This window comes from Lotus japonicus, chromosome 1 (genome assembly GCF_012489685.1).
Source record: "Lotus japonicus ecotype B-129 chromosome 1, LjGifu_v1.2".
NCBI lineage: Eukaryota > Viridiplantae > Streptophyta > Magnoliopsida > Fabales > Fabaceae > Lotus > Lotus japonicus.
In genome coordinates, this window is record NC_080041.1 from 116,622,375 (window position 1) to 116,765,228 (window position 142,854).

General features: G+C 36.5%; 14 protein-coding genes, 1 long non-coding RNA gene and 1 pseudogene across 20 annotated transcripts in view; 8 read left to right on the forward strand and 8 right to left on the reverse strand.

Moving 5' to 3' along the window:
• The first annotated feature begins 6,328 nt into the window (after window positions 1–6,328).
• Window positions 6,329–11,417, forward strand: LOC130729654 (lysine histidine transporter 1-like). The gene is made up of 8 exons (XM_057581471.1): window positions 6,329–6,549; window positions 8,612–8,769; window positions 9,143–9,526; window positions 9,935–10,328; window positions 10,433–10,538; window positions 10,655–10,746; window positions 10,850–10,918; window positions 11,018–11,417. The coding sequence occupies exons 1-8, from the start codon at window positions 6,526–6,528 to the stop codon at window positions 11,114–11,116; spliced, it is 1,326 nt and encodes a 441-aa protein (XP_057437454.1). The 5' UTR covers window positions 6,329–6,525; the 3' UTR covers window positions 11,117–11,417.
• A 2,723-nt stretch (window positions 11,418–14,140) lies between these two features.
• LOC130729655 (lysine histidine transporter 1-like) lies at window positions 14,141–19,398 on the forward strand. 2 transcript variants are annotated; one of them, XM_057581472.1, is made up of 8 exons: window positions 14,141–14,364; window positions 14,525–14,685; window positions 17,068–17,454; window positions 17,962–18,355; window positions 18,459–18,564; window positions 18,727–18,818; window positions 18,917–18,985; window positions 19,088–19,398. In XM_057581472.1, the coding sequence occupies exons 1-8, from the start codon at window positions 14,269–14,271 to the stop codon at window positions 19,184–19,186; spliced, it is 1,404 nt and encodes a 467-aa protein (XP_057437455.1). In that variant the 5' UTR covers window positions 14,141–14,268; the 3' UTR covers window positions 19,187–19,398. The 2 variants fall into 2 exon arrangements, with proteins under 2 accessions (XP_057437455.1, XP_057437456.1); XM_057581473.1 differs by having other exon boundaries at window positions 14,143–14,364; window positions 14,528–14,685.
• Window positions 19,399–21,872: 2,474 nt separating this feature from the next.
• LOC130729657 (TLC domain-containing protein At5g14285-like) lies at window positions 21,873–23,203 on the reverse strand. The gene has a single exon (XM_057581474.1). The coding sequence runs from the start codon at window positions 22,733–22,735 to the stop codon at window positions 21,992–21,994; it is 744 nt and encodes a 247-aa protein (XP_057437457.1). The 5' UTR covers window positions 22,736–23,203; the 3' UTR covers window positions 21,873–21,991.
• Window positions 23,204–30,727: 7,524 nt separating this feature from the next.
• LOC130729659 (transcription factor GTE8-like) lies at window positions 30,728–36,852 on the reverse strand. Of its 2 annotated transcripts, none has more exons than XM_057581477.1 (9): window positions 36,232–36,852; window positions 34,723–36,016; window positions 34,529–34,577; window positions 34,322–34,447; window positions 32,019–32,099; window positions 31,827–31,939; window positions 31,653–31,719; window positions 31,426–31,556; window positions 30,728–31,336 (listed from the first exon to the last, which is right to left on the reverse strand). In XM_057581477.1, the coding sequence occupies exons 2-9, from the start codon at window positions 35,959–35,961 to the stop codon at window positions 31,064–31,066; spliced, it is 2,079 nt and encodes a 692-aa protein (XP_057437460.1). In that variant the 5' UTR covers window positions 35,962–36,016; window positions 36,232–36,852; the 3' UTR covers window positions 30,728–31,063. The 2 variants fall into 2 exon arrangements, with proteins under 2 accessions (XP_057437460.1, XP_057437459.1); XM_057581476.1 differs by having other exon boundaries at window positions 36,221–36,851.
• A 2,211-nt stretch (window positions 36,853–39,063) lies between these two features.
• LOC130729658 (transcription factor GTE8-like) lies at window positions 39,064–47,431 on the reverse strand. Its single transcript, XM_057581475.1, has 10 exons — window positions 45,599–47,431; window positions 45,445–45,493; window positions 44,133–44,264; window positions 43,322–43,392; window positions 43,092–43,164; window positions 41,767–41,847; window positions 41,572–41,687; window positions 41,388–41,454; window positions 41,177–41,307; window positions 39,064–41,087 (listed from the first exon to the last, which is right to left on the reverse strand). Exons 1-10 carry the CDS (start codon window positions 46,823–46,825, stop codon window positions 39,651–39,653), a joined length of 3,384 nt encoding a protein of 1,127 aa, XP_057437458.1. The 5' UTR covers window positions 46,826–47,431; the 3' UTR covers window positions 39,064–39,650.
• Window positions 47,432–66,486: 19,055 nt separating this feature from the next.
• On the forward strand, window positions 66,487–69,984 carry LOC130729660 (kelch repeat-containing protein At3g27220-like). Its single transcript, XM_057581479.1, has 6 exons — window positions 66,487–66,962; window positions 67,635–67,864; window positions 68,181–68,351; window positions 68,546–68,651; window positions 69,207–69,413; window positions 69,614–69,984. The coding sequence occupies exons 1-6, from the start codon at window positions 66,603–66,605 to the stop codon at window positions 69,776–69,778; spliced, it is 1,239 nt and encodes a 412-aa protein (XP_057437462.1). The 5' UTR covers window positions 66,487–66,602; the 3' UTR covers window positions 69,779–69,984.
• Window positions 69,985–70,793: 809 nt separating this feature from the next.
• Window positions 70,794–75,044, forward strand: LOC130729661 (4-coumarate--CoA ligase-like 9). Its single transcript, XM_057581480.1, has 6 exons — window positions 70,794–72,128; window positions 73,003–73,192; window positions 73,343–73,485; window positions 73,901–73,968; window positions 74,519–74,621; window positions 74,774–75,044. Exons 1-6 carry the CDS (start codon window positions 71,115–71,117, stop codon window positions 74,897–74,899), a joined length of 1,644 nt encoding a protein of 547 aa, XP_057437463.1. The 5' UTR covers window positions 70,794–71,114; the 3' UTR covers window positions 74,900–75,044.
• Window positions 75,045–89,688: 14,644 nt separating this feature from the next.
• LOC130732502 (uncharacterized) lies at window positions 89,689–91,901 on the forward strand. Of its 4 annotated transcripts, none has more exons than XR_009017050.1 (6): window positions 89,689–89,943; window positions 90,443–90,667; window positions 90,746–90,825; window positions 90,901–90,956; window positions 91,260–91,466; window positions 91,574–91,901. It is a non-coding gene; the product is annotated as an uncharacterized LOC130732502 (long non-coding RNA). The 4 variants fall into 4 exon arrangements; XR_009017051.1 differs by having other exon boundaries at window positions 90,443–90,552; XR_009017049.1 differs by having other exon boundaries at window positions 90,443–90,825.
• A 6,045-nt stretch (window positions 91,902–97,946) lies between these two features.
• On the reverse strand, window positions 97,947–99,364 carry LOC130732503 (germin-like protein subfamily 1 member 13). The gene is made up of 2 exons (XM_057584537.1): window positions 99,213–99,364; window positions 97,947–98,603 (listed from the first exon to the last, which is right to left on the reverse strand). The coding sequence occupies exons 1-2, from the start codon at window positions 99,328–99,330 to the stop codon at window positions 98,050–98,052; spliced, it is 672 nt and encodes a 223-aa protein (XP_057440520.1). The 5' UTR covers window positions 99,331–99,364; the 3' UTR covers window positions 97,947–98,049.
• Window positions 99,365–100,737: 1,373 nt separating this feature from the next.
• On the forward strand, window positions 100,738–101,271 carry LOC130721007 (uncharacterized). The gene has a single exon (XM_057571734.1). It carries the CDS (start codon window positions 100,738–100,740, stop codon window positions 101,269–101,271), a length of 534 nt encoding a protein of 177 aa, XP_057427717.1.
• Window positions 101,272–105,315: 4,044 nt separating this feature from the next.
• Window positions 105,316–107,219, reverse strand: LOC130729662 (germin-like protein subfamily 1 member 17). The gene is made up of 2 exons (XM_057581481.1): window positions 107,027–107,219; window positions 105,316–105,991 (listed from the first exon to the last, which is right to left on the reverse strand). The coding sequence occupies exons 1-2, from the start codon at window positions 107,217–107,219 to the stop codon at window positions 105,438–105,440; spliced, it is 747 nt and encodes a 248-aa protein (XP_057437464.1). The 3' UTR covers window positions 105,316–105,437.
• A 4,670-nt stretch (window positions 107,220–111,889) lies between these two features.
• Window positions 111,890–113,989, forward strand: LOC130721016 (uncharacterized). The gene is made up of 7 exons (XM_057571743.1): window positions 111,890–112,106; window positions 112,221–112,350; window positions 112,539–112,778; window positions 112,922–112,937; window positions 113,148–113,340; window positions 113,388–113,803; window positions 113,909–113,989. The coding sequence occupies exons 1-7, from the start codon at window positions 111,890–111,892 to the stop codon at window positions 113,987–113,989; spliced, it is 1,293 nt and encodes a 430-aa protein (XP_057427726.1).
• Window positions 113,990–121,113: 7,124 nt separating this feature from the next.
• On the reverse strand, window positions 121,114–122,447 carry LOC130732504 (germin-like protein subfamily 1 member 17; annotated as a pseudogene).
• A 4,051-nt stretch (window positions 122,448–126,498) lies between these two features.
• LOC130721059 (putative F-box protein At5g66830) lies at window positions 126,499–127,662 on the reverse strand. The gene has a single exon (XM_057571794.1). It carries the CDS (start codon window positions 127,660–127,662, stop codon window positions 126,499–126,501), a length of 1,164 nt encoding a protein of 387 aa, XP_057427777.1.
• Window positions 127,663–131,727: 4,065 nt separating this feature from the next.
• Window positions 131,728–133,624, reverse strand: LOC130729663 (germin-like protein subfamily 1 member 13). The gene is made up of 2 exons (XM_057581482.1): window positions 133,442–133,624; window positions 131,728–132,403 (listed from the first exon to the last, which is right to left on the reverse strand). The coding sequence occupies exons 1-2, from the start codon at window positions 133,557–133,559 to the stop codon at window positions 131,850–131,852; spliced, it is 672 nt and encodes a 223-aa protein (XP_057437465.1). The 5' UTR covers window positions 133,560–133,624; the 3' UTR covers window positions 131,728–131,849.
• A 2,350-nt stretch (window positions 133,625–135,974) lies between these two features.
• LOC130729664 (protein TPLATE) overlaps window positions 135,975–142,854 on the forward strand; it is a 7,404-nt gene continuing 524 nt past the window's right edge. Inside the window, exons 1-7 of the mRNA XM_057581483.1 lie at window positions 135,975–137,359; window positions 138,120–138,716; window positions 139,477–139,838; window positions 140,163–140,466; window positions 141,169–141,291; window positions 141,754–142,209; window positions 142,608–142,854. The exon at window positions 142,608–142,854 is cut by the window's right edge and continues 524 nt beyond it. Coding sequence (XP_057437466.1) covers window positions 136,232–137,359; window positions 138,120–138,716; window positions 139,477–139,838; window positions 140,163–140,466; window positions 141,169–141,291; window positions 141,754–142,209; window positions 142,608–142,854 — 3,217 coding nt within the window. The 5' untranslated portion in view covers window positions 135,975–136,231. The remainder of the gene's footprint in view (window positions 137,360–138,119; window positions 138,717–139,476; window positions 139,839–140,162; window positions 140,467–141,168; window positions 141,292–141,753; window positions 142,210–142,607) is intronic.

Below are 142,854 nucleotides of genomic sequence, written 5' to 3' on the forward strand. Positions count from 1 at the left end.
CCTCGCATTTCTTTGTTTATTTTTCTTATTTCTTTACTTGTTACAACCATGTTATGAAAATAGATATTTTTGAATCGACATTTAGCCAACATACTTAATTTTAGGGCGACTTTTAACTGTCGCAAAAATAATTGCGTCAGTTGAATATCAACCACCCCAAAATGTATGTTTGTCACACTCAATTTCATATTATCATCAATCTCAAAATATCCTAATTAATATATATATATATATATATAGGGAGCATATCAGGTGAGAGGAGTGTGCTATTGTGAGAGGTGAGAGGATTCAATAATAACCATCTGATTAAAATCAACGTTTAGGATTCAATCTAACTTTACAGATGTCATGTTCTTCTCTCTCATGGTAACATTTTAATCCCACGCGCGTGTTCTTCTTCCTTATCGAGTATCGACTCCCCTTCTTCCACGATTCCATTGCCAATTTTCCACCTTTGCCTTTCTCATCGACCTTGTTCTTGCTGTCACCGTGACACCGTCGCAACTCTCTGTCACCGACGCAACTCGCGACCACCGCGAGGTGGCTGCGCCGCGCTCCGCCGTGTCCGGAGTTCCATCACGCACCGGCTTTGTCGCCACTGCCCTTCGCCGCTGCTCCTCCCTCGATCTCGTTCTCTGCTACTGCCAAGCCAGCCAAGGTTCCCCTCTGCCTATCTCAGGTCCTCTCTTCCATGTAGGCTAGGGTTCAATTCGTGCTCAGGTTTGAATCTGGGCTTTCATGCTGGGTAATTGTTGAATGCGCAAGTCAAAACAGAGGAGAAGAAGAAATTTGAACGTCGTTTGAGAACCTCATAATTTCTCAAATCCCTTAGTTACAGTTCTTCATCTATCTTAATTGAAATTGCATCTTGATACACAAAATTGAAAGTGGGGCTTCATGGATTCGTTGCTGATTGGGGATCTTTGATTTCTAAGCATAATATCATCATGATTTTGAGTATACTGTTTGATGAATTGCAACCCACATGGTGGGAACTGGGAAGGGGAAGCTGCAGTGTAAAAAAGAAAGGGAACGGGAGAAAAAGGAGATGCGCGTGGGTTAGCAAAATTAGAATCAGTAATGTGACGTGGAGTACATTAAATTTGATTAAATCTGAACCATTAATTATAATCTAACGGTTGTTATTGATTACTCTCATCTCTCACCATAAACAACTCTTCTCACCTGATATGCTCCATATATATATATATGTATGTATGAATGGAAAGAGTACACATGCTTAACAGTTAATGCTTTTTTTTTATAAGCCCTTTCCACAATCCATCAAGTTCGAGGAAACTAACTTAACTGACAAATAATATGTGGTTATAGTGATGGATAGGGACTCTGACACCCGTGGATGCTTACAGGTTTATATGCTTGCGCGGTTGCGCCGGCAATGCGTGAAGCTTGGTGCAGATATAATACAGCAGGAACCTTCAAGGAAATTTGGCTTTATCAGTCAATGGTTTTTTTTTTACGGGCCAGTCAATGGTTAATTTAATTGAGATATATACAAAAAGAAACACAAAATTATTTAATTCTTAATAATTTCATGTAATGAACTAATTAATTAATAATTCTCTACGTACGTAACTGCGTAATGTGTTGTTTTACGCAACACCATGATAATTGATAAACTCAACTTCTATTATTGACCAATTCTTTAATTTGAACATTTATTAGATTCATAAAATAACAACATTGACATATTAGTCAATCAAATTAAGCTGCCAGAATTCAGTTGACTCTTCACTGTGATAACCTGTAATGAGAATATATATCAAACAAGAATCTAGTATAAACACTTCAGTTCCATTAATGTAGACTAGGTAGCATGACCATTTGATCAATTTACACATGCTTATCGGATTCTTTTTTGTTATCATATGTTTGCAGTGGTGGAGCTTCATTTGGCTCCCCCATTTTTCTAATAAATTAATTGTTTATTTATCTTACAAATTTTAATTACTGAATTACAACTACATTATTTCATCACTTATTTTTTGTGTTTTCTTAAAGGCTGCATTATTGTCATATAGTTTTTTTTCTTTCATAAATACAAGTTTGAGTGAGTTCGGCTCCGATCACTACCATAGGTCATAACGGCATTTCTCCAAGATTACAAATTGTACTTTTAAAGGTACTTATAATCAAACGGCTTTTTATAAGGGAAATACTTCATCTTCACCAACAGGCTCAATGTGTTGGTCATTTAGTTAGTCACTAGCTGTAATTACATTACTAATTGAGATTATGGAAAATATATATACGTACTAATCACAATCTATATAAGAACTCAATAATGTTTCTTACACACCTCTTCTACCATTCCACCTTTATAATATATGAAGAAGAAGAGAGAAATGAGATGAAAGAGAAAGATAAGTATAAATAAATCATTACTCTATGAACTTACAATTTAAGAAAGGTTAGAGACAATCCATTCAATCAATCGATAGTAATTTTTTTAGTCACGAGATTTTATTTTGGCTCAGTCAAATTTGTTTTCATCCTCCACCACTGTTTGTTATAGAAAACAACATATCATCATAAAAATTGTTTAAATTAAGTCTAAATCTTTTTATGGGGGAGACAGGGAAGCCCATGGGCCGAGGAGTAAGACGTTACATCTTAACCCAAAGCCTTAAGGCATTAGGTTTATGAGTCACATCTCTTATAAACTATTCTCCTCACCCATACTTAACCAATGTGAGACTCCAACTCCGCACTTGAATTCTCAACACTTTTCTTTCAATAAACTTTCATTATTTGTAGTTATATAGAATGGTGAGACATATTTCTAATATCTAATTAGTGTGTTAACATTGAATAGACTGTTCTTTAAAAAGATGAAATTCACCTTCTAATTATTAATTTATTCTTTATCTGTTGAAGTTCAGTTGATATGAACAATGATCAACAGATGAGTTGGGATAAAGATTAAGATTATCATCCTTCATCTGAGGTCAACTTCACAAACAATCTACAATTGCCAGTATTATCCCTAATGCATATATGCTTTTTTCTATGACTCTATTTGCTCACTCTATGTTGTGTTAGAAACTTATTTGAAGAAACGCAATCGTTTTAATTTTTTATAAGCAAATTAAATTAATGAAGAGTACAAAAAATACCACATAGAAATTAGGTTATAGGCTCATGTAAGTGGTTTTAAAAGGAATCCAATATAGATTATAGGCTCATGTAAGTGGTCTTACCATTTCAATCCTATCATTTATACGACATAAATAGCTATTAATAGCAATCAAACATCAACTTATCATCGATGAAGATAACCACAACTTATTTGAGTAAAAAATTAAATAGCTACGGCTTTTGAAAAAAAAATGGGTAAATAAATTGATTATCTTTTAAAGTGTACATTAAATTGATGAATGCCAAAGGAGGTTACACCAATACATTAAAAAAAATAGGGTTGATCAAGAATACCGAAATAATCCCTCCAATATATGATTGTATATTTTTAACTTATGTATCCCAACGCTTCTTTTTCTTCTATTTGCAACTCTTATTTCTTTCTTTTATGTAAAGAGACATCAGACATGGGATTTTTTCATTGCATGATGTCACGCTCATACTTCTTTAATGTTGCATGATCCCCCATTTTGTCAAAATCTTAAACCATGAACATGAATAGAGGGGTTCGTGACATACCATATGTGACATGGCATATATGGTATTTTTGTCCATCAGAATGAATGTGAATGCGAAAGCCTCTGGCTAATGAAATTAATTAGTAAATGATTTAATTTGGAAACTGCCACTGAGTTCCCACGATGATACTTCCGTAATTGAAGACTCCAGCTCACTGAAACAACACAACCAAAGACCCATCTTAGGTTGAAAGTTGGGGAATATTGAAAGCTACTAATTAATAATTTTCCTTTTAAAACGCAACGTGCTTTGTCGACTAGCTAGCGATTTCTGAAGACTTTTCTAATGCCAGATTGTTACTCCAAAACCACTTGCTGAAAAGTCAATACAAACAGGTCAAACAAATTTGATGACGAACTAGCAAAGTGTCATTAATAAATAGTCATTATGGGCTTAATTGCACTTTTGGTCCTTAACTATTGTCTTCCTGCGAAAATCGTCCCCAAACTTCAAAATTAGCAAAAAAAGCCCTCCAACTATACATGCTGTTACATCCCTCCTTCATCGTCTTCTTCACCATGAAACCCTTTTAGAGTCACGTGAGAAGCATGTGACTTGTCCAGTCATCAAGCTCTCTGAAGAAAGTCACGTGAGACACGCGTGAGGGAGCCACATCAGCTTCTCATGTTAGTTTTCTCACGGAAGGCAAACGGTAGACCAAAAGTGCAACGACATGTATAGTTGGATGACGTTTTTTTGCTAATTTTAAAGTTTGGAGACGATTTTTACAATAAGACAATAGTTGGGGGACCAAAAATGCAATTAAGTCTAAATTATTCCAAAAGTTTGACTTATAAGACATGGATGGATGGATAGCAATAGGGTCATTGGGCAGCTTCAAAAATATCCATTTGAATACGATACTATTTAGCATGAGTAAATACCCGTAAAAATTAATGCGGTTGGTGTAAATATCGGTATTAATATTAAATATGGGTATTAATATTATCCAACCGACCCTTTATCCGCAAACCCACTAACTATTTAGATTTTACTCTAAAAACATTTTTGTACATTTTTGTGTCCTCAAAAGCATAAAAGACTACAAACTCATACTTACTTAGTATTCCTACACTTTTGTGGCTAAATCTAATAAAAATAGAAGAAAAGAAATTAAGATCAGTAACTCTAAAGTCAAATGTTTAGAAGAAATAAAATGTGCATTAATTAGTAATTTCGGATCCTAGAAATCAAATGAATTTGTGATCAATGTGTTGAATTTGTACTTAGTTCAATGATACTAGCTACATATTATGTATTTGGAATTGGATAATCTTTTCTGTTTTTAAGCTATACACTCTATTTTATAAAAGTCGCAATGCTTTGGTTGTTGGTTGAAAAATTGCAGCATAGAAGTTTTTTAATTAGCTAAATTGCGAATAATAAATACGAGATATTTTTTGTTTTAGATGTATAAAATTAGTCTTGGCCCGACTTTACCGCTAATTTTCACACCTTAGACCTCTCCACCATCGCCCCCACCTCTCCTCTCCGCCCCATATACCTACCCCATCAAATTAATAATAAATGTTTGGTGAAGCTATCTGTAAAAGTTTCAAAAATTGTAAAATCAAATAAAATACATAGTTGTATGATTGTTTTATATTAAGTATTATTTTGTGGATTTAATTTATATATGCACTAACACATGCATCTAATCATATCTTTATATTTTTTTCTTTTAAATATTTTTAAATTCAAATTTAATTATAGCATGGCAAATTGATGAATTTTAATTGGATGAATGTGTAAAACTTTTTTCACTTCCACTGCGTATATAGTAATTAAACTTACTTTATTTATGCATCAATATTCATATGAATAATTATTTAATATCATCACTTTAAATTATTTATTATCTAACATAATATTTTAAATTTTTTAGAAAGAAAAATGAATTTATTGAATAATAGCAGCGGCGAGATACAAGTCCTCTTAACAAAGGGTAAAAACCGCAAAACCAACCAAAGGAGACAAGATCCAACCCGTCTCCACCAACATACATAAAGCCTAAACCTACCATTGAAACCTAAGACCAGACCTAAGAACATAAGAAACAAACAAGGTTAGGGGAAAACCCCAAACCCATCCTACAATTCCAACACAAAAAGCCCAACAGGACAACAAGAACAACAAAGGTCAGAGAAAAACCGTAGCCTCATTGACACACTTTTTGACGCCCAGAAAAAAAAAAAAACCGCAAATGCCTATCTATTAAGTGTGAAGTGTTGCTTGTTAATGATACTCCTTATTTTTAAAATTATTTGAACCACAATTTGTGGCAACATAATTCCTCACCTTGCCTCTTAACAATAAGTTCATGGTATATTCATCGACTATGAGAATGAAGTACGTACATTTTGTAATTAGTCGTTTATCTTTTATTACAAACATTTACAACGAGAAAATCAATCACAACTATCATACATTCAAGTTTAAAGAAAATATTAGAGGTGTTATATTCTAAATATATTCAAACAAATCATATTTTGTCCACATAAAAGTGGGGAGTTGTGAGAGTGATTAAAACATTAAAGACTAAATTCAATGTGAAAATAGAAAAGTTATTAAAAAATTGATAGTATCCGTGTAGCTTTGGAGGGTTGTTTTAGTCAGGAAAAAGTGTGGAAACTTGTATATATATAGGAGTATTCTCTTCTCCGGCTCTTCAACGCCTCTAGCATCTTCCCCCTTTCTCTCTCTTCATGTGATACACCACTTGTTGAGTATTGGTGATACTTATTATACTAGCTGCTAGCAAGGTAAACTTTTCCCCTTCAAACAGAGAAACAGAGGAAGAGAAGCCTATTTTTCATACCAATCCTGCAACATCTTTCTTAACTCATCATGGGAACTCAGGCAGATACAGATGTAAGTTTCCCCTCTCTCTTTCTCTCTGCATAACAAATTGTTTGTTTATTTGCATTTACCATGTTTATACACAGCGTTTATGTATTTGAATGGAAGAAATACGTATTCCTCTGCGTATTTCATGAGAAATCTTCATCATGGTTTTGTTGCAAACCTTTGTGATTAATTGCTGCTGCAATGTTAACTTGCGATTGCAATTGCTAGTTGACGCATTTCTCAGCATTTTCTTTAAAACTAAGTATATACTAATTAACCATTGTAATTTAAAGCCTTGATTTTATAATTAGCCATAAGTCCATAACCCTTTTTTTTTGCGTTGCTCCGGTACCATTAGAATCCTTCAGTTGATTATTTAGACTAGTTGAAATGATTAAATTGCAAATTATACGAGTTTGTTATACAAGAAATCATGATAAATTAAGTTCCTCTACTTTTAGATAGAGAAATTGTTTTTTTTTAATTAGCTCAGTTAGTTAATGGTTGCTTGGTTAACCTCTGTAAGTTATACTGTAACCAAACACACCACAAGAGAGTCTTTGAGACACCCGTGATAGGCGATAAATAGAAAGTTACTTTAATTAGTTCACCTTTGTTTTTTTTCTAGCTCTAAGTAAACAATACTCTTTAACCAATGGTATGTGCTGGCTCTTAGTATTAACTGTTTGATCAAATACTGTATCTATATTCAGATTCCAATGGGTTCCTAACACGTAACGAAATAATAATAATATCGTTGACATTTAATTGGACTACTTAGTTTGGTTCCACATGGGTTCATGTATGTACATAAGCATATACTAGTAAACGCTAGCTGTTGATGAATGACAAAGAAATTAAAGACTTTTTTATTTGTGTTGAGAATGAGAAGGCGGAAATTTCCACACGGAGACGTCAACGTAACGTGTTTATGTATTCTAACTTAGTTTATGGTTTTTATTTCATTTGAACATATTTTTCTAATAAAATCTTTGGTATTGAGTGAATTGTCCCTGGGTTTTCAACATTAAAAACTAGTGAATTTTTTCACATAACATTTGTTCAATTATAATAAAAATATGTGAACGATATTCGTCAAAATTTTCAAATTATTTTAACATTTCTTAAATAATAATCAGACTAAAATATAATATATTGTCATTGTAATGTAAAGTGTCGTGTTTTTAACTTTTTTTTGGTAGTTGTTTTTTTAATATTTATTAGTCAAATTTAATTTCACATGTCTCCTGTGATACGTAATAGAATTGATGGGAACTAGCCAACTAGAAGTATAGACACAGATAATTCTCTCATGCTTTATTTATTTTGATGTGGATATAAGCGCGTTCTCACTTCTCATGACCGTAGATGCATTGGCCCTACATATTATTTTTTGGATGGCATTATTTTAGTACATATAGTTAAAATTTAAACTCTAAAAAGAAAAATAGCATAAGTCAAAGTCATGCGATGCAGAAAAGTTGGCATAAGATAAAGACAAGCACTTTTAGAATGCTATAATAGTCAAGTTGATTCTACACTTTCCAAGAAGCTTGGGATTTGTGAGTGTTCCACAATTCACTGGCCACACCTTTTGCTCACACAACTTTTCAATTTCAACCCCTTTAGGATGCCTAAAGTAAAGTAAAGTAAAGTAAACTGTTCAATCTGTATCTTGGTCTTGGATGGCCCATTAAAAGTAATCCCTTACTAATTAGATTCCAAACTAAGCCTTTTCGTTTGTGTATAATCACATGTTTGGGAGCTATAGATTTAATTTTCATTGCCTGAAATCACTTTTATCTAGTCATATAGATATTTGTCAATCAATTTAGAGAATTGATTTTAGTCTCAATTTTGGAAAATAATATACATGTTTGATGTTTAATATTCATTCGAGAGAATTAACTTTAGTCTCAAAATTAATTATCGTCGAAGCTATAATGAGTAACTTTTACGTTAAGCATAATCAATTATGAGATTTTACAACTATGAAATTACCTTACAAGAACAATTTTTACCATAATCAAACTCTATCAAAGTCAATTCTCACATTGCTAATCCAAACACTTTTTTGGTCGAACAGATGGATGAAAAACTAGCGCAACAGAAAGCAATTGATGACTGGCTTCCAATTACTTCTTCAAGGAATGCCAAATGGTGGTACTCAGCATTCCACAATGTCACTGCCATGGTTGGAGCTGGTGTTCTTAGTCTCCCTTATGCTATGTCTGAACTTGGATGGTACATCTTTCAAACCCAACTTCCATTTTTTCACCTTGCTCATTTAAACATTTTTCAAACACATTTCAATCACATAATCACACATATAATTGAAAAAAAAAATTAACTGCATATGAATGAATTAGTAAATTACTTTTTCCAATTGTACCATTATAGGTTCATATTTAGTGATTTGGGTACAGTAGTATATTTTTTTTTCTGAGTAGCATTGAGCTCGTGTGGATACGAATCAAATAGCACTTATTAGAGTTTCTCTGCTAAAAATAAGTGCCCTTTGCTTAGCATTCAAACCGGCTCAATGTCTCATAGGGTAAAAATATTGAGAAAATTTTCATATATTTGTTGATTTTGTGGATTACAATGATTTCTTCAGGGGACCTGGTGTGACTGTACTGATCCTCTCATGGATCATCACCTTGTACACGCTGTGGCAAATGGTTGAGATGCATGAAATGGTTCCTGGAAAACGATTTGACAGATACCATGAACTGGGTCAGCATGCCTTTGGTGAAAAGCTTGGTCTTTACATTGTGGTGCCTCAACAACTTATAGTTGAAATTGGGGTGAACATTGTGTACATGGTCACTGGGGGGAGATCATTGCAGAAGTTCCATGATACAGTGTGTCCTGACTGCAAAAAGATCAAATTGACCTTTTTCATCATGATTTTTGCCTCTGTTCACTTTGTATTGTCTCACCTCCCCAACTTCAACTCCATTTCTGGTGTATCTTTGGCTGCAGCAGTCATGTCCTTAAGGTACAAGAGTAATGATATATACACACCTCCTTATTTATACACTTCATTTCCACCTATTTTTATTTCTATCTCTCTCCTCTTATCATCTATCACATCTTATACTTTCTCTCTCTTACTTTTTTTTTCTTCCTATCTCTCTCCTCCTCCACCTCTTTCCACCTCAATTTAGAGGTGTGCACAAATAATTATTGGTCAATTGTCAGTCAAGTTAGGCTCTTCGTCTCTTCAAAAGTCCCTTAACGTTGGTTGAGGGTGTCGAAGGAGGGACCAAAAGTGATAGAGGGACCAACTTGATTGACAATTTTACTGGCGCTCTGTCTATCAGGGTCGAATTTGCGGATTCAATCATGAGAAAATAAGGAGATATAACCTCACCAAAATAACTTTGATATTTACTTTGTGTTATAGCTATTCTACAATTGCTTGGGGAGCTTCTGCTCATAAGGGTGTTGTAGAAGATGTGCAATATGGTTACAAAGCTAAGAGTACAGCAGGTACAGTTTTCAACTTCTTTAGTGCCCTTGGGGATGTGGCTTTTGCCTATGCTGGACACAATGTGGTGCTGGAAATCCAAGCAACAATTCCATCTACACCAGAGAAGCCATCCAAGGGTCCTATGTGGAGAGGAGTGGTGGTCGCCTACATAGTCGTGGCTCTGTGCTACTTCCCGGTTGCTCTAGTCGGTTACTGGATGTTCGGGAACACGGTTGACGACAACATCCTCGTCACCCTAGAGAAGCCAAGATGGCTAATTGCCATGGCTAACATGTTTGTTGTTGTCCATGTTATTGGAAGTTATCAGGTGAAACTTATTTCTGTGATTCACAACCTTTTTCATTTCAAAATGACCCTTCTTTTCAGTTCAAAACTAATGTCACAAAGATTAACTCGACTTTGTTGATGCAGATCTATGCAATGCCAGTGTTTGACATGATTGAAACTGTGATGGTGAAGAAGTTGCACTTCAAACCTACCAGAATACTTCGTTTCATTGTGCGCAATTTGTATGTTGGTAAGTAAACTCTTCCTAATTGAAATGAAGTGACAAGTTGTTATATTACTTCCTATGGATTTTTTTTGGTCTGTTTCTGTTGCTTTGTAAATTGATAAACCATTCTTTGTTTTTAGCATTCACAATGTTCCTTGCTATAACCTTCCCCTTTTTCGGCGGTCTCCTTGGATTTTTCGGAGGATTTGCTTTTGCTCCAACAACATATTTTGTAAGTCAAGATAAGAGTGAATTTTAGTCCATTGGATTGAGAGTGTACTTAGTAGGATAAAGCTTTTTATCTTGGATGCTGATTCTCTTGCTTAAATTTTCAGCTTCCCTGTGTCATGTGGCTTGCTATCAAAAAACCAAGGAAATACAGCTTGTCATGGTGCACTAACTGGGTATGTTTGATCTTTGGTTATTTTGTTTCAATTATTATCCTTGAAATGGTTTCTTTCATTTTGAGCTATTTTTATTTAATCTTGCTCCATTGATTACAGATCTGCATTGTGCTTGGCCTGTGTTTGATGATTCTATCACCTATTGGAGGATTGAGGACAATCATAATTAAAGCCAAGAAGTACGAGTTCTACTCTTAAACTCATTCCCCACTGAACCAATGATGCGAAGGTGTAGCAAGCAAGTTACTCAATGATATTTACTTAATAGATTAGATGAGGAGCTTCCACACACCCTGCATTTAGGTGGAAAAGAAAATTATGGCTACAAAACAAGTTAAAGAGAATTTTATAGATGTCATCTTTGTCATTTTTATATTACTCTGAATGTATATTGGTTTTCTCTTTGTTTGGCTTTGCTATATTATTTTTTTTTCCAACACTCGAGTTCATACTTGAACACCTTTAGTAATGGTTTACCGTCTAATGGTTTTTCAGTCAATATTTTTGGTACTAAATAAAATCAATCACAATTCCGTCGACCTAATACTCCTATGAATGAAGGAAGAATCAATGAACAAAAAGGATCATGTTCCCCTGAATATCCCTAGTAATCTTGTGCACATTATAATCCAAGAAACAATTTCCTATCAATCAGGGGACAAGAGAAGAAGGTTTTATGTTTTGCAAATGAAATCTCTTACAGTGAGGAACAATAGGCCAATCTCTGAAGTTGTAGTTGAAGTACTGTTAGAAAGCCTTAGAGGGTGACCCAACTTTCTTAATTATGGGAAAGTTGCTGATGTCTTCAGACTCAGATGATTGAATGATCATCCTATCTTATGCTATTATCTCGTATGAGCTTCTTTGCATGACATCATTTTGATTTTGGTTAAGGGTCTCACTACTATAGTGGGTCTTTGACAAAGGACTATTATTCTATCTTCTAATCCTTCACAAAATAAGAACCCCTTTGTCTTTCTGCATTTTGGTACACTTCCCTTTTCTTTGTGTATTCCTCTTCCACTTTTCCTTTTTTCAGGAGGACACAGACACTAGTCATATAGGGCTTCCTTCTTTTTCCATTTGTTTTCTTCCCTTGTTTCATCCTCTAGCCTAATTTCAGTGATGAATTTCTGTTTTAAGAATTCCTTAAATACAGATTTTCTTGGAGTTTCCAAGTATCTTGTGGGAATTTTCTAGTCACTGGACAAGTACATGACCTACAATAATGGTAGGGTAATTAAGCCATCTCAAGCTAATCCTAGGTGCCAATCTGGTAGCTTCATTGTAGTGGGAAATTAGGATCATTAAACTGAGGAGGTGGAGATGGAGGAGGTGCAAACTGTTGTGATTGCACAAATATGGGTGAATGAGAACATGATAGCTGAGATTGTTGAGGAGATAGAGGTTGATAAGATTGCAACAATTAAGGATGTTGATGTGATGAGGAGGCACGAAAATTGCATCATGAAAAATGTACTAACTGTTAATTTTCATTCTGATATGTGGTGGGATTTTTTTTTTTTTGAAAGTGATACGTGGTGGGAATGTGGGATGATCCCCTGTCACGATGTAGTGAATACAATTTTTGCAGACTCTGTATTTTCATCTTATTGAATTCAGTATTTCCCTCATTTCAAACAAAAAAAAATCAGCAGGTGTTTGAGGAGAGGGCTTTCTCTTGCGACATGGTTCTCAGGCGGGCGTTTCAGCTTTCTCCGGTGCAATCCCCAGCGGTGGCAATGACAGGTCCGCCTTCTAATCAGCATGCGAGATGGACTCGGCCTGGTCATGGTCTTACAAGGATCAATTTTGATGGTGCTTTCAAAGAGGTATGGTGGCGAGGAACAGCGATGGGCTGGTTATGGCGTCAGCGACTACTTTTTCTTTGGCTACCTCTTCGGCGGTAGCTCTTTGTTAGGCTATGGTTCTAGCTTCACAACTTGGGTTTCATCGGGTTTGTTTTAAGACGAATTGTCTCCGGTTATTTCAGGTGGAAGAAGTCACCAGATGGTTCTTATTTAGTTTCGGTTTTTAGAGCGTGTCTTTCTTTATGTAATACTTTTGATGTTATTTTTTTTGTTTTTATTCGTCGTGATGACAATGTGGTTGCTGATTTTATAGCTAAGAACGCCTCTTTCGCCAAATTGGTTTGGATCGAGGTGTCTTCTCAAGTCGAAACTCTTGTAGTTGCAAACATTTTGACTTTCATGCATATGCAGGAAACTTTTTAAAAAAAATCAGTATTTCCTAAAAAAAACAATGACAAAAGATAAGACTATCTTTTTTTTTATTACAACGGAAAAATAAAGATAAGACTATCTAAAAGATAACTATAAGCTAGTTAAAGATAAAACTAACTCGTTCAAAAAGACAAAGATAAAACTAACTCTTTCCACATGTAAGTTAAAAAGATAAAACTAACTAAAAAGATACAAATCAAATAAATAACAAATCAAATAATTATTATTTTTTCAAGAAAATAGTTTTTAAAAATGTTTTCTGTTTTTTTAAAACTAAAGAATTTGTTTGTTTTTTAAAACAATTCCCAATTTAAATTTTTAAAATTAAAATACCAAATATTTTTTATTTTATTTTTTAGCTTTTAAATTACATTTTTCAATATTGAAAAGCATCACATTCATACAGTTTTTCTTGAAAACTTTTTCAAAAACTGTTTAAACTTTAAAGTTTTCAACAACTACAAATGTGCAGAATCTTAAACAATTTATGTTTTGAAATGGAGGACTTGAAAACTCTGAAGAATATACATACCAACTCATGTAGACACGTGGCAAAGCATACATAGCAGGGTATCATGATTATTAATATTCAGATTCTTTTTCCCTTGTACTCCATCCAGCTTGAATTTTCTCACGAATGTTTTAATTTAATTTAATAGTTTCCATAGTCCTGTAGGTGAATAAATACAAAGATATGCAGACAATCAACAAATTTGCGATTTTGATTTTTCTAGTGATCAAATTTAAGAATACTTTTAAGTAGTACATTTGAAATTAAATCAAATGCCATTTAAATAATTACCTAAATGATATGACAGTGACTATATAGTTTCAGCCCATTAATGTTTTAAAATTATCATCTTAACAATTGATTCTGTTACTATGTAACCGCCTGAATCTTCTCACAAAGTGATTAATTCCGTTTAAGAATTTCCGTAACAACTTGTACTATTTATATCCAAACAAATAGCCGGCCTTAGATTGTGCTGTTTGGGTCAATGCTTGGACGGACTTCTCTTGACACTCTTTTTCTTCACACTCTTCCATATTATTATTTCAATCCCATCATCTCATTCCTCCTCCATTTCACCATCAAGGGAGGCAACCATGGGGACTAAGGATGAGTTTCCCACAAATCAAGAGCCAATTGCTTCGCGAGACGGCGGTGAAAAGTCCGCTTTTTCAACAACCGCCGACGCAAAGGTAGGCTAATTGTAACATGTTTTGTTTCTTTTCTTTAAAATTAATTCTGTTATTCAGACGCTAGACGCTACTTTCGTAAGAACTAATTTTATCTTTAGGATCAATGATACCAGAATTTGGTTAAGAGATGTTTTGTTTTCTTTTTTCCAATGAATTATAGCAGGTAGATGAAAGGACAGCTGAGCAGAAAGCAATTGATGATTGGCTTCCAATCACTTCATCAAGGAATGCAAAATGGTGGTACTCTGCTTTTCACAATGTAACTGCCATGGTTGGAGCTGGTGTGTTGAGCCTTCCATCTGCCATGGCAAATCTTGGATGGTATGAAACTTACCATACACTAATTGCATACAACAGTTTTTTTTCCCAGAAGATTTAGAGTTGTGAAATTGTTTGACGTTACAAACAACTTACTATGATATTAATGGTGGATCTTAATTATAGCATGGATCCGTTTCTTCACCAAATTGTGTTATATATAGTTTAAAAAGTTTTTTATCCACACAAATCATAAAACTATTGGTTTTCATCTCTGTAAAAAAAATTCTCTGATATACATCCTTAACTTTCGTTGATATACATGTTTGCGTTAGCAATAACTAAAGAAAAATAAGATTTGAAAGACTATTTTTAAAGTGATTGTCTGTCTTCAAAATTGTATTTTGAGTCTTTGAATTTTGATTTTATATAGGCTATGGTATGTTTAGCTGATAAGCTAGCTGAAAGCTTATAAGCTAGCTGATAGCTTAAAGCTGATAAGCTAGCTGAAAGCTGATAGCTGAAAGCTGAAAGCTGAAAAGCTACGTGATTGAAACAAAGTGTTTGGTAAAACTAGCGGTTAAACAAGCTGAAATTGTAAAATGACATAAAAGGATATACTTGTATAATTATTTTTATTTTTAACATTACTTTATTTTCACATTAATACCAATATGATATGAATATTAAAATTATTATCACTTTAAATATTTTTATTAGCTCCAGTTATTTATCATCTTAAAAATATAATATTTATTTTCATTTATTTTATTAATATAATATTTATAATACTTGTGGTGCGCAGCGGTGTGGCGGGAACGGTGGCGGAAACTGCATACGTAAGTGTGAGGGGAAAATAGGTTTAGTGTTTTTATAAATAGAGATTAATGGATATGCACTGTCAGTGTAAAGAAGTTTTACACTGACGTCCAATTACATTATGCCACATAAGACTAAGTAGTTACAAATCTTTTTAATTTTAATTAGTAAATTAATAAATTGCTGATGTGGCGGAAATCAATTGGGTGCATGTGTAAAACAAGTTTACACTGTCAGTGCATCTCCTATTTTCTCTTATAAATATATAAGGGTAATGGTAGAATTTTAATAAAATAATAAGGATAAAAATGAGAATAAATTTAATAAGCTATAAGCTTTAAGCTATAAGCTACCTGAGATAGCTTATAGCTTAAAGCTTTAAGCTACTAAAATAAGCTCCTTCACCAAACACTTTTTTCGCTTTTAAGCTAGTCAAATAAGCTTTAAGCTAGTCAAATAAGCTATAAGCTAGCTGAAATGGCATGCCAAACATAGCCATAGTCTCTTCCAGCTAGCTACAAAGACTCAAACTTTTGTATTTCCATAAACTGTAGACAAATAAAAAAGGCTTTGTTAGGGTACCCAATGGGAGGAGTTGGAACACTTCAGCTTATTATTTTAGTATAAATAACTAAATTGTAAATTATAAAAAAAAATAATGAAAAAAATATCATAAATTAAGCCTAATAAAGAGTATAAAACCTCTTAACTTTTAGATGGGTACTAAGAAATTGTTGTGAACATATGTTTATTGAGTTCGCATTTAACAATGGAATGATCTTCAATTAACTAGCCACTGACCTACAAATATTTAAATGTTTAATTTTTTTTTTGTTAACTTATTTCTTTCACACATTTTTAGATTATGAAAAGGATAAATATACAATATAATGTGTGTGAATTTATAACTTAGAAGAAGGCTTAGAGCATCCACAATCATGGTTGTTTATATGAATTTGACTTCATCCTTGTTGCCCCATTATTCTAATAAAAAAGTGGAATTTCAGCATATGGTATGTGATTCTATGTATTGTCCATGCTTCATGCCCAAGTGGGCTATTGCGTGAAGGAGTATGTTAGAAATATAATATACTTTAGGATAACTGGTTATTCCACTTACTGACATTGTAATTTCTTATTTTTTTCTATAACTCATTTTTTTTCACTTAATAGAGAAAGAATTGTTAATGCAAAATAAAGAAAGAATACTATTTTAATCATAAGATATAATATAGTTGCTTGTAGAAGCATCAAATCTTATTTTTAAGCTCTTTGGGGTGTCGCAAAACTTTGCTCTAATAGTAAAAAAGTAGGTATAGTTACTTTGTAATAAGATACTCCCATGCTATCATGTCCCTCAATTCTTCTAATTTTTCACTAGATACTGAAACAATTCGTAGTAATTTTTTAAGAACAAAAGATTATTTTGACTCCAACAAACTTTTTCTTGAAGCTATGCATCATACAACCAATTCACAAATTTCAGAAATTACTAGTACTTATTAAAATGAACTCCATCTTGTCTTTCCCCTCTGCTAAATGTTTGGTCTATTTCTCCCCAAACCTGTTTTTTCCTACAAAACTTCTTAAAACTTTGTTCATGTTTCTTACAATCTCCAATTGCAGGGGTCCTGGTGTGACTATACTGGTCCTCTCATGGATCATCACATTGTACACGCTGTGGCAAATGGTTGAGATGCATGAAATGGTTCCTGGAAAACGTTTCGACAGGTACCATGAACTGGGTCAGCATGCATTTGGTGAAAAACTTGGTCTTTACATTGTGGTGCCTCAACAACTTATATGTGAAGTTGGTGTGGACATTGTTTACATGGTCACTGGAGGAAAATCACTGCAGAAAATCCATGACCTTGTGTGCAAAGATAATTGTAAATCAATGAAGACCACTTACTTCATCATGATCTTTGCCTCTGTTCACTTCGTCCTGGCCCATCTTCCCAACTTCAACGCCATCTCCGGCATCTCATTGGCTGCAGCAGTCATGTCTTTGAGGTATGCTTCTTCGTAATTTTGATTTGCGTGCGACAAGTATCTTCTACCAGAGATAATCATGTTTGAACAGTGAACCTTCGCAACTTTTTTTTTATCTAGATCACTTTTAATTCAAAAGTTTGTGATTTCTCAGTTAAGTTTTGTAACTTTTGCTTGAAAACTTTTATAAACTTGTTGAGAAAGCTTACAAATTGAAAGATAGAACTATAAATGAAAAAAAAAAGTTACAAAGGTAGGCAATGGTAGAATACAAAGTGAATGTTGTAAATTTTTTTTCACTTTATCCTTAAAGTATGAGCAGTTTTTGGATCTTGACTTCAATTTAAACAGCAATGCTATATGTTAGGAAGGAAAATTGCAAGAAATACCAATATGACAAAGCTAATTTTGTTATTTGATAGAAATCATAGGGGAAATGGGTGACATTAACTACCACTTGTATTAGTATTATTTTCCCAATTCAAAACATGATTGGGATTGATTGGAATTGATTGGAATTGTGTGCAGTTACTCGACCATTGCATGGGGGGCAGCAGTGAAAAAGGGAGTTCAGGAAGATGTGGACTATGGCTACAAAGCCACCACTACACCAGGAACAGTTTTCAATTTTCTCAGTGCTTTAGGTGATGTTGCATTTGCCTATGCTGGACACAATGTGGTGTTGGAGATTCAAGCAACCATCCCTTCCACCCCAGAGAAGCCATCTAAAGGTCCCATGTGGAAAGGAGTGTTAGTAGCATACTTCGTTGTAGGCCTCTGCTACTTCCCTGTTGCTTTTGTTGGATATTACATGTTTGGCAATGAAGTTGCAGACAATATCCTAATCTCTCTTAACAAACCAACATGGCTTATAGTAACAGCTAACATGTTTGTTGTCATTCATGTTATTGGAAGCTACCAGGTCAGTAATAACAGTTTTCCTTTCTCTGCATAATTCATCCCTACATATATAATCATCTAAGATTTTATTCTTTCTTTTATTGATTGGTGTCTATGCATTTCAGCTATTTGCAATGCCAGTTTTTGACATGATTGAAACTGTAATGGTCAAGAAGTGGCATTTCAAGCCAACCGGTCTGCTACGATTTGTGGTTCGCAATACATATGTTGGTGAGCAAATTTTCCCCCTAACTGTTACATGATATGTAAGAGAATTAGATCGTGAATAAATCATTACTCAAAAGTTTAAGATGTTGTTGGGTAAAGAGACTTGAATTATTTTATATCATAGTTATAAGTTAAGTAAGTGTCTTTGTTAAATCTTGATTTCAGCATTCACAATGTTTGTGGCCATTACCTTCCCCTTCTTTGGTGGCCTCCTTGGATTTTTTGGAGGATTTGCATTTGCTCCAACAACATACTTTGTAAGTCCCTGGAAATATCCCTTGTACATGTAATAGATGACTATGCTTTCAATGTCACTAACTGCAATTTTTTTTAACATAATGTCATTGATCTCTAGCTCCCCTGCATTATGTGGCTTGCTATTAAGAAACCTAAGATGTTCAGCTTATCCTGGATCATCAATTGGGTATGTTCAATCATGTCATCCTGCTTCTTATTACTATAATTTGTTGTGAAATATATTTTTTATATTGGAACTTAGTTTGTATCTGTGATACCCTGTTTGCAGATCTGCATCATACTTGGACTCCTGCTAATGCTTCTGTCACCAATTGGTGGATTTAGATCAATCTTATTGAATGCAAAGAACTATGGGTTCTACACTTGAACTCCTACTTCTCAAGAGCTATCTGAAGTCTGAACATTTTATTTTGTAAATGTTAAGCTTGCATTTCATTTTATTTTACTTTTGGACTATAAACTTGCATATGAACGGTAAATGTGTTACTCGTCTTTGCCATCTTCAGCTTTATGTTTTTGTGGATAACAAGGCCAAATCTATCCATAGTATATAATATGGGAAATAATTCATGGCTTCAACGTAACATCCACAAAACGCATGAATATATCTGAGCTGTTTATTTTATTTTAATTTAATTTTATGTTAGATGGCTGACTACCGATGTATCTTATAGAAAAGTTAATGTTTTGTTCATACCTGATTTTGAGTGGAAAAGAGGTGAAGATAGTAGAGCCAGAACTATGAGAAGCAAACATTGATGTGAGATTCAGAACAAAGGTGTAAGGGATGCATCTAGAGATGGATGTGGGAATTAAGTTCATAAGGGTGATGTTATGAATGTGGAACAAGGTAGTACTACTGATAATCAAGATGCATAGTAGTATTGATGGTGAGCCTGAGGGACCTATTGGTGGTGAACCTGTAAAAAATGTTGATGTTTATTTTGACAAGTGAATCATCTAATAACTGTAAGTGAAGTAAAGAAAGTAAATATATGCCAGGAGAAGAGGAAAGCCATGATGAAATGAAGGAGTAGCCAAGAAGGAGGATTGAGAAGATGTGAAAATTTAGGAATCGAGGAAGGGAAAGGAGTCCAAGTGTCCAAGAGCTCAACTGTTCAGAAAAAGTGGGAATGGAGAAGGTGGTAGGAAAACGAGGAGAAAGAGATAGGGAAAATGAGAATGGGTAACAAGTAAAATGAAGATAGAGGTAGTGAAAATAAAAGTGGTGACTAAGGGTAAGCAACACAAAAAAAGTTGTAGAAACCAAAGTCAACCACATACAATATTAAAACAAACCATGATCAGCAAACCTATCCAATGGGGTTTAAAATTGAGGCTGTTGACATAATTGGATTACAAAGAAACTGGAAGTAAGGCATAAAACTCAACCTTAGGGGTTGTGAACTCTCCTATTCAACCTTTAACTTGAGGAAAACTGCTAGACTACTAGACCACGGTTCAAGTTTTTCTGATAAGGGTTGAAACTTGCCGGATTGTTGGGGGAGACAGGGGAGCCCATGAACCGAGAAGCAAGACACCAAGAGATCTCGACGCCACATCTTAACCCAAAACCTTAAGGCATTAGGTTTATGAGTTCATCTTCTTATAAAGTCTTCTCCTCACCCAAACTTAACAAATGTGGGACTCCGACTCCGCACTTGAATTCTCAACACGGATTGTGTACCCTCGTTAGCAATTTTATCACATTGGTTCAGAGTAGTTAAGCTGGTCTTATGACCTCTAATCCAAGTGTGCTACCACTCGAGAAACGAATTGGGAAGAAGATTATTTCATATCCTCTTCTAGATATCTTATCATAGTATTTAGTGTTCACTTCTACTCTCATTGTCATGAACGTGACAAGTTGACTGTCACTTTCCAGCTGAAACTTCATATCTTGTGGGGTTCAAGCTTTCATTATGTGTACCAAACCTTGGTGGGTTTTGTTTTATAGCTTCAACACCAAACTTGGCAGGCCCCATTATCACATTTTATTTCTCAAACTCACAAGCTGACAAGCAACAACAAAAATAGACCAGTCATTATAAACTAAAGTCCATGCCGACATTAAGCTTGTTTCATAAATATGTATTAATTCATCATTGCGGAAATGATAGGTAGCTTTGAACCCTTTAGTTCCTTATTCACAAAGTCAACTTGTAATCACATCCATGTTAATTAAACATTTGAGTTGCACTCTTATTATAAGCAAAATCAATTAACCAATGGCTGAGTCTATACAACCTCTTAATGATAAGCTCATCCCAGAAGCTGACTCTTCATCCTCACCCAAAACAAAAGCCTTAAAAATACAGCACATTAATTCAAGAGGATATCTGTCTGCATTGATGATTCACCCACGAGTTGTTTCTCTGATCAAGTCAAGGAAACTAACATCCAAGAGTTTGCAATAGACAAGTCAACCAAAAAGCACCACCAACAGCATTAATATGTAGCCCAAAATTTCCTCACTCCACATGAAATTAACATCCAAAAACGGTACACTCAAAGCAATATTCGAAAATACCAACACCCCTTTACTTAATCATTGACAAGCATGTGCTAATTCTGATGTTTTTGCCTTCTAGATAGTCTAACTTCAGCCACTTTTGTAAAAAACTGTGATGTTTTTTCAATTATTTATTGGGTGGTAGGTTACCAACAACACCACAGTCCTACAACTTAAAGAGTAAGAGACTAAATTTAAAACACATACTATAACGACAAAACTCATCCACTTCCAAAACTATATGACCAAAAGTACCATTAAACTTAAAAAAATATCAACTAATATCCCTTTCCTTAATCATTGAAGAAGCAACCACCAAACGCTTAGATAAACTCACATGGGTTGTTCTAGCTTAAGCAAACGTCTCGGGTTCGTGTCCCTCTGAATACAACTGTGTTAAATGCTTGGTAGGGAGAGCTTTGCCGGCAAAAAAAAATTCATTGCAGAAGCAGGGATTATCCTATTCCTATCATCCTACAATGTAACATGCTAAAACCCATGGCAATCAACCAATCTCCCCCAACACCCAACAAATTAGATATTCATATCAAAAGAAACCAATAAAAAGTAAATTATAATAATAAGAAGAAGAAAAATTACCACCAATATCAAACAAATCATGAACAATGCTAGTTCTAAATGTTATACTTACAACAATCCCTATCTAACTTTCTTCTCCAATTTCACTCCACTTCTCTCACGATAAAGCTGAAGCCAAAGAGAGTAAATCCACATAATGCTTCCACCAATCGCCATAACCACAACCACCACCCAAGAAACCCAAACCCACGCCGGAACAAGCCCACGCGCACCCCCACCGGCGTAAAACGCAACCATCCGGTAAACAAAGTAAGGACCCACCAAACCCCTCACAACCGAGTACACCGCGTAAAACGGCGGCGATATCGCGTCATACACCTTAGCAGCAAACGGATCCTCCCGGCGGCGAGCTCCGGCGAGAGTCCAAATATTCTGGCACAGGCTAGTCACCTCGGCGAGGACGAGAAGCATGAGCACCGCGAAAGCCCCGTGCGAGACCGCGTGACGGCACGTGACAACCACGAAGAGCGTGGCGAGGTGGTGCGCGACGAAGAGCGCGTCGGCGGTGGCAGAGAAAGCGACGTAGTGTAACAGATCGGTGACGAAGTAGGCGGTGCTGAAATCAAGGACGGTGTTCTGGAGCGCGGTGTTGGCGGCGGCGAAACCGGAGTTTGTGATGGCGGTGACGCCGAGGATGACGGCGGGGGTGCCGTGGAAGAGGGAGATGAGGCAGCTGCATGATTCGGATCGAATCTCGGGGCTCCGGTTGCGGAAAATGATGAAGTAGCCGAAGAGGTAGATGGTGAGGAACATGGAGAAAAATGGGAACACAACCCAACCTTGTTCGAACGCTAGGGTTTGCATTTTCGATTTTTTTGAATTTTTTTTTTGGAGAAGGTTGGGTTTATGGGGTTGAGAAAAACAGAGAGGTTTTTTATTTTTTGAAATTGGAGGAATATTCTGAGTTTTGATTCGGATTTTGATGATGATGATGATGATGATGATGATTGATGAGGGTTTTGTTTTGGATTTGAAATTGAAGTTGAAGGGGTGAGTGAATAATGAATGAATGAATGAGCTGAAGGGTGTGTTATTTATTGGGGTTTGGGTTATTGCGTTCTGGTCACGGACAGTGTGTTAGGCGAGAAAAAGTGATGGCTGAAGAAACCGAGAATCGATGAAATCAGAGGTGCAGTGCAAGAATTGTTTGTAGGTGACTAGGTGAGTGAGGGTGGGAATGATTATGAATGGCTTCTTTATGGACTAATGTGGGTTTTGGGCTTTTACGAAAACAGAATTGAAAAAGAGTACTCCCTCCCTCCTGTCACTATTATAACCAAAAGTTAGATTTTTATGTTCATTAAATAAATAATGTATGTAGTTATTAAAATGGTCACATACATCATTTATTGAATGAACCTACAAAACTAATTTTTGCTTATAATAGTGACCGGAGGGTGTATGATATGAAAAAGCGGTCTTATCTTATACTGTATTTGAGGTGGACATGACATGATATAAATAATAAAAGTAGAGTAGATAATATTTTTTAACAATTTAATTTTACTAAATTAATAATTTTAAAATGTAATTTGTATATTACTCTTTCCGTCCCTAATTATAAGCTAAAGTTGTAAAAATCACGTTTATTAAGAAAGTCTTAATTGATGCATTAATTTTTTAAAAAATGGTATAATCTTTCATATTTACCCCTATTTAAGTGGATAATACTAAAAGGAAAGAGAATAAAAGAAAGTTTCGATTTTAAAATTTTAGAATTGGAAACCAATAAATGTCAGGACAAATATGGAAAAAAATTACATTTTGCATAGTTAGGTCGGTTAGCTTATATTTAGTGACACCATATGGATCTCAATGTTAGCTTATAATTAGGGACGAATGAAGTATTTTTTATTTTATTTTTTTGTGAACAACTGAATTGAAAGACAAACTATACTAAGTTGACACAACAATGTTGATCAGAAACTAAAAGCAGATTCAACTTAGTAGGGGGCAAAGACAGTTGTTGGAAAGGAACCTGAAAACGCAAACCCAACGAGGCTGGCTTATCCGCACACAAATTAGTCTCTCACCAAATGTGCCAGAAAGAGACATGCCACAAGCAAGTAGATAGAGAAACAATCACTCCCAGCACATCTGTCAAGTGAGATGACATAACAGAAGTCTCCAACATCCTAATAACATCCTACGAGTCACTTTCACAAAAGACATGTCAATAGCCCAAATCCCAAGTCAATAGAAGACCATACTTGATGGCTAAAAGCTCAGCAGAGAAAGCACAAGAGCCAGCGATGGAACCCGAAAAATCTCTCAACCAAGAGGCGGAAGAATTATGAAGCATGCCACCATAATCAATCTACTTATTGTGTAGCTTAAAACAACCTTAAGTGTTCAACTTTACTTGTGTAATTTTGGGGCAAGACCAAAACCACCTACTAAAATGATCCATTGTCAATATAGTTGAAGAACACAAAAATTGTCACAATCTGCAACATATGAGGCAATATGCCTCAAAACACGCTCCACCGACCAAGGCGTATCATTAAAGATGACATGTTGAGCCATAGCCACCAGAGAATAATCCCAAAATGACATTGATCCTTATGGTGGATCAAAAAACTAGCCTGGGTTCGCGAACAAGAGCGGAAAAAAGCAGCATCTGACGACACCCTCAAATGGGTAGCAGATTCATAATAATTGCGACACCTAGGATACGCATCTGACAGAACCAATTCCCTAGCATGTCTAAAGAAATTCGTTGGTAGAGAGTCATGGAAAAGAACCCAAAGAAAGAACTTCAGGTGCCAAAGTTGCATAAAGATACGTCAGTAAGTAAGGGACCAGGAAGGAGAGAAATTGTCTAACCTAATGCATTAGGAAGGGGAATGGTCAGATTATTATGGACCAATGACCATCATTCCACACATCATGAACCTTCTAATCAGTATATGAAATGTGGACATAATCTGAAATGTGGACATAAGAAGAGTTGCTCGCCTCTGATTTCAAAGAGAAACCCTCCTAAAGCTCACTCCAAGGCTTCACCAAACTCTTCCAAATATAAGAACGGTAAGGAATACCATTGAACAAATCACCTCATGCATACTCATATATTTCTGTATCTGAAATATGGACATAATCCACCCTCATGGATAAAGGCCTGAGACCCGACCAGTTACTATACCAAAAAGAAGAGCTGCTCGCCTCCAATTTCCAAGAGAAGGCCTAAAGCACACTCCAAGCCTTCACCAAAATCATCCAAATATAAGAACTGTACGGAATACCATTGAACAAATCACCCATGCATACTAATATATTTGCCTCGAACAATTTATGTCCAAAAGGTATCATCATTAGACAACAGTTTCCAAATCAGCTACCCAAGAAGCGAGGCATTCTGAAGTCCAGATTCCTTGATTCCTAACCCATCAACCGATTTTGGAGTGGTAACCACAAATGAATTAATGAGATGTAATCCACGGGAGACCCCATCATTAGACCACACAAACGTTCTAACAATGAGATCAGTTTCAACACAAACATTACTAGGAAGCAAGAAAATTTGCATGGGATATATAGGGATAGAAGAGAAAACTGATTTAGCCAAACAAATACTATAAATGAATATATATTTTGATATTAACTAAAATTAAATTATTTTTTATTAATTAGTCCTTTTAAATTTAGTACATATAAGTAACTAATTGATTTTAATTTAATAATGATTAATAATATAATTAATTAAAATTTTAAATATTAATAATATATTTTTATTTTTAAAAAATAGTCTATCTTAAATTATAAATAATCATATACGTACAAAATAGCTTTCAGTAAGTAATTTTAAGAGTATTTCAAAAAATAATAATTTTAAGAGAAAATTAGTCCATATTTACTATTGATAAATCACTATTTATGAGTGAGTAATCTATATTACTATTAGTGAATATTTAGTTTATATTTTTTATTATCATAATATAAGTAAAGAAATAATATTAATTGAGTAGTAGCAAGTGATAAAGAAAAAAACTTATATATGAGTAAGACCAATATTTTCACCATTTATGCTTTATTTAAATTTTAAATTAAATTTATATAAGTAACTAAATAATTTTAAATTTGTAGTAGCAACTAAAGATTGTAAAGGGTAAATACTAAATTGTGATATAGGACTAGAATATGTGTACCAACATAATTTCATTCTTCAAGACAAAAGACAAGAGAGACCAACTACTAATTTTACTCTTGAGAATACATACAGATTGAACTCAATTGTTGAAGATCATTCACTTTTGGAACAAATGCAATTAAAAGGATATGATGCCTTTTAAGATTTGAATGATTTGAAGATCCGGCACATTATAGGTTGAGAAGACAAAACGACATTTATGTTTGGATAGTTTGTAATTAAATGATTTGAAGATTTGTCACAAGTTTGAAAATTTAACTAATGATAAGTGTTGGGTTTATATATATTATATAACGCAGTTTCCACTCTCGAACAATTTTTTTTCCTCATTTGACGGCTCAACTTAATGTAGGGCGAGGTGAAATCTCCAATCTATCCCTTGAAAAATATTTCAATCAATTTTAGCTTGATCAAATCGCATAAACTTTTGGATGACTGTGTTTATGCGATTTGTTCTTGGAAGTTTAAATGGTTTGCTTGTTCCAATGATGGTACACACACCATCCTCCTGTTTCATCCCCTAAAATTGAAAGCTTTTAGTTTGTGAATTTGGATATGAATTGATTTGTACATTATATGCATGTCTCAAGTCACAACTTCCTCTCTTGACAGGGTTATTGTACTGAAATATTTCGAGAAAAAAAAAGCAAGCTCTACTGTAAGCCACTCTAACCTTCGCCTACTATCGTTTCCTTATAGGTTTTCAATTGGAGTTGGTTCAGCTAGTAAATAAAAAAGGAGCATATTTCCATCATAGTAATTCAAAGTTTCATCTGATTTCAGTATAGTGCAGCTTAGGGCATAGGTCTAGTCCTTGGGCCAGCATTGGGAGGTTATTTGGCTCAGGTACTTCTATATTATTTTCCTTATGATGCAAAAATACATTTAAGCATAGCCTTGGATTTAGCATAAAGAGATGAGATGACTTCTTTTGAGTGATATTCAATTTGAATCCATAAGTTAATGTACATTGAGAATGCTGACTCCTAAAACTTAATGTGTAAATAATGGATTGAAAATGATACATTCTAGAAATCCTTCTTACATATTGAAACAAATTACATCTTTCTTTTTTACTCTCTTACGTTTTTAATCTAACACTTTGTGAAATTCAAATTGTAGCCAACATTGAAGTACCCACATCTATTTCCAAGTGATTCCTTTTGGGACAAGTAAGTAGTTTTTTCCTGATTCTTAGTTCTACAAAATTTAAGCATTCAAAATTTTCTACAACAATCTATTCTGATTTTCTTATATGCTGGCTCTCATTTGTCAAAATATAAATAATCTCCCTGCAGGTTTAATATCAGCTTTTGCATTAGCGGTAGCAATTGCCTGCATCTGGCTTCCAGTAGTATCAAACATGCTACATTATTGATTTACTACTAAAAATACTTCAAGTGTGTGTTTCTAGCATTTCCACAAATGGAATCGTTTTAAAGTACCTGCATCATTACAGGAAACACTACACAACCACCCACCTAGTGAGGAGTCCAGTGAAGAAACTGAAGCTTTAGAAACTGGAAGAAGTGGGGCTGACAAAGAGAAGATAATCCAAAAAGATGGAAACCTGCTCCTAAACTTTCCCTTAATGTCATCTATCATTGTGTACTGCATCTTCTCACTTCATGATAGTGCTTATTAGGAGGTATAATTTTCCTTCTTAATAAGGTTCAAGTTGATCAATGCATCTCATTTATTATAAACTGTTTTAAATTTTCCCTCCATCTTCTATCTACTTGTCAGATTTTCTCATTATGGGCTGTCAGTTCTCAAAGGTTGTGGGGATTGAGCTTTTCAACTGATAATGTTGGTAACATTCTTGCTTAAGTTGCCAACTGGATTTAAGCAACCCCCATTGGAGATGCTCTTAAGGGACTTGGGAAAACAGAATAATAAAAGTAATTTTTTATCAAATCTAATCTAATCTAATATCTAATATAATATAATCTATATCTATATCTATATTTATCTATAATATAATATATATAATTAAAATTGAATGTTCGCTGACTAGATAACAAAACAATTAAACAAGAATTTCATACATGTGGTGATAACAAAACAAGAATTTATTGTATAATGAGAAGGAAAATGCCATAGTGCACGAGACAGATTTCTCGTGTAATGCACGAAGTCAATTTGTGGCGGTTATAACCCGCTTGTAGTGTTAAAACCGCCAGAAATTGCGAGTTGGATTTTCGCAATTTGTGCCACTTATGCGTTTCTGGCGGTTTGAAACCGCCAGAAAATGCATTTCGTGCATGACACGACAGAAATCAGTCGTGTCATATAGCACTGCTCTAATGAGAAAAGGTAAGCTTTAAGAATTTCTTTATGTCTAATTCATTTTCATGGTCAAAGTATCTTTTCTTTTTTAAATAAAAAATATCTTAATTAAAAGTATGATTTTGTTATAATTAATTCTTATTGTTTTGTTAGTATTATTTGGACATGCCCCCATTCTCGAGAGGTTTGGTTGCGGCTAAAATACCATGTCTTGGTTACTTATAATTAATAATGGTACCTAAATGCTGCAGAGTAGAACCTAGGTGTGATTGGCTCTTGCAGAGGTCTCATCAGCCGATTCATGATGATGATTGGCAGTGGGTAAAATCAATTAGTTACTAGAGTAAAGCTCTATATTTTGATTAAGTATACCTAATCACCACTTAATCACCTCGATCAAACTTGTTAGTTTTTTAGTTGTTAGATCTGGGGTGGAAAAATGGGTTAGGCTCGTCAGTTCAACCAACCTAAACAAGCAGGATGTTCAACCCATTGATCCAACTCATCTAACTCACTTTTAACATGGGGCAGGTTGGTCCATTGGGTGAGTAAGTTTTTACAAAATTATCCATAATTTTGTTTCTATTTTACCATTTTTAAAAAATATGGTTAGCTCATTACCCACTCTCAGACCTTTTATTTTATTAAAAAAACCCGACTTTGTTTGTGATTGTAATTTGTAAAAGGTAAATACTAAATTGTGATATAGGGCTAGAATATGTGCACCAACATAATTTCATTCTTCAAGACAAAAGACAAGAGAGACTAACTACTAATTTTACTCTTGGGAATAACAACATATTGAACTCAATTGTTGAAGATCATTCACTTTTGGAACAAATGCAATTAAAAGGATATGAAGTCTTTTTAGATTTGAATGATTTAAAGATCTGGCACATTATAGGTTGAAAAGACAAAAAGACATTTACTTTTGGATGGTTTGCAATTAAATGATTTGAAGATCTGCCACAAGTTTGAAAATTTAACTAATAATAAATGTTGGGTTTGCACATATTATATAACGCAGTTTTCACTTCTCGAACAATTTTTTTCCTGATTTGGCGGCTCAGTCCGCCAACCTAACAACTCAACCTAATGTAGAGCGAGGTGAGATCTCCAATCTATATTCCAAACCGATCAACCCAACTCACCCCTCTTTTTTGCAAGTTGAGTACGAGTTGGGCCAGGTTGACCCACATTATCATCCCCTAGTTAGATCTAGTTAGTGACTAAGCTAGCTAATCTTGCAAGTCTATAAATGTACATTGAAACTGATTATCTATGAATCAATAACAAACAGTAACATAATTTTGTTACTCTCTCCTTTTCTCTCAACTCACCAATCATAGCATGTATAAGCTCAAAGGGAATATGAACATTTGAAAAAACATATCACTTTTAGAAAGTTGGCCAACATATATTGTTCTTACATGAACATAGAGGTTTTGTGTAGCCATTGTTGAGCTTAAGAGAGAACCTGATTTATTATGAAGGGGGTCTTGCCTCATCTTGCCTATTGGGCCCCTTAAGCGAACACAACCCAACTCTAAGTTTCAGCCTAGGTTCTAAGAAATCGACACGCCTAAGTCGATGACCCCTTCTAGTGGAGGTCGAGCCACCCTGCTAAGGACGAGACCGGTCCATATACTGAAGGCACAAGTCGCTTATAGCTCTTTGGCCCTCCTGAGTCGTGTGCTCTTTGGTCAAATTACTTCTCAAGTCCATTTTACCTATTAAGCTCTGGTTTCGAGTTTGTTTGCCCAAATGGATAAGTCGGTAGATGACCTCCAACACGTTGGTCAATCACCTCAACGGATTGTATCATTAATACAAATTAGAAGAAAGGATCATAAGAGATGAGAAACAAATAATTAAGGATTATAATTTCTCATTGTCGTTTAGGTAGACTAACAGTTAGTCACTTTCATGACCAGTGAACACACCCAACCCTAAACCCTTAACCTTTTTTTTGGAGTCAAATCCAAGGGCTTAATCTGAATCTTCTACATTGGCCTAGAACTGCCTCTTAGGTGTATCTTTGCGTGATCATTATGTAACTTCATTATTGGGAAGCTGGTTACCAAAGTTTTCATCAATAAAGCGTATTTTAGATGAGAAAACTATATTGAATAAGTTGACATTCACTTATATTATAGTACTACTTTCCACTTACTATTCCCACCCCCAACTATTATATTAAGCAAATTGTTTATAGAATTATGCTAATGATGATAGTGAGTTTATAACTTAACCCGAAATTTTAGCAATTAATAATAGACGCAAATACACGTATGCGGAAACGGTGATTCAAAGGTAACCTTGATTAAGAAACGCCATGCTCTAATAATTTGCAAGTATTGGAGAAACAAGAAGGCTGATGTATTGTTATAATTGCAAACGTCCAAAAATGTAACCTTTTTGTTAGTCAAAAACAAAAAAATGTAACTTTGAATCCCTTCTTTTCTTTGTCTGAACAACTTAGTTTGTGAACCTCTGATCTGTTGCCAAAACAAACCCAAAAAAGTAAAATAACGTCGTTTTAGAGTATGAAATCCGGTACCAAAAAATAGTGCTCTGTCCCATTTGTGATGGATTGCTGCTGCATTACGCTGGCTAGAATATCAGGGGAATGGCCTAGAGATCTAGATAACAACAGTTTGCTTCTTGGCTCTTCATACAAAATGTGCATAACCTTAATCAATCTCTCCCTCTTCTACATCACTTAAAGGATTTGGAGCACATTGTGGATCTTCTTCCTCGTCATCATCAGCTTCAGCTTTAATATACAATCCTAGTTGTTCCAAGGGATTACTACCATCAAACGTGAAACAATCTACGGCATCCTGAGACTGATCAGGACTCGTCTCATATATGGAGCTAGGCAATTGCTCACCAGGTACAGCTCTAAGCATTTCCAAATCTTTAAGAATTCGAGAATTCTCATTGATCTCAACAGTTTTTTCCAACTGCACAGATGTCGGTATACACTGCTATAAAATCCAAAACAAACAAGCAAATTGACATATTTCAGGCACGATAGGCACTTCTTATTTACCTGTAGCAGTGCTTGCCGTGCCGCTTCTCTCTCAAGCTCCCTCTTTCGTCTGGCTTCGGCAGCAGCTTGTGCTTCTGCCCGCTTTTGAGCATCTTCAGCTGCTTGGGCTTCTGCTTGTAACCTTGCCTTTTCTGCTCAATAATGTGTCAGATCAACAGATAGGTTAGTTAATGTCCAATAGCCAGTATGGGCACACAGCACTCACAAAGGTGTGACACCAAAATCACCTTTACGTCGCTCCATTTCCAGTTTTTCCCTCTCCTGCCGCAATTTCTCAGGATCTCCCTTCTCAACCTGCCCTCAGCCAGATAATTGAATAAACCACACACAATTTGAACAATGTCAGAAAATAAGTTACAGGCAGAGTTTCATGTTGGCTCGAAGCATGTGATGTGACTTACATGTGCCAGTGTCTTTTCTCGAGCCTTCAAGATAGTATCAGCAAATCGATTCTTCAATAATGCGGCTCGATAAAGTTTATCAGGGATCTGTCTCTCTGTTGGAGCACATTCTCCTAAAACAAGATAAAAGGTCTCTTGAGATTGAATAAAACAATGGAAAAATATCTTCCACAACAATCCACACACTCTTACCATCTTCATAGCAATCAGAGTTGAAAGAACTTAGCTTTTGCTGAGAGTCGTCCTTAAGTTTATTCAAGTCACTGACAGATTCTGTCAGAAGTAAAAGATAAGAGTGTAAGACAATATAGCAACACCGAAGAAATTTAATTGCGACGAATATTGAAGGAACATCTAAGAAAATTCAAGACTACCAAGTACAGAAGCACAAGTTTATCACATGTCTAATAATATTATCGAAATAATAGTTGTTAATTCAAGTCTGAAATGTCCAAGGGGAACATAGATGTACGAGCAACAATTTATTATTACTATTATTGAATAATAAAGCAATAATTACCACACACAAAAAAAAGGAAATGACATTTTCTTTTCATTTGCAACTTGGGTGTTCTTTCAGATTATAGTACTGCTCAATTTTATTCAAGTTTTATGCATATGACAAAAATACTACTTGTCACATGTCCAAAGCAACTTGTGTTAAAAATATCAAAAATGAAACTACAATCAAATGACTTGTCATAACCCAACCATTCCAAAAGCCTAGGATAAGTTTGGTTTAACATTTGCCAGTGCAAACGGACATTTACATGCGCTTCAAGACTAAAAAGGAACAGAACCCTTCTTATAAATTGGAATGGAAATTTGTGCATGTTGTACTCAACTAGTATCCAAACACACACTAGGCTATTAGATGAAAACATACATTAGTTTTCTGTAACATCTCTACCACATCTATTCACACAATAACCTTTCGGGCTTAAAGGGCGACAGTGCACAGATCTACTTGTCCTGAAATTTCGGGTCTGTTTAGTTTCAGTAAATGTGTTCTATTCTTGTTCTCTGTTCTCACTTTTAATTATGCCACTTCCTGTTTTAGATATTTTATAAAGAAAACAGTGAAAACAATTTATGTTTTCACTGTTTACTGTGTCAATCTATGAAAATAGGAGATGAAGTAACATTTAGGTAATTAAAAGTAAAGCAGAAAATGAAAACAGAACACATAGATTCTTGATTATTCTATTACAATAATAGGGGCAGATCAGCAGTAAGGATCAAACACCAAATCAGTTAGTCATGAATGATATGAACAGTTAGTAGCAAACTTATGATCTATTCATGATTTTAATTATTGTTATGTATCAAAAACCTGATGACCTGATCATGAATTTATCCTTCCTTGAAAATTGACAATCCGACACATAATTCATAGAAAGAAGATCAAGACATACATCTCCGCCCATGAATGCACCTTGCATTACAAACAATTACCCAATTACAAGATTCTAATATCAGTCCTACAAAAATGCAGAATGGCATGTCTTCCTCTTCCTAAATAAGATGAAAAATAAAATTACTGTGAATTAACCTATGTGGAAGAAACACTATGCCTTGGGAGCGATATTGATACGAACTAAAGTCTTCTCTAGTCTCTACCTCTCCCTTATTTTTCCTCTACCCTTCCTAAGGACAATATCATCTAAGATGTAACTTGAACATGGCTGATATCCAGTAACATGTATATTAATATAATTAGATTGCAAATCCACCCTCGTCATCAAGTGATCCCCACCCTTTAATGAAGATATGCAAATAAAAAGAGCTTTCAAAATTTCTAATACAACAAAACAGATTTCCTTCACCAATCGTAATGAATCAACAAAAAGTCACTTTCAAGGAAATTTTACTACCGTTCCCAAGTCATCTAGATGAGTATTTTACTACCCCAAAAATAAGGAAATTTAAATTACACCAGAACAGGTGAAATTCTGAAATTCCAGGATTATTCATTCATCAGTTGCTCCAGGAGAACCACCACTTTCTTTGTCATCATTGCCATAGTGACAGGTTTCAATTTTGTTGGATTTTGAGGTTTCTTCATCAAGTTTTGTATTGATCGAGGGCAGAATGTATTACACTTTAATCTATGACGCTTGGAGCTAGATTTTATTGCTTTCGTTTCCAAAAAAAAATGTAGCCAAATCACTAGCTTTCATTTTCAATTCACCCTTTATTTTGATGCTTCCAGAATTCAAATTTTGTCTTCCAATCATAACTACGTAAATGAATCCTCAAATTTGGTGCAGGGGAGATACATTAATTTTGGATATTAATTCCATCAATCATATTTGGAACATGAGCTAATTCTTAAAATAAGGAAAACCTAATTACTTTATTCAAAGAAAAGATTTGGTAAATAAATTAGATTTAATTATTTTATCGAAACAAAATATTTAACTAATAAAGTCTTTGATATTCTCAAACACAAGGTAGAAGTAAGAGATTCATACAGAAATTCAAACTTCACTTACCACTGCTGCCTAGACTTGAATGTTTGTCCATTTTGTATGTTTTATCCTTTTCAGTCTCTGCTGCAGGATACCTAGACACAGGGGGCTCATTTCTACCAATGTCCTCTTCATCAGCTGAGTCATTACCTACAAGTAGAACGAATTTAAACAGGAAAATATACACACAGATATAAATGTGTTCACCCAGACACAAAAACTCAGTATAACCTTTAAATGCTTGCATTGAGGAATTGCTTGGTCCAGAATCGTTCAGCAGCTGCAAAAGCAAACATTAACAGCTAGAAGGTATATCACATATTTTGTGAGACCGACATCTCATTATGAGGAGGGAGAATGAGTGCATTTTAGATGAAATGTGATACTAGCTTAATATATGAAGGGCTAGGTAGCAGGGGAGGTACCTCTATTTCACAGGCTTCAACTTTTGCTTTGTCCTTCTGCTTCTCTTGCTTAAAATCATCCAACAGCTTTCGTAATGTGAACAGTGTATCATTACTGAGATCATCAATATCAATCTCAATCTCATCCTCTGCACATTCTCCACCATTTGAACAATGTTCTTTTAAGAAATCAATGATATGGACAGGTTCTTCTTCTAGCAAAGACTCCAGCTCTCTCCCTAGACAAAGCTTCTCTTGATCTGACATAACCTGCTTAGCCGGTGGCATAACTTCAGGCTGAGGGGACAATGAGATCAATTTCCTCTTTTTTGAAGGAGGCACTGGTCTAATAGTTTCCACATCATCTGAAGTAGCAGGCTTTGTAGGCAATCGTTGAGCATCTTTTCTAGGCAGTTTCTTCTCAATTGATTTCCATCTCACTTCAAAGTATTTACTAAGGGTATCAGCCATGATATGGACATCATTCCCACGTGGATTATAGGTCATTGCATTTGAAAATGTAAGCCTCACATCACCAGCAAATTCCAATGGATCTCTGTATACTCCTTTAGCTAGCTTGGTTTTTACTGTTCCCAAATCCATAGGATGCTTAATGACACTGAAATAATCCGGAAGGTTCAACTTCACCACATCTACGGGGGTTTTGAAAACCCAAGCAAACTGGTGATTCATCAACCGTTTCAACAGTGGCTCACAATCTTTCATCAACAAAGCATTCGTGGCGCTCGGTGAAGAAGTCCACGCCGCAGGAGCAAACTTCTCGGCAGAGCCACGATTCCATCCACGAGGCTTCTGACTCTGGCCTGATGGTTTCAATCCATTCCCTGGTACAGAATTGGAAATTGATGGTTCTCTTGGGTTCTCTGTCCAAGGCCCATTATTATGGCCATTGCTAAAGCTCTGAATTACACTGGATGGTGACAACATAGCACCATTAGTTTTTCGTACTTCAACTTTCTTTTGAATTAACCTAATCTGTTCAAGCTCCGATTTTAACCGCCGTACCAGACCTTTTCTTTTAATTTCTGACAAATTTGACATTGGAATAACTTGGACGGGAACACGAAACGCATCTCGCCGGCTCGAATTCAAACCAGTACATTTCCTCACAGGCATACTAGAGTCCTCCAAAACAGTACTATCAGCATCCATTCGCCCCGATACACCAGACCCATCCGATTCACTGGCCGTCTCTACTGCATTACCAGAATATCCTCCAGAAAGCCTACTCCTCGCCATTATCACCAAGTTCCGCGGTTAAACCAAATGCTGCAATACAGTTCCTATTGACTACCTGAAAAACACGGCACTATTCATTACTCGGAACCCTAATGCAAAATGAACTTCCAACACACATTGGGCAAATGAAGCGGAAATCAATGAAACTGCTAAGAAATTTTTGAAAACGAACACAACAAATTCAAAATATCAATTTCCAGAACTTCTTAAACCCTACATGAACAATAACAATACACACAAACTTCCACTACAGAATTACCAGACACTAACTGAAAATGCAGCGTTCCGAGAGAGTAGTCGCGGCGAGTTCAAAACCCTAGCGGAAGGAAATGGCTGATGGCAACAGCGTGCGCGTTCTCGCAAGCAACTTCGCTCGAAGTGGAGAGGAAGGAGTGAACGGCGGCGGCGTCGCAGAGCAAGAGGTGGCGAGAGCGAGTGTTTCTCGCAAGTCGCACGCACCCTTTACTGTGAATTCGCGCAGCTAATTATATGAGCCCTACGTGTTTTTTATTTGTACCGGAGGGACATTGAATACTAGCCGTCGGATGGGCAGTAACGGATGCCAACATTTTCATCAATTTCGCAATCAATGTAAAGGGACATCATATCAAAATAAGACTCAATAAATCCCGGCCCGTCAAACGTCGGGTTCCTTCGCGAACGAAGTTTAGAATCAATAAGGGTTCGTAGAATGAAGGGAGTGTACAACGGGGGCGCAGCCCCACTTTTTTGTTGGTCACGAGGGAGAGATAAAATAAGCAGGCCTATTGACACTAGTATACCCCTAGAGTCTTTTTTTTTTTTTGAAGGTTTTATACCCCTAGAGTCCAGGTGGAATAGTTGCGGCAAAGAGGGCGGAAAGAAGAAGAGATCAAGGCCGCCACAACATTTGATTCGCTACCTCTCTCTGATTAGCAATAGGGGCTGTCAACCAACAGAGCGATAGGAGCGAGACGGCTGCCGACCTCTAAAGAGTAATCGGGGCCCAGATGTTTATACAAAAAAATAGTGATTTTATCATTTTTGTAAATAATATTATTGTAAAAAAAACTATGAGCTATGCTATTTGGTACGAGCAATTTAGTGCACGAGAGCGACGACAACAGATTTGTTACTCTAGGTGACTGTGTATTTCCAAAAATATCCTTCTCATAATTCCATTATTTCAGAAATAGCCCATCCATCATCTCCTCCCACCTCACCACACAGAGACGTGACGCTCCATCGCCAACCTGTTTGCAGCCATTAGAGCCACCAAAACAGTGAAGCTATTCTTGTCATCGATCAGTTACTCATCTCCACTTTCACACCGCAAGCCACCACTGCCGGAAATCACCGCCGAATACACCGTCTTTTCAGATCCGTGCAGATCTGGAGTCTTTCTACCGTATCCCATAAAAGTCTTGCACCGCCTCCCCCAACTACCACTATTGCGCCGCACATGGTGGCTTCGCCCAGACTACCACGTTTGAACAACGCACATATTTAAATCTCTTAGTTGGAGTTAGTCTTGAACAGATGTGAATCTTGAAGTGTTTTGATGAGGGAATAGAAAATGGAAGAACATTTTGGTGGGGTGAGGATCTGAATCTTTGTAACTTAATGGTGTTTCTTTATTTGGGACTGCCTGGTGTTTTATTTTTATTTTAAAAAATGTGATTTTTAATTTCTAAAAAGAAACACTCGTGCCAGGTCGTGCATCACTGTCTCGTGCACTTCATCATTTTCCAAAAACTATAAAATATAAAAATACTTTTGATTTTAATTTCAATGTATAGTCTATGAATGATAACTCAAGTTGGTAAGAGTCGATGTACCAAAAAGAATGCAATATTATATCATAAAAAAGTTATTATTAAAAAAATGAAAATGTAAATTCATAAAGTAAAATGAAAAAAAACATTCATACTCATGGTCATCATCATGGTATCTCAAAGAGGAAGAGGAACCAATCATACCATTTGCCATGGTATGCCAAATAAGAGGAAGAAGAAGCAATCATATCATTGTCAAAGATCAGGGATATCCTTGAAACAGAAAACAGACTGCACAAATCCGTTTTCCACTTAAACAGAGTCAATCTTTTCCAACTCCAGAACAACAAACCAAACATAGTATATAGTTATCATGAGTTCCAAACTTTTGGTAACTTGACAATCGCTTAATAATGGCGTATCAACCACAAATTGAAATTGTTATAATGATCGTTGCACTCCTTGAATAGCTTAAATGGACGCAAGTTAAGCCCTTGGACGAGTACTTAAGAGGTTAAAGCTTCCAATGTGGCGAAGAAGACACCCAGAACTTACAAGCACAAGTAAGGAAAGCTTTGAGTGATGTTCGGAAGAAAGGAAAAAAATGAACTAGGTTAACCTCGTGCGACTGCTTCATTGGAATACAAAGAATGAGGGCAACAAAAGGTGTTCAAAGTCACATAACTAAAGAAATCAATTTGTGAAGAATTTTAATCTCAAAGAACAAGTCAAGACATGACTGACAAGCATGATCAGATTCAAATGGTAAATGCACAAGTGAGACATACTCCCTCCGTCCCTAATTATAAGTCAAAGTTGAGACTTATGTTTTGTCACTAAATATAAGCTAAAGTTGTAAAAGCTAATCTTTCTTTCCATATTTACCCTTGTATTTATTAGTTTTTTAATTCCAACAATTTGAAATTAAAACCCACTTTTATTCTCTTTCCTCCTACTACTACCCACTTAAATAGGGGTAAATATGAAAGATTGTACCATTTTTTAAAAAACAAATGTATCAACTAAGACTTTCTTAATAAACGTGATTTTTACAACTTTAGCTTATAATTAGGGACGGAGGGAGTATAAAAGAAAAAAAAGAACAGGAACAGAAGAAAGTTATGGGGTTGCAAAATATGCAAGGAAATATAACACTTGAAAGACGAACGCGCAGATGCTTTATCAAGATCCAAAGAAGAGAACAGAGAAAAGTGAAATGTATGTCGAGTGAGCTGCTATAATGGTAATCCTACAACTTGCGTAGCAGTTTTAATAGATTATTATAGAGTATAGATTGATCAATCACTAAAATAATTTAAGATGAAAATGAAACCTGTAACTTGTACGATGAAAACGAATATAACAAGTTTTATTAAGTATGCTATATGCCAAAACGTTTACAGTATTAAGAAAGATGAAACTGACCTACTCAACCAAAATTCTAACAGTTATAAAGGAATAGCTAAAATGTAAATACAACACGAATGATTTTGAAAGATGTAGCTACTTCAACGTTAACAGATTCAAAGACTACACCTATCTTTTGTACAACCCAAGAAGAAGGGACGCATGCTCAAGGCACTTAGTATGACTGGAAACACAAGAAGATGGGTGTATGCTTCTATTCTAATTGCAAACGGCCAAAGGCGTATCACGTTTCTGTTCAAACCGCTCCCCTTATGACATTATAATTTAGCCCAAAACTGAATACATATTGTAATATCAGAAGGCAGAAGCTGAATGCTGTCACAAGAAAATATGATCCCCTTATGACATTATAATTTAGCCCAAAACTGAATCAGAAGGAAGAAGCGGAATGCTGTCACAAGAAAATATGATCCGCCCCATTTATGATGCATCAATGCATTACAGTTTGGGGAGTTGGGACCATGATAACTATACTTTGCTCCTCAATCCATACAAAATGTGCATAACTTAATCAATCTCTACCTCTTCTACATCATTTTGAGGATTCTGAATACAGGGTGGCTCTCCTTCCCCCTCTTCTACAACATTTTGAAGATTCTGAATACGGGGTGGCTCTCCTTCCTCCTCTTCTACATCATTTTGAGGATTCTGAATACAGAGTGGCTCTCCTTCCTCCGCTTCTACATCATTCTGAGGATTCTGAATACAGGGTGGTGCTCCCTCCGCTTCTACATCATTTTGAGGATTCTGAATACAGGGTGGCGCTCCCTCCGCTTCTACTACATCATTTTGAGGATTCTGAATACAGGGTGGTTCTTCTTCCATCTCTTCTACATCATTTTGAGGATTCTGAATACAGGGTAGCTCTCCTTCCTCCTCTTCTACATCATTTTGAGGATTCTGAATACAGGGTAGCTCTCCTTCCACCTCTTCTACATCATTTTGAGGATCCTGAGTACAGGATGGCTCTCCTTCTTCCTCTTCTACATCATTTTGAGGATTCTGAATACAGGGTGGCACTCCCTCCTCTTCTACTACATCATTTTGAGGATTCTGAATACAGGGTGGCTCTTCTTCCATCTCTTCTACATCATTTTGAGGATTCTGAATACAGGGTAGCTCTCCTTCCTCCTCTTCTACATCATTTTGAGGATTCTGAATACACAGTGGCTCCCTTTCCTTCTCTTCTACATCATTTTGAGGATCCTGAATACATAGTGGCTCTTTTTCCTTCTCTTCTACATCATTTTGAGGATTCTGAATACACAGTGGCTCTTCTTCCATCTCTTCTACATCATTTTGAGGATTCTTAATACAGGGTGGCTCTCCTTCCTCCTCTACATCATTTTGAGGATTCTGAATACAGGGTGGCTCTCCTTCCATCTCTTCTACATCATTTTGAGGATTCTGAATACCGGGTGGCTCTCCTTCTTCCTCTTCTACATCATTTTGAGGATTCTGAATACCGGGTGGCTCTCCTTCTTCCTCTTCTACATCATTTTGAGGATTCTGAATACAGGGTGGCTCTCCTTCTTCCTCTTCTACATCATTCTGGGGATTCTGAATACAGGGTAGCTCTCCTTCCTCCTCTTGTACATCATTTTGACGATTCGGAATACAGGGTAGCTCTCCTTCTTCCTCTTCTACATCATTTTGAGGATTCTGAATACAGGGTGGCTCTCCTTCTTCCTTTTGTACATCATTTTGAGGATTCTGAAAACAGGGTGGCTCTCCTTCCTCCTCTTCATCATCAGCTTTCATATATAATCCTAGCTGTTCCAAGGGATTACTACTCCCAAACTTGAAACTACCCAGGCCATCCTGAGAGCGATCAGGACTGGTTTCATCTACAGGGCTCGGCAACTGCTGAGCAGATTCGGCTCTAAGCATTTCCAAATCTTTGAGAAATCGAGAATTCTCATTGATTTCAACAGTCTTTTCCATCTGCATGATGCCAACAAAATATGCACCCATAAAATCCAGAGCACACAAGCAGAACGACATCTTTGGCTAGATAGACACTGCTTATTTACCTGATGCAATGCTTGCCGGGCAGCTTCTCTTTCAAGTTCCCTCTTCCTTCTGGCTTCTGCAGCAGCTTCTGCTTCTGCTTGCTTTCGAGCATCTTCAGCAGCCTTCGCTTCTGCTTGTAGCCTTGCCTTTTCTGCTCCAAAATCAACAGGTATGTTAGTTATGGGCAAATCACTATATACTAACTGTACAAAAGTATGACATCCGAATCACCTCTCCTTTGTTCCATTTCCAGTTTCTCCCTTTCCTGACGCAATTTCTCAGGATCTCCCTTCTCACCCTGACATTAGCCAAATAAAAAAGCAAATCAAATACAGGGTTCAACAGTGATCTGAAACATAATAAAATCAGAGTAAATTCCGAGTAGCTAAAATATTTTATAACTTATAAGACTTACTTGCGTGAGTGTCTTTTCTCGAGCTTTCAAAATAGTATCAAGAAATCGTTTCTTCAATACTGCGGCCCGATAAAGTTTATCTGGGGAGACCTGTCTCTCAGCTGGACCGCTGTCTCCTATACCATTAACAATATAACCTGTTTGTAGTTATCCAACATTGTAGTAAATATCTTCCATAATCCACACACTCTTTACCTTCTTGAAGAAAATCAGAGTCAAAAGAGATTGGTTTATGCTGAGAGTTATCGTCAAGTTGATCTAAGCCACTAACAGATTCTGAAGGAAATCAAGGGTAAGAGTCAAACCCATCATATAGATGTCTTAAACAATAAAAAAGTACCCAAAAAAGTCATATAGGTGTCATAAACAAAACATAGAAGTACCCAAAAAAAGTCAAGGTAACCAAGAAGCTTAAGCCTTTAATGCTTAAACTAAACTGTCTAAAATCATGAAAATTCAAATAGAAGTTTCCTAAACAGGAATCATCTATCATCCTCTTCTAGATCCAAGTTTCCTCTTTATCACTTTCACTAATATCAATTATCAACAGTTCTATATCACTTCCTCCTCAAACTAGACCCTAGTCAGTATGTCTCAGAAGCAAACCCCCTAAATTACTCCCCAAAAGTGTCCTAAAATAAAAAATAAAAAAAAAATTAGGGCACTTATGAATTTTTACCAGTTCCACCAAATAGCACCACTATTGCCGCTATTTTCTCGGCTATAGCCTATAACAGCTGCAACAGTCACTACACACCACTATGCTACAACTAGGAGCGGCAGGGGCAGCTATGGCGCTATAGCGCGCTATTGACCACCCTGCTGTGTATGTTCTCTCGGCCTAATACATTGGGAAGCACTAACACATTTCAAATAACTCCTGTGGAGCTGTCAACAAGAATCTAAAACAACATGGCAGATTTATATAGCCTGCTAACTTAATAATATTAACAATCAACAAGAATCTTTAAAAAAAAAGATCATTTCAATGGGGGCAACTTCGGCGGTCAGATCTACGCTAAAAAAAAGATTGTCTAGCAGCAACAGGATTCCACAAAGCACAGTACACGTAACATTCATTGAAGAGTATCCAACTCCGAATTATACAAAGAAAAATAAGAAGCCCCGTGTGGAATAACCAAATGAAAGGTAGTCCCTCGAGTTAGTTAGTTAGTTAGTTAATTAGCTTAAGTAGTTAGAGAGTGAGAGATGAGATGTTATAAATAACAGAAAGTTCAAGGAAAGAGCATCTAGTCATTGGAAGTATATTGGGCAATGAGGGAGAGGCCTGGATCTCTGAAATATCCAGGGAGTTACATTATTTCTTTACACTATTCCTATATTCTTGGTGCTGCACCCACAAATGGGGAGGACTAGGATAAGTATTCTTCAACAAAATATATTATTTTCATTGAAAACCTGAAACAGTTCTTTCAGAAAACCATACAACACAAACAAGAGACAAAAAGTTAGGGAAGGCTCATGTAACACATAATGACAAACAAAGATCAATTACGCACGATTTCTGTTAGGAGTATCAGATGCCCTGGTCTTTTCATCCAACTGAGCTTGAGAACCCATATTTTCTGGTACCTATCGAAGAATACAAATGGATGATTATGCTAAATAGAAAATAGGTAGGATCCATTATTATATCATACGCAGTTAAACAGCCATAGTGTCAACATTCAAAATTAAGAGCCAACCAAAAGAAGTCTTTTGGCTTAATAATCAAAGTATCAAACCAGACCTTTGCTCCATTTGTTGGACTTGCTTTAATGTCATCAGATTCACCATCAGAAGAACTGCTAGAACCTGAATCTGCAATATGCACACATTAGATATAATAACTAATTAACATGTAAAGCTTTACAATTAAACATCCAAAGTGAAAATAAAAGCAAATCAATTGTAGAAAATGCTTTGGACCTCAAACAACAAGACAACACCATGTCCATATGGTACCCAGAAAAAACTGCTGATAAGAGTAAGACCACATCCTTATTAGATGAAGGAATGATATTGGTTTAATACCACTTAAATTCGCTATATAAAGTATAAACAGAAGAAGCACAAGTCAACCAACCAATACTGGAATGTGAAAACTCATTCCTTAGCAGACAATCAAGAGTTCGCCATCCGCAAAAGGCAGAATACTTGTATGATACATGTTTCTTGTTACACTGAAAGCTGGTAATTACTCTTTCTAGAAGGTAAGTTTGATCACACCCACACACACAAACAGACATACATACATTCAGAGCATAATATACATTAAACACTCAATCTGGGAAGGATATGAACATTGAAGAGCATGGTATGCATCAGGCAAACGTTTTGCTATTATGAAATATTTACCTTCCAAAGAACTGGAGGTAAAACCTAAAGGGTTTAACACTAGTGGGATGAACTTAAAGCTAGATTAACAGAATTAAAAATATTTATTTCCCTACGTGTCCCAGGTATATCCTATAACCAAATTTTCCAAGACAAGAAAAACCACAGACCCAGATCACTCAAGGTAGTCAAAAGCATCATAGCGAAATTTAAACCTCACTTACCACTGGAGCTTCCTGGACTTAGACTTTTGTTCACCCTGCAAGTTAAATCTTTTTCAACCTCCACATGAGGATAGCTTGACACAGGGGGGTCATTTCCACCAATGTCAACCTCTTCATCAGCTGGATCATTACCTACAAGCAGAACAAATTTAACTCAAAAAATAAAGAGAGTTAAGACACACAGGGTTCTAAATTGCAGACAGCATCGCTTGATGCAGCCACAATATTGCTGTTGCAGCGCCCTCTGCATCCGCATAGGGCCGCAAATGCAGTGTGAGTAGAATTCACGCGCAACAGCCGTTACGAAATCGCAATTCGACCGCAATGCTCCCGCAACAAACCGTTCCGACCGCGACGAGGTTCTGGTGGCCGTCAGCAGTGGCTCTTGTCTGATCTTTTGTTCTGCTGCCACAAAGCCCAAGCGTCCCTTAGTGGTACCTTGGTAAGCTCTGAACCAGTTTCAGACTCAGATTTTCTTTCCGATCAGGTTGTTGGGTAAGCTTTCGTGTGGCACGCTAGTCACTGTTTGTATGGCGTCGGTGCGGTGAGGCCTCTCAGTGTATTCTATTTCATGGGACTGAGGAACCGAGGAAGAGGGATCTGTTCTTCTGGGTTTAATTTGGGTCTTTTTTTTTAAGATTTGAGTCTTCAATAATTGGGAGATTTGGGTTGGCTGGGCTTGGGAGAAATTAGAAAATAAATTGACTGTGATTTTATGATTTGATAGGTGAGACAAATATTAAGACAGAGAGTTTTAACTTTTAAGTATCAGAGATTTGAAAACTAATTTAAATTAATGTGATTGGATGTTATATCAACTTGGGTAGTAAATTCAAAAAAAAAAAAAAAACTTGGGTAGTGATGACTGATGATTCACTTTTTTTTAAGGAAGGTGATTCATGTTAGAGTCTGGAAATGTGTTGGAAAATTATTGCATTTAATGTATTTCCATTTAATGTTGGATTTTAGGATCTTATATTTAAATGGGAAAGGGCATAGAAATTCTTTTAAGGGAATCGTTAGAGGAATTGGTATCATTTTGTGGGAATGTCCAAATCGAAAAAGAAATTGTGATAAAATTATTGGAAGGAATAGGAAAATGTTTTGAGAAAAGAATAACAATAGTTATGCATAAAATGTTCAGTAATAATTGAAAAAATTATTGATTTTTGTTAGACACAGCAAGAGTGTAAAATAAATTCATGCCGCAATAGCTGCAACACTCATCGCAACGGCCGCATTGCCTGCAGCTGCAACCGCAATTTAAAACCCTGTTTACACATGCATACACAGACACAAATACGCAGAATACCTTTAAATGGTTGCAATGAGGAATTGCTAGGTCCAGAATCATTCAACACCTGCAACAGAAAATATAGATAACCAGGAATCAAATCATATGTAATGTAAGACCTACATTTCACTATGGAGTAGGAGGATAAATACACTTGGTAGCAGGGAGGTACCTCAATTTCACAGGCTTCAACTTTTGCTTTGCTCTTCTGCTTCTCTTGCAAAAACTCATCCAAAAGCCTTCGTAATGTGAACAGAGTATCATCACTGAGATCATCAATATCAATCTCAATCTCATCCTCTCCACAATCTCTACCATTTGAACTATGTTCTTTCAAGAAATCAATGATATGGACAGGAATTTCTGCCATCAAAGACTCCAATTGTTGGCCTAGATTGTGCTTCTCTTGATCCGACATAACCTGCCTAGCAGGTGGCATAACATCAGGTTCAGGGGGCAATGATGAAATTTTTCTCTTTTTTGAAGGAGGCATTGGTCTAGTAGTTTTTACTTCCTCACAAGTGTCTGGCTTTGCAGGCAGTGGCAGAGCATCACTTCTTGGAAGCTTCTTCTCAATTGCTTTCCATCTCATTTCAAAATATTTATTGAGGGTATCAGCCATGATATGGACATCATTCCCTGGTGGATTATAGGTCATTGCATTCGAAAACGTAAGCCTCACATCATCAGCAAATTCCGATGGCTCTTTGTATGCACCTGCAGCTAACTTGCTTTTTACTGTCCCCAAATCCATTGGATGCTTAATAATACTGAAATAATCTGGAAGATTCAACTTCACCACATCTACAGGGGTGTTGAAAACCCAAGCATGCTGGTGTTTCATCAACCGTTTCAACACTGAGTCACATTCTTTCATCAGCAAAGCATTTGCAGAGCTTGGCAAAGAGGTCCGTCTAGCAGTCTCAATTTTTCCAGTTGATCCCCGGTTCAATCCACGAGCCTTCTGACTGTTACCACCTGGTTTTGATATACCCCCCGGTACAGAACTGGACATCGATGGCTTTCTCGAGTTCTCCACACGACGCCCCTTATTTCCATTGCTACAGCTAAGAATATCACTGGAGGCCGATAACGTAACGCCACTAGTTCTTTGTAGTTCAATCCTCTTTTGTAGTTGCTGAATCTGCTCAAGCTCAGATCTTAACCGCCGCGCCAGACCCTTCCTCTCAAAGGGTGACATTCTCGACAAGGGAACAACATGCGCAGACACGCCAAACGCACCACGACAGCTCGAATTCAAATCAATAGATTTCCTTGTCGGGATACTCGAGTTCTCGGAAACCGTCATTTCCGTGTCTATTGCTCCCGAGGTACCGGATCCCTCAGATTCACCAGCAGTATTTCCAAAATAACCTCCAGACCGCCTACTCTTCGCCATCGTGTCGGTTCAACTATTCAATTATTCAAAAGCTGAAGTTTCACTTAGCTACCTCTGTGTCCAGTTCTAGTGCTAATTATGGATGTAAAATTCAGTATAACTGTTTAGACATGCCCATAATAGGAAGAAGAAAAAAACCTACTACAGAATTTGCATCCTAGTTATGGCGAAAACGGGAATCACAATTGAATAAACTGAAACACGAGAAATTCAAACCCCTTTTTTCTCTTAAATCCAATAATGATAATAATAACAAGAAGAAGAAACGGGTGCAGTTACCCTGCTTCCACCACACGAGTTGATTTCAAACGAACCCAGAAGCTGAGAACAGCACCAGCAGCAGCGTGCTCAAGAAAACTCAAATCCCTATCTTCAATTTCACGAAGATGATTCCGGAAACTGAGAATTCAGATGCAGAAATTGGATAAGGGGAAGAGAGATCACCGACCAGATGAAACCCTAGCTGAATTCGACGAGAACTGGAGCCAGCGAAAGGGTGGAAGCGCGAATCGACCGAGGAAGAAGAAGATGAACACGAACGACGTCGTTGCAGAGAGAGCGAGAGAAGAGTGTGTGAAGAGAAGAAGCTAGAGGACCCCGCGTCGTTTTTTTTTTTAATATTATAATGCCGCCCCTCCTCTGCAATTTGGATCGGTTGATAAAAGAATCTCAGCCGTTCGATTTGCAATCAACGGATGCGATGCGACTTGGGGAAAAGATCTTTACTGAGAGATGATATTTTTGGGGTAAATAGCCAAGTTGGTCCCTGAATGTGTCCACCGCCTTCAAGTTGATCCCTAAACTTCTAAAATGCATTTCGCGGTCCTTGGATGTGGCTTACGTCATTCAAATTAGTCCTCGACGTTAAAAAAACAAACGGACGTTAACAAAATCCTTTTTTTTTAATTTTTTTGCCTAGTTGGATTGTCTACGTGGAACTGGAATGTTGGGAAAACACTTGAAGTCAAATTAGTCCCTGAATGTGGCAAACTAGTCTCAATGTAAGATTCACAATTGGATTAAATATGTTTTCCCAAACTCAAGAACAAGAACAAAAACCTGGAAAATTAAACTCTCAAATCCAGAAACAACACCAACACCAACCCCACCACCACCCCCAACCTCAACCCCATCTTCCCTTTCTTTCTTTTTCACGCTCTCTTTCTCTGCTTCTCTTAATGTCAACCCAGATCTACAACGAGACAGCCAGACAGGTACCTGAATTTAGAGATTTGGGTTGAAATTTAAAGATCTGCTTCTTAATGTCAACCCAGACTTAAAAAAAACATGGAAAATTGAAACAAAATTTTCATTGGTAAGCAAAATTTAATTAAAAGAAACACTAAGAGTGTTTTAGTGTTTCAATCCATTTACAAAAGAATAGCATAACAAAAGAGGCTAAAATAAAAACAAGGAAAAGCAAAACTACAAAAAGGATCCCACGAAATATCTGTGAATAACAGCAGCCACTGGATATCAGAGGGAACAAAAACAAAGTCCTCAACTGAACAAAGCCTTCTGAACACGCACCAGAGAAGACTGCAGCAGAAAAATTAAACCAGACCCTTTGCTTTACAAGAATTATCAGCCAGAACCTCAGCGGTATTCCAAGCAAACTCTCGGGTTAGATATCCAATTGCACAGGAAGGCTCTGAATTTTCTCTTCTTTTTCCTCTCTTCTGCTCTCTTCCTCTCCCTTTCTTTCTCCACGAATCTTCTTCTTCCCTTTTTCTTCTGCTTCATCTCTTCTTCCTCTGGACTCAACCTTCCCCTCAAAAAACCCCAACCGCCACCAACCCCTCCAACCCCCCCCCCCCCAAAGCCACAATTTCCGCCCCCAACCACCACCAAGCTCACATTTTTTCACCAATCTGGACCCAACCCTCCCCTAACCGTCATCAAGCACACCTTTTTTCACCAAATCGGAATGAGAAACCATGGATCGGAGACATGCAAACAAAACACTGGATCGGAGCCACCTCCGCAGAGGAAGAGGAAACAGATGTAATGAAATCAGAGCACCGCGCCCGGTCTGTTGGGTTTTCAGTGTTTGGAGAGAAAAGCTTCAGATCGGTGATGAAGGGGATTGATTTGGGAAGAGAGGAGGTGGCTGAGCGCGATTAAGGTCGTGGTGATGAAGGTGGCGGCGCGTTTAATCCAGGAGGAGGGGAGATACGGTGCTGGTGCGATCTGGATGGAGGGGAAGCGATGGTGGGATGATCGAGCTCGACGGCGGAGGAAGATGGTGGTGCTAATTCATGTTGGTTCTGGTGTGGTGTTGATGTGATGATGAAGACTGAGATGATGAAGACTAATTTAGGGCCAGAGTTTTTTTATTTTCTAAAATTGATTTTATTTTTTATCTTCTGGGTTTAATTGAAAGAGGGACTAAATTGAAGTTTATCTTTTTTCCCCAAATTTTACACGTGGACACTCCAGCATGTAAAAATAAATCCATGTTAGCAGTTCCGTTAACGTCCGTCAACGATTTTAACCCCAGGGACTAACTTGAATCTCTTTTGCCACATTCAGGGACCACGGGAGGCATTTTAGAAGTTTAAGGATCAACTTGAAGGCGGTGGACACATTCAGGGACCAACTTGGCTATTTACCCGATATTTTTGTAAGAAACTGATTAAAATTTAGAAATGATTATTTTAGCTGCGACGGTCTGAAGGTAATTTAATTATTAAAAAAATTGTAATTAAATTGTTACCCATGTGACAGGTCCTAGATGATTGATATTTGATACATTGGGGTTGGATGAATCTGGGAGGTAAAAATGGATTTGAGAATGTGATGGTTTAGATCTGGATCTTTAAGGAAGTCCAGTCTCTTGGACAACACAAAGCCACGCACGAGGTTTGGTCAACCATGGGCACCACTTCCCTAACTATTGTAATGATATGATGCAATGTTTTTTGGAGAAATGTTACAAGTACTTTGATATTTTTTTTCAGCATTTTCACTTTTTTGATTAATCAGAATTCATATATATATATAGGACTCGCTAAATTATATGAATTTCACTCTCAACTTAGTTGAACTTACATGAATTTTAATGAATTAATTAAAAAAAAGTTATAAAAAAGTCTTAAAAAAAGTGTTGTTACTCCAATCAAAACATGCCTAAAATATCTTATCTAAAATTTAACCTGATAAATAATGTGTAACAATTTAATCGAGATCAAAACAAATTCATTTCTAACTACAACACTTTTGTGTTAAATCATCAAGAGCATGGTATAGAGATTGATAAGATAGGGGAAGCATACCCAAAATCATGATGAAACTTATGTGAAACCAAATCAATGAGAAGAATATTATATAGATTTTATCTTCCAAGACAATATGCACACAATTCCTCTTAACACAATGAGTGTCTCTCTTCTAATGATGAGTAGCTAGAAAAGAAAACATTGCACACATTTGAGGACTATAACTATTTATATAATAAGAACATGCATTTCACCAAGAGTCATGTTTTCTAAAGATTTGTTATTTCTATTTGGCTTAAATATGTTTTTCAACCCTGACATCTACAGACGAATCTATATAGGCGCCCTGAAAATAAATCATTACCAATCTATCCTTGTAAAAAAAATTGTTTGCAATAGACCAATCCTTGTTTTACTTGCTGATGCGTCTCAATTTTTGACCGTCAATGCATGTTTGAATTCACTTACACATAATATTAATATATCAACATCATATGTACAATGTTTTTCCCAAATTTAATGATTCATCCTTATTATATGTACAAAGATGAGACATCTAATATACACAAGGAAAAACTTGTGTAAGGTTGCCCAAGTTGCTTTTTACCCGTTGTTGTAGGTTTGACAGTATTTTTTGAATTATATTTAATTCAAAAAATATATATAAATGGTCCATACTTATTTCAATTTGTGAAAATGGTCCAACAGTTATATTATGACCCTATATTACCTCGAAAGATTTTTTTAAGAAACCCACCATCACAACCACCACCCACCATTTTTTCTAGCAAGGTATCACCCCATTTCTTCTTCTTCTTACAGTTGCATACAGGATGGTGTCTGAACCTCTTTAGAAATGGCAACCGCAGCAACTTCACCATCATGCCCCCTAGTAACTGCTCTAAACCCCCAACTAGATGCAGCTTTGGTAGCATCAACGTTTAGTTTAAAACCTCACTCTAAAGGTGTTAATTGTCTAGCTGATCCTCGGTGTTTTGCAGTATGAATACAACTCAGGACAAACCTTAACCTTAAATTGAGAAGCCATTGTAAAACCTATCTTCCTTACACCTGCAATCATTCTTCCTTCCCCAACCTCCCCTTCGACCACCATGAACCATCACCACTTAATCGTCACCTGAAACTTTTGGCCACAACATTACCATCTTCCTCCCCAAACTCTCAGCGAAACCTACTCCCTGCAACAATTACGAAAGTCAACCCCAGTCCACCAATTTTATCTTGCAACCTCCACTAGATCCATAAAGTTGTAAACTTTATAGTTGATGGTTGCTTCTTCTTCATCACCAGCTCCAATCTCTCCTTCCTCGATCTCGTCTTCATACGATTTGTGTTTCTGATTTCACGTATATAAGCTTTTCTATCACACCAAGTCACATTCTCACTTGCTTTGTGCCTGAAAGAAATGTAGATTTGAAACCCCAGATTCCCGAAAAGCAAAGTAAGAACGATATCAACTTAAGCATTCTTTCTGCTTCGAAGATTAGGTCGCGTCGTAATTGCTAGCTGAGAAGGTCTTTTCGTTGTGTTGACAAAACCATGGATCTAACTAGAAGAAGAAAGGGGTGATACCCTTGCCAGAAAAATGGTGGACAATGGTATGGTTGGGTCACCTTCGGAAAACTTTATGCTTTTGATGGGGCAAATTAGAGTTAATGAATTATATGGGCCATAGTAAAATTAACGAATTACATGTGTCATATTTAATAGTTTAATATTAGATTTTTTTAAAAAAGGTAACCTGATACTCTTGTGATGGCATGTAAAAACCAACTTTGAGCAAAGTTACACAAAGAAAAATTGAGAAGAAAATAACGTAGTCCTTGCAAAATTAAAGTACATTATGTTTCGTCCCTTTAAAAGATAGTGGTCATCAAGTATGACCCTAACTTTCGGGAAAATTTAGTATGTTCCATGCTAAATGATCCTTAATAGTTTTTTAGAAACACCTGTTATTGACATATTAGCAATAAATTTTACTTAATCAACATAACCATGAATCAAAAATCAAATTCAAATTGTCATAACCATTCAATCCATCATAGTTGTTCAACATCCATAAAAGCATTCAGCTGACAAAAGTAATGAAGCTTTAATGTGATTACAAAAATACATAGAAGCTAGGTGAAGCATCGTGGTCCCCAAATCATGTGTCCACAAAATACAAGCACAATCAGTAAAATACCCTACAAAAGGACCCAAATACACATTTTTATTCAATTCCAACACAAAACACTTCTTCCAAAAAGAATCTTCACAATTGTAATGTTGGACTCATGTGAGCACTTTCACTTATTTCCAACATTTAAGATAAGCCTCTTCTTCACATATGCTTATCCACCTTGAGCTCTCTGCCCACTTGTTTGGCCTTCTCATCATTCTATCATCTTCTCTTCCCGATGGTATTCATCACTTGTGAAGAAGCAGCAGCATAACAAGATATAGATCCAAAACTTTTCTTTCTACCCCTTGTGACCCGCATGGTGAGTGAATCTCTCTTACCCTGTATAAAAACAGTTAAGTTAGAGTTACAATTCATTTAGTGGAAAAAATTGCAAGATAAACTTATGTAAATCCAACTTGTGATGTTGTATGTTGTGATGCAGTAATTGAAACCCTTGTGATGCAACAATTGTAGCCCCTTGTGAAGTTCCATCACTTGTAAGACATCAGAAAACTACAAATTGGCTTGAAATCACGATTTTCTTTTGTCATGCAAACATTGCAAGACATAAAAAGTGTGTTACCTGTGATAAATTTTAGATCCAACCCATTGTCCTATAACTTTAGAACCATACAAACGAACCAAACAAATGTCCCTAACAACATGATAACTTAGTAGACATGAAAAGAAAAAATATCACATAGACATCAGAAAACATGGATTAATGAAGAATAATGATTAATCGATTAAATAATGAATAAACTGAAATTAAAATAGAACGGTAACATAAAACTTCAACAAGCATCAAGAAAGGGAAAACAGCATTCAACCATTATTGGATTGATGTGACCAGGTGATTGTCATACTAGATATTGCTACTCACGTGGTGAGTTTGAACACTTTTTCAATTTGACATACTTGTGGGATGACCCATGTGTCACCAATTTCTCATCATCTCGACGAATATACTTCTTTTCTGAAATCAGAATTGATGTAGTTTTCAAATAACAAAGTCTTTCTCAAATTTTTGTATGGTTGCCCTAATCTTGAGAGGTTGGCAACATGTGAAAATTGGTTTATTGGCCTTGAGAAGTTGACAGAAATGTGGAGGTCCCCTTCTGAGGCGCAGTTTTTGTGGCCTATCGATCTTTGGAGGTCCCCGCATCTGAAAGCTCTGCGGCTTCATGCTGGCGTCTTCCCTGCTAATTCCTCTGTTAACCTGCCAGAGCTTGTAACCCTGAGATTGCAATTAATAGGTTTCTCGAGTAACAATGGGTTAATTAATTTCTTGGAAGGCTGTACTGGTCTTCAGAACTTTGTCGCAGATGGAATTTGGTTTACTGAGTCTGGGGAGAACCTCCAGCCTAATCTTCCTCATCTGAAAACCCTAGATTTTGAGTTGATGAAATTTGCCAGCAATCGCACGTTTCTGAATTTTTTGTTGGGTTGCCCTATGCTTGATAGCTTGTCAGCCTATCAAGTTCGGTTTGATGAAATCACTGAGGTGGATATACCAATTAATCTACCTTGTCTCAAGAACCTGCTGCTCAACGGGATCATGTTCTCAAGCAGCCATGCACTCTTGACTTTTAGTAACCATGGTAACGACCGGGTAACTTCTGCGGAGGGGTCGATGGTTAGTAAACATAGTGACGACTGATATCTTCCGCTGTGAAGGGAGGTCAACAAGGATTGCATAAGTCATTGTGAGAGGAGAAACTGACAGATCTGAAAGATACATAATAAGGTGGAGATCTGTCTACTTTCAAGAGGCGATGGCCACGCCAGGGAAGGAGAAGTGGATGGATGCCAAGGTGGCGGAGTGAAGCAACAGGGTGTTGAGCAAGGTGGAGTTCAATCCCAGAAATCAGAATCAGGAAACTAAAGCAGCAGATCTTCATAGGGGGAGTCCGGAATTCGCCAAGGTGGAGATTGTTGAGATTTGGCTCATTATATTTTGTGTTAAAATCTTTAGTTTATTAGGATTTGATTTAACGTGGATTGTAAAAGGTTGTAAGGGATTGTTATAGGATTTATTAGGATTTTATTGTAAAATATAGATCAATAGAATCAACTATAAATAGGATAACAATGTAACCCTAAAAGTTGTACTTGGTACCACATGCTTAATGCCACAAGTAATACAAAGAGTTATAGCTACTCTATAGCCGCAGAGGTAGGCAATTTGGCCGAACTGCGTGACCAAAGATGTTGTGTGCTTTATCTGTGATTTCTCGCTCTACTACTCCGTGCAATCGAGGTGCTTGAATCCCCTACAAGTCGTATCAGAGCCGATGTTTCATGAGACCATGACGACTCCTTGTGTCGAAAGTCTTCCTCGCAGTGTGGCTAGGCAGCGGGTTCCGTTGGCAGCGAACAGCAGTGCAAGGTGTATAGCTGAAAACAACAACTAAAATTCAAACAAACAGTTATAGTTTTTTCTCATATCTATTACAACTATGCAAAAGTCAAGTTTAGAAAGCCTAGAGAACAGTAAAGTCTTGGATGTTGATGCCAAATGATAACAAAGGGATAGGTTGCAGCATGAAGGAACATATTGGAGAGTTCACCACCTAGTATGAAAAGTATGTAGTAGAAATGGCAGGTGAATGATGAAAAGGTATCAACAATACCATTTAGCATAAAGAAGTCTATCTGTGATTTTTCTTCATGTTGAGATGATGAGATATTGGTGACTCATGAGTCATCCGACAAGCATGCCAAATTTAAAAAGTTTTCAAACATACCACCTGAGTGACAATCATCCAGTATGACAATCACTTGGTCACACCAATCCACTTGGGCATTGAGGGCCCACTCACACAGCTACTGATCTATAACATAAAAAAATTGTTTTGTTAGTTACCTTGTTAGCACTTGATAATGAAGTAATTAATTCAAATATTAAGCATGAGAATACTTACCTGATATTACATTCAATTCATCATCCACCTCAAGCCAAATATCATCATTATGACAATGTCATGCCCACTAAAGTAGAATAATTGCAGATCATCTAGTAAAACATTGATTGCCATTAGATTTATAATATGTAAGATATCTTCAGGCGATGAACGATTTTCCAGATTATCGTTCAAAATCGTGGTTTTTTTTTCATCCTCAAATCCACATTGAACTTTAAGGGTATGTCTAAGTAGAGCGCAATCATGCCAAGGCGCATGAAACAATGAATTGGTGTTCATTCTCACTGCGAGGGTCTTTTTCATTGCATCTGTAAAATGAGAATTGTCAAAAAAAAATACTTTGTTTGATACCAAAAGTTAAAAACAAAGAATAGGGAGCATCCCAATGACAGTGCAAAATTTTGTGTAAATGTTAAAGCAAGTGAAATTAAAACACATATTATCAAAGGAGAACATTATATGCAATTTTTTTTCACACAAAGAGCACAAGCAACAGAGGAAGAGGAGAAGAAGCGTGAGCGGCTGAGAGAGAAAGAAAATGGCGGACAAGAAGGGCAACATTGTGGTCAAGGAAGAAACGGAAGGTGATGTGGAGAAGAAGCGAGAGTTTGAGAGAGAACGAGACAGGAAAGGGAAGATTGTCGTTGAGGAAGAAAATGATCCTAAGGCTAAGGAGGACGAAGATGTTGCTGCTGCAGGGAAGGATGATCGTAACATCGTTGTGGTCGAGAAGAAGCTCAGTGAGCGAGAGTTTGAGAGAGAACGAGACAGGAAAGACAAAAGGGTTGTCGTGGAAGAAGATGATCGTAAGGCTAAGGAGGACGAAGATGGCAAGGCTAGAGAGGAGGAAGCAGCTGCTGCTGCAGAGTTTATGTTGTGTGGGTTCTCTTATGTAAGTCTCGTTGCAGACAACAGAATGCTGGGTTGGGTGAGAACATTTTTTCTGGTTTGAGGCTTTGATGCTGGTCTGATTCATGTAAATGGTGGATATGGCGGAAGGTTGATTTTTTTTTTTATAAGCAACAAACTATATTAAAGGAAGTACTAGGTGTACTTCAAACCAAAGAATACAATGTACAAACAAAAAAGAGCAAAGAACACTTTGCTGCAAAAACAATATTGCAAATAGAGTTAAATAGCGCCTAAGGCCACATAACAACAACAACATGGGTCCTAGGAGAAAAACAAATATTACAGCCAGCCAAAGTAACAGGAAATCACGTGCTCTAAGCCACTTCTAGAGATTAAACTATCCTCTACCATATCAGCATAGTATCACGGTCCCAAATCAGTATTAAAGTATATTAATTGCAGAAAAATGTTATATTTGCCAGTCGTAAATTGAGCAGCAAAAATCCTTTGATTTACCCTGTAGCCAATTCCATGATCTGTATTGACCATTGTCAATTACCTTGTCAATATCCACATAACCTTCTTTAAACACTATAGCATTTCTGTGAGCCCAAATAGACCAAATAACAGATATCCAAATTGTCCACAATCTCATATTATGTTTCTTATTCCAACAGAGGTAGGTATGTTGCAAAAAATGGTCATTCCCTTCCTTAGGAAAAATTGTAGTGATGCCTAACCATTGATAGCAAGCCATCCACACATTCCATGAAAATGGGCAGGTAAAGAGAAGGTGTGATGATGACTCTTCCTCACGGAGACACAACGGACAAACCACATCTTTAACTAGCTGTATCACTTGTCTTCTCATTAAATTCACTCTAGTTTGGATTCAATCATGTTATCCAAGCGCAGATGATGAGTATCCAAGCGCAGATGATGAGCGTTGGGGTGCCCTTTATGGTTTCATCTACGATCCTAGGTGGAATCCTGCCCATAGAAGATATAGAGAAAAAATGAGAACTTGGTAGACATGAAAAGAACAAATATCACATAGACATCAGAAAACATGGATTAATGAAGAATAATGATTAATCGATTAAATAATGAATAAACTGAAATTAAAATAGAACGGTAACAGAAATCTTCAACAAGCATCAAGAAAGTGAAAACAACATTCAACCATTATTGGATTGGTGTGACCAGGTGATTGTCATACTAGATATTTCTACTCACGTTGTGAGTTTGAACACTTTTCAATTTGACATACTTATGGGATGATCCATGGGTCACCAATTTCTCATCATCTCGACGGTTATACTTCTTTTCTGAAATTGGAATTGATGTAGTTTTCAAATAACAAAGTCTTTCTCAAATTTTTTATGGTTGCCCTAATCTTGAGAGGTTGGCAAACATGTGAAAATTGGTTTAATTGCCTTGAAAAGTTGACAGATGATGACATACAAGTTATGTAGAAATTGAAGCATATTGGGGTGAACTTTGAACAATGGGAGGTTCCTGCCTCAGTTTTCTCTAAGACGGAAATTCAGGTTTGATTATGTAAGAACTTAGTGTATTCATTATTTTGAGATTATAAGTTATCTTTTTTATTTTTATTCTGCTTGCATTTGTTAACTTTAGAACCATACAAACGAACCAAACAAATGTCCCTAACAACATGATAACTTGGTAGACATGAAAAGAAAAAATATCACATAGACATCAGAAAACATGGATTAATGAAGAATAATGATTAATCGATTAAATAATGAATAAACTGAAATTAAAATAGAACGGTAACAGAAAACTTCAACAAGCATCAAGAAAGGGAAAACAACATTCAACCATTATTGGATTGATGTGACCAGGTGATTGTCATACTAGATATTGCTACTCACGTGGTGAGTTTGAACACTTTTTCAATTTGACATACTTGTGGGATGACCCATGGGTCACCAATTTCTCATCATCTCGACGGATATACTTCTTTTCTGAAATCGGAATTGATGTAGTTTTCAAATAACAAAGTCTTTCTCAAATTTTTGTATGGTTGCCCTAATCTTGAGAGGTTGGCAACATGTGAAAATTGGTTTATTGGCCTTGAGAAGTTGACAGATGATGACATACAAGTTATGCAGAAATTGAAGCATGTTGTGGTGAACTTTGAACAATGGGAGGTTCCTGCCTCAGTGTTCTCTAAGGCGGAAATTCAGGTTTGATTATGTAAGAACTTAGTGTATTCATGATCTTGAGACTGATTATAAGTTATCTGTTTGATTTTGATTCAGCTTGCATTTGTTAAATTTAGAACCATACAAACGAACCAAACAAACGCTCTTAACAACAAGAGAAATTGGTAGACATCAAGAAAAACAAATATCACATAGACATCAAAAAACATGAATTAATCAAAAATGATGATTAATCGATTAAAGAATGAATAAACTAAAATTAAAATACAACGATAGCATAAATCTCCAACAAGCATTGAGTAATGGAAAATAACATTCAATCATTATTGCATTGGTGTGACAAGGTGATTGTCATACCGGATAATTGCTACTCACGCGGTGAGTTTGAACACTTTTTCAATTTGACATACTTGTGGGATGACCCATGAGTCACCAATTTCTCATCATCTCGACGGATAGACTTTTTTTCTTCTGAAATTGGAATTATTGCAGTTTTCAAGTAACAAAGTCTTTCTTTAATTTTTGTATGGTTGCCCTAATCTTGAGTTGTTGGTAGCACTTGAAAATTGGTTTAATGGCCTTGAGGAGTTGACAGATGATGACATATGTAGAAATTGAAGCATGTTGTGGTGAACTTTGAACAGCGGGAGGTTCCTGCCCCGGTGTTCTCTAAGGCGGCAATCAATGTAAGAACTTAGTGTATGTATGATTTTGAAACTGACTATAAGTTATCTGTTTGATTTTGATTCTGTTTGCATTTGTTAAATTTAGAACCAAACAAACGCCCCTAACAACATGAGAAATTGGTAGACATGAAAATAACAAATATCACAAAGACATCAGTAAACATGAATTAACCAAGAATGATGATTAATCGATTTAAGAATGAATAAACTGAAATTAAAATAGAATGGTAGCATAAATCTTCATCAAGCATCGAGAAAGGGAATACAACATTCAACCATTATTGGATTGGTTCATACTGGATAATTGCTACTCACATGGTGATTAGCAATCAAAAGTGATTCTATTGGAAAAAATAAATCAATCTTTTATTCTTGATTATTAGTTTTTTTTAGAGAAATTTATATATTAATTTTATGCTCTAAGACTATTAAAACAAAAAAAAAGTCCTAGGACTATTATATTTCCAACACTCATGTTTCTATGCAAAGAAAAAAGATATGATAGTTTTAATTCTTGCACTAATTATAGTATAAAAGTTACTAAGTAATAAGTAAAATAATATACATTAAGCCTTGAACAAATTTTAAAAAATAGTAGAGAAAATAATACATGAAAGTATATCTAAAAAAACCTTGTTGAATATTACTAAAAAAAACAGCTTTGGGGATGGGATCGAACCCTTGAAAGGCAGGTAAAAACAAGAGATCAATCCACTGGGCCAACGAAAGTTACAAATTTTTCTTTCCAGCGTTAAATATATATAGAAAAAATTATTGAACCTTGGGAGGCCAAGGCCCTCCCTTGCCCCAACGTGGTTCCCCAACTTTGTACACACGTTCTATTAATGTTTGTCGCAAAGCATGAATAATCTCTTAAGATTAGCTTTTCTATATGTCCCATTTACGAAATGTGACCCATGTTATGTTTGATTCTTGTATAAGATCATTTTTCTACTGATTTGATGATCGATGATATTGAAATGTTGCATCTTCATGAATTAAATTAAGATATCAAAATATAACTTAACAAGTGCTTGTTTACTACTCATTTTCATGTTCTTAAACTATACAAGTCTTCATTATAGCTTACGACACGCTCTTTCCCTCTCTCATCCTGTTTATATTCTCCTATAGCCGATCCTATATAGAAATAAATATGAAAATGTGGAACATAAATTGTTGAGGCGAAGAATGCCTTATATCTACATGCAGGGGGATTCTAGTGCCCGGCTTGCTTGGGCACTTGCCCAGGCTCCGTGGCAAATTTTTTTTGATTTGGACCGTAGGGGAGGAAAATGAATTTTTTTTTTTTGGCTAAGCATGGGCAAAAAAACTACACCTAACAACCACAAAGCCTTCGATAAAAAAAAACCACAAAGCCAAACAAAATTAGAAAGATATGTTGGTTGCCTAGTAAAGTGAAAGAGAAAAGATGGGGTTTGATTTGCTGGTGATTCAGAGGTGTGGTGGTGTGCCCTGTTAGCAACTTGGGTTTAGAAGAAAGAGAAACCCATTTTCTAATATTGGACTGTTCGTGAGAGAGGGATAGAGCGTGAGAGATAACTGCTTGTGTTGTTGCGGCTGTGGAGACTCAGATTTGATGAGGAGAGAGAGAGGTTCACAAAGAAAGAAAAATCAAATTTGCAGAGAATCGGTGGGTGGACGAAATCGGCTATTGCTGCCACTAGGGTTTCTCATTGTCTCATGACCTCTTTACTTATTGCTCTCTTTTTATTGTGCTATTGGGCCCAACGAGTTTGTATTTGTTTTGTTCATTGAAAATATGACATATTTGTCATTGCAATAGACTATTCACGCCACCACACTGCAATAGCCGCAACTATAGCCCCTGCAACCGCAATTTAAAATCCTAAGTTAGGCGCCAGGTGTGGGCAGCTAGGCCTAGGCTTAACCTTGCCCAGGCTCCACAAAAATCCTGGCTCCGCCACTGTCTACATGTACATTATTGGATGCAATCATCTATAACTTTGAAGCGATGTCTTAATTATACGATAAGCAATATCATTGGGAATTGTTAACAACAAGCTATAATAGTATTTTACTCACATGTTAATGGACTTATAGTCATAGGTAGGGATGGAAGTAGGCTGAGCTTCACTAGGCTTTGCTTAAATAGGTCGATTCTGCTTAAAATATTCAAGGCCTGAGCCTGACTTGTAACCTGTCAAATGTTTTTTTTTTTTGCCTAAGCTTATCTATTTGGAAGCCTAGTATGCTCTGATAGCCTATTTAAAAGCCTGTTTCACTGTAATACATTCAAGAAGACTGAAAATTTTACTTGTAAACATGTCAACAAACTTATAAACTAATGATTTAAAATACAATAATATGATTATATGGTCCTAGTCAGTAGTCATTTTCTAAAGAAGCTTATATAGTTAAATCATTATATAGTCTCACATATTTAAACATATAAACAGTTCAACAAGTTTATAGTTTAAGATACTATGATAAAAATCTAATGAAAATAATAAAATAAATATATGTTTATTTAAATAGGCCGACATGCTAGGCTTGTAAGGTTTTTTGTGTGGCCCAAACCTAGCCTTTTTAGCTAAATAAGTTTTTAAAAAAGTCTTAACCTTATCTAATTAGTAATTAGGACTGGCCTGACATAAGCTTCTGTCGGCGGCCTGGCAAGTCTCGTATTTTTGATAATTTCTACTTTTAGGTTTGGTAATAGTGTATTAGTTTTAAGCTTGAAGTGTTGTTGTTTACAACTAGTGAATTACGTATTTGACTGGATACTAGTAAGTTACCCGTGCAACTGCACGGGTCGCGGTCGGTCGACCGCGATCGATTTTACTTAACAATATTTTTTAATTATTTATAATTAAACATAAATTAAATTAGAGATAAATCAATTTAAAACATGTGTATATATATAAACATGTGTCTTAAAAAATACATTGATATTTGAGTTTATTTCTAATATGAGTTCTTGTAAAAGTTGGATTAAGTTCAAAAAAAAGTTTATGAGAAATTTATGACGTGTGCATATTTTTTCGAGTTTCTTTTCATTATTAATCTCTATATAATATCAGAATTTTTTACGGAAGAATTTCAAAAAAAAATTATTATTGTTGTTAGCATAGAAGTTTGCCCCGTTGATGATTGAAATTAAATTTATTTTTAAATTTAATGTAAATTAATTATGTATTAATGAAGATATAACTAATATCTATATAAAAATTTATTGTGTAAGAATTTAAATAAGTTGTTATTTTAGTTAGCATAAATTTTTCCCCGTTGATTAATGAAATTATTTATTTAAATATTGAAAAGTAATTTATTAGTTAAAATAAATTATAATGAGATTATTAATGTAAACATTGAACATTAAGTTTATTCTTCAAGTTAATGTAAATTAATTATTTATAAATAAAGATATATCACTAATCTCTATCAAAGTTATAAATATAGATAGCAAAGACATTTTCCCCGTCGATTAATGTAATGATTTATTTAAACATTGAAAAAATATTTAATATTTAATTTTTTATGTAAAAATTTAAAATCTATATTTTTGTGAGCATAGAAATTTTCCCTGGTGACTAATGAAATTATTTATTTAAACAATGAAAAATAATTTTATACTTTAGTTCATGTAAATTTTTTTAGATACATCGGAAAGATAAATTGCACCCGCCAGGAATCGATCCCTGGACCTCCCCTAGTAAGGTTTTAATGAGGCCCTCTCTCAAAGTCCCCATGTGTTCATTGGGTGGGGGTTTTTTTTTTTTTGTAAGTGTCTTGAACATGTACCTTGATGCTTGCCTATTTTTGGAGGCTTTTTAATAATATGTTATTCAGTTTTCAAAAAAAAAATCATTGGAATATTTTCTTAATTTTTACAGTCATGTAGATGAAAATATAAATTTTCAACTATCAAATTTCATTTGCTAAGAACTTTATTTGAATTTCATTCAAAATTTACTATTTTTTTATACATCGGAAAGTTATATTGCACCCGCTAAGGATTGATCCATGAACCTTCCCATCCCCAATCCATATGTCACCCACCTCTTACCACTTAAACTATCAAAGGGACTCAAAATTTACTATTTAGATAACATAGATATTTTCCTGGCTGAATAATGTATCAATACGCTCACATATATATATATATATATATAAATATATAATTTAAGTCAAATTCTCATTTCTAAACAATATAAAAAATAATTTTCCCTGTGCTTTATACATTAATAAAGTTTCATATAAATTTAGTCGTATAAAATTTGAATCCATGTGTAGTACTACAAATAAAATCTAATTTAAAGCACTATTATATGATGAAAAAAAAACACATTCATATTAAAAGGAAAATAATAGACTCTTTTTCATTAAAAATTGAATTAATTTATTAATTTATTTATAGTGATTCCCCTTGCACCGACCATCAGCAAGGACCCCCCACAACATTCAATGACAAATCAATCCACAAAATATGTAGCTCAGGCTTTGATTTATGTGCTAAACAGACCATCAAACAATCTTTACAGAAAAAAAAAATTGAATAACAACAAATCAAAGTGTAATTCTTTTAGGAGACAAACATTCAAGTAAATCCCAATTCATTTCAATTTAGATATGTAGTACACCATCTTACAATTCCAAAAACACATTCTATTACAGCAAAAACAATACACTGAAAATCTTATTCTAAATTATATATCAGGCACCCCATGTACAAAAGACTGCAATTAGAGGATAAGCATTTTCTTAGTTATCGCCTACCCATCTCTATCTCTGCAGCAAGCAGTTCTTGTTGTGTTATCTTACATAAATATTAGAAATTTCATTATCTTCAACATTCCTTGTATCACTGCTAAAGGTTCAGGTATATGGTGGCTAAACCATTTTGCCTGCAAGTAAATATGGAGGAAACAAAGCAAGTGATGTATTGCAAGTTCTGCTTCGAGTCCAGAAAAAATTGGTTAATGATGAGCGAAAAATGTACTCACTTTGTATACAGAGCACAAGCTGCTAGTTTGCTTTACTATCATTGTAATGTAATGTAAGTTAAAAGTGTTATAGTCTTAAAGCTCAACTCAAGTAAATCTAAAGGTGTAAGAAATTCTTTTGTTTGGATGTTCAGAAAAATAATAAGAAAATAATCCATTGTTCATGATTTTGCAAAGCATGTGAATCAAGTCCTTAAGAATTTCAATTCATGGGTAATATAAATTGCAAAGGCTCTAATTTTTCACCAACACCTACACTTTCTTTGGGTTTCTCTTGAACTTAACAGGTCATACAATAAAGGGGAATTAAGTCCAATAAATGGAATTACAATGTGTAGTCTGAATAATCAAAGCACAGCAAGGAGTTTCACCGGACCTTTCTATAATCAAGGGATTAAAATCAGTGACTTTTCTAGGTGTGATAGGAGCAAGCATATCAATTTTCAGAATTCAGAATACAAACTGAAGCTTGAAAAAGAGCTGACAATAGCAAGTTATAACTTAAAGAGGCATTAAGTATAAAATGTTCCTGAACTGGTGTTTATATCATTAGGGGGCTTACAAAATATAACTATTTGGTTGATAAAAAGAATTGAGAAAACAATAATAGAAAAAAGATACCAAAGAAAACCAAGGAGCTTACTTACAAACTAAAGCTCTTGTAACAGCTTGTGTTTCTTCATCAAGTTCAAGAACAAATAATCATGAACGGGAAGAAATTTAAAGAAAAATGGTAACAGGAAAAACACTTCACCATAATTAAGCAACAAAAAATATAATAACACCTCAACTTAAGGAAGCAACCTTGATACAAATAGGCAAAAATGCAACTATAACAGAACTTTCATAAGAAACTTACACACCTACTCAAATAGCTTGTGGTCATTAGGAGTACTCACCACAATTAGATTCTACTTTCTAACTTAACTTGCTTCCTCCTTCATGCACTCACCAAGACCATGCTAATCATCTTAAAAAACTCAATTTTTCTCATATTGAATAGAAAGTATGATTTCAGAAGAACGTACGGCTCATCCTGAAACAAACAACAACACATATTAAGATTGTATTCACTAAAATAATGAAAAGAAGGTCAGACAAATTTATATGAACAAAGACAACATCAGAGAAATACAAAGCAATTTAGCAACCAAAAGCTTTGAAACAACAGAATTTCTAATGAGATTGAGTAATGAGTAGACACTTCAAAGCAATATCCATCAAGGTTGTAGGATCACGCGCTTACCACTACGCCAAAACCAATTGGTGTTAGTGAGGGCGCAACGTTATTTCTTATAGCGTAGCAGACAGCGCCCCGTTTCGAATGCTACCTGCAGGCAGGATGCTGGCCCACCTGGACCCAACAATCCCCCCCCCCAGCACCTGCCAGCCAAACTAGCTGCACAGCATGCCTTCCGTGGGATTCGAACACGGGACCTGGCTCTGATACCACTTGTAGGATCACGCGCTTACCACTACGCCAAAACCAATTGGTGTTAGTGAGGGCGCAACGTTATTTCTTATAGCGTAGCAGACAGCGCCCCGTTTCGAATGCTACCTGCAGGCAGGATGCTGGCCCACCTGGACCCAACAAAGGTTACAAAGACATGAAGTGTACCTTACATGATCTGGCTACCTCATATGCAAATCCGTCTGTCCATTACCAGATGGAGATAGGGGAACAAAGCTTTAGGACTAAGAAGATGTGCATCTTCGTCATTATCCTGAAACCATCAAATTAAGTCACTAAACTCACAAATTGTTCTTACCTGTTGTTGCAACAAACCCTGCAATTTAAGTTTAAAATGATATAAATTAGGATCATAAGATCATAACAAACAAATAAAAGATCCAGTTTGAGCACAAGGTAAACAATTTGATGTAGAAAATAACACATGGTCATAGCAGAATCCAAAAGTAGAAACCCTTTAAACAAAATCATGCTCAAACATAGTAATGAAAATGAACATAAAAAACAAAGGAAGACCCAAAAGCAAAACAAAATCTGAACCAAAATCCTCCAGCAAAATTAAAATTAAAAACAAAGAAATTTATGAAAGAAAACATTTACTTTCAAAAAGAAATGACGCACTCGAACCCATGAGCCAGATCGTAGCAAAGAGAAAGGGAAATAGAAAAAGAAAGGAGGGTTTGGGAAGAAAGAAACACCAACAAACAGAGAGAAAGAAACCTGTGTAGAGAACCAAGAGAGAGAAGGGTCTGCCAATTTTAGGCTACTTTCATGTCAATAATTTCAATTTGAATTTGAAATGGTTCAAAACTCAAAAGCAACTAATTTGGAGCAAACCATGAAAATTGGAGCGGGAACATAAAAGAAAAGGAAATTTTTTAAGCAAAATAAGAAGCTGAAAATTGGAACGGGAACACCAAAGAAAATAAAATATTTATAATAAGCAAAATTAGGAAAAAGTGACACCTGTCCGGCCAGGGTATTCTTTTCTTAGAGTATATTGATTCTTTGTATTGCGGATTGTGTTTTTCAGTAAGTTCGGTATATTTGGCCAAATAGTATTTTTGGTGTGATATATATATTTTTTTTTTTGACGTGGCTTTTGATAATTGTTAGTCTTCAATACTGTGCAAAAACCACAAAACCATTGGCGCGCAACCACTGTTTCCTCTAAGCACAAGCCATCTTCTTCTCCTTCTCCCATATCTCAAATCAATCAAAATGCTTCTCACACTCATTTCACACCATCGAAAATCCACCAATGGCACACCAAAAGCACATTTCCTCTACCAAAATCATCGTCTTCCTCTGCCTCTCGGTCTTCATGGGCTTCGCTCTCGTCTTCCGCGCTTCCCTCTCCGCCCGCTACCTCTCAATCGCCACCAATTGGGTCACCGACGACAACCACTCGCGACTCCTCCTCCTCATCCCTAACGCCACCACCACCACCACCAAGGGTAGGGTTCGCGAGAGGGTGCTTTCGGATACTTTTGCTGATTTGCCTGCTCCTGAATGGAAGTGGGAGCAAATGCCTTCTGCTCCTGTGCCTCGCCTCGATGGTTATGCTGTACAGATTAACAATCTCTTTTATGTGTTTCAAGGATACGGTTCTCTTCAATATGTGAGCATTTCAATTGCCATAGTCATGTTTTTATGTTGTTTATCTTATCATTTCATTCATTTGCAAATGTAGCTCTAGTCTGAGATAGTGTGGAGGGTTAGTTATGTACTTCCATGAATTTTTTTATTTTAATTTAACTATGATTTGATGATGAGATGAAATTAATTTGGATGTTGGTTTGTAAGTGTGTATATATTCAAAATATTGGTATTTTGACCCTTTCATTTATCTCAAATTACTTGTTACTAGAGAATATCAAGAGGTGTTGACTGTGTTGTTTTTTCTAATAATGCTGTTGTTTATTGATATCTCTTGCATTTTACTACAATGACTACAATATAGTGATTTTAAGAGTAGCATGATACTTTATATTCTTTACCTCTTCAGTATTCACTATTAGTTGACATTTTTATTAAGTATATTTTAGTCTAAATAATTTTTTAGTAGAATTAGTCAGTTTCTTAACAAATGATACTAGACTGAGGTTGTAATGTTGAAGTTGTTTTAAAAAGAGTGTAGTACTTTCAAAACTACTTTTATTTGAGCTCCACCTATATATTCTTATGCATTCCTTGTTTTGGTTTGCACTTTAAATGACAGTTTTTTAGTGCTAAATAGTGATGTGTGTGTGTGTGACAACCTTGATGATTATTTTGGATTGTTCCATTTCAGGTGCACTCTCATGTTGATGTCTTCGATTTCAGCAGCAATACATGGGTGGAGAAGTTTAATACGCCGAAAGACATGGCTCACTCGCATTTGGGTGTGGCAACTGATGGGAGGTACATTTATGTGGTCTCAGGACAATTTGGTCCGCAATGCAGAGGGCCTATTAACCGTGCGTATGTGTTAGACACTGTAACCAAGAAATGGGACTCTTTGCCTCCATTGCCATTCCCCAGGTGTGTATGCCAATGTTTTGCATACTGCTGTTTGTCCCACTGCATTTGCTGGTTTTTGCTATCTAAAACATTGAATTGCATGTTGCTTCTTCCTGATATAGTAATTAATATTACCTCAGTGTTATTAAAACAAGCAAGAATGAAATATTCTTCAAGAATGTCAACGAAAAAGGAATAGGGGATGTAACAATTGAAATTCCTCTTAAATAACTTTCTTCACGACATTAATGATTGACTTGATTTTACTGGTAGCTGAACTTGAGCTAGTTGGGTTATTGCATTGTCAAATGAACAGTTTTAACACAAGAATTTCCAGGTATGCTCCTGCTACTCAATTATGGAAGGGAAGGCTCCATGTCATGGGCGGTAGCAAGGAGAATCGCCACACACCTGGATTAGATCATTGGAGTCTGGCCGTGAAGGATGGTAAAGCTTTGGAGAAACAATGGCGGACTGAAATTCCCATTCCACGTGGTGGTCCACATAGGTCAGCTTACTTCCCAGATTCTTGTAGCAGACATTTGATGTTGTGCAATCTTCAACCTTAATGTTCTCAGTGAATTACTCTAAAATATGCTTGAAAAAAACCTAACCTCTTCACTACTTACAAAGTGGTGCCATATTCATTGTCTTTTACAGGAAGTTGGTTGGCTTCATCTGACCATATCTTATTCGGTGCAGGGCTTGCATTGCAGTCAATGATAGACTATTTGTGATTGGTGGACAAGAGGGTGATTTTATGGCAAAACCGGGTTCACCTATATTCAAGTGTTCACGCAGGTTTGAGGTAATGAGCCGCATACATGATATTTTCCCCCTTCTTTCAGATAAGCAAAATGAATATAAGTGCTATGTAAAATTTAACAGCACAATTACATGAGAAAGAAGAATATTCTTCCCCTGGTTGTAATATTCTGTTAATTCTGACTAACAACTACAAACCAGTACAAGTTCCTTGAAAATCAATACAGACCCTCAAAATTTGATCAGTGAAAACTTTGGCACCCTGCAGGATTTGAGTACCAACTTGAAAAAGGGTAACTACAACTCAAAACTTTGGTATTCATCCAATACCAGGATCTTAGTTTAATTAGTTTAACTAATTTGATTCGATTAGTTTAACTAGTTTAACATATTATACTTTGATTGTTGATTTTAAAGACATGGCTTGGAAAATAGAAATTTGTCAAATTACAACTGTCCTGTAAAAATCTTGTCCACAAACACTCCTCTTTTTCCATGCCTAATATGCTGAGACGCAGACATAAATTGGATTCTCAATTTAATCTTTGCTTGTGAAGCCTCGTGTTATTTTGTAGCCTCAAATTTTCGTATGTTACAGGTGGTCTATAAAGATGTTTATATGCTGGATGAAGAAATGAAATGGAAAGTTTTGCCACCTATGCCAAAGCCAAACTCCCATATAGAGTGTGCATGGGTAATTGTCAATAATTCAATCATTATTACTGGCGGCACAACAGAAAAACATCCAGAGACCAAAAGGATGATGCTGGTTGGGGAGGTCTTCCAATTTCATTTAGACTCTATGGTACTGTTTTGATCATTAGAAATTGGTTGTGCATTTATTTTTATCCCTCAATTGCATTTCATTTGCTTATTATTGGCTATTCTAATTTTATGAAATTCTTTGAAGTGGTGGAATGTCATTTTCAAACTTTTGATTCATGGTTGATTCTGATGACTATTATTTCTTCGGATCATTTGAAACAATTTCATTACTGATTGCAGAAATGGTCAGTGATTGGAAAGCTTCCTTATCGCATTAAAACCACATTAGCTGGCTTTTGGGATGGATGGCTATACTTCACATCAGGACAAAGGGACAGGGGACCAGATAATCCTCAACCAAAAAAGGTAGTTGGAGAGATGTGGAGAACGAAATTAAGTTTGTGATAGTTCGAGATAAGAAAGCTGCATGTGTCTCACTCTTTTTTGAATTTTTGGGTTAACATTGGTGCGGGTCCATACAAATTATTTAATTTTCGTTTTAATTGCTTCAGTGCGGGCAATCTTTCTGAAAAAAATTGCACTATTTGTACAGAGTTCTGATGTAATAGATTTTGGAACATGAAGTAAGTTAAATGTTTTTCTTTTTCCCACTCTTTGGTATCTACAAACTGTTTACACCAACAGAACAGTGAAATGGGACCCAATAGGATCCAGGAATTGCTTCTGCGATGTGCACAGTTATACCAGGTTTTGTCATTCTGGTCAAAGAGGAGGATTTCATAAGCTGTTAGAATCATCTGTCCAATCTAAGGATAAAGAGACAACACGTGTTCGCTTGATTTATATATAGTGTGCACTGTGCACCCTTGGCAACAGAAGTCAGCAACATCGCAGAACAGTCAATATTAGTTTTTTTCTTAGACAGGCGTGAAGTGGGTCCCCTAAGGCGCACAACCTGCATAATGACCTGCAATCCTAAGTTGTGAATGGTTATTGGGCTTATGGCCCAAAGTTATGGTAAATTTTATTATGGCATGTGAAGCACACTTTGGAGGTTGGAAGTTGGCTCTTATACTTTGTTTGGGTTAGGAGAGGAAGAGAGAGAAGTGAAGAAAAGGAAGATGGGTAGAGAGAAAAATGTAAGAAATATAGTAGATTTTGTATGTTGTTTGGTATGATAGAAAGAGAAAAAAAAATGATGTTAACTCTCTTCAACAAAAAAAAAATGAGTAGTTTAGTATGAAATGATATTTTATACAAAATATAAAATATTAAAAATTTAAAAACAATGATAGATTAAATTAATTACAAAGGATATAATTGAAAAGCTAAAAAAATCCGTTGATCACCCTACCAAATTTCTACATACATATGTAAAATGTATCTTTTTTTTCAACTGTATCAACAAATTTTTTTCTCCTCTCTCACTCCTTATCGCATCATAATATCATATCATAGTACCATATTGGTTACTTCTCCATCTTATTTTCCTTTCTACACTTTTTTGTACACACTAAACATATGAAGAAAATTGAATACTCAATTAAGACAACATCTTGTTCACAAGACAACACCTGCGATCATTCTCAAAGCCACCCACAAGGCCATAGCATCGCATTCAGTACTACGTTCACATTGAAAATGAAGGAGAGGTGAGAAGGTGCAGCACGAATCCACATTGTCCACTGAATCTAGCCACTAGCCCCAACCCTATATAATCTCACCTTCTCTTCCAACAAATTTCAACACTCCTCAATCCTCATTCAAACACTCCACTCACATGGCGAGAAAATGCAGCACCAACACCATGGATCCAAACAGCGGTTTCAACTCCGCTTCCAGAACCTTCCACAGCCTCAGACCCCCACTTAACCTCCCTCCACCCTCCGCCACCCTCTCCGCCGCAGCCTACACTCTCTCCCTCCGCCGCAACTCGCCCTGGTCAGACTCAGAAATCGCCCTGATAGACTCAGCCACGAGTCACCAACTCACATACTCTGATTTCATCCAACGTTCACAAAACCTCGCTTCCAACCTCGCTAACCTCCACGGACTCACCAAAGGTCACACCGCGTTCATTCTCTCACCGAATCTCACGCAAGTCCCGATCCTCTACTTCGCGCTACTCTCAATCGGCGTGGTCCTCTCTCCGGCGAATCCAGCCTCCACGCGCTCCGAGATTTCGCATTTGCTCGCGCTCTCGAAACCGGTCATCGCATTTGCGACGTCGTTTTCTGCTCACAAGCTCCCAAACCTCCCATTGAGAACGATTCTCCTTGACTCGCCCGAGTTCGACTCGCTCATGACGGCGGTCGCTTCCTTGGCCGCGCCGCCGGCCGAGGAAGTCAGACAGTCCGACTTGGCTGTGGTTTTGTACTCGTCCGGGACCACCGGGAAGGCGAAGGGAGTGATGCTCACGCACCGGAACCTGACGGCGGCGATGGCGGCGTACGACGCAGTTCGCGTGCAGACGGAGAGGCCCGCGGTGTTTCTGCACACAGTGCCGTATTTCCACGTGTACGGGTTCACGAGTGTGATGAGGTCGGTGATGATGGTGGATACGGTGGTGGTGATGGGGAGGTTTTCTTTGGGGAAGATGCTGGCGGCGGTGGAGAGGTTTGGGGTGACGAACCTTTCGACGGCGCCGCCGTTGGTGGTTGCGATGAGCAAGGAGGGGGTGACGGAGGGGTATGACTTGACGTCGTTGAAAGGCATCTCTTGTGGCGGCGCTCCGCTTGGAAAGGAGACCGTCGCGGCTTTCAAATCGAAGTTCCCCGGAACACTGCTGGTTCAGGTTTCTGTTCAAATTTCAAACCATTTTAAGAGCGTTTTCTTTTTTCCACATTGTTTATTTTTTTATATTTTTTAATTCAGTAGCAGAGATATTTTTTATTTTATTTTTTCAACTGAGCCAAATGCATTAAGAAGAATTAGGCAGAAATGTCATAACATCAATCTGGCTTAAGGAAATGAGCTCCTCCCAAACTACTCAGTTCAAATGAGTTAGAAAAAGATAGGAGTAAGAGATAAATAATGAATATAATACATATATCATTTAATGTGATAGAAAGAGAAACGTAGAAAAATGATATCTGAAAATTGTTGGTGGTGTTAGGTGATTCATGAATGAGAACTGAGAAATGTTTACTAAACAAAAAGATTTTAGTTGTCTAATGAGCCTTGTTATATTTTGGATAAAATTTCCTTCACATTTTATATTATGTGTAAGTGGAGTAGATAAAAGACATATATGATGAGTGACATAATTGAAAAGTAAGATACATAAATTTAAAATGAAGTCTAAATAAATTAGAAGTTTGAATGAATTATACCTCTATATTTTTGTCTGATTCTACACATATAGGGTTCATTTTGAATCTGTTTTTATTTGCTTGGTGTACTTTGAACTTTGGATATGCTCATTTTCCTTCCACTTCATATTAATCTAATTTTAGCTTATAATTTTGTTTTTTGAAAAAGGACATGCATCTCAGCCATCCAAGAGCCTCGTGGGAAGAGATGGAAAAGTTTAACAAAATGACAAATTCTCCTTTCTATTAAAATAACCAATTGATTCTAGTTATAGAGTAAAAACAATGTAGATATTGTTTTTTGTTCTGTTTTACTACAGTTGAAATGAACTAAGAGATCTAAAATATGAATTACAGGGATATGGATTAACTGAATCAACGGCTGGAATCATCAGAACAACAGGTCCGGTGGAGGCCAGCCAGCCAGGAACAACAGGCAGGCTACTAGCCGGAATTGAAGCGAAAATAGTGAACACCGAGACAGGAGAGGCCATGTCTCCTGGTGAACAAGGGGAACTCTGGCTTAGAGGACCACTAATTATGAAAGGCATGAACGTCCATGAGATTAATGCAAGAGTCCTCATTTGTGTTGTTATTATTATTATTGTTGGGGGTGAGAATATGTGTAAGGAACTGGAACTGGTTAATACTATGCATAATGGGACATTGCCATTGTTTGTGGTGCGCTTTTGAGCAGGTTATGTTGGTGATCCAGAGGCAAATTCTGCTACTTTGGTGGACGGGTGGCTGAGGACTGGGGATCTCTGCTATTTTGACAATGAAGGTTTTATGTATGTTGTGGACAGGTTGAAGGAATTGATCAAATACAAAGGATACCAGGTAAACTATCTATCAGCTGCTTCTGTTTCTAGGAATGAATATAATAAGGTAAAAATTGACCTACTTAAATTTAAGATATAACTTTGGCAAGTTCGAGAGAGGGAGGTGGAGGTTGAAAAAACTGTCAAAAGGTGGTGGAGCCATGGTCGCCGCCGCCAGTGTATGGATTGTGATGTCAAGACTCAAGACCCACGAGGCCTTATTTCAAATAAAAAAAATTGAGGGACCAAATGCTATGTGAAAGAAATTTAAGGACCAATTTAAATTTACCTATATTTCAGGATTAACAAGATATTTAACACTAAAAGTAATTATGATTATGATATCCAAAATGTAATTATTTTTAATTGAAACTTTAAAACAAAGAAAGTTCACCACACTAACGGAATTTGTTATTCTGTGCTATACTTTGTAGGTTGCTCCTGCAGAGCTAGAACATTTGCTCCAGTCACACCCAGATATAAAGGATGTTGCAGTTATTCCGTAATATTCTATCACTAATTATCCTTTGAATCCATTTTCTTCAACATTTTATATAAAATAATCCTTTAGAATATATGTTTTAGTGCTTGATATATTAACTTTTTGACGGGTGCTTGATATATTATTAAGAAAGATAATTTATCCCAAAAGATGAAGAAAATAAGTTTATAAAAGTTTCTAATTCATTGTTTCCTTCAATATTAAATTTCTGGTCGTTTCTAATTCATTGTCACCAATATAGGCAAAGCTGAAAAACGTTTAATTAAAAAGTTCTGATCGTTTCATAGAAATTTTATAATTACCAAGAACAGTTTTTTTTTTTGTTTATAAGATCGAGGAAGGAATTACCAAGAACAACTTTATAGTAAAATAAATAATATTTCCATTAAAAATTAGCTTTTAGAAACATATATATGATGTTGGACAAAAATGTACATCTTGAAATCACATGTTTCTCTTTCACGTTTTACATATATTATACGTGAACAATAATGTATTTTAGTTTATGATTTCCTGGAAAGAATGAATAATCTTTGAACACGTTCAACAGATACCCTGATGAAGATGCTGGCCAAGTGCCTATGGCTTTTGTAGTGAGACAGCCACAAAGTTCCATTGGCGAAGCAGAAATAATAGAATTTGTAGCCAAACAGGTGCTTTTCTCTTAGTAAAATATTTGATTGCCATATACTATTTTGAGAGTTTGTGCTTTGAGATTTCCAGGTTCCATTCACAAAAGTACATTTCTCTTTTTAGCACGTTGAGTGGAAATGTTATTAATTTTTTATTTTGTTGGTGATCACAGGTGGCACCATACAAGAAAATAAGACGTGTAGCATTTGTCGATTCCATACCAAAGAATGCAACTGGAAAGATTCTAAGAAAGGACTTAAGTAAAATTGTCCTCCAACAATCTTACTCTAGGTTGTAATGCCTTACAAGGCAAACTGTTTCCATTTTCCGCTAAAATTAGCTGGTAGTTAAGTAATTTAAAACAAATGATTCGTCTAAATATTCAAGTGAACCTTGCATACTCAAAGCTCACCAAGTAATACGAGGTTACGAGGATCAAGTAACTTGTACATGTGTTTGATTCATTCCAAAACCCTATAACTACTATGGCTAAATAACATACTTCTGATTGTTGGAGTTTTGGGTATGGGCAGAGGCGGACCCGGAAATTTTGTGAAACCTGGCAAAATTTGAGTAGGAAATTTGTTGTTATAAAATAGTCCCTCAATTTTACCCCAACCTTTAAATTTTGCCCTTTTATTATTTTTTTTTTGGGGCCCAAAAGATGATGTGGTTCAAAGAAAAAAATTTTGTTTTTTGGCTAGAGCTTGGGCATTTGCCCTAGGTGCTCAGACGCTCAATCCGCCTCTGGGTATGGGCTTATGATTCACTTACCCCATGTAGGTCAAATGGTCAATCTTCTCAAACATTCTAGGGTTTACTGACAAAAATAGGTATGAATGATCCAAACTTTGTGCTTGTTACGAAATAGGTCTTGTTGGCCCAAACTCCATGCTCGTAACCTCGGTCGTCTCAAGGTGTTTTTGACAAAAGTGGTTTAAACTCGCTAGGGTCGAAGTTTCAAAAATCACTACTTCAAAAAGCCACCGTCGGCGAACCCCTCCTTCATCTTCGTCTCCCTTCCACTGATCTCGGCCTCACTACTTCAAAATGCATGTTATTTTTTCTTTCCTTGTATTGGCAGATACTAGATACTGTGTGTTTTAACTGGTGGGTGGGTGTTATTTAACTCGTATGTGTGTTATTCCATAACTGGTGGGTGTGTGTTATTCCATAACTCGTAGGTGTGTGTTATTCAATAATTATTTGTCCACACCTTTAAATTGAGGTGGAAAGAGGTGGAGGAGGAGAGATAGGAAGAAAAGAAAAAGTAAGAGAGAGAAAGTATAAGATGTGATAGATGATAAGATGAGAGAGATAGAAATAAAAATAGGTGAAAAAGAAGTGTATAAATAAGGAGGTGTGTATATATCATTACTCATGTGTTATTTAACTCGTAGGTGTGTTATTCCATAACTGCTGGGTGGGTGTGTTTTTTTATTATTATTAAAATATTATGTTTACTTTTTTTTTTTTGGTCCAATATTATGTTTACTTTTAACAAAAACAAAAAAATAGAAGAAAAAGTAGTGGACGTACAAAGAAAAGAAGCACCGAGGTGATGAGACATGTCTCATAACTTGGGCCGGTGGGGAACAGTAGAGAAGGAAGACAGCAAAAGGTTTTACCAAGATCAGCATCATAGCTCAATTCAAAATGAATTCATGATTCATAACAAAAACATAATAACTATTAAAGGATCAGCATCATAACTCAATTCAAAATGAAATCATGATTCATAACTTCAAATGTAATCAACAATGAATAACAATTTGATTAAGGAGCTGTTCCTAATATCTCTCTTCAATTTGATTTATTTCCCTAACTAGCATATATGTTACTGTAATTTTGGGGAATTAGTGGCAGACCTGTTGCCATGCTTTCTTCTATATATTCCTAGTTATTCTACTCAAATAATATCTCAGAAAATCAGGACGTACACTAGTTATAACTTTGACAACCAGCTTATCCAGGTTATCCACTCTATGACTCTTTAGGTATCCAAACGATCCACATAAAGCAGAATGTCTATGGTCTTGTTCATAAGGAAACTACTCAGACAAAACAAAGATCTAAGCCCAAGCCGGTGAAAAGAAGGTGTAAGAAAATATGATCCAGAAGTGGCGGACCTTGGAGAGGAGAGGGAGGAGCCCTGGCTCTCTCAGCCTTTGAAACATATAATAAATATTTTGTAGTGCATCTTTATTTCCAACCTGTCTTGTATCCCAGTGGGTAGTGCCTTGCAAGATTTTTACAAGGTCTAGGGATCGAATCCTCTTTGCATACCCTTTAAGGGTGTTATTTTCATATTGTTTTATTTTTTAGGCTTAATTGCAGTTTTCGTCCCTGATGTATAACGCTTGTGCAATTTTGGTCCTCTTTGTTTAAAACGTGCAATTTTGATCCACCTAAGTTCTGGACGTGACAATCAAGTCCATATGTTAGTTCTCCGTCTAAATTAGCACATGTGGCTCTCATTAATGACATGGCCTTGGCCCTACTGCCACATAGAACTCCACGTAAATAAAACAGGTGAATTAAAAAAAAATTCAATGGTAAAAAAAAACATTACCCAAATATTTGTCCTTCCAAATTTCTCAATTCTAAACCCTAACAATCAATCGATCGATTGAAGCAGAGATAGGTGAGCATAGCTTCCTTCAGAGCTAGAACCATTGACGGAGGAGAATGGACACCAACCATCGACGAGTTCCCCAAGCTTCATCGTCTGCGACTAGCATGAGCGACAGTCATGGCAGGAGAAGAGTCGTCGTTTGCGATTGTGGGGTTGTTACCCCTCTGAGGACGTCGTGGACAGATGAAAACCCAGGGCGAAGGTTCTATGGTTGTGGCTTGTATCAGGTAAGCATGTGGTACTGAATTTGGTGGTTGAATGAAATGCTTTCTCGATTCTTACCTCATCCCAACAACAATTTTCATCTGGAATATGTCAGGGAAGGAATAAGAGATGTGGGTTTTTCCAGTGGCATGACCGTGAGTTCAATCAACGCGAGAAGAAGGTGATTGCTTGGTTACTTACTTTGGTTGAAGGCTTGAAGAAGAAGGAGAAATTTTGGTTTGGGTGTACTGGAATATGTTGCGTAGTCATTGTGGTGTTGCTTATGGTGATTGGCCTTATGTATAGGAAGCTTTGATTTGTGTTTAGAGGCATGGTTCATTGGTTAGGGGTTTAATGGTTGTGTATGTATTTGAAGGCATGGTGTTTTGGTTACGGGTTCAGGGGTTTAATCTACTTCGTGTATTGGGTTCATGTATTGGGATACATGATGTTTAGAGAATTTGTATGCTGCTTAGAGGCATGGTTGTGTATGCTGCTTAGAGTCATGGTGTTTTGGTTAGAGGTCCAAAAATGCAATGTATTTGGAGAATGTGAACCTATCAATGAAATTTGTTTTGTTTTATGCAGAAATTTGTGGCCAAATTTGCTATGTTTTATGCAGAATTTAACTTCAAACTTGTCAAGAATTGCACTTGAATCTTGAATTCCAAAATTGCAATTCAAATCATGAGAATAAACACAATCACTTGAATCATTCTTGCTTTGTTTTATGCAGAATTTGCTATGTTTTATGCAGAATTTGTAATGGAATGTAAACCTGTGAATTTGTACTGTAATGGGTCCAACAATTTTTTGGAGGATGTAAGCAATTGAAAGATGAAAAAGAATGCTCTGTTTTATGCTCTGAAATCATTAGTATACTAGCAACATCAATAGAAAAGTATAGTTATACCTTTTTTAATTTAAAAAGTAAAGTTAGACATGAAACAAACCAAAAAAAGTAAGAACCAAAAGTGGATTTCCTTAAGAACTGATCCTAAGAAGGACTATAAATCAGGTGCACTTTCTCTGTCAAAATTTCCTCTGTTTTAAGGGAGATTTCACTTGAAACTTGTCCAGAATTGCACTTTCATTGGTGCACTTGATACATTCCAGAATTTCACTTGAATCATTATTGCACTTAAACACATCACATAACTTGTAGAAAATGACATTAAACACAATCTTGTCCAAAATGAAAATTAAACACATCACATAACTTGTCGAAAATGACATTAAACAAATTACATAACTTGTCCAAAATGACATGTCAGCCAAATAACATTAAGGTCTAACATTAAACAGAATCTTGTCCAAAATGACATTAAACACACATCACAACTAAGATCCAAAAGACACTAAGTCATAAAATAAGCTTAGAAAATGTTACACAAAATGACAGAATAATGCATATTCAGTTATGCATTGCTTTCTTGAGTTCCCTGGACCATTTTCTGCTTCTTTCTTGCCCTTTCATCCACTTTAGAAGCATTTGTAACAACTCTTCTTCCTTGTCCTCTTCCAGCACCCATTCCAGCTCCTGATCCAGTTGCAGACTTTGCAGTCCCTCTCCCAGTACCCCTCACAGATCCCCTTCCAGCTTCAGTTGCAGGCTTTGCATTCCCTCTCCCAGTTCCTCTTCCAGCACCCCTTCCTGCTGCTGAATTGTTCACAGCAGCAGTAGCTACAGCTCTTCCTCTCCCAGATCCTCTTCCTGTTGCTGAATTGTTCACAGTAGCAGTAGCTACAGCTGTTCCTCTCCTAGATCCCTTCCTGCTGCTGAATTGTTGACAGTAGCAGCAACTACAGTTGTTCCTCTCCCAGATCCCTTTCCTGCAACTGAATTGTTCAAAGCAGCAGTAGCTATAATTGTTCCTCTCCCAGATCCCCTTCTTGTTCCTAAATTTGTTCCTATATCAGAGTTCACTGCTGCAGTCCTATGTGCATGGCTTGGTCCATCTCTAGTGCTTTGTGCATTACTTGGCCCTGCTCTAGTGCCTTGTGCATTACTTGGCCCTACTCCAGTGCTTTGTGCATTACTTGGCCCTGATCCACCTTCTCTAACCCTTTGTTCAGGGTGAACCAGCTGTGTATGATCCTAAAATAAAAAACAATTATTGTCAAAGTACTGAATCACTTCTCAATTATTGTCAAAGCTAAAAAAAGCTTGTGATGTTACCTGATTTCCACCAACAGGTATTTCCCTATCAGCAGCTGTCTTACCTTTGCATGTCCTAACATTATGGCCCCATTCCCCACATCTGCCGCACCTAACTGTGGTTTGTTGTCTCTTCAGCTTGTAAGGGTTCCTAGGCTCATCATTGGCCTTTCTCCTCTGCTTCTTGGGCCTTCATGGTGCCCTTCTCATGTAGGGTGGCTTCAGAGGTGGAGCTGAACTTGTGGACCACAACTTAGGACCATTTGAGGGCATAATGATATACTCATAAGTTTTCAGGAATGTTGATTTCCTACAAAAAAAACTCAGTCAACATTCACATAGTCATTCACAAATAGTAAGACATTTCATTGTTGTAATAAATACATGGCAAGTAAGTTATTTTACCTGTACCAAGGATTAACATAGTCTTCAGGAATTTCATTGTTGTGATAAATACAAGGAATTGCATGGCAGCAGGGAATACCAGACAAATTCCACCTTCTGCAAGCACAACTCTTAATTGTTAAGTCAACTACATACTTGTTATACCCATTTGAAACCTCAAAGTAAGACCTGGTCCCATCTCCATGCCATAGAGGACTCCATCTATCAGCATAATTCTTGTTTACTTCTAGCTTCTGCTGTATCATTGGGAAAATGTCTCCTCTATACCTCAACATCAAGTCTCTCTGCTTCACAATCCTATTAGTCAAGTAAGATTTCAGACCATCAATGAGAGTGATAATAGGCTTGTCTCGCCATTCCAAAATAGCCCTGTTGAATGCCTCACACATGTTATTGACCTGTAGATCACACACCGGGTATGTTGTAAAGGCAGCTATAGTCCACATCTTTGGAGGGATCTCAGACATGTCTCTCCATGCTTCCTCATTCAACCTTTTCATGTTCTCCATTGCTTTCTCCCATTCTGGCATTGTACTTGCTCTAGCTGCAGCCCATAATGCCCCTTTCATCTCCTCACCTGGGAATTTCTTCCTCCAATTACCATACAAGTGCTTGACACACAGCCTGTGGTCAACATTAGGATTCAGCTCATGTAAAGTAGGGACCAAACCCTACATGTAAGAGGAAAAGATATTAGTTGTGAGATTATATACTTGACTAATTAAAGTGAAAATAAGCTAATTAAAGTGAAAATAATTCAGAAGTGAAAATAAGCTAATTTAGTACCTTTTGTTTATCTGAAATAAAGCACCATGGCTTCCTCTGAATCCCATTCAGATCCTCCATCAATAGATCCACAAACCAAGACCATGAATCTTTTGTTTCTGCTTCCACAACTGCAAATGCAATAGGCATCATCTGGTTATTACCATCTTTCCCCACGGCTGTCAACAATTGCCCACCATAGACTCCCTTCAGAAAACAACCATCTAATCCTATTAAAGGCCTACATGTTGTAGCAAAAGCACTTTTACATGCTGCAAAACACACGTAGATCCTTTCAAAGACTGGTCCATCAATTCCAACAGAGCTTTTGATGATCACAGTACTCCCAGGATTGCTTCTGAGGAGTTCTTCAGCATAACTCCTCAAATGAGTGTACTGCTCATAAATAGCTCCTTGGATCATCTCAAGTGCCTTAATCTTAGCTCTGTAGACCTGAAATCTGCTCATAAAAATCCCACAACGGTTTCTGGCCTCTTCAACAAGTGCACTGATCTTCATTGAAGGTGTATGTCTCAAAAGAGGCACAAACTTTCGAGCAATGCATTTTTGTCTTGGCTTGTCTATTTTTTGAAGTCCTGTGGCATGTATGTTGATCAGTGAAGCTAACAATCTGGAAGAAAGTGTTCTGCTTATACTTAGAGGCTCTTATGTAAAAAGGACAGCCCGGCATGCACTTCACTACAAGCCTTTTCTTGTCATTCTTCCACAAATACACATTCTTCTTGCTTTGTAGAGCATACTTGATGACCCAAGGTTTACTCTATGTTTGTCGAGTCCTTTTTGTTTCTTTCTTTTCCTTTTTGAGTCCTTTATTGAGTTTTAAGTCAAGTTGAGTCCCTTTTTATTTCATAATTGCATCTGCATTAGTTTAGGTGTTTTTAATCAATTTATTTAGTCTTTTTATTAGTTTAGTTAGAGAGTAATTCCTATGGTCAGTTTTGAGCTGAAGTCCTTTGAATTCATGAGTGTTGATTGCAAATTGGGGGTTTTATTTGCTGGATTGAATGAAAGGATGGTGAATTATCATGATTAATGACATGTTCCAATGAGTTACATTGTTGTTTTGATGGTTTCTTGAGATTCTTTTCAGGTTTGATAGGTTTTTGATGGCTAATGATGATGATTGAAAGCTAAGTTAAGAGCCATGATGATAGGAGAAGTGGGAGTTACAAAATTGAAGAAAAATCAGATGAGCCACGCATGTGCGCCATGTATCCCACGCACATGCGTGGAGCTACTGTTGAAGAAACCTGATGCCCACGCATGTGCGCCGCCTGATCCACGCACATGCGTGGTGGCAAAATCTGATGCTGCGATTTTTGCGTTTTGAGCGTTTTTGCTCACGTATGTGCGTGGAGAAGGCCACGCACATGCGTGGATGACCGCTGGAAACTCTATAAATAGGGCTTTTGTTATTTCTTTTAGGTATCTTGTAACTTTTTGAACAAAACTTAGAGGTTTAGGTTCTTGGAGCTTGTGGGAGGCTTCTTGGCCCTCTTCTTTCAGGTTTTTATTCCTTTAGTTTGCATTATGAATTCCCTAGCCATGCTTGGCTAGTTTCTCTTTGTACTTTGGGTGAAGTGAACCTTAGCTCTGATTATGGTTTAAACTTCTTATTTTCTTATATGAATAAAGTTTCTTTTCCATGTATCTTTTCTCTGAATCAATATTCTCTTGAGTGCACACAAGTGTTTTGCTTTCTTCTTGCACAACGGAAGTTGGTGAGGATTAAGGGACTTGGGATTAGATTGATTTGTTTGCTATCACTTAGGAATAAGGGTAGAAACTTATTGTGTTGGCCTGAACTTATAAACTTCATTCTTCAATTGAATTGACTAGGCACTAAGGAATTAGGTTTGGCAAATTAAATTGAATGTTTTACTTGATTAAGGAATTAACAAGTAGAGGTAGAGGCTATAACATCATGGATAAGGATTCTAAACTTCATATAAGAACTTGATTTGAGAACCATAATTGGACTAAGTGGAGCTTTGTCCAGGGTACTTCTTTATCTGAATTATAATTCTTGCTCTTCATCACAAGTGTGTTAAACACAACAAACCCTCAAACTTATATTGCTTTCTTTTTCACATTCTGAACACAAAACTCTTAGAAGCAATTGATGAACAACTATCCCTGTGGTTCGACAATCTTTTGTATTACTTCGATCAATCCGTACACTTGCGGAAACGCTATCAATACTCCTTCACGGCTATCCTAAACAGCTCAGCTGATGTGAAAATGAGCCCAAGTTCAAATTTAACCTCAATCTCTTCTTCTCCTAACTTGAACTTTGGAAACTTCCTCTGATCCTCTTCATCATCACTTCCTGGTGGTGTCTCCAACTCCTCAGAATCTCCATCTTCATCTTCAAAGTCATCAAATCCACTAGTATTGGGATTGTTTGATGCAGCAAAGGCAGGTACAAGATCCAATGTAGGATTATTGGTTGTTACAGGTGGCAAAACAGAAGCCCAGTCCCATCTTTCATCATAGTCAGGGTCATCTAGACTTACATCATCAGAATCCACGTCTTCATCTGTTGCAGGCTCATATTCATCATCTTCTTCTTCATCAGAATATGGAAATGGTTCTTCTTCCTCAACAATAGCCTCTTGAACAACCTCGGACTGCTGGATGACTACACTCTCAACACCCACACTCTTCTTTGGTGGGAAAGACTCCTCAACAACCACAGTCTCTACAGTTACAGAATGAAGACCAGATTGATCAACAGATTGTTCAACAGGATGCTCAACAGTTTGCTCAACAGGTTGCTCAACAGATTGCTCATAATGGTTTAACACACTTAGAACCTCTGGTTGACTGAAGAAGCCATCACTAAGAACTTTAACTGAAATCCCCCCCCTTTTCAATCCCTTCTTGCACATGAATCTGATTATCTACCCAATGCTCTACAAAGAACTCCACTTCATCATGCCCTTTAACATCTTTCAGAAATTCAATCACATCAGCATCCTCATTAAATGGTCTGCGGCCATTGAACAAACCAAGTGCAGGGTATCTATACCACAAGCATTTGAATGATGCATAACCCAGTGACTTCACCAATTTGCCAATTTCTATCGAATTTATCTCATCCACATCCCACCCCTCAAAACTTTGACACACACCATGAGCATAATCAAATCTGGGTTCATCCACAAAATACCCTTTGTGCCATAAATGAATTGTAATTATATTAGAACCAGTAGGCCTACAAACCAACAACAAAAGTGTTACAGCAACCCCATTAACTAAGAAATCAATACCCAAGCTAACCTAAGCAGTAACCGAGCTTCAAGAGAGAAAAGACAAGACAAATTTAGAGATTCGTACCTAAAGCGGTAATTTTCCGGCAATTTCTCCCCTCCCAGTAACCAATACGTTTCAAAAGGTTCCTTCTCGCATGTGCTTGGTTCAGGTTCAGGGACCACATGCTCCTTTCCAGGTCGTTGTCCCTGTGCTCCTCGTGTTCGTGTTTTGTTCCCACGCGCGGGTCCATCAGCCATTGAAGAATCTTCAGCTCTAGCCGTTCAATCGAACAGCTTCTCACAATCAGTTGAAGGAGATTGAAGGTGAAGGATTATCAGGGGCTTGAATCGCACGAAGAAGATAGGGAAAATGATAGGTTTCTAAGATTGGATGGGTTATATTCGGATCCATACATTGGGAACTAGGGTTAAAGATTTTTTAATTTGTTTTAATTTTAATTCTTTTATTTTATTTTCCTAATTTAATTTACGGGTGGTGCGGGTAGCAATTCCATGTCATTTTAATTGTCCACGTAAGCTAACGGCGTTAATGATTAGACGGAGAACTAACAGATGGACTTGATTGTCACGTCCAGAACTTAGGTGGATCAAAATTGCACGTTTTAAACAAAGAGGACCAAAATTGCACAAGCGTTATACATCAGGGATGAAAACTGCAATTAAGCCTATTTTTTACCAACTATCCAATTGGCTCCACTTTTGACCAGATTTTAAATTTAAAGTCTTAGAATTTTTTTTTTGTCTCTAGTACTCTTTAAGTAATTTTTTAAAAGTCTTTAAGTATTTATTTGAGACTTCATTTGTATCTTTTAACTTATCATTAATCTTGATAATAACTTTTATACTATTAATTATACAAGCTAAAAAAAATCAACAATGTTGCTATTAAAAAAATTAGTTCATGTATTAACATAATATTTTAGCTCCCTCAAATGTCCCGATCAAGTTCCGCCAAGCATAATACAAAGATATTAGGGTGGAGCGGTGGAGGCTGCGACTAATGAAGGTAGAAGAAAGGCCAAGTGAAGAAGAGGAGGAGAGAAAGCTTGGGTTTTGTGGGTGCCTCTGCTAGAGGAAGAAGGATCCATATCTTTTTAGCTGATAGTGATGACTTTGAAAAACACCGTGTGGCTCTCCCTTATTTTTCATCTAATTTTATTTTTAAAATGATTTATGGTCATGGTCGTGCATATCTCATGCCATATAGCATTACTCTATTAATATTATTCCTTTTCACTCTCTTTCAATTTTTTTTTTGAAATGCTCCCTTTTATTTAACTAGCTTTCAGGTGCTTATCAAAAAAACCAAACAACTAGCTTTCAGGTATTTTTTTTTCTTTCTATCACACCAGGTTACAATGCCATTTTTTTTTCTTTTCATAGAAAAGTGAGAGTTTAAAATAAAAAATTTAAAACATATAAAATATATATATATATATATATATACCATTAAAAAAAAGACAACAATATACATTTGAGATGCAAAAAAATTCAGAAAACTAGTCATTAAAAGTAAAAGAATAAATTATTTTTTCCAAGAGAAAGATTCATACGAATAATGAAAATTATTATTTAAAGGAAAAAATATATCATGAATCTAAAAATTGAAAAATGAGAAGTAAATTTTCAAAATTATTGACATAAATTATTATAAATTTGTAAGATTTTAAAATTAATTTAATCTTTACTTTTTCTATATGAATATATGTGTATTACTAATAAAAAAATTTAATTTATGTATTGAAAATTTTCGGGCCCTCATATTTATTCTCCAAATTCCGTCACAGCAGGATAGGATGCAATTGTAAATCCTTTCAAAATTCTCAATACACCAGTACCATCCAAACATGCAAAAATAAAATTAAAATGAAACAAAGCAAATACTTTCAAGAGAGCTAATAACACTTGTCCAACTCCTTTCTATGTACACCACTGCCATCCAGACATGAGGGCCCAGCTATCTCTTGGTTCGAATGGAAACTCATATCAATTCCTGTTGGGGAAAGTCACGACGAGGATCCATGGGGCAAGATTGAGGAAAAACACCAAGAAGATCTTGGACACCACATCTTAACTCAAAACCTTAAGGCATTAGATTTATGAGTCCATCTCCTTATAAACTCTCCCTCTTACCTTGACTTCTCCGATGTGGGACTTGACTCAAACACTTGATTCCAACAATAAACCTAATGCCTAATGCCTTAAGGTTTTGGGTTTATGTGGGAATCAAGTGTTAGAGTCAAGTCTCACATCGGAGAAGTCAAGGTGGGAGGGAGACTTTATAAGGAGATGAACCCATAAACCTAATGCTTTAAGATTTTGGGTTAAGATGTGGTGTCCAAGATCTCCTTATGTTTCCCCTAGACCTTACCACATGGGTCCTCGCCGTGACTCTCCCCAACAAGTGGTATCAAAGCCGATGGTACAAACACACTGATATTTCAACAGGACAAAACAAATAACACTGGTTCTGAAAGAAATTCACAAACTGGGTAATAAGATTGTACAAACTTGTTGTATCATAAGAATGTTAGCCTTGAAGAAAACAACAACGGGTACAACGTCACCTAAGACACTCACACCAGCCGCCTCCAATAAATAAATAAATAAATAAATAAATAAATATATATATATATATATATATATATATATATATAAATAAAAGATTTAAAACCTGTGGTGGGTTGCACGGGTTATTATATTTTAAATAAATAAATATGAAAATAATTTTTAATCATATATTATAATAAAATAAAAATTAATTTTGTTAAATAAAAATCAATTCTATCTTAGTTTAAATTTACAAATAAAATTTTGCGATATTAAAATTTTAATATATAATATTTTATTATTAATTAATTTAAATTCTTCATATTATACTAATTTAGATTTATTTTTATTTTCTAAAATTTTCCTTAAATTATGATTCATAGTAATATTCTAACTATTTTTAGTTAATATTTATTGAATTATTTCTTAGGTACTGGAGGTTGGTGAAGGTGTAGAATAAGTCTTAATTTTTTTTATAAAAGCAAATAGAACCCCCTTTGTTATATTCGTTTTTTTAGATATATGTATAATAAGTCTTATATTAGTATATAAATAATAATGAACCTGACAATAAATAAGTAACTAATATTTTGATAATGCAAATCTCAACTCTTATTTTTAATATATATGAATATGAAAATTTATACAAATAGTTATAAATATAAAAATATAAGAAGATGGAATTTTTTTCTAATTACCTATATATTTCATTTTTTAATTTTATTTACAATGGAAATTTTATTGCTTTGTATTGAGAAAGCTAACCTGGCCAAGTATCAGAGTCTTCAATGATGGAGGATGAACCCTAATGAATCTTTAAACTTGCCAAAATCCAAATTAAGTTCCAAAACCTTGTTAGACCGCAAAACATGGCTGGGCCATGGGTGATCAAACTCAACCGTTACTTCTAGCAATTGAACACCATGCGCGATTGCTGTGCCAACCCATTGCGTCACGTCTTCCACAGAGGCATACCAGCTTAAAAGCCTGAATCTGTGGATAACATTTGCATTCGTCATTTTAAAGGTATCATGTACGAATTCGCGGAACATCGGACCTTTTTTTTCACCGTAACGCTTAATAAAGCTGTGCTCGTCAATAGTCAGTGAGAAGATCTAGAACGGACCTCCAATTCTTCGAGAGGACGCGGGTGGTAATCGCTTCTTCTGTAGGAAGAAAGGAAAGGATGTGCGCCAACATGTCGTTGGGCAGAGCACGGATGAAATCCATCTCAGTCTTTAGCTTCACTTCGATTTCAACCGTTTGGAAGGGGAAATGTGAAAGAGTAGTTTGGGAGAAGGTTTTTCAATTTTGATTTTGTAAATGCTCGAACACACAATCAGAATGAAATCACCCTCGTGTGTTTTAACTTTTATAAATGCCAAAAAAAAAAAATCCTTGGAGGTTAAGTTAGTAAAAATATTAATTATTTTTTTATTTTTAAATTAGAAAATGGAAAAATGAATAGACAATAACCAATGTCGACATGGTCCACCTCATCCATTGTATCACACATGAAATTTGGTTGACATATTAAGAGTTTTTTTTTTGTTATTTTGTACTACACATGTGGATATTAAATTTTAATAAAAAATATATTTAAATGTCACATAAGCTTCTGGTAAGTGACTCATTATTTTTGTAACATATCTTAAGGACCAAAACTAAAAGACCTCTATTTTAGATGACTAGAATTCCAGCAGTTTATTGGTGTTGGTTCAGGCTCAATGAAGAAAGGCCTCGCAGTAATTTGGGTGGTAGTTATTTGGCAGATCTGGATTTCTAGGAATGGGTTGATTTTTCGTCAGGAGCATTCGACGCCAGAACAGGTTTTTGATCAAGCTAGAAACAAAGCTTGGCTTTGGTTAAAAGCTAAGCATAGAAGGTTCCATCATACAATTTATGATTGGTTGGGTGAGCCAATTGCATGTTGTGCAGTCCTATAATTTCATGATTTTTTACTATCATTGGAATGTTGCTGTGAGTTGCTTACGGTTGGGTCATGTGCAATTTGTGTGAAAAGCATTGCTGGTCTTATTGTTTTTGATTATTCCATGTTGGTGGGACCTGCATAATTCTCATTGTTGCTACGAGGAAGGATGTTGGATTGCTTCTCATTTATTTGTGAAGGCATTTCATGGGATGTTGGCTGTGCTGTGCATACTTAAAAGGGATCATGGCATGTTGCTGGGCCTTGACTATTGCAATTCTGATGGGATTGGTGCGTGCAGTTGAATTGCACTAAGTTTAGATTTTGTGCTTCTTGTGTATTATACTCCTTGGAGATTACCTCTTGGTTATAGATTTCTAGTACTCTTTTTCCTTCACTAGGTTTTTCCAAGGAGGTTTTTCCTGGTAAGGTTTTAATGAGGCCTGATCTCTATAACCTTTCTTCTAGGAGGGGGTGGGTGGTTGGTTCATCTCTCAGTGGGGATCATTACTTTACTTTGTTGATGTAATTTGCTACATTGTACTATTCTTTCCCTTCTTTCTTCTTGTATTGGGTTGAAGTACCCCTTGTACTTCTCTTCAATATATTTCACTTGCTTATCAAAAAAAAATATTTAAGCCTAATAATAATAAATTATAGTAGAGTCCAACACCAAAGTTATTAAAATAAATTAAGCAATACGAAATGATTATATACTTGCTGGGATACAATCTAGAATTTGATATATGGTTTCAATCTTTGGCACCATCATACCAGTGTAAATGTGTAATTTGATGTTTTTTTTTCTTCTTCACCATGTTGGAATTTAATGGGACGAATTAATAATGTAAAGGTAAAATCAACTGCATATGGAACAAAGTCAATTGACTCTGTGTGACTATGTCTAATCTACATATACAGTACTTTTTCCATATTGGAACACAAAGCATCATCAAAATTTGGGTGCATATGATAAAATATATTCATCTATATTGGAATTTTCTTTTCCTTTACAAGACAAAGTTATAGGAGAAAGTGAGAAACTAAGATAGGAGAAAGTAACAAAATGGCAACGCTATGGACCCACCAAAACAAATAAAAGTCGACCCCCCACAGCTATTACACAAAGCAGTTACTGATTAGACTTGAGTACTTGCATAAAAATGGAATCATCCACTTGCTTGTTTTCTAGTGGTGTTCATAGAGTCATATTATAATATGTATGATTGATCTAAGCTTGACCGATCCATCACGCGATCTGACTCTGATATCATCTTTGTGGGTTGCAGGGTCGAAGGAAGTACGATGTTGCTGCCTCTGCTTGCTCGAGTTCCAATTGACAGAGTATTGGCCTCCACCGTCCCGCATTCATTTGGTCATCCCATTATAATATTAATTTGTAATCCCCCTCCTTTTACATCAACTGGCATTTTCTACTATCAATATTGACATTGGTTGTGCAATTCTGTGCTGTTTGATTCGTGTTGATATCGCTAGTTGTAAGAAATATTAGATTAAGTTGAGATATCATGAGGCTTGATATAGAATGAAAGGGTTAAAAGGGAATAGAATGGGATGGGGAAGTTGTAAACTTTTACTATTACCTTCCATACAGTGGAGATAAAGTTAGATTTGCTACTGGAGTCAGTGTGTGAGTTTACATTTGGTTTCAAGTTCAACTGTTTTTATCTTAACCCCCCAGTTGATAATACCATTTTTTATCACGTGATTTCTGAATGTATAAGAAATCAATTTACTTATTTCACACACTATCTCTGTTTCTAAGATTCTCTAGCAATGTCTTTGTAGTTTGTACAAAATTAAATGTCATTGTGTCTTATCTCTCGTGCGTCAAATATTTCTTTATACACAAATATAACTTCTTTTTCATATTGCAGCAGGTTTTGATTTCACTACTATGGCACAGAGCACTTACTTCAACTTGGACTTTCACCACTTCCTTGAAGCAACACCGACACTTTCAGCACCAAAACACAACCTCCTTGCAGTTATGGATAAAGGAAATTCAATTAAATAAACTTCAAATGATGAACCTTGCACTGGAGCCAAGGAAGAAAATAATACAACTACTTCTAAAAATGATAATTAGTGGTGTAGTTTTTGTATGGACATTGGACATAACACATTGTTTCCTGGCTGGTATTACTTTCGTCTCATAAGTCCTTTATTTATCTTTCAAGGTTTCTGCTTACAAAGAAAAGAAGATGATGCTCCTTGCAGCGAAGTCAAAGAAGAAATTCATTTAACTACTTCTCATGTGGTAACTAGTGCCATAAATTCTGTTTCCTAGTTGTTATAATTATCTTCTTCTCATAAATCAATTATCTACTTTCAGGATTTTGTTGATAAGGGTAGAAGTGACTGTTGATGCTCGTTTCATAGTAACAATAGGTACTGACATAATGCAGAGTTGATGCTTATTTTATATTTCAACATGTATAGACAGACACTAGTTGGTTCCCTCCCAATGTCCATTGCAGGATTTTTTCCTGCTGATTCTCATTTCTCGATTGGAGGGAATTTAAAAATTAAGAAGAAAACCTTATTTTTCTTGGCTGTCTTTTGTTAATAGGAAGTTTCTTATATTATTTATTGTTATCCCTTATCTTGTATTCAGAAGCATTGCAGAATTTTTAAACAGCTTTCCTCAATCAGAAAATTATAGTGGCGAATCTAATTAGAAAATGGGTGCAGGACATTCATCTGGGGTCTAAGGTTCTGCGAAAGAGCTGGAAGGGAGTATGGAGGTCTAGATTTTTTCACAGTCTTCATTATTCACTCATGTAGTCCAATCTCACTAGAATTGTGTCTCTCCCTCAAATTGGAGACGATTGTGCATGGACTTGTAGTTCTGCTTATGTCATAAGATGAATATCAGATGAGCTATATTGCATTTACGAGGTTAGTGGCTGATTCTTCTCGCATTCACCTTTTCTCTCCCCCTATCTTGATTTCGTCCTCCTTTTTTTAATTTTGTTGACTCAAAATTTCCTTTGATTCCTTCGTAGAAAAGCCAAACTCTCCGGGTCTAACCATGTCTTCAAGTGGGAGAAGTAAGGCACAGTGACTTCGTCGATGCAGTGTGGAGACCCAAGGTAGTGTCTTGGTAGAGGGTTGCATCTTCAATGGACTTCTATTAGTTGGGTCAAAAATAGCTAGTTTCATTATATTGCTCTTTTATGAATATTAGTTTAATAGTTCTAGTATTTTATTATACATTATGATCTAGAATATTCTATTTCCTAGGATGGTGCCACATGTAAGGTCACCTTTCATTCCTTAAGAGGATAGATAGTATAAGTTGTATTGCTTCCATGGTGAAATGTTAACAAGAAAATTGACAAACTTTTTTTTTATCTTCTTTTCTTAATTTTCTTTTGGTTTTCTTCATTTGATTTTACTTGGTAGAGTTTCTCTCTACCAATTTGGTGCTTTCATGGTTGATCTCTTGCTTCCCACACGGTTACATCCAGTGATGTTTTCTCCAGATTTTCATCTTGCACCGTTTCACTCGGAGGTGCTTCATAATGGTGGATTTTCTGAGCAACATTCTGCTGATTCTGGGTTCACATATCCAGTTGCCTACCAGCACAACAAGCAACCTTCAATTCCACCACAACCCCCACCATATCCTCATTACCAAACCTCTTCCTACACCCAATCTGCCACACACTATTCCTACAACCCCAATCCATTTTCCCTCTCCCACGTATCACAAAACAGTACCCACTACCAACCATACCACTACACCCATCCAAACCCAAACTCTGAATATGCTTCACCTTTCCCACCCTATTACTCACACTACCCCCAACCGGTTACAGACCCTTACCCCCAGATTAACCAGTACAACCCACAACCTACTCCATATTATTACCCACACCATAACCCACATATTTCACGAGTTCAGACGCACAAGACCAAGGATAGCTCAAAACTTCCCTCATTCGATGGAGCAAACCCAAGTTCTTGGCTATTGGAGGTTGGATTATACTTTCTTCAGAATCCCTACCCATGGGAAACCCGTTTCCAACTGCTTGCTCAGTGCATGCAAGGACAAGCTTTAACATGGTTTCAGGTAATGCAAGATCAGATTGATTCATGGGAGAAATTCCGGGATGACTTCAAGTGGCAATTTATAACAAATAGTGTTGTCTACAAAACTGGAAGCAACCGATCAAAGACCTCTGCCGCACAGTCATTTACCGACCTGTTCCAATCTGCAAACGTGGTTCCAACTACAAGCTCCTCTGAGAGAATCATTGAGCCGATGGTGGTTGTACAAGAGGTTATTGTCGAAGAGGAACAAGCTACTGCAAAAGCCATGTCTCAAGATGAATATAACCAGGCTTTCACATTGGAATCTGATGCTACTTCTACTGTAGTACCTAAGGTTATATCTGAAGAAATTTCACTAGAGGTACGATCTCACTTAGCATCTATTCCATGCCCAAATGCTATTATCCCTTTACCCACACTGACAGCAGTGGCAACAACCGTACCCCAACTGTTTGCTAAAATGCATGAGAGAAACCTATTTGACAAATTGCATGAGTTGGAAGATCATGAGAAACAAGTTGGCTCTACTTATGTTCTTAACTCTCTGTTATTTAAGTCCTTGACTAAATCAGGCTTGTTCATAATCTCTTTTGCTCCTGGAATTTGTACTCACACTCCTAAGCTAGCATATGGGGGCTTGACTAAATGTGTGGATGAAGATTTCATATTAAGCCACCAAGTGTTTGAGGCATTGCTTGAGAAAGAGCTTATGCAGGAAACTGTTGGGGATTCTATTGAAAAGCATGTTACTGGTCATATTGAAAAGTTGCCAATCCAATTTTTGAATTCTAGCCTTGTTGCTTGGAAAATGCTTAAATCCCTTCCTACATTCGTACTTGCTAAACCTGATCTACTAGATATTGCTCATAAGCTATTTGATCCTGGTATTTTCCACCATGTGTTTGACAACAGCTCTGAGAGGAATTATGAAGAGCAGCAAGTTAACATTGAAAAATTTCTAATGCATTTCATCATGCCTGGGACTCCTCAACTTGATTCATTGGTCCTGGCATCTATAATTGTTGAAACTTCTCTACCGGCTTTACTTGGCTTCATTATTACTTCCTTTGATCCTGGTATTTACAATGCTGTTTTTTCTCTATCCCATGGTGACTTCTCTAAATGTATTTTTGGAGATTCAAGGTTGAGTTACCTAGGTCCTACTTTGTTGCCAACTGTTGCCAAGTATTCTACAAATAAAGAACTGAAATGTGATGCCACAAATGCTCTATCCTGGTTCAGCAACTTGCTACCACAGTTTCATACTTGTGAGGAATTCAAGACAGAATTCAAATCTCATTGTTGTGCTACCAAATCTGAGTTTGTTTTTATAGAGTCAGGGGTAAATCTAATTGAGACATCCATGGTTGAGAATCATACCAGAATCAGATCTGAACACACTGTGAGTGACACTGTTGATTGGTCATATGCTACTACACTGGTCATTGGACCTCATTCCAACACTGAGGTTTCATTAGAAGCATCACATCAATTCACAGCTGAGGTAATTTATGCAGTTAATATGGGATTCCAGGCAACAGCAGAGGTTGAGCCTCAAACCCCATTATCTGAAGACTTAACTTCTCAGAATCCTACTCAAGAGGTTTCTGATGGTAGTATCCCTAAAGTGAACTTTGAGACAGATTTTTACTCCACCAACCTTGTCTCTTGTATCTCACACCATATGTTTGAGGAAATGCATGAGCTCATTTGTGTTACTAACTATGACAATTCATTATATAGTTCTTATGCAAATATACCTAGCGGACTTGAGTTGCATGATTCACTCCCTGTGATATTTGACCCTGGCATCATTAACTTTGAACATTTATGCCTCATTGTTTTTCTCATGTCTCATTTTATCTTCTTTGAAGACTTGCAACCACAAATAGTGTCTGCTTACTCTTTGTCATTAAATGTGGCAGCACCTAAGCTATTCGATTGGTCTAGCTTTGCAGCACAAACCATGTGGCTTGGGCACCAGGGAATTAAATTCTTACCGTCACCGCTTGCTTCAGTGCTTCATAATGACATATATTGTTCTCTTCTTACTTGGATTCTCATCATTGCATGGCTACTCCTGTGTTCTCCTCATTTGGATTCATCCTTCCAACTCATCCTTGAGGACAAGGATGTTTTCAAGGGGATGGTAATGGTAGAGGGTTGCATCCTCAATGGACTTCTATTAGTTGGGCCAAAAATAGCTAGTTTCATTATATTGCTCTTTTATGAATATTAGTTTAATAGTTCTAGTATTTTATTATACCTTATGATCTAGAATATTCTATTTCCTAGGATGGTGCCACATGTAAGGTCACCTTTCATTCCTTAAGATGATAGATAGTATAAGTTGTATTGCTTCCATGGTGAAATGTTAACAAGAAAATTGACAAACTTTTATTTTATCTTCTTTTCTTAATTTTCTTTTGGTTTTCTTCATTTGATTTTACTTGGTAGAGTTTCTCTCTACCATGTCTCCACCGCAGGTATTCTTGGAGTCTCCTGGAACTAGCAAGAAAGCTTCTTTCTGGATTAGTTACATTCAATTTTGTTTCTCATTTTTCTTTTCCGCTGCTCAATTCAATTCTTTTTCTTTATTCTGGAAATTGTATGAAATCTGATTTGATTATGCTCTCCTTAGTGATCATCTTCTTAATCTGAGTTCACCTTTCTTATCTTTATATTGGAAATTAACTGAAATGTCATTTGGTGTGTGGAAAAGAAAAATATGTTAAAGAGCTTCATATCAACTGTCTAAGAATTATGCAGAGGTTGGGAACTTGATGAGAAGCAGTTTGAAAATCATGATTAAATGATCTATCAATCATTTTTCCTATGTTGGTACTTGCAATCACATGAGTCACTTTTAAAATCTACCATGTATACTATAAATTTGAATCCTCACTTTGGAGGACTAGACACTCAAATTATACACTCTCACACAGTCTCACACATAGCCACATCTTGCTTTTTTTAACAACTCATTGTCTCTAATTCCCTGTCTATCACGTGCCTTTTCTCCTGATTATCAAGTACATATGTAATGGAATGCAAGTTTCATCTTTTGTTTTGCAGTACATTCTGTATGATATTGCAGTTAAGTTTATTATAGACTATATGAAGGGAGAGTATCCCATGGTCAACTGAAGAAATAATTTTTTATTTTAAAGTAGTATCATATTTATAATCTAGGTCTTTACCTGTTCATGTTTGATATGCTTTGGCAGAAGAATAGCTGTGCTGTTTCAGGTCTGATTATGCAGTGTTTTTTCTCGCTTTGAAGTCTGTGGAAGTGGTAAAATGCTACTGGTTTTGAGGTGCTGAGGCGTGGTCCATCAATTGAAGAAGATTGCATTGTCTTGGATCAATTAAAGGTTGTTTGCTGGGTGCTGTTTTTCTGTTTTGCTATTCTATTATATTAGTTTTGCTTTTAGCTTTTTTTATACTGTCATCTTTTGTGTTTGTTACTTGCTGTGAGTTATCTATGTTGTCTATTATGACTCTTCTTTAATTCTCTATTTTGAATTTTTGTGTTAAACAGTTAAAGCTTACTTGGGAGAGCTATGTTCCCAAGACTCTTATTATATCTAATGTCATTATCTTTTCTAAAAAAATGTTTGATATCCTTTGTTTGTATTGAGCATAAAAAACTCTTGCCAGTTAAGGCTTATCCTAGAAGGCGAGCTACCTTGATAAATTTTCTTAAGAAATATTCTTGAATTAATTCCCATGATTTCAAAGTCTTTTTTAGTATATATGTGCAAAGTAAATTCTGATAGCTGATTTTCATTTTTGATTAAGCAATGCAGATTACATTACAGGTTGTGTGAAAACAACCCTCAAGCTATGCACGAAATGTTTCAATTGAGGATTGTGCTGATACTAGAGTGTGGTTTTCCCTTCTTCCGAACCAAGAAATTATAAGGAAGTTTGTTGCAGAGAGAAGGGAAATTAACTTTTGAAAAGTTGGGGAAAATGTGATTAGAACAATCAAATTGTGGAGCAACTTCACAAGCTGCAATGGATTCAATTTTTCTTCTAAAAATGGGTATTATTGATTTTTATTGATTAGGGATTAAATTTAAATAAATTAACATTTTTTTATATTTTAGAATTTTAATTAATTTCTTTTTTTAAATTAATAAGGTTTTTTTAATTTAAAAGAAAAACAAATTCCACGTCAGCTTATTAATCCTACATGACCATGCCACATGGGCCACCGGAGCTCCGGCGTTGACTCAGAGCTCCGGAGGGACCAAAACCAAACCTTTTGGCAAAGGTTGGGGACTAAAACCCACCTTTACTCCGGCGAGGGATGAAAATCAAGCATTTAGTAAAGGTTAGGGACCAAAAACTTATTTAAGCCAAATAAAAATATGTGGTCACTCTTTTTGCTCTAGTAAATACTACCATGTAAGGTGTTTGTCATGCAAGCAGATTAAGTCATATGGTCGCTGTTGGTACTGCCCTTCTTGTTTATGCCAAGTTTGCTTCGCAGATTGAGATGATGATAAAATTGTTCTATGTGATGGCTGTGATCATGCATACCATATCTATTGCATGGAACCTCCACAAAATTCTATTCTAAGAGGGAAATGGTTCTGCAGAAGCTGTGATGCAGGGATCCAAGCTATTCGTCAGGCAAGAAAGGCATATGAGACTAACAATTTGAGATCTGATGGAAATGTTTCAAAGCTAAATGATGATAAGAAATTGAACAATAAACGAGGAAAAGAATTGGATAAAGTTGGAGGAATGGACATGCTTTTAACTGCTGCCAATACTCTGAAATTTGAATAGGGTCATACAGATTAACTCACAGAGAACATAGCTAGAATTTCTTGATGGAATGTGTTAACTGCTAATACCTAATATTTCATATTTCCTGCATTTGTTTTGGATGACTGATTTTGTTAGGTTGTAAAACTATGGTAGATTTTTGGCCTAGATTTTTTTTCTGACTTTTTGGATACGTGACACGGGAAAGACAGGGATTATATATATATATTATATAGGCCAAAGAGAGAAAAGCATCACCAGCAACTTTCAGAAGTGCAGCATGCTGGATTAAGCTGGTCAGAAACTATTGTAATTGATGTGATTGATATGCAGTTCAATTAGCTTCTTTAATTGCTTGTTCCATACTCAGTATAATACTTTGGATTGTCAAAATAAAAGGAATTAGATAAATGCTAATTTCGATGATAAGTTAGTTTCTTAAGGATAAACACTTAATAATAATAATGTATTAAACCAAATAAAACTCCAAACTTTCATCCATTCCACCAAATAAATTAAACTCCAAACATAAAAGCTACAATATTTAAAATAACATCCATTTTATTTATTACAATAGCAATTGTATATAGAAGGCTATTGCATGAGGTAATCAATACAAGGTTGATACAATCTGAATGAAACGAAACTAGTTGTTATCATACCAAGACTGCTTTTGAAGATAATCAATTATGCTCTTATCCACTTGGAAAGCTTTGGTAAGAACCTCTTTAGATATAGGGGGATCAGCTTTAAACAAAGCATTTGCAATGGTGATAACTCCAGGATTTTGACTACTCAATCCAGCAATAGCAACTGCATTTCCATTTCCCACGTCCAATTGGAAATGAATGAGACCAATTGGGAACACAAACACATCACCTTTGTTGAGCACTTTGGTGAAGAGACGATTACCACCATTTGCGTTATTGGATGTGACAAATCCAACGTAGAGAGTTCCTTCAAGGACTATAAGGATCTCTGTGGCTCGAGGGTGAGTGTGTGGAGGGTTTAAACCTTTAGGTGCAAAATCTATGCGAGCCAAAGATATGCCAAGTGTGTTTAGTCCAAATAGTTGCTCAACTGTGACAGGGGTCACTTTAGAGCCAAGTGGATTAGAGGTGTTCCCAGGTTCAACATGTTTGAAGAAATCTTCAGCTTTCACAAGTGCAGGGTCTTTGCAGAATTTTCCGTTCACAAATACTGTAAATTATGCATAAACAATTTTTAATTTAATATTATAATTAGGGAAAGAACAAGAAAAAATTGGTAAAAGGACGAAAAATTAACATATTAATCACGTTTTTATTAAATTAATAATTACTAATTGGAGGAGACGGTGTGGAAATTTGTTTAAAATGACAAATACAAATTTGAATACTATTATTCGAGCTACCACTAAGGTAGTTAGTGTAGCTTGGTCTAAGGAGTGAGTCACACTTCAACTCTGATATGCGCACAAGGCTTAACGGCTTGGAGTATTGTGTGTTTGTCGAGCTATCACTCATAGTAGTCTCACATTTCAAGCCTATTATAAGCACGAGGCAATTAAGAGCTTGGAGGGTTGTGTGTCTATCGAACTACCACTCATGGTGGTCCGACATCAAGAGCTAGCTAACAAGTGGACGACTCCAATAAAGGTGAAGCCCTATCTAACCAAAGGCACAAGTAACCCTCAAATTAAGTAGTTGTGTAACCCCACTTTCATTAGCCAATTAATCACTACGTCATTTAATTATCTAATAAGTCATGTCACAAATAAAAAAACTTAACATTTGGGTTGAAGGAATTATGAGAATTTAGGAAACATACCACCATATTTTGGGTCATTGATTCCCACACAGAAATCTTGTAGAGGGCTCGGGTCATAGGCAGAGGCAAAAGAGGATGCCAAAGCCAAGATGGTAACAAGGAAGTAGACAACTTCCATTTTGGCTCTCAGTACTATTACTCTTCAATGATTTTGTGTACGTATGTAATTACTTGTGTGTGAATTGATATTTGATGCATGTGAAGCTTGCTATTTATAAGGATAAAACATTGAAGTGGTTTGCTGTTTATATTTACCGCAATTAATTTTCTAATTAACAATGAACCATTCTTTAACAACTACATGAGAGCTTGATCAAAAGAGTGGACTAAGTAGGTTAAGCAATTGTTTCTGGATTGCGTTGTCTGACTGGGCAATGGTACATGTTCTTGTAATAAGGTGAAACCCACCAAGGCGTAAATAAAAAAATTATTTTAGACTTTGTCCCAATTCTTAAGAGATTATCTTTCTATGTTTGCATACTACAGCTTAACATTGTCATAAGGATTAGTTGGTGGAATTTGGAATTATTTTAAGAAATTGGGCGATGAATAATATATCCACAAGAAGAGAGATACCATATTTCTGATTGAGATACTTCATTGATTTCTATTTTTTTAATTACAACACACATCACATCTTTTATTTATTTTCCTTTTATTATATATTTTTTCTCCACTCTATTTCCACTTAAAATAAAGTGTGAATGAAAATTTTCCAAACCTGATTTGCCGTGTCAACAAATAGTTTACTTATTGCAATCCAAATTATAAAGTAACTATCTTCCTCTTGTAAGAAAAAAAATCATAACGTAACTTTTTTATTATTATCATGAAGTTGTGTAATAAGTAATAAGTAATAACAGGAACAGTATTTGAAAATTATGAACATCGAGATCAGTAGTTTAATTATGTATATGATGTCACCTCAATTAAAAGAATTTCAAGTCAGTTAAAATTGTTAGTTTTTGGATGGAAAATTAACGAGAGATGAAGTGTTGTTGTATTGACAGAGCCTAATATTAGGATAGTGAAATGTTTTTTTCAAAGTTAAGGATCTTTTTTGCATAATTGAGAAATCTAGGACCAAAAGTACTAATAACCCATATTAAACATGTTGGATGAGGCTGGATCTTGAAATCTTTAAAGAATCCTCATACCAAGATGGGCAAATAAAATATTCTCCTACACATTAAACATATTTTGGAAATTTTGATGTAAAATTCACATTTTAAAGATGCAAAAATAAAATGATTCAGAAATTGATCCTAGGAACAAATCGGACATGCCCAGGTAAAATAAAACCCATAACTTTTATGCGTAGATATTCAGGGTCATGGAGACTGACAAAATCCATGTATTCATTTTTAAATTCATCCTAATTGAGCCTTTTGTTATGTGAATTTACCTCTTGTTTTTATAAATTGAGAACATAAAAGCAAGTCAACTAGATCAAAAGATGGAAAGCACAAATTGATAAGAGACGCGATGGCGGCTATGGATGTTGAAGGCGAGAAGGCTCCTCCTGATGACGGCTCACCCCCTCGGTTATCGTTTTGTGACAAGCTCATGGGAGGGGCTTCAAGATCACAATGGCAACTGGGTTCAAGGCTTCACGCATAAAATGCTTCATGGAAATTCCTTCCTTGCTGAAGCCATTGCATTACGTGATGGGTTGCAACTTGTGTGGAACCTTGGCGTGAGGAAACTTATATGCGAGTCGGATTGTAAAACACTTGTTAATGCAGGGCAGGATAGGCCCCAGATCCTTCCCCCAGACCTTGGTCTGCTTGTGACTGAGATTAAGAATTTGACACAGCTTCAATGGCAAGTTCTGGTCAGCTGGGTACCACGGGATGCGAACAAAGCAGCAGACTGGATGGCCAAGGCAAGTACTCGTGATGAGGTGCTGAGATTCGCTAGGGTGCTCTCCCCCGATCCAGATCTCCAAGTGATCATTCTTAAGGATGCGCTAGGCATCCCTTGGTTTCTATTTTTTGCTCATTTACTTTTCCGATGTATCAAAAAAGAAAAGATGGAAAGCACAAAGGGAAAAGATTGATAAAAGAAAGAAACACATCCAATCAAAAGAAAAAGGGCATATCTCTTACTCTGCTCCTTTTTGGGGCTTATGTCACTATCTAAGATATATGTGAATAGATTGAAGACTACTCGAAATATATAAAGAGAAACCAAGATTTTGAAATGCCAATACCTTATTTCCTATGTGTTTCGTTGGGCTCTTAAGTCATAAGGCCCGATGACGTTGCAGTCGATTTATAAGGGTTTGCTCTTAAGCAAACATCATAAGGGTCACCTATGCGACTTGGTTCAAGAATGAACCAGTACTCCGGTCCAACTAACAAAGTATTCAAGCAGCCTCTCAAACTCAAAGGGTCAAGATAAAACACTTAAAGCGTAACGACACCATGCCAACCATGCACCCAAAAGCATCATCTAAGGGATTCCCTTGCACTTGTAGAGACACTAAACACATATACCAAGACCTTAAACATATAAGTTCTATCATTCATTTACATAACATGCTATTAAATCTTAGAATTATTTGAGTTCTTTTAAGACTTATGAATTCTCTCCGTGCTATTATAAGTTCTATCATTCATTTACATAACATGCTATTAAATCTTACAAAAGATCGTTGTCCTTGTCACAAAACGAAGTAAATTCCAATTTTTGAAACTTCACCTTAAGTGTAGCTTAGATGATCAAACCTTTGTAAAAGCGGTTGTTTTAAAATTTCCAAGTAGTTCTACAATGTCTTTTGCATGACTACCCTCTCAATTGAATTGTTGCTTACATATCTTTGTTGACTTTGTTTACTAGTCACATTGCTTTCTATTAAGGAACTTGTTGGCATAAGGGGTGAATCCTCCAATGACATAACCTAGTGCCTTCAAAAGTGTCACTTTCACAAACATTCGGTCAGCTAAAATAAATTGGTGGTGAATGTTCAAAATTATGGATTTATTTCGTTTTGTGACAATATCATTGATCCTTCAATAAATTGATCTTTTTTTACTATGTTCAAAATGGATTTATTTATGAAAAGAAAGGTACTGGGAACAACCCTCACAGTTGAGGAACAGAGGAAAGCTAGATTAAACAAGAACAAGGCAGAAACGAAAAATACACATAAGAAAACAGAACAACAATGAAACGAAAAAAGTAAAACACACCAGATATGCCTTTTATAAATCAACGAGAAAAAAAAAGAAAGTATAAATCTATTTGTTTTAATAAAATAGACTTTAGAAAGCATTAATGTAAAAAACGATGAGTCAACTTTGGGCTTAGTCCCTCTAAAAAAAATGATGAGTCAACTTTTAAAACTTTGAGCTCATTTAATATATTTTGATGTGATTAAATATAATATTTATTAATAAAATATAAAATTAATTTTTTACTTTTTTTTTAACATTAATTATTACTAATGGTTAGTTCAGAAAAGAATAATAAACTTATTGGAATCTCTTTTTTGGTGAATAAATTTATTAGCATCTCTAAAGTTTTTAACACTTCCATTTTTATTTTTTTAAAATAATAATTAAGTATTTAAATAGTATAAAATTTATTTAAGAATTTACTAGTCACACCATTAATTGTTTATTGCTTTAATTATTTGATAATACTTTGATTGTTGAATAAAAAGTAAATCGGCATGGTCTACCATTTAGAAGGAGGGGAAAAATAATTGAGGAGATACATTTCATCATGATAAAGATAGTAAACTATGTGAAAGCCTCATGGGTATCAGAACTATTTTAACCAAACTCTTTTTAATACATTCATGCGTGTAACGTACACCAATTTCTTAAGGGTTAAAATCATAATATCAAATAATTTAAAAGTCAATTAAAACAAGGAGAATTTGAATCAATAAGAAACTTTAACAAAAGTGGGACCAAAATGAAATCATCCTAAATATCAGGCATTTCTAGTGGTGCTTTCAAAGAAAGGTCCATCGACCATCGTGAGCAAGGCATCCTCAGCGGTGCAACACTTCATCTCAACGTCGACTTCCTTCGTCTATGGTGTTAAGCGCCCACGCAACACACAAGAAAGGGTCAACTCAAAAGAAAAACATGACGCCATATAGTAGCATGTTAAACATGTTCATATTAAACAACATAGTTTAATCCAAATAAGATAGTATGTTCAAAACGACATAATCCGATTATCAAGTCATCAGTCAACGTATCCTAGGGTTAGTCTAGGATGAATGCACAGTCCAGGTCAGCCTTCTAGTCAAAAACATGATCTGGATACATAATGCCAACCATTAAGGTGGCGGGATAAACACGACTCCTTGAACCACGAACGAGAGTGAAGCTTAATTCATTGTATTCTTTTGCAACGTAACTAATCTTGCTTTGTTCTTGTGATTTTTCAATCCTCATTCAACTTGTTTTTGAATACCCATTTGATTCCAATAATAGTTTTATCTTTAGGTATGAGAACCAGGGTCCAAACTTTTGACTTCTTTCGAATTGATAAATTTTTCTTATAAACCCAAGATCCAGCTTTCATATCATTGAGAGCTTGAGATACATATTTAGGTTCAATCTCTGAGATGAATGTCATGTTGTTGAATTCTTCATACTTAGAGAAGAATGCCATATTGTTTTCTTTGAAGGGTGATCTTGTTTTAACTCGTTCAGGAGGATTCCAATTACTTTCTCAGGTGGATAATTAGCCTTATATCTCCAATCTTTTTGTAGATATGATCTTCATGAGGGTGTGTCTTGATTAGATGACTCATCATTTGTATTAGACGACTGACGAGCAGACAAGTCAATATTAGTTTGCAATTGCAGTTGATCAAATGATGAGGGGTCTAAGTAACTTTTTCTTTGATTTAGATCAAGTCCTGCAAAATCCTCATCTAGGCTTGCTAGATCATGAGTAGTAGGAAAAATAGGGACCAGACGAGCAAACATGTTTCTTACACATACTTGATTTTGAGAATTGGACATTCTTGGTTGTAACTTCAATGTTAGATTGCTATGCAATTCTGGCTGGACTATGTCATTCCTAATCCAGCCTGAATTGTAATGCAACCCGACATTGAAGTTGCAGTCAAGAGTGACCAATATCGTATGCTTAACTAATGAAATTGATGATAAATATAAGGTGTGGATGGATTTATATGAATGGTAAAATAAATCAAATAATTTTACTCCATGAAAATTTGCAAAGCAAATTTGGTGAGAACTTGCATTATTTGCTAATAGTTTAGGGTTCCTAAGTTGGCGGTCTCGTTTAGGACAAACAATATCCCTAACTTTGAGATAATAAGCATTGTAATTCCGAGTTAGGGGGCACTGTATGACCTGGACAAGAGAGACTAATTTTGGGACATGTTAGCTGTGAGCAAATGGCTGCAACTCATCGTTAAATTTTCATTGACAAGAGAGACTTATTTTCTACGTTGTACATATATAACGTCTGCCAAGCCGACACTATTCAGAGTTGGTCTATACGACCAATGCTACTTTTTATGAATTTGTGTCGGCCGAAGTAGCAAGTGAGTTGCGTAAGTTTATTGTTGGTTAATCTAACGCTAACACGTAGGGTCACCCCCGGCCGGGGCCGACGCTAAATAGTTAGTATCATACCATGTAACATGAGTCTCGATGTTGACACTAAATCAATGTTACCGTATGTCATTTGTTGCCTACTCAGAAAAGAAAGGGATCAGGGGGCTTATTGATCGGAGAAAGGGAAGAGACTTATTGGTTTGACCTAATTGAGAAGGAGATAAAAAGGGATCACCTAACCTTCTCTTGAGTGAGAGAGGCAAGTCGCAAGGCAAAAAGCTTAGTCGTTTTCAAGTTTGAGGGTCTCCTTTCCATTATCTCTCAAACATAATTGGATAACTAATTCTTCTTGATTAATCCTTCGACACACTTTAAATATATGATTGGAGTATTAAGGGATCCTTGTTATTAAATTAAATTAACTTGAGAAAGTACACCCAAATAATAATTTTAACGTGAGAATAATAATGTGTTGAACCAAATTAAACTCCAAACTTTCTTCCATTTCAACAATACAAAATTAAACTCCAAACATAAAAGCTACAATATCAAAAAATAAAGCATGCATTTTATTTTATTTATTACAATAGCAATTGTATAGAGAAGGCTATTGCATGAGGTGACATCAGTACAAGTGTCTTATACAATCTGAATGAAACGAGTATTAATATTAGTTGTTGTCATACCAAGACTTCTTTAGAAGATTATCAATTATGCTCTTATCCACCTGTAAAGCTTTGGTAAGAACCTCTTGAGAAATTGGAGGACTAGCTTTAAACAAAGCATTTGCAATGGTAATAACTCCAGGATTTTGACTACTCAATCCAGCAATAGCAACAGCATTTCCAGATCCCACATTCAATTGGAAATGAATGAGACTAATTGGGAACACAAAAACATCACCTTTGTTGAGAACTTTAGTGAAGAGACGATTACCACCATTTGCGTTATTGGATGTGACAAATCCAACGTAGAGAGTTCCTTCAAGGACTATAAGGATCTCTGTGGCTCGAGGGTGAGTGTGTGGAGGGTTTAAACCTTTAGGTGCAAAATCTATGCGAGCCAAAGATATGCCAAGTGTGTTTAGTCCAAATAGCTGCTCAACTGTGACAGGGGTCACTTTAGAGCCAAGTGGATTAGAGGTTTTCCCAGGTTCAACATGTTTGAAGAAATCTTCAGCTTTTACAAGAGCAGGGTCTTTGCAGAATTTTCCATTCACAAACACTGTACGCATGAACAATTTTTATTGTAATCTTAGAAATAGGGAAAGAACTAGAGAAACAAGTTTTCTAATTACTTGTTTACGAAATATTAACATATTAAACTATTTTTTTTTAAATCAACAATAACTATTTGGAGAGGGCGTGTAAAAATTTATTTAATTAGAAAGACAAATATAACATTTGAATATTACTATTGTATCTATGGAGTTATCACTCATGGAAGTCCGGTCTAAGGAGGCGGTGTAAAAATTTATTTAATTAGAAAAACAAATATAACATTTGAATATTACTATTGTATCTATAGAATTACCACTCATGGTAGTCCGGTCTAAAGAGCGAATCATAAGCGCACATGGCAATTAAAAGCTAAGAGGATTGTGGCTACCGAGCTACCACTCATGGTGGCCCGACCTCATAAGCTAAAGAGTGGGTGACTCCAATAAAGGCGAAGATCTAACCGGAGGAACAACTAACACTTAGATTAAGTAGTTGTGTAACCTGGTTCTGTTTTTATTCTTTTCTCCCGTAGCCTGGGCATCACACAATACTCTGTTTTTCTTGGCCTTTTATTAGCATTTCCCTTTACTTTGTATTTTCACCATGGGATTGAAGTACCTATAATACTTCTTTAATTAAGTTTGTCTTATCTAAAAAAAAATTATTGTGCAACCTCGCATTCATTAGTAAATTTACATCATTCAATTATCCAATAAATCACGTCCCAAAAATGAAATGGCGCCTAGAGACAATCTTAAGCCTACTAAAAGCTAGCCTAAGATAATAGGGATTTGATATCGTCACCAACTCTAATCCCCAGAGTTTTGAGAGAACAACTATAAAAAAAAAATATAAGAAACTAAAAAAATAAAAGGAATTATCTTTGAGGGAACCACTACCCCACTTTCATCGTAAAAAAAAAAAAAAAGACTACCCCACTTTCCATCAACTTGCCCTATCACTGCTTGCATGACCTAAACGAAAAACAAACTTAATTAACATTTGGGTAGTAGGAATTATGAGGACTTAGGAAACATACCACCATCTTTTGGGTCATTGATTCCCACACAGAAGTCTTGTAGAGGGCTGGGGTCATAGGCAGAGGCAAAAGAGGATGCCAAAGCCAAGATGGTAACAAGGAAGTAGACAACTTTCATTTTGCCTCTCACTATATTACTCCTAAACGGTACGGTTCTGTGTATGTATGTAATTTCTTGTGTGTTTTGAAGCATGTTAAGCTTGCTATTTATAAGGATAAAACATTGAAGTGGTTTGCTCACTTGCTGTTTATCTTTAACGCAATTAATTTTCTAATTAACAATGAACCATTCCTACCTTCAAAAAACAATGAATCATTCTTTAACAACTACATGAGAGCTTGATCAAAAGAGTGGACTAAGTAGGTTAAAGCAATTGTTTCTGGATTGCGTCCTCTGACTAGGCATGCTGGCATGGTACATGATGTTATTCGTAATAATGTGAAACCCACCAGGCGTAAATAAAAAATTAGTATATGGACTTTGTCTCAATTCTTGACAGCTTATCTTAATTTCAATGGTTGCAATTACAGTTTAACTGGCATTGCATCATAAGGAGTAGTTGGTGGAGTTTGGAATTATTTTAAAGAATTGGGTGATAAATAATATGTTCACAAAGGAAGAGAGACCATATATTTCTGATTGAGCAATAATTAATTAACAATCATAATAATTTTCACTTTATTTTCTATCTATTTCTTTTCTTTTAATTACATAACTCATCACGTTTGTTTTCTATCTCTCCTTTTTGCTCTCAATTTCTATTTTAAAATAAAGTGTGAATCAAGTTTTTACTTTCTGACTTGCCCTGTCAACAAATATAATAGTTACTTATTGCAAACCAAATTATAACGTAACCTTTTTTTTTCATTATTATAAAGATTTTGAATAACAGGAAGAGTGTTTGAAAATGATGAACATCAACATCATTAATTTAATTGTACGATATACTTTGAGTGGGATGGTGCAATTGCATAGGGGGCCTTTAATATTGCAAAGGGATGACTGAATTGATAAGGAGAAATTATTTTTTAAAAAAATTAATTCTATCTTCAATTTCCATTGCGGATTTGAGAGCCGTGTTGGATGAATAATCTATATGTATTTCTGTAAGTTGTTTATGGTCCCGGTGACAATTCTTAATCCGTAGTAATTAGAGTTGAACACACCCAAATTTTTATTTAAAAAAAAAATATATTGTAGAAAGCTCTAAAATATAATGCTTATGATAAGAGGAAGTGGTAATACTAAAACGAAAATGGTAGCAGAAAATTAATTAGGGACACTGTAGTTATAGGCAAATTCTTGTGAAAAAATTGTGTAAGAAAAACGAGGAGGGAAAAGCATAGAATATGAACCGGTAGTGAAGTGGGTTGTTATAATATTGGTTACGTATTTCATTTTTAAATAAGTGGTTGTGATTTCAATTTTTACCTCTTAGTTTAAAAAAAAAATATAGACCAGCTATTTGCAGCTTAATGCGCTGACATGAGACTAATGATTAATTACACGATTCATTTACATCTTATTTTTTCTTCCACCTCATTTTATTTATTTTCTCTTATTCATTTCTTCTTTCCTATTAGACATAGCTTTTACTTCTCTTTTCTGATTTTTTTTTATAGGCTTCTGATTTTCTGTTATCTTAATCTTGTGGTGGAATTTGGAGGTGGATTTAGTTTCATTGAATGTGAAACAAAGTTGTTAATTAATGCGATAGAGAATGATAAAATAAATGTATTTTAAAAGCTTTAAAAATATTCAATTTTCAACCTGAAAATAAAGTAATGTGTAATATGCAGTATTCTTCCTAAAAATATAAGCTCCTTAATGTTGGGTCTACTTTTACACATTTTAAATTACCATTTGCACACTAGCTATAGAAAAAGCTTATGCTCAAAACAATAAATATATATTCAAACTCCAGCAAAGAGATGATGAAATAATGAGTGCTGTGAAAAAAATGGAAATAAAAATGAGAGAAAATGAGATTGAGATGGTATAAAAATTAGAGTGTGAATGTATAATTCTTCTCAAAGTATCTTTTATATAATTTTCAACTTGTACTCTCATGCCTCTTACTTGGCTGAAGCGCAAAGCCTTCTCCATCAAGATTGGGAAGTTTCCCTACAGCATAAGACTAGGGAGCACAATCGTCCTGCGAATGCCTTAGCTAAGCTCGGATTGAGGTTGCGTCTGGACTTCACTACTTGGAACTCACCTCATGCTGAGATAGCTCCTCTAGTGGGGTGTGGCTAGTTTTTATTTTGTTTCTTCATTCTGCGTTGTTGTTTTTCTATTTCCCATTTACCAAAAATAAAACAAGCTAAACTTCTAGAAATCAATTTTTATGCTTTTAGAATTTTAAGGAAGAGTTAAACTTTTGCATTCGAAAGTTCAAGTCTAAGAAGAAAAAAAATGTTGACTGAACGACTTATGAGAGTTACTTAACTTCACCCTAATTCATTAATATGATTATTTATAAATAAATTAATAAATAAAATATGAAAATTATGTTCCACTTGTCTTAACTGTGATTGATCTACATAGACCATGAGTTATTTCACCCAAACTTTTCCATGGATCATTTAGACAACCTTATAAAATACTTGGATTATGGAAGTTTAAGTTGTAAAAACAAATCCGCTCTCACACTCTAGATTTGTCATTTTCGAGAAAAGATGTTTACACTTTTAGAAGTTAAGTTTTAGATTCTATCGTTTCTGTATTTTCAGAATTTCAATGTATGAAAGTGTACAATTTTTTTGTTTTTGAAAGTTCAAGAACCAAAGTATAATTAATGAGAAAAAACTTACACGTCCGGCAGCTTAAGTTCTAAAAATTACCTTTTTACTTCTATGATTTCGTCTTCCAAATGTGTTACTTCCGAAAATTCAAGTTTTTCCGAAGGCAAACCAAAATCCTTGCACCGTAGCGCAACATGAGGTGGTTCGTCATCTCTCCAAAATCGCCACATAAAGGGCAGCAAGGGTCCACATCAACGCCTCGACATCTAAGACCTTCCCAAACAACAAGAGTTCTAGAGTTTAGCTTCTAAAAAAAAATGTATATAATGTTATTTTGGGAAGAAATTTTTAGAGTACCCAAATAGTAATTTTGGATGTGTAAAAACTAAAAAGTAATCTCATAGCTAACTAAGCCTCAATGGTTCTTTAATTGGATTTGATTATTACAACCAAATCTGCCCAAATGGAAATTGTTCTCAAGCTCCTAGTGCCTTCAAACACAACCTTTACCAACTAGACCAGAATTGGGTTTAAAGTCCCACCCTTTAGGATACTCGCCCCACCCTTTTTTTTTATCCCAAAAGTACTCCACGGTTAATTATTAACCGTATTCCATATATGGAACACGATTAATGATTAACCGTGTTCAATATATGGAACACAGTTAATGATTAACCGTATTTTTTCCCACAGTGTGAACAACTTTGCCACCGTTACTCCTCCTTCCACCAAAGAACAAATACGGTTAATGATTAACCGTAATGAATTAACCGTATTATGTCCTGACAGTGTGATCACCTTTTCCACCATTACTCCTCCCTCCACCAACTCCTCTCAGGCCCCCTGTACTTTATCTGACAAACAGCAGGTCACAGACCATTACTCATTTCCACCAACATTACCCTCCTCAACTCCCTCACATTTCTTCTTCCCACCACCACCAACATCTCCACTTTCCTTCTTTCCACCACAACCACCACCAAGGGAAGCTTTAAACTCTTGGCAAGTGTTGTTAGTTTTTAGAACTTTATTTATAGTTAGTTTAAGTAGTTAGTTGTCAGTTTAGTAGTTAGTTTAGGTAGTTAAGTTGGTAGTTTAAGGTTTTTGTATCGTGAACAAATACGGCAAATGAAAGTTCATATTCAATACAAAATTTGATTTGCCGTATTTAATATGAACTGTGATTTGCCGTATTGAATGTGAACATTGATTTACCGTATTGGATATGAACATTGATTTACCGTATTCACTTCCAGAGATGACATATTCTTATGTTTTTGGTGAGTCACAATTGATAAATGCTGAAAATGATCATCTTAAAGAGGAGCAACCATCACCATTTGAACCCCCGAGTATAACTATAGATGTCTCCCATTTGTATGCGACTAATCAGGTACTCATTGAACAAATTTTTGCATGTTTTCTTTATGCTTTGTCTATGCCTTGTTTATGCCTTATGCCTTGTTTATCATTAAACATTGTTTCCCTACACGAGTTGATCTTCTGAAATGGGTTCACGACATTTCTATTAGAAATAAATTTGTTCTGGTGATCACAAAGTCTGATAGTGGTGCGAATGGAAGAAAAGAATATGTGCTTCTGGGGTGTGAGAAGCATGGTGAGTATGCTCCCTACAAAGACTCTGATCTTGTTGAAGGAACGACAACACAAAAGGAAGGTTGCCCATTTAGACTCAAATGACGACCTACGAAAAATGGTAGAGATTGGTGGCTGAAGGTGATGGATGGTAAACACATCCATCAACCAGGTAGGTCACTACTTGGCCACAATTACGCTGGTCGACTAACTAGTGTTGAGAAGGAGGAAGTGATAAAACAGGCTAAGATTTGGGTTCCACCGAGAAAGATGTTGTTGTCTTTGAAGGAAAAAAATCATGCAAACTTGTCTACCATCCGACAAATTTATGGTGTTTGCAAGAGGTTTAGACAATCTGTTCGTGGGTCATTGACAGAGATGCAACGATTGCTGAAGAAGTTGGACGATGACAACTATGTTCACTTTGAAAGACATGAACCCGGATCGGAAGTCATTAGAGATGTATTTTGGGCTCATCCGAATGCTGTCAAACTGTTCAACACATTCCATTTTGTAGTGATCATGGATTGCACTTACAAGACAAGCAAATATAAACTCCCCTTGCTCGAGATTGTTGGTCTGACTTCCACAGATAAGACATACTCCATAGAATTCTGCTACATTGGCAGTGAGGCCACATATGACTACATTTGGGCATTGGAGTGTATGAAGTCTCTTATTGCCGACCAATCCAGGTTGCCTACAGTGATTGTGACTGACCGAGATCTGGCCTTATTGAGTGCTGCTAAACAAAGCCTTCACACCACTACCCATTTATTATGCTTGTGGCACATAAACAAGTGTGTTTTGGCAAAGTGAAAATTGTATGTTGGCACGGATAATTTTGCTGCAGAGGTTATGGAGAAGTGGGCCAACTTGCTAGATGCTTCAACAGTTGAAGAATTTGAAGGTCTTTGGATGGAATTGTTTAAAATGTGCAAGGATAAATACAGAAACTTTATCACTTATTGTTCTACTACATGGTCGGTCCACAAGGAGAAATTTTCCAAGGCATGGACAAATCATGTGATGCATTTTGGAACAACAACAAGCAACAGGTACAAGAAATATGTTATTACTTGTTATATGTTTTTCATTTGATAGATTATTACAGTATTAATTCTTATATGTTTTAAAGTATAAAGTAATAAGGCGCGCTGTTTGTTTGCAGGGCTGAAGATGCACATGCCAGCTTGAAGAGGATGTTGCGGAACAGCAAGGGCGACCTGGCCACTTCATGGGATGCGTCGCATAGTTTGACCATGAATCGTCACACTGAGATAGTAGCATCGTTTGAGCGCAGTATTAACAGAATTGATCACATTTTCAAGACCCCATTCTACATAAATATTAGAGGATTTGTGTCAAACAAATGCTTGCAACTCATTGATGCTGAACAGACAAGAACGAAGTCCTACGGCGGCAGATGCGATTGCTTATTGAGAGAGACTCATGGACTACCTTGCGGTTGTCAACTTGCAAGTTACCGGTCAACCACTCTCTTGTCAACTTTTTCTATTTGTTATTGAATGTGACACGTTTGTGAACTTGCAGGTTACGAAAGAATTCCGTATGAGGCAATTCATCCATTCTGGAAGAGCCTAAGTTAGGAGCATGTACCTGTTGCAGAGACTGGCAGCTCAAATATTTGCGGCCTAAACCATGGAGAAATGCACCCAGAAGTAGATGCACTGACACTGGAGGGCAGAGTATGGTTAGGAGGAAGCTTCGGGCGATATATTGTCCTGAAAGCAGTTCACTGTGTACTCCTGAGGTTCAGATAAAGTCCAACCACACTCTTACGTTGAAGGAGAGCAAACCACCCAAGGGTCAAGCAATAGGATCCTTGACTCGTGATCCTTCAGGGTTTGAACATGTTGACATGGAGATCAAAGCGGCAAAGAAGGCTTCACAAGCAGCAAAGAAGGCTTCACAACCAGCAAAGAAGGTTCACAACCAGCAAAGAGGAAGAAGTGTGTGAAGAATTCTGATACAAGCTATTTCATGAGTCATTTTCCAGCCTTTCTCCATCCATATATAGACGGAGTTACAAATGTTGAGGATGATGGCAACTGTGGCTATAGATCCATTGCTGCATTACTGAGGCATTCCTCTGGTGAGGACGGTTGGCCTTGGGTTAGAGCATCGTTGATAGGAGAACTTGATCATAATAGGTTGATGTATGAGTCCATGTGGTCCGGACAGATTGTTACTGCCTTACATGATCGACTCACTCTTCCTTATGGTGACCCAGCCACCCCTGATAAATGGATGCAACTGCCAGAGATAGGATACATTATGGCAAAAAGGTTCCAAGTGGTTTTCATAACCTTCTCCTCTATGGGTTGTAACACATACCTTCCACTGAGAGGAGCCGGTCTACCAGATGTGCATTCTATTATAGCTATTGGTCATGTGATAAATCACTTTATACATGTATATTTTGATTAAGTACACTAATATTTTGGTTACCTACTAGCTTGTCAATTAATTTTTGTATTTGGAATTTATCTAATTATGTGGTTATTCCCTATAATATAGCTTCATTTAACTCCTGGACACCCTATGCTGCCTTTTGTTCCCCAGTGGCAATGTCATGCTAATACTGCCTCCAAATACTGAGGCATTCCATATGGTCCACGTTTAGCCATGTTCGCTGCAGAATTCCAAGCTTGACTTGCGAATTTTGGTGGTCCTCTTGGTCCTAGTCAGGCTAGCTATGTGGATATCACCACGGATTGAGTGTTCCCTATTGTGTAATATTCATTTGTAAACGCTCTGTAATATTAATTTGATGGCCCTTATCCTTAGGTTGTTAAGCAGTTCACTATGTAGACATCACCACGGATTGAGTGTTCCCTATTGTGTAATATTCATTTGTAAACGCTCTGTAATATTAATTTGATGGCCCTTATCCTTAGGTTGTTAAGCAGTTCACTATGTAGACATCACCATAGATTGACAGGTCACTGCGTGCAATGTTCATTTGCTGAATAGTAAAGCTCATTTGACATTTCATTTCATTATCAAAGTCTTGTCATTTCCATCCACTACACAACAAACTAGAAACCTGACATTACTCTCAATCACCAACCCCAACCACACTTCTACCAGCCACCAATACACCATAAATCTTCTGACCATTCTGCTATAAATCTCTATTGTGTATTGCCTCTTCTTCTTACTCTTCATCCTCTTCTTCCTGTCTTGTAACCTAGACAAAAAAAAAACACACAATGGAACAAGACCCAAATGCATTCGTCCGCCATTGCAAACGTCAAAGCAACACTTCTGGCAGCTCTCGTCCTCTCATTCCTGGCCCGGCTGGCGCCATCCAGGCTGCCATGTATGCCCGTAGATCCACCCCTAACACACCACTAATTCCGAACCAGGAAATCGTGAGGCGTGTGCTCGAACACGGATCAACCGAAACCGATCATGATTTCAATTCAAATGCTTGGCTATCAGCCCTGCAAGAGTGGGGATTTGCCACTCCGCCGGGCTCAATGACAGCGAACGTTGAGAGAGTGGAGAATGTTGTTGCTGTTATCAAATCTTGCACTCCCAACGGTTTCGGAGATGCGAAAGCTACCCTCAAGGTATGTCCTTGCTTTTATCCCCCTTGCTTTTGTCCCCCTTCTCTAACCGTACATCGTTCCTATTTATTTCTCTCACGATTGCAATAATTTAAGACCCTACGGGTACCGTTGATGCTAGCATCCATCGTAAGACCTTCACTCACAGTGAATTTGCGAATGACATAACTGTTGGATCTGTTCTCGTTCTCCAAAAGGTCTATCCTCTAGAACCTAAATATTAAGCTTGCTTCATTTGGACAACTATGCATGGTTGGATTAAAGTCTGCAATTTACTTGCAGGTTGCTCTGTTTGCACCTAGAAGATCTGTTTGTTATCTTAATATAACATTGCCCAACATAGTCAAGGTATTTCTAAAGGATTGCGGACCCAATGACTTCATCGATATCACAGAGGAATAATTTTGTTTTTCATGTTTCTTCTGGTTAATTTGGTTGTGTAACCTTCGAACTGTTTGTCATGGATGATTTATGTTATTTTACCTGCATTGGATTATTTATGTTGTAGTTGCTACTCTTTTTTTCATTATAAGAGTCTTAATATTAAGACTAAAATAGAAAGCATGTAAATAAAAAGAGTCATAATATAAATAGTCTCATATGGTCCACATAAAAATATACATAACATACAAGAGTCATAAAATCACTCTCCCCGACCCCGATCCCTACGACCTCCTCTAGGTCTACGAGCTCTACCTCCACGAGTACCCTCTCCACGATCACCCTCTCCACGAGCTCTGCCTCCATGGGCTCTGCCTCCACGAGTTCTGCCTCCCGCAGCTGCGGTTCCTCGAACAGCAGCAAAGGCAACTCCCTGGGTACCAACGAAGGAACTCGATCTAAAAAGTTCGAGCGCCCTCTCAGTGAGGAGTCGGGCCTGTGTGCCTACTGCAAGAGCACCTGGCACCTCCAGTGGCTGCTCCAACATCTCCACACCCCTACGCATAGCAGACTGCAAAAAATAATATACATGTTTAGTTACAAAGAAAATGTCATTAACAAAAATCACAATTGAATGGATAAAATAATATACAAGTTTAGAATCTAAACTTACCACGGCACTGAGTTCCTCCCTCCTATCATCAGGGATGATGAACCGATGGGACACTCTGCAATACCACCTCATGTAATCTGACACCCCGTCTCCCGGACGTATAGCAGGGATCCCATGAGGGACCAGGTGCGGCACGTAGTCAGCATAGGCATCATCTGTGGTCTCAGCAAGGGACCCCATCGTCTGGATCTCAGAGGGGTGTCGAGGGATATCCTGTATGTAGCCAAACTGGCGCATAACCCTCTCTGGTAGATGTCGCCTCACAGCCCGGCCGAAAGGTGTCCTGATGTAGGCAGAATAGAGGGCCCTCGAATCCCGCGGTTGATGATCCCGATGGTCCTCAAATGGGGTCCATATGATGTCATCCACCGTAAACTCATCAAGCATGACTCGTCTCTCATCGAGTCTGGCATGCCCGATCCGGGACGTAAACAACCGCTACGCCGTAGGCTGGTCCTGTGAGTAGTCCGGAACCGCCCTCCTGATAATGACGCGGTCAAAAATGTACTCATATGCCCATGACACCAAGAGCGAGGTGAACCCTCCCATCTGGGCTGTCTTTCTACGAGATGCACAACTAAGCTGGTCGTACAACGTAGTTAGCGCAATCGCGCCCCACGCGTACTTCGGCACTCGCCCAAGGTCCTCCAGCATCCCAATCCAGTAGACAGTCGTGTGATATCCCTCGCTCTTGCTGGCAAAGAGCGTCGCGCCAAGCTAGTTCACCAGCCAAATCCGGGCAGCATCCTCATACCGGTGCTCTACAATGAAATGAATTAAGTTAACAATTTATAATAATACGCTAAAAATAGATACAATTTAATCAAGTAATAATGAAGACATACCACCCAAAGCAATCTCATACAGGGTCTTCAACATAAAGAACCGAATAGTCTGGCCATGCTTCGCATCAAACTCCTCAAGATAATCAGCGGTGGATCCTCCCATGAGCTGGACGCAGAGCGCTGCACACTCATCTCGCTCCCCCTGCCAGGCGTGTAGAACCTCGACCCCATGGGGAGATGGAGAAGAGCCGACACATCGTCCAAGGTGATAGTTATCTCCCCGAACGGCATGTGGAAGCTACTGGTCTCCTCATGCCACCTCTCAACAAGGGCCAATATGAGGCCTGGGTCTGTCTCCGGGTATCCGCACCAAGGTAGGTGATACAAACCCGTCTGCTGCAGCAGCTGTCGAACCTGTGTATGGTTGTCTGAATCGCCATCACAAGGGAGGTTCCATACCTTCCCCCCAACCGTGGCCAGCCTCAATGCTCGACGGTCTATGTACCGCGGGTCTGTGCGTAGGAGTGAATGCCACGTCCAGGGAGCCTTGTGATCAGCATAATGCGTGAGAAGCGACAGGTCATCAGGCCCCCCGGAAACGGTGCCACCCTCTGGATCAGGTCATCATCACCGCCATGTGCACCCTCTGGCACGACATCAGCATCAAGCTCCTCCTCAAGAATATGCTCCTCCTCACTACTCCCCTCTCGCTCATGGTCAGAAGAAGACTCCTCGCCAGATGTCTCCTCGCTGGAAGGCTGCTGAGGAATGGCATAGGGAGATAACTCAACCATCGGAGACGGAGGAGTAGGAACCGGATCTGAAAGGTCAACCACAGGATCCAGCACAGTAGCATCCATAGCGGAAGACTCTCCCCTGGTAGACGGCACGGAAGCAGCCGGAGTTGAAGACTCAACCATGGGCGACGACATAGTAGCAGCCGGAGCTGAAGACTCGACCGCCTGAGTGGCTGCACCATGATCGCCGCGCCGGCTAGAAGCATGCAAGCGTCGGTGTCGATCCTCGGTACCCTCTACATCCTCACTAGTAGATCGAGACCTCTTTTCGCCCTTCATTCTCGCTATCGATTCAAAGCAAACAAATTTAATAGCATTAACATCAAATTTTATCAATTATTTCAATATGAATTATTCAATATTCAATTATCTAATTTATCTCAATTATATAAGTAATTTCAACTATCTATGTTATCTCAATATTAAAGAATTCACTAAATAAATTATCTATTTTCACTAATTAAATATGCATTTTAAATATTTTCACTAAATAAGAAAAATAAAATCTGGCTTAAAAAACGGTTAATCATTTTCCATAATGAAAACAGTTAATCATTTTCCATGTTGAAAACGGTAAATCATTTACCATGTTGAAAACGGAAAATGTTTCACCGAATTTACAGTGAAACACATTCACGACATAGGCGTGAAACCCACTCGTACCCATACTCATTTCATGCAATTTCAGACAACACAACCTACCTCTAATCATCAATCGACTACCCTAGTGTTGAATCATTCACCTAATTTAAACCTAAATGGTGAGAATCGGTGAAAATCAAAACTTACCTTTTGAATGTAATGAATGAGAGTTCTAGTTCTTTGAGGGAGCTTTGGTGATGATGAGAACGGAGCTTTGAAGGAGATATGGTTCAGGAACGCACGTTTGGGAGCGATTTGGAGAAGGAGCGATTTGGGGAGGGAAAGTGAGTTTTGAAAATGGGGTTGAAAATGACTCTGGTTCCTGTTATAAGTTTAAATAAAAAACGGTAAATGATTTGTCATATTAAAAACGGTTTATCATTTACCGTGTTCTAGTCAGGAGGGACTTTACGGTAATTTCCCCACTTTAAGTGGGGTGGGGAGCCTAAGGGCTGGGGCGTTAAACCCGATTTCCCAACTAGACCACTCATCACCTCTTCTCCACTCACAACACCTCCAATGTTTCAAACTTGCAAAACCAAGTGATGAGGATTCCATTCCATTTCCTCCAAATCCCCAATCTATAACCAAACACTAACTTCACTCTTCACTCCCTATTTTCATTTCCAATTTTCACTTTCATGTCACTTCAATAATCCATCCTTCTTAGATTCAACATCTCACCACAATGGACATCCTCTTCGCGCAGATCCAGGCGGATCTCCGCTCCAACGACGCGCTCCGCCAATCCAGCGCCCTGCTGCAAGCCCTGCAGCAGTCCGCGGCGGGGCGCGACATCGCGGTAATCGCCAAAACCGTCGTGGAAGAGATCGTCGCAGCACCGGCCTTCACCGTCTGCAAGAAGCTCGCCTTCAACCTCATCTGCTCCACGCGCCTCACCCCCGACCACTGGGACACCGTCTGCGGCGGCATCCGCAACGACTTCCACTTCCCCGACCTCGACGTCACCGCCGCCGCCGTCTCCATTCTAGCCGCGATCCCGTCCTACCGCCTTGCCAAGCTCATCGCCGACTGCAACAAGGAGATCTCCGACTGCTTCGACTGCCCCAGCGACACTCTCCGATTCTCCATCACCAAAACCCTCGGCTCCGTTCTTGCTCGCGATGACCTTGTCACGCTCTGCGAGAACAATGTCAACCTCCTCGTCCGCGTCTCCGCCTGGTGGACCCGCATCGGCAACAACATGCTTGACCGTTCCGATATCGTCGCGAAGGTCGCGTTCGATTTCGTCGGGAGGCTCTTCCAGGAGTTCACCACCAAGCGGTTGAGCAGACTCGCCGAAGATAAGCTCGTCGACAGTGAGAATTCCCTTGCAATCCGGTCCAATTGGGTTTCCTCCATGGTTGATCTCGTTTGGAGGAAGCGCAATGCCCTCATGGCGCGATCGTTTGTTTTGCCTGTCGAGAGCTTCCGCGCCACGGTGTTTCCCGTTGTTTACTCCGTTAAGGCCGTCGCCTCCGGTAGCGTCGAGGTGATTCGGAAGCTGTCCATGGCTTCTGGTAATGCTGCCGGGGGTAATGAGGTTGATTCCAATGCGGAGAAGTTGGTGGGTGTTTCGGATGTCGTTACTCACTTGGCACCCTTTTTGGTTTCGTCGTTGGAATCGGCGTTGATTTATGAGGTGGGGATTAATATGCTTTATCTGGCTGATGTGCCTGGAGGGAAGCCTGAGTGGGCATCACAATCCATCATCGCGATTCTTACGTTGTGGGATAGGCAGGAATTTACATCTGCTAGATAGAGTATTGTTAGAGCTGTTGTTACCAATCTTCATCTCCTTGATCTTAACATGCAGGTGATGCCCCCTTTTGTATCTATATCAGTTTATTTTGATCAATAGTCTTCACTTGTCAATTGTCATAAACTTTTAAGTTGGTGGTACTTTGGCCTGTGAATTATGAGAGAATTTCACTACTCTATGCATACATGGTCCTTGCTAATGATGAAGTGAGGGTCTGAGGAACAATCCATGTTCTTAGTTTCTTTCACTAATTTAGGATCTGAGGAATCAGTTCAGTTCGCATGCTTTCTTTTTTGATTTTTGTTCGCTTCGTTGGCATTTTATTGTGACCTAATTTGATTATGTTCTTGATACTTCCCTTTAGCATGATAAGTAGTTTTTTCAATCACTAAGGGGTAGGGAGGTTTATAAATTATATCTTATTTTATCTTGGTTTTTAGGCATTTAGTTGACATAATTTAAAAGGAATTATGTTGAATATTTGTTAAGATTTAGTCTATTATTAGTCTTATCTCATTGAGATATAGTTAAGATTTATTTCTCTATCTTAGATTAGTATCTATTTAAATAGATATGATATCTATTTAAATAGAGATATGATTAGATAGATTTAGTTTCTTTTTATCTCTGATATCTATTTAAATAGAGATATGATTAGATAGATTTAGTTTCTTTTTATCTCTTTGCTAATCTATATATATTGTAGTTTATAGTCAAAAGTATTGTAAATGAAATATACACAATAATTATTTTATCAGATTCAAGTGATTACGAGCAATTTTTTGTTCCGTTTGATTCTGAACTGTTTGCGTGGAATTGAATCATCGTGGTGGTTTAGGTTTTAGGATATGTCGTCGGGACGGCAAGCTGGTCAGAAACTATTGCAATTGATGTGATTGATATGCAACTCAATTAGCTTCTTTAATTGCTTCTTTGGATTATTCCATACAGAGTATAATGTATTAAACCAAATTAAACTCCAAACTTTCTTCCATTCCACCAAATAAATTAAACTCCAAACATAAATGCTACAATATTTAAAATAACACATGCATTTTATTTATTACAATAGCAATTGTATATAGACTGCATGAGGTAATCAATACAAGGTTGATACAATCTGAATGAAACGAAACTAGTTGTTATCATACCAAGACTGCTTTTGAAGATAATCAATTATGCTCTTATCCACTTGGAAAGCTTTGGTAAGAACCTCTTTAGATATAGGGGGATCAGCTTTAAACAAAGCATTTGCAATGGTGATAACTCCAGGATTTTGACTACTCAATCCAGCAATAGCAACTGCATTTCCATTTCCCACGTTCAATTGGAAATGAATGAGACCAATTGGGAACACAAACACATCACCTTTGTTGAGCACTTTGGTGAAGAGACGATTACCACCATTTGCGTTATTGGATGTGACAAATCCAACGTAGAGAGTTCCTTCAAGGACTATAAGGATCTCTGTGGCTCGAGGGTGAGTGTGTGGAGGGTTTAAACCTTTAGGTGCAAAATCTATGCGAGCCAAAGATATGCCAAGTGTGTTTAGTCAAAATAGTTGCTCAACTGTGACAGGGGTCACTTTAGAGCCAAGTGGATTAGAGGTGTTCCCAGGTTCAACATGTTTGAAGAAATCTTCAGCTTTCACAAGTGCAGGGTCTTTGCAGAATTTTCCGTTCACAAATACTGTAAATTATGCATAAACAATTTTTAATTTAATATTATAATTAGGGAAAGAAAAAATTGGTAAAAGGACGAAAAATTAACATATTAATCACGTTTTTATTAAATTAATAATTACTAATTGGAGGAAACGGTGTGGGAATTTGTTTAAAATGACAAATACAACATTTGAATACTACTATTCGAGCTACCACTAAGGTAGTCAGTGTAGCTTGGTCTAAGGAGTGAGTCACACTTCAACTCTGATATGCGCACAAGGCTTAAAGGCTTGGAGAACTGTGTATTTACCGAGCTATTACTCATAGTAGTCTAACCTAAGAAACGAGTCACATTTCAAGCCTAATATAAGCACGAGGCAATTAAGAGCTTGGAGGGTTGCGTGTCTATCAAACTACCACTCATGGTGGTCCGACCTCAAGAGCTAACAAGTGGGCAACTCCAATAAAGGTGAAGCCCTATCTAACAAAAGGCACAAGTAACCCTCAAATTAAGTAGTTGTGTAACCCCACTTTCATTAGCCAATCACTACGTCATTTAATTATCTAATAAGTCATGTCACAAATAATAACATTTGGGTTGAAGGAATTATGAGGATTTAGGAAACATACCACCATTTTTTGGGTCATTGATTCCCACACAAAAATCTTGTAGAGGGCTCGGGTCATAGGCAGAGGCAAAAGAGGATGCCAAAGCCATGGTAACAAGGAAGTAGACAACTTCCATTTTGGCTCTCAGTACTATTACTCTTCAATGATTTTGTGTACGTATGTAATTACTTGTGTGTGAATTGATATTTGATGCATGTGAAGCTTGCTATTTATAAGGATAAAACATTGAAGTGGCTTGCTGTTTATATTTACCGCAATTAATTTTCTAATTAACAATGAACCATTCTTTAACAACTACATGAGAGCTTGATCAAAAGAGTGGACTAAGTAGGTTAAGCAATTGTTTCTGAATTGCGTCGTCTGACTGGGCAATGGTACATGTTCTTGTAATATGGTGAAACCCATGACCAGGCGTAAATAAAAAATTATTTTAGACATTGTCCCAATTCTTGAGAGATTATTTTTCTATGTTTGCATACTACAGCTTAACATTGTCATAAGGAGTAGTTGGTGGAATTTGTTGGGTGATGAATGATATATCCACAAGAAGAGAAATACCATTTCTGATTGAGGTATACTTCATTGATTTCTATTTCTTTACTTCATTTCTACTTATTTTTTAATCTATTTCTTTTTTTAATTACAACACACATCACATCTTTTATTTATTTTCTTTTTATTCTTATATATTTTTTCTCCACTCTATTTCCACCTAAAATAAGTGTGAATGAAATTGTTCCAAACCTGATTTGCCGTGTCAACAAATAGTTTACTTATTGCAATCCAAATTAAAACGTTACTTTTTTATTATTATCGTGAAGTTGTGTAATAACAGGAACAGTATTTGAAAATGATGAACATCGAGATCATTAATTTAATTTTGTATATGATGTCACCTAAATTAAAAGAATTTCAAGTCAGTAAAAAATTTTAGATTTTGGATGGAAAACTGACTAGATCGCTCATACCAAGATGGGCAAGTAAAATATTCTCCTACACATTAAACATATTTTGGAAATTTTGCTGTAATATTCACATTTTATTATTTTAAAGACGCAAAAATAAAATGATTCAGAAATTGATCCTACGAACAAATCGGGCGTGTCCAAGTCAAATAAAACACATAATAATTTTATGCGCAGATATTCAGGGTCATGGAACTAACAAAATACATGTATTCATTTTTAAATTCATCCTAATTGAGCCTTTTAATTTGTTCTGTGAATTTACCTCCTGTTTTTATAAATTGAGAACATAAAAGCAAGTAAACAACATCAAAAGATGGAAAGCACAAAGGGAAGAGATTGATAAAAGAAAGAAACACATCCAATCAAAAGAAAATGGGCATTATCTCTTACTCTGCTCTTTTTGGGGCTTATGTCACACTATCTAAGATACACGTGAATAGATTGAAGACTACACGAAATATATAAAGAGAAACCAAGATTTTGAAATGGCAATACCTTATTTCCTGTGTGTTTCGTTGGGCTCTTCAGCCATAGAGCCCGACGGCACTGCAATCGATCTATAAGGGTTTGCTCTTAAGCACACATCATAAGGTCACATGTGCAACCTAGTTCAAGAACGAATCACTTCGGTCCAACTTACAAAGGGTTGAGATGAAACACTTAAAGCGTTACGACACTAAGCCAACCATGCGCCCAGAAGCACCATGTAAGGGCTTCCCTTGCACTTGAGGAGACACTAAACACATATACCAACCTTATACATATAAGTTTTATCGTTCATTCACATAACATGCTATTCGATCTTAGAATTATTTGAGTTCTTTTAAGACTTATGGATTCTCTCCTTGCTCACACACTGACTTGAGCGTCAGAGTCTCTTTTGCAGGTACTCCCCCCCGACATTCAATGTCAGCACCCTCAGTCTCACAAGCGAGTCACGACCGAGCACCGCCGTAGAGCCTGATGAAAGATGATTTGACAAAAGAGGTTTTCCTCCACTAACTAGTTTCAAATCTCTTTAATTTCAAGACTCAATCGTAGTATAATATCAGATTTTAACATTTATCATTTCCACAATAATTGTGTTCCTACGTATTAATCTTACTACCTAGACATTGTTTGAATGATTCAAATGTGATCATTATCTAACTGAAATAACGGTAAAGAAAACGATAAAAGATATACCCAAAATAATCCAACATTAAACATAAGCCACCCAATCAAATCTGCCTCAACCTACGAGACCTAATATTAGTTACAATGCAGCCTTGAAGGGAAACTTCATCAGAGCAACCATAAGTCAAACCAAGTCGAACCTCTAAGGCCAAGGCCACTCTCGCCCGCGTCATAACACCCAAAGGTAAGGCCCTTGGAACTCTGAGAATCAGAGACACAAACTGATTATCCAAAGTGCCCACAACAACCTCCTAGGGGTCCATAGAGGAGGGAAACTTAGGCTCCGCTACCAAAGGCGGGCTCTTCCCTTTCCTGGGTCGCCCATGAGGGTGAGAAACCTTCACAATAGAACACTGCCCTTTAACTACCCCTTCCCCTGGATCAAAGACACCAGAAGAGGAAGAAGCTCCACTAAGAGACTTTTTTGGTCGACACCGACGTCTAGGAAGCCGCAAGGTCCTTCAACACCAATACAAGAAGACTTTTCAATCCCCTCATAAGGCAGGGGACCAGAGCACCTTCCATCAGCAACAGAAGAAGAAATAACAGGACCAGCAAAGGGAGAAGAAACTCTAGCCACCAAGTGAACAACACTCTGTTGAACACAGTCCCACAGGGAGGGAATCTCCAACTTCCAAGAGCGGTCAAGGCCAACAAAAAGGAGATCGACCTTTGCAAGGCGACGCTGGTCGGAGTAAACCAGGACAACAAACAAATTCACTTGAAAAAAGAAAAGACCTCAAGCAAGGAACTTGCTACCTTAGGAATAACTCGGTACCCCGAAGGACCACCACGCACCAGAGCCTAGTAGCATACCCTTCTATACAATTTTATTTTTGAAAAACATGGCATGAATTGGAATATATACTTAATTTTAGTCTTTATTTTTAAATATTGTACATTTACCTCACTTGATGAGTGTGTATTTTTGAGAAGGGTGTTTATCTGTTACTATTTTCTTTAATAATTTAATAAAGTTTCCACTTTCAAAAAACAGAAATCATAATAATTTAATAATAACAATATATTGTATGTGTTTACATAAGTAGACCAGCCAGTTGAGAAAAAAAATCTTTCAATTAACATAAAACCTTATCTTCATAATTAAATACAATTTTAATACTGTTTGGCTAAATTGTTTAATAAACAAACCAAGTTAAAGAAAACAGACAATTAAAATTTTCATATAAACAAAAAATAATATACTACAAATTAAAATAATGTACTTTAGATAGATGAGATCTCTCTTCGGTGCTCATGTCACTATAGAGGATCCAGCCCCCAAAGGCCAACACATTGGAAACAAACCTTAATAGACAAGCATGATCTAATAGTTGAGAAAAAAATCAACATATTAAAGGATCATTGTCCTTGTACAAAACGAAGTAAATTCCAATTTTTGGATATTCACTTTAAGTTTAGCTTAGATGATCAAACCTTTGTGAAAGCGGTTGTTTTAAAATTTCCAAGTAGTTCTACAATGTCTTTTGCATGAATACCCTCTGAATAGAATTGTTGCTTACATATCTTTGTTGACTTTGTTTACTAGTCACATTGCTTTCTATTAAGGAACTTGTTGGCATAAGGGGTGAATCCTCCAATGACATAACCTAGTGGTTTCAAAAGTGCCACTTTCACAAACATTCGGTCAGCTAAAATAAATTGGTGGTGAATGTTCAAAATCATGGATTTATTTCGTTTTGTGACAATATCATTGATCCTTCAATAAATTGATCTTTTTTTTACTATATTGGATCATACATGTATTTTTTTTTACAGCAAAATGGATTTATTTATGAAAAGAAAGGTACTGGGAACAACCCTCACAGTTGAGGAACAGAGGAAAGCTAGATTAAACAAGAACAATGCAGAAACGAAAAATACACATAAGAAAACAGAACAACAATGAAACGAAAAAAGTAAAACACACCAGATATGCCTTTTATAGTCCCAAAACAATCATTCAAAGCCAGGTCAAATTACAGATCAAACAAGACAGAGGCTCCACAATGTAACACCTTTAGCCAGTTGCAACGGACAAGATTAACTCTTCCCCACTATACATTTGTTTCATAATCACTTATGCGTTTTAACACTGTGGAGTCATGATATTTGCAATTACATGCAAATGCATACCTAGGACAAAGCCAATAGGGATAATTGAGGGTACTGTCAGTAAGTGGCACCCTATGCATACTCCCCTCATTAACCGAAAAGATTCCCAACTCACACTTATCATCCTTTGCATGGTGGCCAATGAAGTATATGTGGTCTTCTTGAAGCATGGAGCAATGTTTAGCGGGAAGAGATTCGCAATATAAGCCACTCACAAACAAAACCTGGTCTTCCAAGCTTTCCATTTTGACTAGCTGGTGGGGTGAGACATCATCAATTCTTTCTTGAACCTTGAAAATTTCAAAGTTAATAGTTTGTCCTAGAATGCTTGAAATTTCAAAATGCCTCTTGACAACCAAAAGACTCCCCTTAGACTCCACCAAATATATATCAAAATTGTCTGATATTGGACTTGTTGTTGGAAAGGTAGCATACATAGAACCCTTAGGAATGAGTTCATCATCTTCAATTCGGAATACATCAATCTTGTCACCATCATGGTTAATGGCATATAACTTATCATTGTAAAACGCGAGATTCCCATACTCCTCATCACCTATGTAGACTTTCCATTCTTTATCACTTATGTTGCACCAAACCAGGCCTCCATCAAAAGTGACACCTGCAACAATGATGGGATTTAAATCGGCACACATTGACATCGTGAAAACTGTAGGGGTTGAGTTGAGTAAATGTTGTTGTGAAGCTCGAAGAGGAAGATCAATTCGAACTTTTGAGAAGAGATTTAGAATAAATATTTCAACTTCTGATCGAATGACTAGCCAACCCTTGCAGGAGCCGACAATGAAGGTATTGTCCAAAGGCAGGAATGGTTTTTCCATCTTGTAGATTTTCTGAAGTGAGATACTGAAAAGACTATAGTGTGGACTTGTGTCTTCAATGTCAGTAATTAGCCAGGGGATATCCGGGGCCCAAATGTTGGCTTTGTTAGAGGTGGAAGAATGCCACTTCTTGCACACACTACTAGCTATAGCTTGATCTGGAATTGTCAATAGCTTCCACAAGTGCTCTAGAATCTTTTTTGGCAACATCGACCAATCTGGGTATCGACTATTGCTTTTGAAATTTTCCATACTCCTTTCCATGCTGCATCACATATAACCAACATTTCAAATATAATATATAAAGAGATATGAATTATTTGATAGGTCACCTTAATTTGTTTTGGGAGAGTGAAAATCTAAGTCTAGTGTCCAAATATTGCTAACATTCTTCAAATGTCAATATGTAAAGTTGTTGTGGAATAGGGTGATGAAACACCATTAAATCACGTTACGTTAAACACATATAAATGGATAAGAACCTTAAAAAATAGGTAAGGGGTAAGTTACAAATCATATATATTATGAGCCATCTGATTGTATGGAAAGATAGATCAAATACAATCTCCATTTCTTGTTTTTCAAGAAAAAAATACTTTGTAACTTTTTTTGTTAAGCGTTTAGTAAAGATGCTCTGAATAACTTGTTGAATATATGATTCTGATGATTTTTTAAAACATATGCAACTCGAACTAAAATCACAATACTGCACAATGCAAACATCAAACATGTGAAAATAATAGTAGTAGCTGTAAAAATTCAATATGAAGATTTAGATGGGAAAGACAAACCTTGTGTTGTTTCACAAAGAAGAAGCAAGACCAGTGCAAAGAATTTTTACTCAATGATAGAAAGTAAGTAATACAATTGATGATACCTGAAATTGATATAAATAGAGAATTTTTCCTCCTTTCGTATTAAAAGTATAAATCTATATATTTTAATATAATAGACTTGAGAAAACATTAATTAATGTAAGAATTACTAATTAATTCAGTTTCAAAACTGAATTTATTTTAATAATATATTTATCATAAAATTAATTATTAATAGTAAATTCATTAAAAATATTAAAAAAGTTCTTAATTAAAATATTTAATGAATTTATTAATTATATAACTTTGGTCAAAACTACCTTTACTTTCCTACTAAAAAAATTATATTTATTTTTAATAAAGTTGACTTGAGAAAGCATTAGTGACGAGTTCAAAACCTATATTCATTATATAATATTTTACTTCACTAAATATACTATTTATTAATAAAATATTAAAATGAAATGTTAACATTAATTGTTATCTTGAAAATAATCAATTATGAATATTAAATTCTAAAAAAATATTAAAGTTTACTTATTAATGATTGTATTAATCAGTACTTGAGTCAAAAAAGTTTTTTTTCTTTTGTATTAACTATTAAGAAAGTATAAATCACTTAAAAATAAGTATAAATCAACGAAAAAAAAGAAAGTATAAATCTATTTGTTTTAATAAAATAGACTTTAGAAAGCATTAATGTAAAAAACGATGAGTCAACTTTGGGCTTAGTCCCTCTAAAAAAAATGATGAGTCAACTTTTAAAACTTTGAGCTCATTTAATATATTTTGATGTGATTAAATATAATATTTCTTAATAAAATATAAAATTAATTTTTTACTTTTTTTTAACATTAATTATTAATGGTTAGTTCAGAAAAGAATAATAAACTTATTGGAATCTCTTTTTTGGTGAATAAATTTAGTAGCATCTCTAAAGTTTTTAAGACTTCCATTTTTATTTTTTTTAAAGAATAATTAAGTATTTAAATAGTATAAAATTTATTTAAGAATTTACTAGTCACACCATTAATTGTTTTTGCTTTAATTATTTGATAATACTTTGATTGTTGAATAAAAAGTAAATCGGCATGGTCTACCATTTAGAAGGAGGGGAAAAATAATTGAGGAGATACATTTCATCATGATAAAGATAGTAAACTATGTGGAAGCCTCATGGGAATTAGAACTATTTTAACCAAACTCTTTTCAATACATTCATGCGTGTAACGTACACCGATTTCTTAAGGGTTAAAATCATAATATCAAATAATTTAAAAGACAATTAAAACAAGGAGAATTTGAATCAATAAGAAACTTTAACAAAAGTAGGACCAAAATGAAATCAGCCATAATATCAGGCATTTATAGTGGTGCTTTCAAAGAAAGGTCCATCGACCATCATGAGCAAGGCATTCTCAGCGGTGCAACACTTCATCTCAACATCGACTTCCTTCGTCTATTGTGTTAAGCGCCCACGCAACACATAAGAAAGTGTCAACTCAAAAGAAAAACACGACGCCATATAGTAGCATGTTAAACATGTTCATATTAAACAACATAGTTTAATCCAAATAAGATAGTATGTTCAAAACGACATAATCCGATTATCAAGTCATCAGTCAACGTATCCTAGGGTTAGTTTAGGATGATGCACAGTACAGGTCAGCCTTCTTGTCAAAAACATGATCTGGATACATAATGCCAACCATTAAGGTGGCGGGATAAACACGACTCCTTGAAACACGAACGAGAGTGAAGCTTAATTCATTGTATTCTTTTGCAACGTAACTAATCTTGCTTTGTTCTTGTGATTTTTCAATCCTCATTCAACTTGTTTTTGAATACCCATTTGATTCCAATAATAGTTTTATCTTTAGGTATGAGAACCCGGGTCCAAACTTGACTTCTTTCGAATTGATAAATTTTTCTTATAAACCCAAGATCCAGCTTTCATCATTGAGAGCTTGAGATACATATTTAGGTTCAATCTCTGAGATGAATGTCATGTTGTTGAATTCTTCATACTTAGAGAAGAATGCCAGATTTTTTTCTTTGAAGGGTGATCTTGTTTTAACTCGTTCAGGAGGATTCCAATTACTTTCTCAGGTGGATAATTAGCCTTATATCTCCAATCTTTTTGTAGATATGATCTTCATGAGGGTGTGTCTTGATTAGATGACTCATCATTTGTATTAGACGATTGACGAGCAGACAAGTCAATATTAGTTTGCAATTGCAGTTGATCAAATGATGAGGGGTCTAAGTAACTTTTTCTTTGGTTTAGATCAAGTCCTGCAAAATCCTCATCTAGGCTTGCTAGATCATGAGTAGTAGGAAAAATAGGGACCAAACGAGCAAACATGTTTCTTACACATTCTTGATTTTGAAAATTGGACTTTCTTGGTTGTAACTTTAATGTTAGATTGCTATGAAATTCTGGTTGGACTATGTCATTCCTAATCCAGCCTGAATTGTAATGCAACCCGACATTGAAGTTGCAGTCAAGAATGACCAATATCGTATGCTTAACTAATGAAATTGATGATAAATATAAGGTGTGGATGGATTTATATGAATGGTAAAATAAATCAAATAATTTTACTCCATGAAAATTTGCAAAGCAAATTTGGTGAGAACTTGCATTATTTGCTAATAGTTTAGGGTTCCTAAGTTGGCGGTCTCGTTTAGGACAAACAATATCCCTAACTTTGAGATAATAAGCATTGTAATTCCGAGTTAGGGGGCACTGTTTGACCTGGACAAGAGAGACTAATTTTGGGACATGTTAGCTATGAGCAAATGGCTACAACTCATCGTTAAATTTGCATTGACAAGAGAGACTTATTTTCTACGTTGTACATATATAACGTCTGCCAAGCCAACACTATTCAGAGTTGGTCTATACGACCAATGCTACTTTTTATGAATTTGTGTCGGCCGAAGTAGCAAGTGAGTTGCGTAAGTGTATTGTTGGTTAATCTGACGCTAATGTGTAGGGTCACCCCAGGCCGGGGCCGACGCTAAATAGTTAGTATCATACCATGTAACATGAGTCTCGATGTTGACACTAAATTAATGTTACCGTATGTCATTTGTTGCCTACTCAGGAAAGAAAGGGATCAGGGGGCTTATTGATCGGAGAAAGGGAAGAGACTTATTGGTTTGACCTAATTGAGAAGGAGACAAAAAAGGGATCACCTAACCTTCTCTTGAGTGAGAGAGGCAAGTCGCAAGGCAAAAAGCTTAGTCGTTTTCAAGTTTGAGGGTCTCCTTTCCATTATCTCTCAAACATAATTGGATAACTAATTCTTCTTGATTAATCCTTCGACACACTTTAAATATATGATTGGAGTATTAAGGGATCCTTGTTATTAAATTAAATTAACTTGAGAAAGTACACCCAAATAATAATTTTAACGTGAGAATAATAATGTGTTGAACCAAATTAAACTCCAAACTTTCTTCCATTTCAACAATACAAAATTAAACTCCAAACATAAAAGCTACAATATCAAAAAATAAAGCATGCATTTTATTTTATTTATTACAATAGCAATTGTATAGAGAAGGCTATTGCATGAGGTGACATCAGTACAAGATTCTTATACAATCTGAATGAAACGAGTATTAATATTAGTTGTTGTCATACCAAGACTTCTTTAGAAGATTATCAATTATGCTCTTATCCACCTGTAAAGCTTTGGTAAGAACCTCTTGAGAAATTGGAGGACTAGCTTTAAACAAAGCATTTGCAATGGTAATAACTCCAGGATTTTGACTACTCAATCCAGCAATAGCAACAGCATTTCCAGATCCCACATTCAATTGGAAATGAATGAGACCAATTGGGAACACAAAAACATCACCTTTGTTGAGAACTTTAGTGAAGAGACGATTACCACCATTTGCGTTATTGGATGTGACAAATCCAACGTAGAGAGTTCCTTCAAGGACTATAAGGATCTCTGTGGCTCGAGGGTGAGTGTGTGGAGGGTTTAAACCTTTAGGTGCAAAATCTATGCGAGCCAAAGATATGCCAAGTGTGTTTAGTCCAAATAGTTGCTCAACTGTGACAGGGGTCACTTTAGAGCCAAGTGGATTAGAGGTGCTCCCAGGTTCCACATGTTTGAAGAAATCTTCAGCTTTCACAAGAGCAGGGTCTTTGCAGAATTTTCCATTCACAAACACTGTACGCATGAACAATTTTTATTGTAATCTTATAAATAGGGAAAGAACTAGAGAAACAAGTTTTCTAATTACTTGTTTACGAAATATTAACATATTAAACAATTTTTTTTTAAATCAACAATAACTAATTGGAGGGGCCGTGTAAAAAATTATTTAATTAGAAAGACAAATATAACATTTGAATATTACTATTGTATCTATAGAGTTACCACTCATGGAAGCCCGATCTAAGGAGGCGGTGTAAAAATTTATTTAATTAGAAAAACAAATATAACATTTGAATATTACTATTGTATCTATAAAGTTACCACTCATGGTAGTCCGGTCTAAGGAGCGAGTCATAAGCGCACATGACAATTAAAAGCTAGGAGGATTGAGGCTACCGAGCTACCACTCATGGTGGCCCGACCTCAGAAGCTAAAGAGTGGGTGATTCCAATAAAGGCAAAGCCCGGTCTAACCAGAGGAACAACTAACCCTTAGATTAAGTAGTTGTGTTACCGGGCTCCGTTTTTAATTTTTTTCTCCTGTAGCCTGGGCATCACACAATACTCTGTTTTTCTTGGCCTTTTAGCATTTCCCTTTACTTTGTATTTTCACCATGGGATTGAAGTACCCATAATACTTCTTTAATTAAGTTTGTCTTATCTAAAAAAATTGTTGTGTAACCTCACATTCATTAGTCAATTTACATCATTCAATCATCCAATAAATCACGTCCCAAAAATGAAACGGCGCCTAGAGACAATTTTAAGCCTACTAAAAGCTAGCCTAAGATAATAGGGATTTGATATCGTCACCGACTCTAATCCCCAGAGTTTTGAGAGAACAACTATAAAAAAAAATATAAGAAACTAAAAAATAAAAGGAATTATCTTTGAGGGAACCACTACCCCACTTTCATCGTCAAAAAAAAAAAAGACTACCCCACTTTCCATCAACTTGCCCTATCACTGCTTGCAATTTGCATGACCTAAACGAAAAACAAACTTAATTAACATTTGGGTAGTAGGAATTATGAGGATTTAGGAAACATACCACCATCTTTTGGGTCATTGATTCCCACACAAAAGTCTTGTAGAGGGCTGGGGTCATAGGCAGAGGCAAAAGAGGATGCCAAAGCCAAGATGGTAACAAGGAAGTACACAACTTTCATTTTGCCTCTCACTATATTACTCCTTAATGGTTCTGTGTATGTATGTAATTTCTTGTGTGTTTTGAAGCATGTTAAGCTTGCTATTTATAAGGATAAAACATTGAAGTGGTTTGCTCACTTGCTGTTTATCTTTAACGCAATTAATTTTCTAATTAACAATGAACCATTCCTACCTTCAAAAAACAATGAATCATTCTTTAACAACTACATGAGAGCTTGATCAAAAGAGTGGACTAAGTAGGTTAAAGCAATTGTTTCTAGATTGCGTCCTCTGACTAGGCATGCTGGCATGGTACATGATGTTATTCGTAATAATGTGAAACCCACCAGGCGTAAATAAAAAATTAGTATATGGACTTTGTCTCAATTCTTGAGAGCCTATCTTAATTTCAATGGTTGCAATTACAGTTTAACTGACATTGCATCATAAGGAGTAGTTGGTGGAATTTGGAATTATTTTAAAGAATATTGGGTGATAAATAATATGTTCAAAAAGGAAGAGAGACCATATATTTCTGATTGAGCTATAATTAATTAACAATCATAATAATTTTCACTTTATTTTCTATCTATTTCTTTTCTTTTAATTACATAACTCATCACGTTTGTTTTCTATCTGTCTTTTTTCCTCTCAATTTCTATTTTAAAATAAAGTGTGAATCAAGTTTTTACTTTCTGATTTGCCCTGTCAACAAATATAATAGTTACTTATTGCAAACCAAATTATAACGTAACCTTTTTTTTTATTATTATAAAGATTTTGATAAGGAGAAATTATTTAAAAAAAAAATATTAATTCTATCTTCAATTTCCATTGCGGATTTGAGAGCCGTGTTGGAGGAGTAATCTATATGTATTTCTGTAAGTTGTTTATGGTCCCGGTGACAATTCTTAATCCGTAATAATTAGAGTTGAACACACCCAAATTTTTATTTAAAAAAAAATATCTTGTAGAAAGCTCTAAAGTATAATGCTTATGATAAGAGGAAGTGGTAATACTAAAACGAAAATGGTAGCAGAAAATTAATTAGGGACACTGTAGTTATAGGCAAATTCTTGTGAAAAAATTGTGTAAGAAAAACGAGGAGGGAAAAGCATAGAATATGAACCGGTAGTGAAGTGGGTTGTTATAATATTGGTTACGTATTTCATTTTTAAATAAGTGGTCGTGATTTCAATTTTTACCTCTTAGTTTTAAAAAAAAAATATAGGCCAGCTATTTAGAGCTTAATGCGCTGACATGAGACCAGTAATTAGTTACACGATTATCGTTTGTGGAACCAAAAAAAATGTGAAATGGTCATGATTCATTTACACATTATTTTTTCTTCCACCTCATTTTATTTATTTTCTCTTATTCATTTCTTCTTTCCTATTAGACATAGCTTTTACTTCTCTTTTCTGATTTTTTTTATAGGCTTCTGATTTTCTGTTATCTTATGGTGGAATTTGGAGGTGGATTTAGTTTCATTGAATGTGAAACAAAGTTGTTAATTAATGCGATAGAGAAAGATAAAATAAATGTATTTTTAAAAGCTTTAAAAATATTCAATTTTCAACCTGAAAATAAAGTAATGTGTAATATGCAGTATTCTTCCTAAAAATATAAGCTCCTTAATGTTGGGTCTACTTTTACACATTTTAAATTACCATTTGCACACTAGCTATAGAAAAAGTTTATGCTCAAAACAATAAATATATATTCAAACTCCAGCAAAGAGATGATGAAATATGTTTAAAAAAAAAGATGATGAAATAATGAGTGCTGTGAAAAAAATGGAAATAAAAATGAGAGAAAATGAGATTGAGATGGTATAAAAATTAGAGTGTGAATGTATAATTCTTCTCAAAGTATCTCTTATATATTTTTCAACTTGTACTCTCATGCCTCTTACTTGGCTGAAGCGCAAAGCCTTCTCCACCAAGATTGGGAAGTTTCCCTTCAGCATAAGACTAGGGAGCACAATCGTCCTACGAATGCCTTAGCTAAGCTCGGATTGAGGTTGCGTCTGGACTTCACTACTTGAAACTCACCTCATGCTGAGATAGCTCCTCTAGTGGGGTATGGCTAGTTTTTCTTTTGTTTCTTCGTTTTGCGTTGTTGTTTTTCTATTTCCCATTTACCAAAATCCTTGCATCGTAGCGCAACATGAGGTGGTTCGTCATCTCTCCAAAATCGCCACATAAAGGGCAGCAAGGGTCCACATCAACGCCTCGACATCTAAGACCGTCCCAAACAACAAGAGTTCTAGAGTTTAGCTTCTAAAAAATAATGTATATAATGTTATTTTGGGAAGAAATATTTAGAGTACCCAAATAGTAATTTTGGATGTGTAAAAACTAAAAAGTAATCCCATAACTAACTAAGCCTCAATGATTCTTTAATTGGATTTGATTATTACAACCAAATCTGCCCAAATGGAAATTGTTCTCAAGCTCCTAGTGCCTTCAAACAGAACCTTTACCAACTAGACCACTCATCACCTCTTCTTCCACTCACAACACCTCCAATGTTCAAAACCAAGTGATGAATGATTCCATTCCATTTCCTCCAAATCCCCAATCTATAACCCAACACTAACTTCACTCTTCACTCCCTATTTTCATTTCCAATTTCCACTCTGAATGTCACTTCAATAATCCATCCTTCTTAGATTCAACATCTCACCACAATGGACATCCTCTTCGCGCAGATCCAGGCGGATCTCCGCTCCAACGACGCGCTCCGCCAATCCAGCGCCCTGCTGCAAGCCCTGCAGCAGTCCGCGGCGGGGCGCGACATCGCCGTCATCGCCAAAACCGCCGTGGAAGAGATCGTTGCAGCACCGGCCTCCACCGTCTGCAAGAAGCTCGCCTTCAACCTCATCCGCTCCACGCGCCTCACCCCCGATCTCTGGGACACCGTCTGCGGCGGCATCCGCAACGACTTCCATTTCCCCGACCCCGACGTCACCGCCGCCGCCGTCTCCATCCTCGCCGCGATCCCGTCCTACCGCCTTGCCAAGCTCATCGCTGATTGCAACAAGGAGATCTCCGACTGCTTCGACTCCCCCAGCGACACTCTCCGATTCTCCATCACCGAAACCCTCGGCTCCGTTCTTGCTCGCGATGACCTTGTCACGCTCTGCGAGAACAATGTCAACCTTCTCGACCGCGTCTCCGCCTGGTGGACCCGCATCGGCAACAACATGCTTGACCGTTCCGATATCGTCGCGAAGGTCGCGTTCGATTCCGTCGGGAGGCTCTTCCAGGAGTTCACCACCAATCGGATGAGCAGGCTCGCCGGAGATAAGCTTGTGGACAGCGAGAATTCCCTTGCTATCCGGTCCAATTGGGTTTCCTCCATGGTTGATCTCGTTTGGAGGAAGCGCAGCGCTCTAATGGCGCGATCGTTGGTCTTGCCCGTTGAGAGCTTCCGCGCCACGGTGTTTCCAGTCGTTTACTCCGTTAAGGCCGTCGCCTCCGGTAGCGTCGAGGTGATTCGGAAGCTGTCCAAGGCTTCTGGTAATGCTGCCGGGGGTAATGAGGTTGATTCCAATGCGGAGAAGTTGGTGGGTGTTTCGGATGTGGTTACTCACTTGGCACCCTTCTTGGTTTCGTCGTTGGAACCCGCGTTGATTTATGAGGTGGGGATTAATATGCTTTATCTGGCTGATGTGCCTGGAGGGAAGCCTGAGTGGGCATCACAATCCATCATTGCCATTCTCACTCTGTGGGATAGGCAGGAATTTACATCTGCTAGAGAGAGTATTGTTAGAGCTGTTGTTACCAATCTTCATCTCCTTGATCTTAACATGCAGGTGATGCCTCCTTGTGTATTCTATATCAGTTTATTTTTATCAATAGTCTTCACTTGTCAATTGTCATAAACTTTTAAGTTGTGGTACTTTGGCCTGTGAATTATGATTTGTATGAGAATTGCACTACTCTATGCATACATGGTCCTTCCTAATGATGAAGTGGGTGTGTTTGGGTGACCGGTTGCGAAGCTGGATTTTTTTAATTTGGGTTTGGTTTAAAGTTGGTTTGATGCGAACTGACTTGTTTGAAAACTTAGTTTGAAGTGAAGTTGGTGTAAAATTCTCAACACAAGGCTTCATTTTATCTCTAAAACTTAAATGTGTGTTTTAACTCAGTGGCCGGACATAAAAGAATTTGCTGGAATCACGTTTGGCAAAAGCAAACGAGAGTTTGAAGCGCATCACTGTGAAACCAAACACACTAGAAGCATTCGAAGTTCCAGACTCTTGGTTGTATTATGTCGTTTGGCCAACTCGTTAAATCACATTTGCAGTTAAATGACCTTATCTTTAGATGTGATTCATACATGATATTGTGGCATTGTTCGATATATGCTTAATGTTGTTTACCCCACCTAGTGGAAAAATCTTTGGTTCTTGTTGTTATGTGATGACTTTGAGTATTGTTGTTGTGCTTAAAATGTTTATGTACGTTTTGTGACATTGGATCATATAAATATAGCATTAGATGTTGGGTTAGACAAAGTCGCTTGCTCTTGATACAGCAATACTTATTATTGTTATAACTGGCTCCTTGTAGGTATCACTGTTCAAGAGGCTACTTTTAATGGTGAGAAACTTGAGAGCAGAATCAGATCGCATGCATGCTTTAGCATGTATATGTAGAACAGCTCTTTGTGTAGACCTATTTGCCAAGGAAAGTGTCCGAAGAGGGCAGAAACCTCTTGCTGGAACTGATATTGCTTCCCTTTTTGAGGATACCAGAGTGAATGATGATCTTAATAGCATTACAAGTAAAAGCATATTTAGGGAGGAGTTAGTTGCATCACTAGTGGAAAGTTGCTTTCAGCTGTCTTTGCCTTTGCCTGAACAAAATAACACTGGCATGGAGAGCAGGGTCATTGGAGCTTTGGCATATGGAACTGGTTATGGTGCCTTAAACTGGACTGAACCTGCTTTAGAAGTAGTGGAAGTTTGCCGGCCTTGCGTTAAATGGGATTGTGGTGGCCGCACCTATGCGATTGACTGCTACTTGAAGTTGCTTGTTAGGTTGTGCTACATATATGATACTAGGGGTGGTGTAAAAAGAGTCAAAGACGGAGCTTCTCAGGACCAAATTTTGAATGAGACTAGGCTGCAAAACTTGCAACGTGAACTTGTGAAGGACTTACGTGAGGTACACAAACTTTGAAGCCTAAAATTTGACACTGCTGCCAGCTAAAGATTTCTTCTTCTGACAATTGCATATTTGCATGTATGTGGCCAATAGCATCCAAACATTATTTTGTAATTATTGAAATATTTTCAAGGGTAAATTTATTATAAAAATAAAGCCTTTCAACTTTAGCCTACCCCCCAAACTTTCCATTGAAGTGGTTTAACTCTCAATTAAGACATTTGCCAATAAAATTGAAAATAAATTTGAGTTGTTGATATCATGGGATTACATTTGTCAGTTATAACTGAGTTACTCACCTTCATGGTGTACTGAATTGTTTATTACCTTGTTTACACCATGGAGATATTTTGAGTCCTTTAGGACATTTTCATTTTATTCTCTTATAGAACCTGTTGGACATGTTTGAGCCAGCTAGTTATTTTTCTTGAGCAAGAGTTATTTATTTTGTCACTAAGTTTGATGTACAGAGAATGATTTCTAGTTTTAGTTTTTTGCATGAAAGAGATAAAAATTCATAGATAGTGAAATTTAAAATAAGATGTTTGTTGAAATTATTAAATTTTTGTCTCTAGCACCCTTGTACACTTGTTTTTTGCACTTCACCCTTTTATTTTATATTCTCGCTTTTATAAATCAATTTCTACATAAACAGAGTTTCCTTAGACTTTTGAACTTTTTTCGACCCATAAAATAAAAATAAAGTGGATGGACTTTCTCACTCTTCAATCTTGCATGCTAATGTTTATGAATGGAACAGGTGAATACACCAAGAATATTGGCCCGCCTTATATGGGCTATTGCGGAGCACATAGATATAGAAGGATTGGATCCACTCCTTGCAGATGACCCGGATGATCCTCTTAATGTCATTATATCAAATATTCATAAGGTTCTTTTCAATATTGATTCAACTGCAGAAACAACAAATAGAGTTCAGGATGTACAGGCAGTTCTTATATCTGCTCAACGGTTGGGATCGCGCCACCCTAGGGCTGGCCAGCTACTTACCAAAGAGCTTGAAGAGTTTAGGAGCAATCCTTTGGCTGATTCTGTCAGCAAGCATCAATGCCGTTTGATATTGCAAAGAATCAAATATGCTTCAGCTCATCAAGATAGTAGGTGCGAATATTGTGCAAATTTATATTTAGAACTGCTGCTTCAGGTCATCATGTGTTGCCTCAATTGCTTCTTTCTTTTTCCTTTTCAGTGATCCTTTAATTGAAAATATAGTTTATTATCATTGCTTAATTTTATTGTTGAAGATGTTGGGTTTAGAATAGCTTCTCCCCAAGTTCTTCCTCGTTTGTAATATATTGGTGCTTAATAGCCATTTCTAATGTTACAAATTTCTATGATCTTTATCTAATCAAATCAGAAATCTAATTCATTACATGATAACTTTGTGTCCTTATGTCTCTTACTATTAGCAATATTTTACCCCAGGTGGGCAGGGGTTACAGCAGCAAGAGGGGATTACCCATTCAGCCACCACAAATTAACTGTTCAGTTTTATGAAGCATCTGCTGCTCAGGATAGAAAGTTGGAAGGATTGGTTCACAAGGCTATTTTAGAGCTATGGAGACCTGACCCCAGTGAACTAACCCTTTTGCTGACACAAGGAGTTGATTCTACTTTACTTAAAGTTCCTCCTACTGCAATTACTTTAACTGGAAGCAGTGATCCTTGCTATGTTGAAGGTTACCATTTAGCAGATTCAGGAGATGGGAGGATCACTCTGCATTTAAAGGTCAATGCCTCCTCAATATCTATATATACTTTGTCGTTTTTTTTCGGATTCTCTTATGGCATTTTCATACATTTAAGCAGACTGTTCGTATACACTGTTGTAGTGGTCAGAACTCGTAATATTTCCCTTTGAAAATGAGCAGGCACTTGATTTGAAGCTTAATAGATTAAGTTTACTTTAGAAATGTGGTGGACCATATATCTATTGTTTTGAGATACATACTACGTGAGTCTGAGCCTGTGGCAAACTGATTTCGTTAATGGAACTTGGAAGAAAGTTGCTCATTTAATTTTATGTAATATTTTTGATATGATTACAACCTTGTTATTTATGAAAGAATGTTCCAATGTACTGGTAAGGAAGTTGCATTACTGTATGAATAGTATTCTGGTCAAAAAGAGATTACAAGTTAAAAGAAAAAGAATTGACTATAATTATCAAACTACTGCTTGCAGATGTTCCTAAATGTGGATTCATAATTTCTTAGGAGAAATAGTGATGTTAAATTGTTAATTATTAATGCCTTAGAAATTGTTTCTTAATCCATTAATGAAGAAATTAAAATGGCTTGCTAGAATCACTCAACAGTTTCATCTTTAAAGTCTAAATGATATAGATAAAGGATAATATTTGTTATGAATAAATTACTATCAGACAGTTATTTCAGTGTTTCTGATTTATCTAAAAATGAAAATGCTTCAGGTTTTAAACTTAACTGAGCTTGAATTAAATCGGGTAGATGTGCGTGTGGGATTATCAGGCGCATTATATTATATGGATGGTTCTTCTCAAGCAGTGAGGCAGTTGCGTAGTCTTGGTTCACAGGTTGGTTCTCCTCCTCTATAGTGCATATTCTGTTCCAGTTTGAAATGGCTATTTTGCATTTGTATCTTCTTGACTATCCTTTCACCTTTTTTACATGTCTGGAGAATTTTGATGGGTATGTATCTATGTATGTACACTTCTGATTTCTGAGTAGGATCATGCTTGGTTTGGGTTTAGACAGATGTACCAAATGGGAAGGCCTGGTGAGCTGGGCCTATTTTGACTCTGAAATGAATGAAGCCCAGCCTGCTTGATTTGTGTCTCTTAGCCCTTTAAGCTGAATTTAGAGTGTAGAACTTGGAATATCATGTAATTATGTTTTGATTGTGTTCAATTTGAACCTAATTATTTAATTTAATATTTGACAAGTTTTGCATTGTCTCTCCGTTCAATAGTTCTTTAGTGTTCTATTTGCAATAGTTCCTTGGTCCATTTTCCTTAACGATGTTATTCCCTTCTCAGGATCCAGTGCTATGTAGTGTGACAGTTGGTGTTTCTCACTTTGAAAGATGTGCCCTTTGGGTTCAAGTGTTGTATTACCCATTCTATGGTAGTGGTGCTGTTGGCAACTATGAAGGTGACTACGCTGAAGAGGATCCTCAAATCGTGAGACAGAAGAGAAGCTTAAGACCTGAATTGGGTGAACCTGTGATTTTGAGATGTCAGCCTTATAAAATTCCATTGACTGAGCTTCTTTTGCCACACCAAATATCACCGGTTGAGTTTTTTCGACTATGGCCCAGTTTGCCAGCTGTTTTAGAATACACTGGTGGATATACATATGAAGGAAGTGGCTTTAAGGCTACTGCAGCCCAACAGTATGGCGCATCTCCTTTCTTAAGTGGATTGAAATCATTGTCTTCAAAGCCATTTCACAAAGTCTGTTCACATATTATTCGCACAGTGGCAGGATTTCAGGTGTGAATTTGCCATCTTTTTTTCTTCTCCTTGTTTGAAATTGTTGAAGTGCATGTTTGGAAACTCGTTCGAAAACCACAGTGAATCCAAAATCATGGTGGTCTTCAAACGAGTTTCCAAACATGTGCGAAGAATGTTTGTGTGTCCTTGTCATATTCCTGGAATCACCTAGTCCTCTTAAAATTTAGCTGTATTACTATTCGATCTGTCTGTCTTGTATGTTTCTTCTTTGATGGAAACATCATGTGCTAAAAGCTTGAGAAACTAAACCGGCATAAAGTAGGATAAAAAGCAAGGGTTATATATTATTAGGCATTATATTCAGTGAGTTGTTAGGCATTGCATAGTATGAATTTTCTAACCCTTTTACCCTTTTTCCTCCCTCCTTGCTGGAATAGTTGTGTTATGCTGCTAAAACTTGGCATGGTGGCTTCTTGGGCTTGATGATTTTTGGTGCAAGTGAGGTGAGTAGAAACGTGGATTTGGGTGATGAGACGACAAGCATGATGTGCAAGTTCGTGGTACGAGCATCCGACGCATCTATTACTAAGGAAATTGGATCAGATCTTCAAGGCTGGTTGGATGACCTAACTGATGGTGGTGTCGAGTACATGCCTGAAGATGAAGTGAAAACAGCTGCTGCTG

Excerpts from the sequence above, each read along its gene's own strand:
- LOC130729663 (XM_057581482.1), bottom strand. The coding sequence starts at position 133,559 with ATGAAAGTTGTGTACTTCCTTGTTACCATCTTGGCTTTGGCATCCTCT. Across the intron at positions 132,404-133,441 it reads CAATGACCCAAAAGATGGTG|TGTTTGTGAATGGAAAATTC; the intron begins GTATGTTTCCTA and ends TCATGCGTACAG.
- LOC130721016 (XM_057571743.1), top strand. The coding sequence starts at position 111,890 with ATGGATTGCACTTACAAGACAAGCAAATATAAACTCCCCTTGCTCGAG. Across the intron at positions 112,107-112,220 it reads CCGAGATCTGGCCTTATTGA|AGGTTATGGAGAAGTGGGCC; the intron begins GTGCTGCTAAAC and ends ATTTTGCTGCAG. Across the intron at positions 112,351-112,538 it reads ACTTATTGTTCTACTACATG|GGCTGAAGATGCACATGCCA; the intron begins GTCGGTCCACAA and ends GTTTGTTTGCAG.
- LOC130729657 (XM_057581474.1), bottom strand. The coding sequence starts at position 22,735 with ATGCAAACCCTAGCGTTCGAACAAGGTTGGGTTGTGTTCCCATTTTTC.
- LOC130721007 (XM_057571734.1), top strand. The coding sequence starts at position 100,738 with ATGACGGCTCACCCCCTCGGTTATCGTTTTGTGACAAGCTCATGGGAG.
- LOC130729655 (XM_057581472.1), top strand. The coding sequence starts at position 14,269 with ATGGGGACTAAGGATGAGTTTCCCACAAATCAAGAGCCAATTGCTTCG. Across the intron at positions 17,455-17,961 it reads GCAGCAGTCATGTCTTTGAG|TTACTCGACCATTGCATGGG; the intron begins GTATGCTTCTTC and ends AATTGTGTGCAG. Across the intron at positions 18,356-18,458 it reads ATGTTATTGGAAGCTACCAG|CTATTTGCAATGCCAGTTTT; the intron begins GTCAGTAATAAC and ends TATGCATTTCAG.
- LOC130729659 (XM_057581477.1), bottom strand. The coding sequence starts at position 35,961 with ATGGCGAGGAGTAGGCTTTCTGGAGGATATTCTGGTAATGCAGTAGAG. Across the intron at positions 31,940-32,018 it reads CTCTGATTGCTATGAAGATG|GAGAATGTGCTCCAACAGAG; the intron begins GTAAGAGTGTGT and ends ATCTTGTTTTAG. Across the intron at positions 31,557-31,652 it reads GGAAATGGAGCGACGTAAAG|AAAAGGCAAGGTTACAAGCA; the intron begins GTGATTTTGGTG and ends ATTATTGAGCAG.
- LOC130721059 (XM_057571794.1), bottom strand. The coding sequence starts at position 127,662 with ATGGAAAGGAGTATGGAAAATTTCAAAAGCAATAGTCGATACCCAGAT.
- LOC130729658 (XM_057581475.1), bottom strand. The coding sequence starts at position 46,825 with ATGGCGAAGAGTAGGCGGTCTGGAGGTTATTTTGGAAATACTGCTGGT. Across the intron at positions 45,494-45,598 it reads TTGAAGCCTGTGAAATTGAG|GTGTTGAATGATTCTGGACC; the intron begins GTACCTCCCTGC and ends TTTCTGTTGCAG. Across the intron at positions 41,848-43,091 it reads TGATACTCCTAACAGAAATC|AATCTGTTAGTGGCTTAGAT; the intron begins GTGCGTAATTGA and ends GATTTCCTTCAG.
- LOC130729661 (XM_057581480.1), top strand. The coding sequence starts at position 71,115 with ATGGCGAGAAAATGCAGCACCAACACCATGGATCCAAACAGCGGTTTC. Across the intron at positions 73,193-73,342 it reads AGGACCACTAATTATGAAAG|GTTATGTTGGTGATCCAGAG; the intron begins GCATGAACGTCC and ends GCTTTTGAGCAG. Across the intron at positions 73,969-74,518 it reads AAGGATGTTGCAGTTATTCC|ATACCCTGATGAAGATGCTG; the intron begins GTAATATTCTAT and ends CACGTTCAACAG.
- LOC130729654 (XM_057581471.1), top strand. The coding sequence starts at position 6,526 with ATGGGAACTCAGGCAGATACAGAT. Across the intron at positions 8,770-9,142 it reads GCTATGTCTGAACTTGGATG|GGGACCTGGTGTGACTGTAC; the intron begins GTACATCTTTCA and ends TGATTTCTTCAG. Across the intron at positions 10,539-10,654 it reads TGTGCGCAATTTGTATGTTG|CATTCACAATGTTCCTTGCT; the intron begins GTAAGTAAACTC and ends CTTTGTTTTTAG.
- LOC130729660 (XM_057581479.1), top strand. The coding sequence starts at position 66,603 with ATGGCACACCAAAAGCACATTTCCTCTACCAAAATCATCGTCTTCCTC. Across the intron at positions 66,963-67,634 it reads GATACGGTTCTCTTCAATAT|GTGCACTCTCATGTTGATGT; the intron begins GTGAGCATTTCA and ends GTTCCATTTCAG. Across the intron at positions 68,352-68,545 it reads CCACGTGGTGGTCCACATAG|GGCTTGCATTGCAGTCAATG; the intron begins GTCAGCTTACTT and ends TATTCGGTGCAG.
- LOC130729662 (XM_057581481.1), bottom strand. The coding sequence starts at position 107,219 with ATGCTTCAAAACACACAAGAAATTACATACATACACAGAACCGTACCG. Across the intron at positions 105,992-107,026 it reads CAATGACCCAAAAGATGGTG|TGTTTGTGAATGGAAAATTC; the intron begins GTATGTTTCCTA and ends TCATGCGTACAG.
- LOC130732503 (XM_057584537.1), bottom strand. The coding sequence starts at position 99,330 with ATGGAAGTTGTCTACTTCCTTGTTACCATCTTGGCTTTGGCATCCTCT. Across the intron at positions 98,604-99,212 it reads CAATGACCCAAAATATGGTG|TATTTGTGAACGGAAAATTC; the intron begins GTATGTTTCCTA and ends CATAATTTACAG.